The following is a 144,179-nucleotide window of genomic DNA, read 5'->3' on the forward strand; positions in this document are numbered from 1 at the left end:
AACCTTACTCTTCAGTGACCTGATCACTCATTTGAAGGTGTAGCTCTATTTCGTGTTGTTAAGTATACTTTTTCTTTTTTTAAAATATACTTTCTCTTTTAACTTACTACTCGAGAGTCCATCTTGCCTTATGGTAATGTCTTGTTCAAACCTAAACATTTGATTAATTTTATTGGGTTAATTTGAAGTCAGATAATTGCATAATCAAGGATTAAGATAAGTTAAAATAATCTATAAATTTAAAAAGCCTATAGAAGACTGTATTGAGAAGATTGGACAAGCAATGTTCATTACAAAAATTGATTTATTGAAGGGATATTGCCAAGTTCCATTAACGGCTATAGCCAATGAAATATCGGCTTTTGTAACCCCGGATGGACTTTATCAATGCAAAGTCATGTCTTTCATAATGAAAAATGCACCAGCAACTTTTCAAAGATTAACCAAAATGCTCATTGAATGATTCTGCCACTGTGTGGTATATATTGATGGTTCAGTTGTATTCTGCCAAACCTGGGGGGAACATTTGCAACAATTGAACAAATTGTTTGATCAGTTACAAAGAGCCAGTTTGGTCATAAACTTGGCAAAAATTGAATTTGCCAAAGGGAAAGTAATATATTTGGGCCACACTGTGGGACAAGGCCAAGTAGTGCACAGAGAAACAAAAATATTTGGGATTTTCCAGTGCCTAAGACCAAAAGAGAGATTTTGTGATATATAGGCATGAATGAATTCTTTCAGAAGTTTGTTCCCAATTTCAGCACCGTAGTTGCTCTCCTAACAAGGTTGTTAAAGAAAGGCAAGAAATTTGAGCGGATAAAAGGAGTTCAGCTTGAAAACTCTACTGATTGCCATGCCGGTTTTAGCAACATGGGCTTATACTAAGCTGTTTAAACTGGCTGTAGACTCCAGTGATGTAGATGTTGGTGTAGTTTTATTATAGGAGGATGAGATGGGAATCCAACAACCAGTTAGTTACTTTTCTTGGAAGTTGAATTATTGCCAGCAAAAGTATTCAACGGTGGAAAAAGAGACTTTGAGTTTGGTGTTGGCTCTGCAACATTTTGAAATCTGCCGAGACTATTATTTATACGGACCATAATCAGCTAACCTTTCTAGCATAATTTCATACCAAGAATCTGAGACTGTTTCTTTGGAGTATATTGCTACAATCATATAATTTGAAAATTATTCATGTAGCAGGAAGAGACAATGCCATAGCCGATGCTTTATCAAGAGTTTAAATGTGGAGGAACGTGTATCAGAATGGATTTGTGTGAAATATAATTATTATTGAAAAGTCAAGTATCCTTGTAAATTTTGATGTAGATTCCCTTTTACTGTTACAGTAAGGTTTGTATAATTAAAATAGAGATTAATAGGGTTGTGAGGTCAGGGATTCAAAAGCAAAGTAGAAAAGCCTTACTGTTGTCCAGTGACAGTGCTCAAGTGACACAGAGACAGAGAAAGATAGGAGCTGAGAGGCAGTTTAGTCATTGTGTGTCAGAGAGGGAAGACAGGGTTTCTCAGCTCTCTGAGAAGAAAACTTACAAGGCTAGTGGGATAGTAGTTAACTGAGTAATTGTAGGACTCAGTAACGTGGTCAGTTTAGCGGTGTTGCTTCTGAAACAGTGAGATTAAGGTGCGTGTCTCGGGGAGAGAAACGAGTTGGTTGAGAAGCATCAAGTGAAAGTTTGAGAATTCACTGGAAGAAAACCATTTGCACATGTGCCAGTCCCAGTAGGAAGCCTTTGTGTCAAGCAAGTGGTAACTCTGGTTTATATCCGTAAAGATATTACTGCTAAAGGAATATTGGGAAATTGAATCATCTTTTTGTGTTTCTACTGAGATCTTTCCAACATTTTTTGTCTGGTGTAATATAGTTCATTTTTCTTGTTTTAATAAATATTTTATTCTTCGTGTTAAAAGTTTATCAGCAGGTCCTGTGAATTTGTTCAGTAACTTTCCTCCATGCTTTCTAAAAATAAAGTTAGGATCTATCAAGCCAGGTTTCACTCTGGATCTGACTTTTCCAGTATTAACAACAGCTGGGATCGTAACACCACATCTTAAGTCACATGGGGTCATTTTAATTTTTGGCAATTATATGAAATGGGCAATATCAGGTTGGCAGCCTATTGTTCAGTCTATGCAGTTTGGTAGCATAGTATTTATATTATTGAACTAGTAATCCAGAACCTTGGACTAAAGATCTGGAGACCTGATTTCAAATCCCACTATGGCAGCTAAGAATTTGAATTCAGTTAATTAAATAAATTTGTAATTAACAAGTTTGTATCTGTAATGTTGATCATAGCACATTGGATTGTTGAAAAACCCCATCTGGTTCACTACTGTCCATCAAGGAAGAAAATCTGCTGTCCTCCCAACTTCATTCACTTGTGTTTGGGTCCGCGATGATCCTAGGCCTCCAGTGGGTGTAGTAATGGCAGCAGCCACTGCCGCCCCAGTGGAGCCACTGAGCGATGAAGAGCTGCTGGCCTCCAAACGTCCAGCAGCTCTCAGTGGGCAGGACTTCTGCCCCACAGTCCTTAATCCCGGGAAAGGCCCGCTGCTGCCCAGTTAAGTGCTTTATTGGCACTTAATTCAGCAGGCCTTCCTGAAAAGAGGCGACACCAGGCTCTCGCTGTCTCGTCATCTAGCGGGTGAGACCCCCCCCTTGCTTCCATTAAATACTATGTGAGATGGAAAGTGGGGGATAGGGTCTCCAGGAAATTGTTCTGGGATTCAACTTCTTTTAGATTACTTGAGCAGGGGCTGATATAGGGCTTAAAAGTCAGGTAGCTCAGCCAAAACCATGAATAGAATTTTTATAGTGTCAGACAGATCCTCTTATGTCAGTGATCATCCTAACATTTGTTCATTCCCACTTCCACTCAGTGACATTGATCAAATTCTGAAACTACTTTGGAAATTAGCTGTGGCTGATTCTGAAGATGATGTCAATTGTCCAACTCCAGGGCATTTAATATTCGTTGGCAAGAGATTCATTTTTAGTTATTAACCCATCTTGGTAACATATGGCTCGTAATATTACAGGAAAAACATATTTTGTACCTGGGAAGCATTAGGTACAGTGCAAACTGTGAGATAAAACTCCATTTATACTCACCCAACAATGTCCTTAACACAACTGAGGAAGAACACATCTTATGTAAATTTAATGCATAGTTTCAATTTCCAACTGTTACAACTTATTGCTGCTGTTTTTTATTTGCTTTGATGGGTTGGCACAGACTAGGCTTGAAACTGCACAAAAGCAATTCCCTGGGGATAGACAAATCTTTACTGTTGCAGCTGGATTCCATCTGCGATCCCAATGTGTTTTCATCCACATGATGGTATTCAGTCTAAAGGTGGGGTTTCCTGTGGATTATTGGATGTTAAACCTTGCTTCCTACATCACTTGTCAAAGTTTTAATTTCCAGTTGAGAAAGACTGTCCTTCGCAAACCAATCTTTACTGTTAATTGGTGCAGTTAAACCTCATCAAACCTGAAAAAATGATATCCAGCCAGTCTCATCTTGGAACTCATGGTACAGGCACATACACCAGCACATGTTAAATAAATTTATTGTGTCTTTTACACCAACAGAAGTGTGACTCTACCAGAATGCTTGGACTTTAAGGGTTCAGGCTTTACCTCACTAATCATTGAGAATGTCCTCCAGTTCAAACTGTAAACCCAACACTTGCAATTTGAAATTTTCAAGCACATTTACACCTTGGTTTATTGAATGTCCTTTTCTATCTATATTTTGAGCTAATACTTTCTCAGTAATAAAGTTCAAGAGGCTGTTGAGCAGAGAAAAGCTAAAAAAAGCTTGTTAGAATTCAGCTCTGCTGTAGATACCTTCTTCAGTTCAGTCATTCCTGTAAATCACAGGGCGGAATCATCCCAGATTTGTACTAAGTGCGGTAGCGGACAGGAAAAAGAGCATTTTACCTGTTGGCCGCAATGGCGGCTTTTCACATTGTGTCGTTGCAGTCTTGCCTCACTAATCATGCATTCCAGGAAATGCTCTTTTTCACTGATGGGCAGCTTCTGATTCGCCTGCTATGTTGTCACCTCGACGCTTCCTCACGCCAGGCACCATATTTAAAGTGCAGCTGCGCGCACACCTTGCAGTGCTTCCAGCCCAGGATTGCTGCACAGAAGACATGGCCCCAATAGGCAAGAAGACTGCAGCCCTCAGATTCAGTGACACATCCCTAGAGTGCCTTTTGGACGCAGTGGAGGCCCACCGTGATATCCTCCACCCCTGCTCTGGCCACAGGAGGGGCAGCAACATCACCAATCTGGCTTGGGAGGTGGTGGCAGCAGTGGTCAGTGCCAATGCCCTGCAAAAAAGGAAAACCAGCCAATGCCGAAAGAGGATGAATGATCTCCTCCATTCCAGTAAGTCATTCTTCTCATCACTCTCAATTCACACACTCACAAATTCATCACACATCCACAGTGATCTCACTCACTGCCAGTGCAAGGGACATCACTATTCGCTGTCTCACATTGTTCTTATCCCATCCATGGCATCACTCACTGCCCACACATGCCAGGCATACTTATCATCTGGCCAGGCAAACATCCTACTTACACTCTTTCCATCTATATTTGTGCAAGACAAGCTAGCATACAACAAAAAGGAGAAGTAGCAGACTGGTGGAGGAATGCCTGAAATCCAGGTCCTCACAGACTTTGAAAATAGAGTCACCCAGCTGGCTGGTGATGATCTGGGCCATTCCTGTGCTGACGGTGAGGTCAGTGATGCTCAACCAAGTGAGGATCCGGCAGTGCAACATCGATTAGACAACTATACTGTGAGTGATGTGTCCTGTTTCACAGGCCACTGCCATGCATTAATTACCTCCTTGCTTTCGCAGATACATCTGGGAAACACCCAAGGGAGTCCATGACCCAAGTCCTCGACTCAAGCCCTGAAGACACCTCAGAAGAGGAATCTGCTGAAACCCTCATCAAGGACCCATCACAGTGTTCACTCACACCCTCCACCAGCTCAGAGACACATACCTCGGTGGGACCAAGCTTTAGAGTAGCTTCAGGGTCACAATCTGGAGAGCACATTGCATTGTCTGATCCACAGCAGGCAGAGGCAGGGGCTTCCCAGGTTTCTGGCACTCGGAACTGCTGGAGACCAGAAATCTGCTGAGTCTGAGTCAGATGAGGAGCCTCTGGACTCGGTCATGTCACTGTTGCTGGAGCTGAAAAGGCAAGCTCGGGAATATCAGGAAGGGGTGTCCGCTGCACTCCTCAGATTGCAAGGCACAGAGGAGTTTTCAGTCTGAGGTGACAGCGCTGGCATGCCAATGTGCTGAGGTCAACACTAGTAGGATGGCAGCCACCAGAGAGACCAGGACATTGGTCCTGCATTGCTGCATGAGCTGAACTCATTACAGACAGGGCGTAGCAGTCAGCAGGCTGCCTCCACCATATGTCGGGGGAGCATCAAGACGTGGCAGCAAGGTTAGGAGGGTTAAGAAGATGTAGTTGCACGGCCTGGGCACAGGTGTTAATCACTTGTACATAATGTTCACTTTGTTAATAAACTCCCAAGAATGTCTCCTTGCCTATGGCGCCTTGTTCTAATGAGCAGTGTTCATGTCACTCAGGTGTGAAACCTTGGTTCCTGCACAAGGTAAAGGCAGGTGTCTCAGTCCACGGTCTCTTCCCTGTTGCTTTGTGCAACCTTCCCAGCACACTGATGGTGTGCCTTCACTGTCACTGGTCACATAAGTCATTCCTGAAACTTGATGGAGCTTATCATTGCTGCCAGAATATCCTGGGCCAGTGACACAGAGTTCCACCATTCTCTCTGTGTGCTTCCAGCGTCTTCTCTCAGCTACACTTGTGTCTGGTGACAGTGTGGTCCTGAAGCGTTCAGCTCACAAAGGATGCCATAAGATCAGGAGATGTCAAAATTTCCCCACTGCATTGCCATGATATGACCCTGTTCTCAGAGCGCAAGTGAGCCATCAGCCAGACAGGAGTCAGCCATTCACATAAGCTATGCGAGGACTTATGGCATGTCCCCACTGCATGTCGTCATCATCCTCCTGGACTGTAGGGACAATGGGTATCCGCTGCGTCTCCATGACAAGAGCCTTATCATAGAGGGTATGTGCGCTGTCATCAGCCAGACTGGAGTCAAATGTTCACAATGTCACACTGCATGTCATCATCAAACCTCCATGCATCTAGCAGTTATGAGGGCCTCCCAAGTGTGCCTACCTTGTCTGTGGACTATATTGCAAGGCTCCACAGGACCGATCCAGGCACCAGAACCTCATTTTCACTGGAACCTTGCTCCACCAAGGTGCGAGTTGCAGCATGAGCCTCATTATAACCTCTCTCTGCTGCAGTCTGAGGCCACCGCATGGGTGTCATCAGCCACGTCCTCTGCAGGTAGCCCTTGTCCCTGAGGAGCCAACCCTACAGCCTCTGTGGTCTCTGGAAGGCGTCAGGGATCTGAGACCTACTGAGAATGTAGGAATTGTGGACACTCCCTGGGAACTGTACGCAGACCTGCAGGATGTGTTTGTGGTGGTTGTACACCAGCTGAACATTCAACAAGTGGAAGCCCTTGCGGTTGACATAGTGGACCACTTGTGATGGATATCTGAGCACTATGTGAGTGCAGTTGATGGCACCCTGCATCTGTGGAAATCTTGAGATCTGGGCAAATCCCAGCACTCTTGCAACCTGGCTATCCTGATCCCAGGTGAAATGCACAAAGTTGTGTGCCTTCGTAAAGATGGCATCTGTGACCTCCCTGATGCATTTGTGGATGGGGGCCTGCAAGATTCCACAGAGATCACCTGTGGAACCCTGGAAGGAGACACTGGCATAAAAATTGAGCACCGTGGTCACTTTCATGGCCACTGGCAGTGGATGTCCTCCATACGAACATGCATATGAACATACGAATTAGGAACAGGAGTAGGCCACTTGGCCCCTCAACCCTGCTCCGGCATTAAATAAGATCATGGCTGATCTGAATGTAACCTCAACCCCACATTCCTGCCTATCCTGGATAACCTTTCACCCCCTTGTTAATCAAGAATCTATCTAGCTCTGCCTTAAAAATATTCAAGGACTCTGCTTTCACCGCCTTTTGAGGAAGAGAGTTCCAAAGACTCACAACTCTCTGAGAGAAAAAATTTCTCATCATCTCTGCCTTAAATGAGTGACCCCTTATTTTTAAACAGTGACCCCCAGTTCTAGATTCTCCCACAAGAGCAAACATCCTCTCCACATCCACCCTGTCAAGACCCCTCAGGATTTTAAAGGTTTCAATTAAGTCGCCTCTTACTCTTCTAAATTCCAGTGGATACAAGCCTAACCTGTCCAGCCTTTCTCAGAAGACAATCCGCCTATTCCTGGTATTCTCTGAACTGCTTCTAATGCATATACATCTTTCTTTAAATAAGGAGACCAGTACTGTACACAATACTCCAGATGTAGTCTCACCAATGCCCTGTACAACTGAAGAATAACCTCCCTACTTTTGTAATCAATTCCCCTCACAATAAATGATAACATTCTATTAGCTTTCCTAATTACCAGCTGTACCTGCATACTAACCTTTTGTGATTCACGCACTAGGACACCCAGGTCCCTCTGAATCTCAGAGCTCTGCAATCTCTCACCATTTAGATATAAGCTTCCTTTTTATTCTTCCAGCCAAAATGAATGATTTCACATCTGTCCACATTATACTCCATTTGACAGATCTTCGTCCACTCGCTTAACCTATCTATTTCAATTTGCAGCCTCCTTACATCCTCTTCTTAACTTACTTTCCTACATATATATGTGTCATCAGCAAATTTATCCACCATATATTTATGTCATCAGAAAATTTATCCACCATTCCTTCAGTCCCTTTATCCAAGTCATTTATATAAATTGTAAACATTTGAGGCCCCAGCACTGATCCCTGTGTCACACCACTTGCCACATCCTGCCAACCAGAAAAAGACACACTTATGTCAACTCTCTGCTTCCTGTTAGCTAACCAATCTTCTATCCATGCCAATATGTTACCCCCTACACCATGTGCTTTTATTTTCTGCAATAACCCTTGATGTGGCACTTCATCAAATGCCTTCTGGAAATCTAAATATAGTACATCCATCAGTTCCCCTTTATCCACAGCATATGTGACTCCTTCAAAGAACTCCAATAAATTGGTTAAACATGTCCCTACGGCACCAAATCCTGCAGCAGGTGGTAGAAGTCGCCGACCAGTTCCCTGGAATGCGCAGTCTACAGCGACACTCAGTTATCTGCTGGGATGACAAGCGCCGTCTATAGACCCTGGGTCTAGCTAGGCGCCAACCAGCAGCGGCTCACTGTGGCTCTTCAGTGGCATGTGCGGGAGCCCCAGCTGCCCCACTTCCTGAGGGTGCTGCTCCTCCCTCTGCCTAGCCAGGCACCTTTGTCGCTCTCTTCTCCTTCATCTCCGCTCTCTGTAAGCTATGAGGCATACAGCTAGGTTACCAGGCTCCAAGCACCTGATGTATTCCTCCTGTAGGATGAGAGGGACAAATGGGTTAGCTTTGGTGCACTAAGAGCCTCTCTTGGTTAAGTCTGAAGGCCCCTTAATGTATCCCAGGGAGTGCTGGCCATGGCTTGGATGGCCAGAGTTTAGTGCGCTGCATGGCTGCCCAAAACCCCACTCTCCTCTGCCCCACTCCACCCAACCGATTGGCAGCAGCTTTGCCCATTGGACTGCATGCTGTGCTCTCAGCTCAGGTGCAGGAATTCTCCTAACCTAGCCTCCCAAGGCTGCTCTGTTAGCTTGAACCACGGGGGAGATGGGTCCAAACCTGAATGAAGACATTGCAAGGGGCTGTGAGCACCTCCACCAGTGACTGCTCCATGGCCAGCTTTAGCAAGGAGATTGTACAACGTGCCCAGTCATCCAACTGTCCTGCAGTTCACTAAAACGCTCATTAGTTTGCAGTCTGTGCCCGATGGGTGAAAAGCTTTGGAGCATTTTGTGGCATTTTCAGGCCTCTGTGCTGCTTGAGCAGACAGATAACCTAGAGGCTCGACTCCAAGCATGTCAATGTGGCTGCACCTGAACTGTCTCAGCTGTGGAGGAATGGTCACTTTATACAAGCTTTCCCTAATGTGTGGCAGCTTCCTGCGCCCCCGCCCTGCATGTGCTTGTGCACTACCATCAACCGCAGTGAAGCCCTTGCCCCCCCCTAACTTTCCTCAACTTCAGTGCAGTCCATGCAACCCCCCAACCCCCCAACTCAACTCAGCCATAGTACAGCCGTTGCCCCAGCACCGCACTGACAACCAGCTGGGAAAAGCGACTTGCATGTCCCCTCGCCTGAATGCATGGCGCCTCAAACTTGAGGTCCAACAAGTGACCCTCGCAAGCGCTGCGCAATGTTCCTGTGCCCTCACCTCCGAGTTCCCCTTGAAGTGCAGCTTGCCAGGTGCATGCCTTATGAATGCTGTTGTGAAACATGTCGGCATGCAATCACCACAAAGGGCTCGGATGATGTACCGTGGGGGGATGATTCCGATGAGCTGGGCTTATAATACATATAGATGTGTAACAATGAAGTTCCCGACAGGCAGCAGCAGGAAATGCGGCCTGCCATTGACAGGCAGAGTGGATGATTGCAAACTGGTTTCATGCTGTTGTGAAACTGCTTTTTGGCTTTCCCACCATATTGTTCGCTCACGCCCACCATGAGCCCGATGCCAGTGGGCATGGAAAATTCCACCCACAGTTTAGAATAAGGGGCAGGCCATTTAGGAGTGAGATGAGGAGGAATTTCTTCACTCAGAGGGTGGTGAATGTTTGTAATCTCTACCCCAGAGGCCTGTGGAAGTTCAGTTGTTGAATATGTTTGAGACTGAGATTGATAGATTTCTACATGTTAAAAATATCAAGGGATACCGGGATAATGCAGGAAAATGCTGTAGAAGTAGAAGGTCAGCCATGATCTTATTGAATGGTGGAACGGGCTTGAAGGGCTGAATGGCCTACCCCTGCTCCTAATTCTAATGTTCCTAAGTGATCTTAGTTTTACTTTTATAGGAGTTATCTCACAATTTGCTAAAAAAAATGACTTCCATGTTAGTGTGACTTAGGGACATGACAATAGTGTGCCCTTGCAAAATACAAACAAAAAATGTTGGAAATATTCAGCAGGTCAGGCAGCTTTTGTAGAGAGAGAAACTAAGTTGATCCTTTAGGTTGATGATATTCTGATGCTCCGACTAAAGGTCATTGACCTGCAACATTGGTTTGATTTTATTGCTGAGGCTAAAGTCCCACCAGTGTGGCCAAAAGGGGAGCCGACCCCACTACGGCTGTCGGCAGGACCCAGGGATGTGTATTCCTGGTGGTGGCCAGTTAAGTAGCAGCTCTTGGGATGGTGGGGTCAGACGTAGGTCGATGAGGGCAGACAACATTATTGCCCTGGAGGCGGCCATTGCTGCCAGGGGCCCCTCTGTGGGCCATGGGGTGCACAAAAATGAGCTCCTCCAAAGAATAAGATTTCATGGGATAGTTCCCCTATGAAGTGGTGGACCTCTCTGCCACCTGAAAAATGTCGCTGTAGATGGCAAGAGGCCTTTATTTGGCCATTTAGGTGCTTTGATTGGGTTCCCAGTGGGCAGCATGTCTGCCAGCTTTCTCACAGCATGGAGGCAGGAAGGCCATTGGTTTGCCCCCTGATGCCTTCCTACCTATCAGCCTGTTGCCAAGGGGTTGGTAAAATTCCCATCTTAACTATGTTTCTCTTGCTTAAGATGCTGCCTGGCCTGCTGAGTATTTCTAGTATTTTCTATTTTTATTTGATTTCCAGCATCCATAGTGTTTTGATTTTGTATCCCCTCGTGGTCTGGATACTTATATTTTTTACACGGATGTTTCTTCAATCTCTCCAGTGATAGACTACGTAAGCACAGGGTGAGGCAAGACTTGATATGAATGATAAACCTGCTTTATTTCACAGCAATATGAACATACAGAGCAACAACAATTATGAACAAATTCACATACTCCTTTCACAAACAGACGGAGATCAAAGGACTTCACAACACACTGGTGTGGATTTCTTTTGATTATCCAATCTAATGATGTCGTTATTGTTTAGCCTCTGGGGACAGAAGCTTCCACTCAACATATTAACCATATTTAGTCTATATGCTTTTTAAAACTCTTGTGGCAATCCACTGCTTTAAAAAAACATCAAAAGTAACTAACTTTCAAATTTTTGTGAGGATAAATGGTCAGAGTTTGTGGCAGAGAAGCAAAGACGAGATAGGTTTTGAAGAATTTGAAGGTGGGAGAATGTGGCAGGGATGGCAAGCTTTAGGAAGGTAGTTGTAAAGAATAGGTCTGAGGTAATGGAAAGCTCTAGCAGCAATGCTATTAAAACTCAATCATTGTACTTAGGAACTTAAGAACGCCTAACTCAATTAAAAGCTTTGTTTTCATTTCTTCTTGGGTTGTGGGCTTTGCTTGCAAGCTCAGCATTTATTGCCTGTCCCTAATTGCCCTTGAGAAGGTGATGGTGAGCTGCCTTCTTGAACCGCTGCAATCCATGTGGTGTAGGTACACCCACAGTGCTGTTAAGAAAGGAGTTCTTATGATTTTCACCCAGCGATAGTGAAGAAACGGTGATAGAGTTCCAAATCAGTATACTCTGTGGCTTGGAGGGAACTTGCAGGTGGTGATGTTCCCATGTGTTTGTTGCCCTTGTCTTTTTATGTGATAGAGGTTATGGGTTTGGAAGGTGAAGGAGCCTTGGTGAGTTACTGCAATACATCTTGTAGATGGTACACGCTGCTGCCACTCTGTGCCATTGGTGGAGGGTGTGAATGTCTAAATTGGTGGATGGGGTGACAACTAAACAAGCTGTTTGTCCTGGATGGTGTCCAACTTCTTGATTGTTGTTGGAGTTGCATCCAGGCAAGTGGAGAGTATTCCATGACACTCTTGACTTGTGCCTTGAAGATGGTGGACAGGCTTTGGGGAGCCACGAGGTGAGTTACTTGCTGCAGAATTCCCAGTCTCTGACCTGCTTATGCAGCCACAGTATTTATATGTCTGCTCCAGTTCAGTTTCTTGTCAATGGTAACTCCGAAGATGTTGATGAATGCTGTTTGATGTTAAGGGGAAATAGTTAGATTAGTTAGATATCAGCCCAAGCCTGAATGTTGTCCAGCTCTTGCTGCATATGGACACAGATTGTTTCAGCATCTTGAGGAGTTGCAAATGGTACTAAACACTGTGCAACCAGTGAACATCCCCACATGCCCTTATGAGGAAGGGAAGGTCACTGATGAAGCAGTTGGAGATGGTTGGGCCTTGGACAGTACCTTGAGACTTAGTGATATAATATTGTGAAGTTCATTGTTATATTGTTATAGTCTCCACTGTAACAGGTTTGAGGAGGTAAGTACAATGATTTTTAAATACATACAGACTGTTTGATTGATTTACACCTCCAAAATCTTCATTCCTATGAAAATTCCTCCATCCATGTGTCCTCCAATATTCTACCCTCAAATAGTTTCTGGACTTCACTCTCTACACCTGTTTCCGATCTCAGACAACAGGTGGAATTTTCTGTTCTGGCACTAAGTCCCGTGGCAGGAGCGGGAAGTCAGAGTAACTTCCGCCGTTGATTACGTGCAAGCGTGCGCTCCCTGCCTCATCATTTATGCATGTGTGCAGTTCACATCAAGTCTCGTGGTGGGCGGGAATTCGGCCATTCCATTGTCATGTCCAGGCACCATACTTAAAAAGCACCCAGACAGCCCTTCATTAATGGCGCCAGTACACTTGCAGGAAGGTGTGCAGCAGAAAGCATAAACCTCTGGCCCCACGATTTTGAAATGCCTCCCTGGAGTTTCTCCTCCAGGCTGTCGAGGAAAGGCGGGATGTTCTCCTTTCAAGGGATGGCAGAAGGAGGCTCTCCTGACTGACCACAGCAGCCTGGGAGATCACCAGAGTGGTCAGTGCCCATGGGGTCCATAGCAGGACCGTCCTGCAGTACAGGAAATGGGTCAATGACCTAATCCACTCCGTGAGGGTAAGTGAACCTTCTATTCACTCCAAACTCACATAGTCACTCATTCTATGATTCTGTCATGGGATGTGGGCATCACTGTTTAGCCCAGCATATTTGTTGTACAAATCTAAATGCCTTGAGAAGGTGGTGGGGTACTGCCTTCTTGAACCACTGAAGTCCATGTGGTGTGCTTTTAGGGAGGCAGCTGCAGGGTTTTGAGCCAGCCACAGTGAAGGGACAACCATGGGTTGTGGAGTAGAGGGCAACTTTCAGGTGCTGCTGTTTCCATGCACCTGCTGCTCTTGAACATTTAGTTGGTAAAGCTCGTGGGTTTGGAAGATGATATCAAAGTAGCCTTAGTGAGTTGCTGCAATGCATCTTGTACACGGTACACACTGCTACCACTGTGCATCAGTGGCAGAGGGAGTGAATTTTGAAGGTGGTGGATGGGGTGCCAATCAAGTGGACTGCTTTGTCCTAGATACTGTCTAGCTTGTAAAATCTTTCTGGAGCTGCACTCGTGCAGGCACTGGAGAGTATTCCATCACACTCCTGATTTGTGCCTTGTAGATGGTGGGTCCGGCTTTGGGGAGTCAGGAGGTCAGTTATTAGCCACAGAATTAGCAGCCTATGACCTGCTCTTTCATCAAACGTGTTACGATCCATCTGTCTTAATGCAGAGGAAGACAGCCCGCAACAGGAGGGAGAGAGAAGGCTGGAGATGGGATGCCAGGCCTGTGACCCCTCACTTGCATTTGAGCAGCAGACTACCAAACTGGAATGTGAGGATTGAGATTGCGCCTGTGCCAATGGAGAGGTCGGCCTCTCCCAAGGTTCCAGTAAGGAAGCATTCTGAGAATTTTGGAAAATCAAGGTGATTGATGCATGCAATTATTGAACCAGCCTAGGCAGGCAGTCATTCATTCTCTTTTTCTCCATTCCAGATGTCAGCAGGAAGTGGGGGGAGGCCAACATCCTCCTCTGAAGAAAGCTCCAGCCCCCATGTCACCTCAGAGGAAGACAACGATGATGACTTCACACATGTAGAGCTGTCACAGCGTTCACCTGCACCCTCCACCAGCTGGAGAACGGACACCTAAGTCAAAATCTGATGATTAGCCTCTGGAATCGGTCATAGAAAATTAGCTGGAGATTCAAAGAGGTGCATGGGAACATCAGTCAGAGGTGTCAGAGGCCCTCAACAGGGTGGCACAAGAAATTTAGGAGGTTGTCCATGTGCTCTCTGATGTTGTGGCTCCAGCATATGAGTCTTGATGGGCATGATGGCAGATGCCATGAAAACCCAGGTCTAGCAGTTTTTGCTGGATATGCGCTTGGCACACCATTGCTCTAGTCATGGCTGCGTTTCAGCGGTAGCTAAGTGCAAGTGGGGCTGCACCTTGACCTTACTCCAGGTGCCCCTTCTCCTCAAGGAGTCAGGGAGGGGCCCGCAGGCACCCAAAGGGAGGAGGAGCATCAGCCAGGCACTCTGGCGCTATCCACCCAGGACACTCCAAGGCTGTCCCGCCTCCAACCTCCAAAGGACACTCACCAAATTCATCTCAGATAACAGGGCATTGCAGTCAGCAGGTTGCCCCCATCTCTGCTGCAGATGGTGGGCTGCACTCAGGCGTAGTGGTGGAGTAAGGAAAATTAAGAAGTTTTGAATGTGCACTGGTGTCATGGGTGTATAATCATTACATATAGTTCTTGTACTTGTAAATATATTGCAATTGCACTGCTCAAAAGTCTCCAGGATTCCTTCTTGCTGCTAGTTGTAGTAATGGCTGTGCGTATACACCTCTTCCAGATGTAGGAAATCATGGAAGACCAAGGATGGGAGTTCCTCCCCCAATACATGACTGTGCATGGAGACATCGCTCTTTGACAAGGGTGACGAGAGCTATGCGCAAGAAACTTTCCCCTCACACTGTACTGCTTACCTCCACTGGCCTCAAGGGTTTATAGAATGACTGACATAAGCTCTTGTCAGGAATGACCATTCACCCAGGAGGATGTATTTGGCTGCCATTCGCCAGCATGCCCCTTGTTGACATCCACTTCCCTCTCTCCCTCTTTCTCCCCGTCCCTAACTGACTGCAGCTGATGGCAAAAGGCTCAGATTGAACGGCACTTCAACACCTTGCTGGAATCTCTTTGAAATGAGAACCCTCTAGGTTAGACCTGCTGCTATGTGAGCTTCACCAGTGAGGATTTCAAATGACCATAGCTCCATACATTATCCCCATGATTTTTAAGGTGTCCCTTTAGTTGTCCAGTTGTGCTGACCTTGAGCTCCACTCACCCAAGACGACCCTCCTCCCACCTTGATGTTTCGGTTGGACATCAGGAGCGTTGTCTTGCTACTGTAGAGATGGTGCACATCTCCGTTGAAGCCCATGATCCCCTTTTACCCTCCCCTTCATTCACCAACTCCCCCCGCCCCATCACCATTGCCCCAACTGTGACCTTTCATCTCCCCTCTGTCACCCTTGAACCTCTCCCCACACCCATTACAATGCCCATGCACACCCTGACCCGGCCCACTCCCATTACTCATGTCACCTTTTTTGTCCCTTTCCGTGACCCTCCCGATGAACACTACACACCCTGACCCTTCCGCCCTACCACATCCCACTTCCCCTATTATGGTAACCGTCCACTCCTACCACCAGTACCCTGAATTCTCTCCCCAGGGCCTCACCATTGAATCCAACAGACTGCTCTATCAAACATTCTACCTCCCCACTTCCCTCGATCCCCCTGCATATTTCCCCTTCCACACCCACCCCCTCACCAACTTTGCCTTTCACACCCACCCACCCCTTACAGACTGCACCTTCCACACTCACCCCACTTTGCACACTTCACCTTCTACCCTATTTGTGCCTTCCAATAACCTCCCCCCCACCAACCCCGTTCCTTCGCACCTTCCAAAACCCCAACTTCCTGTGCATGCTATCTGAGAGAGAAAAATGGTCCTCCAGAATGGGGAAGGCAGTAAGGCAGTGTCAGTGGCAGGTAAGTCAGAGAGGTCACCCTCGTTTGCAGATCGGGAAACAGAATGGTGCGAATTCCTGCTGCCAGGGCAGTAGAGGGAGGTGCAAGGTTCCAGTGTCCCGTTAATGAGCATTCGTGAGATGCAAAATGTGTTCCTGACTTTCACCAGCAGGGAAGGAGACCTGCCATTAACCTACCATGAAGGTCGGGTGAGGAAGATTCTGACCTGATTTCCCAATGTCAAGAAACTAATTTTTGGCCTCCCACCACAATTCCCACTTCTGGTGGGATAGGGTAAAATTCTGCCCAATAATTTGTCGATGCCCTATGTTAACTCTACCCTACCCAAATTATTATCCCATACAGGACCTCTGAATTTAACCATAGACTCCTTCCTATTATCTCTTATTAATTTTGTATTTCCAGTTTAATCTTTCTTTTACAGCCAGACTTGTGTACCTTGCTGATGGACCTGAAACATTAACTGTTTCTCCCTCCATTGAGGCTACCTGATCTGAGTGTTTCTGAATTTTCAGGTTTTATTTCTGATTTCCAGTATCTGGAGTATTTTGCTTTGTATGGCTATATGACTTTAGCTTTAGGAGTTCATTCGCATGTGGATTTGGGCTCTGGTCTGGAGCAACAGCCAATTGCTCTAATTCCAGTTTTGCTCTTTTTAACTTTTTCTCTCTTTACTCCTCATAAACCCCTGCCTCCTAATGTCACACCTCCTTTCACTTCTCCATTCAGTTACAGACCCAAGCCCATTGCTGTTTATATCAGATGTGACAGCTCCTTTTGCAATCCCAAAGGTTGGATATTCAAGATACAACAATAGTTCTGAAGAAGAGTCATACGGACTCGAAACGTTAACTCTGTCTTTCTCTCCACAGATGCTGTCAGGCCTGCTGAGTTCTTTCAGCAATTTTTGTTTTTGTTACAAAAACTATTGTTCAATTTAAATTAAAACAATTTGTTAACAACAGCAACTTGGGACTGGATTTTACAAGTGGGGCGGGGGGGTTGGCTTGTAAAGTCCAGTGTGTGGCCTTCCTGCCACCTACCCCCGATTTGTCTGAAATTTTACAGGGGTTGGGGAGATGTCAAGCAGTCTGCCTGCCCTTCAGTGATCAATTAGTGGCCTCATCCTGCCCTTGCCACTCTTTTACCTGTGGCAGGGGGGAGGCCCACACCAGGTGGAAAGCTGCATGGGCTGGCGTCAGGCAAAGGAGGCAGGGACCTCCTTTATGGGTCTCCTGTGCCCATTGGAGGCACGCCCCCCACCAAAATCATACGATCCCCCCTCCTGTCTCCTTTACCCTCCTCCCCACAACCCCGCCAGCACCCCACCCCCACCAAAGCCTCTCAAACCTGGCAGTTCGGGCTCCTCTTCTTCAGGACTGCTCGTAGTTCCAGCAGTCGCCACTGTTCCTGCCAGGTGGAACTTCCTCTTGAGGTGGAGTGGATAATGCTGCTTCCAGTGTTAAACTGCTATGGTGACTTTTTAACCGAGGGCAAGGTAACAGAGACCATGGCGCTGAGTAAAATCCAGTCCTCACATTTTTATAGTGCCTTTGACATAGTAAAATGTCCTAAGGCACTCACATTTTGTTTGATAACCCTCCTGTTAACATTGAGCTACATAAGGAGATATAAGACCATACCTAAAAGCTTGGTTATGGAGCATCTTAAAAGAGGAAAGCGAAGTAAACAGATGGAGAAGTTTAGGGAGGGAGTTCCCGAGCTTGGGGCCTAGGTAACTGACAGCCACCAATGGTGGAGGATTTAAAACTGGAGATGCTCAAGAGGCCATGATTGGAGAAGCAAAGACATCTTGGAGGGTTGTGGGGTTAGAGGTGATTACAGAGATAGGGAGGGGAGAAACCATGGAGAAATTTGAAAACAAGGATGAGAATTTTAAAATAGAGGCATTGTCAAACCATGAATCAATTTAGGTCAGCGAACAAAGTCGTAATATTCTTCTTTATAATATCCTTCCTTTCAGCCATTAGAGGAGCTAAAGGAAAAATGTATTACAGACTTCTGTATCCAAATATTGGTTCAGCTGTTAACAAGAATCCTGCTGGGCAGAGCATTTGAAAAGGTGACTGTTTTAAGATTGTTTAGTGTTTAGCCAAAGAAAAAATTGGGTTTGGAATTATAAAAAGCTGCATTAGCTGGTTTCAGTTTAACAGAGTACAATTCTTTTTCGGCATTTCAGTATCACAGGTTAAGTTGGTTTTAACTTAATGAGAAAGTTATGTAGCTGGCTAAATTAGACTTTTTCAATTTTTGTAGTGCAAAAAAGCTATCAATTACACATTACATTCTTGAAAGGTTTGCGGCTAATCTGTCCCCTTTGCTCAGTTTGACCCTTAAAGGATCTGGCAACTGGACGGCCTGTGTGGAAGCTGTTTGTCACCAGGTGGCAGCATCAAGCACTCGCAGAGCTCAAGTATAATAAAGGCTGAAATTGAAACAGAAAATCCCGGAAATAGACGACAACATTCCAGTGAATGACCCCTAAGAGAACCAGGCCTGCCCCATGAAGCTGTGGCTAGTAGCACATTTTTGCATCACCCTCAATACAGCAGAGGCTGTGTATAATCATCCACATGTGGGAACCCAAGAGATGATAACAAGGACCAAAAGGGTGCTGAAAGTGTGCATGGCCACAGAAACTTCACGTGATTCCATCTCTTTCAATGCCGAGTCTCTTAGATACTGTTATATCCTAGCATCCAGATGAATAGGGCAAGTCAAACAGCGACTACCCAATTTCCACTTTTAACAATGATTGTGTTGTCTTAGGAACTTGCTGCCTGCTTTAATCTTTAAATATGGTACAAATATATCACTAAAAGTTAGTAAGGCTGTAAAAAAAGCAAACCAAACACTTTAAAAAGTAGAGATATTATGCTAAACCTGTATCAAACCTTGGTTAGATCACACGTAGGGTACTGCATGCACTTCTGGTTGCCATATTATAAAAAGGATACAGAGACACTGGAGAGGGTGCAGAGAAGATTTACAAGGATGATACCAGAAATGTGTGGGTATACATTTCAGGAAAGGGTTAACAGGTTGGGTCTCTTATCGCTTGAAAAAAGGTGGCTGAAAGCTGAGCTAATGGAGGTCTTGAATGATTTTGATAGAATGGATACAGACCATTTCCACATGTGGGGAAGACCATAGCTAGAGGCCATCATTATAAAGATAGTCACCAAGAAATCCAGTAGGGAATTCACAAGAAGCTTCTTTACCCAAAAAGTATTAAGAATGTGGAACTCACTACCACCTGGACTGTTTGAAGCAAATAATATAGATTCATTTAAGAGGAAGCTAGATAAGCGTTTGAGGGAGAAGAGAATAGATGGTTACAACATTAGATTTAGAAAAGATGGGAGCAGGCACAAGTAGAGCATACACACCAGCAGAGACTGGTTGGGTTGAATGGCCTGTTTCTGTGCTGTATATACTTTGTAATCCTATGTAACTTGTCTTTCTATAGCATCTTGAACGTAATAAAGCCTCACAATATGCTTCGCAGTAACGTTATAAAGCAAAATTCAATACTGAGCCACATAAGGGTGTTTTAGGACAGATGGTCAAAAGTTTGGTCAAAGAGGTAGATTTTAAGGAGGATCTTAAAAGGAAAGAGGGATAGGGATGCAGAGAGATTTGCAGAGAATTCCAGAGTTTAGGGACGATTTACTGACTTTGGAAATGTGGAACAAACAAGTCAAGACAAGGATTTTTGGAAACATGCCTTTTACTTAAAAAATTAGCAGAAAATTACAAGTATCCGATAGTACTGCCACAAAGTAATCCCAGATCTCTCAGAATCATGAACATACCTGACACTACTTTAAGCTCAAGTGATTGTAAACAAAAAACTCATATGTATAAACAACAGAAAATGGCCAAAAGTTTGCAATGTCTCTACGTAGTTCTTTAACTGGCAGCTGACCAATTTGCCCTCCCAAATGTAGCCCCAAGTGCCTTTTTACAATATCCATTATACCTTTTTTCTTGGATGGAACTGGATGTTACATTGATAGGACCTTATCATCTAGAAAGGTTCCCCTTAATACAAAATGTTAAGTTCCTTATCTAAACCATGCAGTGAAAGCCCACATTAATATTATCCATCTTATATGAGCTTCTAATTCTTTCATAGGTGCTTTGTCTTTAATCAACCAGCCTTAACATCACATTCCCTTATCTCATTCTATGTTGTTCCACATGATCAGGTGCACAACTCCCTTGAGCCATCTCCAGTCATCAAACTCACTTTCAGGGGCTTCACTTCATTGTTTGAATTTGCCTGTTATCGGTTGTTTATGCTTAGTGCTGCTCACAATGGCTATCCAGTCCAAAGGCTCTCGTTTCTTATCAGACTATTGGTTTGTTAGTTTCTCTTATTCGTCTGTATTTTTTTTTTTTGTAAAAATATACTTTATTCATAAAAATCTTCAATCACATTCAAAACCATTTCAAAAACAACATTACAAGGGTACAATCCAGGTTAAACTTTTACAAAATGTATCACCAGGTGCATCAGTACAAACAATATTACAGTCATTTACAGCCTTTCATTTTGATCTGTACAGCCCGAGGGGCTCTAAACAGTTCCCAGTCTCTCGGTGCGCTGTGGTAGAAAGGTCTTAGACAGCGACCCTTCCCCATTGCGCCTTTGCGGCAGCTGCCCCAAGCTTTAGTGCGTCCCTCAGCACGTAGTCCTGGACTTTGGATTGTGCCAGTCCGCAACAATCGGTCGGGGACAAATCTTTGTGCTGGAAGACCAACAAGTTTCGGGCAGACCAAAGCGCGTCTTTCACCGAGTTGATGATCCTCCAGCTGCAGTTGATGTTTGTCTCGGTGTGTGTCCCTGGGAACAGCCCGTAGAGCACAGAGTCCTGCGTCTGTATGCCTCAAGGCTTGACATATCAGGGTTGGGGGTGTTAACATTTTGTTCCTGCACTAAGCCTTCCTTAGCTGTGAAAAAACAGCTTTTAAGTAATCAGCAGTTTTTATTTTACCTTGAAAAATCTTTTGGTCTTGCGAAGCATGCTGGTGCATAGAATTTGGAGAATTCTTAAATTTGGTTAAGCTACAGCAAACTGTACAGTGGAAATCTGCATTCTTACATAGTGGAATAATTAAAATAAGGGATGTTTAAGAGGCCAAAATTAGAGCAGCATAGATATCTTGGAGGGTTGTACAACTGGAGGAGATTAGAGGTAGGGAGGGATTTGAAAATGAAGATGAGAATTTTAAAATCAAGGTGCTGCTTAAATGGGAGCCAATATAAGTATATAGTGTGACACCAAGGTTGCAAATAACCTGTTTTAGCCTCAGGCAGTTGCCAGGGCCAGGGATGGATTTGATGGCTAGGAAATGGAGTTTGTGGCAGGAGTCACAGGCTTACCAATATTTAACTGGAGGAAATTCCCGCTTGTCCAGTATTGGGGTTTTAATTTATGAGAAAAGTTAAGGGCATTCGGATTGCTCTTTTTTGGGAAAGAGAGTTCTGGATGGACTAATTGAAGTTTTTAAGATTATACAAAAGGAATTGACAAAATGATCTGGGCAAAATGTTCGCTATCGTAAAGAACACTCAAAATTAAAAATTAGGTAACAAGGAATTCAGGCAGTACCTCTTCTCCCAATGAGTAATACAGATGTGGAATAAGATGCCTAGCTGTGGATATTGAAATAGTTAATATAAATAGGTTCAGGAGACAATAGGGAAACCTTACATCTGCACTGCACGGCTGAAAATGTGGTGAAGCCGATTGTCTGATAGAACATCCATCTAATTTTTGTTCTATTGACATTAGTGGAATGCAAGTCAGGAGAGTTTATAATGGGCAAACAGTTGCCTCCACCATACTAATGCACATGTAGTGGAAACAAAAATTTATCCTAAAACCATGGTTTCCTGGGAAGGGAATGTACCAAAGGACACAGTAAATGGAGTTGATATTTGGAAAAGGGAGAGGCTTGATGGGCATAAAGTCTTTAATCTGTTCATATAATGTTTTATACTTTGCAGGGTATCTAGTTAGCTCTCTCTCAACTTCAAAAAACCCAATCAAATGCAAATATTTGAATACTTGCAATAGGATCTGGAATGTTTCCAGTCTTACACATCTCTTCATAAGCATTTGTATTAATGTAGTTAGCTGCTAAATATGTGCCAGGGCAAATTTGAGCTAGTCAGAAAAATATCACACAGGTACATGCAAAGTTTTCTAAAACTGACAAGCCTTCTCATAACACTGCTCAACGATCTCATAAAATGGAATGTGCGTTCTCGGAAACACTAAAGTACAGAGGAATTAGAATTCTTAAGTATAGCAGATTTTTCATGTCAGGACCTTCAGTACTAAAAAAAAAAAATAAAAAAAGATCTGGGGAATATAGTTGATCAGAAAAGCTGTGGAACTATAGTAATCTGTTACGTATAGGACAACATAGATATCTATATGTATATAATAATTTGAGCATAATAAAATGTCCCAAGGTGCATTATAAAACAAAACATGACATTCACTCTCAAGATATTGAGCTGGATTTCTGCTCCTGAGGCAAGTAACTTGAGATGGGAAATTTCCTGGCTTGGAAAAGTGCCCCAAATGGCGCAATTTTTGTTCTGGGGTGGGGAAAGAGATGGATGCGGGATGGTGTTGGGTTTGTCACCCCATGACACAGCTTGGAGGCAGCCACAGGGGCTGCCGAGTGCTGATGTGGGCTGTTTAAAAGGTCCGTCTCAGTTCTCTACAACTTTGTACCAGTTGTTTTGTTAAACATTAGGCCCTCCAACCCTCAGACCCCCCCTCAGCCACTCCCCATGCCCATACATGCCAACTCATACTCCCCCCACCCATGCTCATGGCCCCTTATAGTCTCTACACCAGCTTAGTGCCAACTCATGGCCACCTATTTATCCCCATGGCCTATTATAGCCCCTATGGCAGCTTAACGTCAACTCATGCCAACCCATCCCCCTCACCCACCACCCTTTGTCCTTACACCCTCAATGCCAACTCACCCATAGGCAGACCTCAGGAGCCATGCTGAGATGAAATAAAATGAAGTTCAAAGTGTCTATTACACTATATTAAAAAAATTCATGAAAGCCCATTCAATACATTTAAATCTCCTCATGTACTTAATCCCTGATTAAAAACATTAATATTCATAACCCCACATCAAAGACAGCTTTTTCTTTAATAACCTCTAAACTGTCAATCAAACTCTGAATTTACAACCATTCAACCCCACTTTGATAATGATAGGTTGAGGAAAGCAGCCAATCATTATAATAATGTTATATTGATATCACAAGGTTTTATTTTTTGGTTTCTGGTAAATTCACACCTCTTTGGTATATTACTGTCACCTACTGTATCAGAGGAAGAAGTGCAATGCAATAAAAAAGCTAAATTCTATGCGCTAATTCTGTGAAATATAAAAAAAAAACGCCTTTATAAATATCCCAATACCAAAATCTAATTGCTAAAATACTAGCCACCACATACCTTTCTGATGTAAACTGCATAGTTCTCCCTTTTCAGCTGCAAACTTAGTACTGTGCAATAAAACATGCTCCACCGATTGCAGGAATCCTTCCCCATGCTCCTGACACAAGCTTAGGGTTATGTCAACAAATAGCTACTAATATCTGCTAGAATAGATTTTTTCCCCCAAGTTTCATAGGCACAGGCAGGCAATCATTTTAAAAAAAAATTTCTAAAGGGCTGGCCATTCAAATAACTTGACAGCTCTAAAGACCTCATCTACTCTTCAAGAGTGTTTACATAAGGTAATTACATAAGAACTAGGAGCAGGAGTAGGCAATTCAGCCCCTCGAGCCTGCCCTGCCATTCATTACGATCATAGCTGATCTCATTTTGGCCTCAACTCCAATTCCCCGTCCTCTCCCAATAACCTTTCAACCCATTACTAATTAAAAATCTGTCTATCTCCTCCTTAAATTTATTCAGCATCCCAGCATCCACTGCACTCTGAGGTAGTGAATTCCACAGATTTATGGTCTCTCTCTAAAGATTTGTAACTCTCATACTGCAGGATAAGGCCCTTGCCTTATGGGTCAATGAAATTGGGTCAATTTGGACTCTGCACTGAGTTCAAATGACCCTGCTGTGTTTGGCTATCCCACATGTGGGAGTCACAACCCGCCCCCATTCCACCCACCACACCACCCAATAGCGATAATAGGATCTGTCGGAAATGAGGGCAGGACTTCCAGATGCTTGTCATGTCCGCCATTTTAAAAAGTCCTTGGAGTCTCCATGACTCTGAAAATCTGGCCTATTAGGTCAGATGACCAAAAACTTGATAAAAGTGGCAGATTTTAAGGAGTGTCTTAAAGGAGAAAAGTGAAGTAGAGAGGTATAGGGAGGGTATACCAGAACTTAAGGCTCAGGCAGCTGAATTTCAGTACTGGTCATCAATGATGGAGCAACTAAAATCAGGGATGCTTAAGATGCCAGAATTAAAGGAGCGCTGATATTCCAAATTGTTGTGGGGCTGGAGGAGTTACAGAGATAAGGAAGGTTGAGGTCATGGACGGATTTGAAAACATGAAATCAATACACTGGCTCCAGCTCAAGCAATGTAAGTCAGTGAGCACAGTGCTGATAGGTGAATGGCACTTGCTGCTAGTTAAGACACAGACAGCAGAATTTTTGATGACTTCAAGCTTATATGAGGGTAGAATGTGGGAGACCAGCCAGGAGTGCATTAGAATAGTCAAGTCGGTGGTAACATGAATGAGAGTTTCAGCAGCAGATGACCCGAGACAAGGGGCAAACTTGGGCAATGTTATGGAGGTAGAAATAGGTGGTCTTGGTGATTATGTAGATATGTGGTTGCAAGCTAATTTCAGCATCAAAAGTGACACCAAGGTTGTGAACAGACTGGCTTAATCTCAGCCTGTTGCCAGGGAGAAATATACGAAGATATTATGGAAAATAGAATCAGGTGACTAGAATACTGAGCAGTGACACAGACTATAAAATAGACAAAAACCTGGCAGCTTTATTTTACTAAGGGCAGGATTTCGCCCCCCCCCCCCCCCCCTTGGTGGGAGGGGGGGGTGGGGGCGGAGAGGAAATTGAAGTGCGGACATGCAAGAGGTGCACCTCCGATTTGCGCGCCGCCATTTTACATGGGCGGGCCAATTAAGGCCCGCCCAGAGAAACGTCTGCACGGAAGCGCTATGCGCTCCCCATGCAGGCAAGGGAGGAATCCCGAAACCCGAGAGTGCGCTCTTTTGCGCATGCGCATGAAAGAGCACACTCATCTCCCTGAGGCTAAGTGCTGCCTCAGGGAGTTCGGCTCCACAATAAAAAATATTAAAAATAGAAAAAAAAATCCCTGACATGTCCCCACATGTGACACTGTCACATAAGTTGGGACATGTCCATAACTTTTTAAAAAACTTTAATTATTTTTTTTTAAAAAAACCTACATGAAACCTCACCCCACCCGTGGATGAGGTTTCATGCTTTTTCTGAAGCCCGCCAGGGCTCCTGGCCTGCCCGCCAACCTTAAAGTTGGGCGGGCAGGTCCATTAATTACTTTAATGACTCTGTCACTGGCCTCAATTGGCCACTGAGAGGTCGGCGGGCGCACAACTGATTTTGCTGCGTCCCCGCCCACCTGAAAATTTAAATGGGGTGCGGTGATGTCGGGAGTTCCGCCCGATGTTACCGCGTGTCATTTTACGCATCGGTGAGCGGGCCCCGCCCCCGCTCGCTGACGGGGAAACCCTGCCCTAAAAGTATGACAGAAACCCCACTTCTGTGCTTTAATGGGGCTTTGTGTTGCACTTCTGGTGAAATAATGCTAGCTGAGCGGAAATTATTTCGAGCAATCCCGTGTCACAGAGTTGCGACTTCATGAATAAAGGTTTGTAAAGAAAATAATAATTCAGTTATTTAGCAGAAGCACTTAAAGAGCACACATTATTCTATGAAACTTAAATCCTGGTTCCCTTGGAAAAAACGCCAATTTGCTGTCTTGTTTCTGCTGAAAAGTGGAGGTGCATAATTCTTCACATTTCGACATCAATTAGCGCAGCAGAAAAAGCATGGAATCCATGTGCTGGCGTCATTAACGTAATGCTTTTTTCATCACTGCACCTGATTTTCAGGAAGATAAAAACAGGGAAAATTTTAGTTTTTTTTAAAATTTAGCATAAAATCAACCTTTTTGGCAAAAATTAGTTTGAAAGAAATCCCCACAAACGTAGTGACCCCAAGGTATATAGTGCCAATACGTATGTACATACATGTAAAGATGTCAACTAATGATATGACAATGCAGATGTATGCATATGAGACATAATTAACTGCTGAAATGAAAACTTCTATGGGGAAAGGCTCTGAAAATATTCTCTAAAGAACGGAATCAGCACATTACAAAACAAGACAAAATTGTTCATACGACAGCTAAGTTGGTATTCAAGCAAATATCTTGTAGGTTGTTTCAATTACAGCAATTAAATTAACAATTGTCATTTCTTGATCGTACAGAAGAAACATAATACAATGGTTGCTGTTTCTTGTTCTAAATTAAATAGGTTTCCGGAGTGGACTTGAATTATGTCAGATGCCTCAGGAGCAAGCCAAAGTAGACAACACAATCCCCCACCCACCCAACCAGAGGACAAATGTAAACCTCAATCCATCGGTCCTCTTATGGCTTTTCATCCCCTATGTCTGGAAGCCCAGGTTCTGGTTGGTCAATAAAAAGTCAGATTTCCCTGGAAAGGAAAGAATTACAGTGTTAGTGAGTATGTGCCCAGATTTTCCTTATTTGAGCTCGATTAAAACAGAATACCTCTGATTGTTAAATAACCTATGAAGTAAAGACTATCATTCATGTGAGACCAGTCAGGTGATGCCTGCTTGTAACTTGGTTTACCAGGAGATCTGCCCAGTTGCATCAATTTAATGAATACCAAACCTTGTTGACAATAACATCCTTAAATCCCTGATGTTCTTCCATCAAGCACCACCCTTCCTCAGCTGAAACTGAAGCCAAGAATATCCTGTAAATCTGATTAAGTGTCATTTTCACTGCTAAAGGATCAAGGCTAAATTGTTTTGTTAATAGCTTTCAACACCTGATGGTTCACCGATGTACAATTTTGGCTTTTTTTCCCAAACTTAGGATTCTAGAATTCAATAGCTTATGCCTTGTGGCAAATAGATATCCTTTGTAAGCAAGTCTGAGCAGTGAATGTTAGCAGGCTATCAGTTTTGGAGGTGTCCAGAAGTCACTGGATTGCAATTAGCAAATTCTGGGACAATTATTTTATCCTCCCTGGGTTGCAATGTACAATTGAAAGCCGTACCAAGGGTATGATACCTGAAATTACTGTAATACAACCTGGTTGCATGGCGCACCCAGGCTTGTTTGAAGCTGAGGAATGTCTGTCCCAGTGATCGTGCTCGTAACTTCGAGCATAAGACTATTCTACTTTTACAAGATGACACACTGAGGACACAATCCATCCTGGAGAAAGATCTCCCTAGTTTAGCACGGGCAACAAATATACATCTCCTCTGACATGTCCAAGTAATCATAGGGTCAGTCTATGGGCCTACATAATTTAGTAAAGGAGGCCTGTGCAAGCCACCTTAATACAGTTGAACCTTTCTCCAGTAAAGGGTAGCAGTAATTCCACATGGAATGCCCATTTGCTAAAATTACTTATGAGTTTCCTGAAATGCAATGATTTGGAAATAACTAAACCAAACCAAAAAAGCAAACATAATGCAAAAAGAACAAAATTTTAAAAAATTTCACCGAAGAAAATGCCAAAGAACGAATCTGAATATGGAAATGAAGCCATCTTGAGCCAGCCTACCATAGCTTTAAGAAAGAAAAATCAAAATTCAAGATGGGTCTTGCACTGCAATCATATTTTTTTAAAGTCATAGAATGCTATCTGTACATTTCTCAGGCAAACATTAGGAATCCATAGGCCAGTTGAATTTAAATTATCAGTAATAATCAAAAATTAATGATGCTCCCCTGAACCATCAATGGCAGCATACAGATTTTCCAACACAGCCTGTCTCCCAAAGCCAAAAAACAGGCTGCAGTGAGGATTCAAGGCTCTGCTCCCAGCATTTACTAACCTCTCTGCTGGACATGCACATACACATAAGAATATAAGAAATAGCAGGAGTAGGCAATTTAGCTCCTTGAGCCATTCAATATGATCATGTCTGATCTTCCACCTCAACTCCACATTCCCTTATACTTCTTGTCAGACCTTGTCCTTACCTTCAGGTAGTGTGTCACTTAAGCTGTTGTAGTTCATGCCATACTGGGTGTTAAAGTTGGTAGCCTGGCTGCTGAAGGAATGCAAGGGAATTGTACCAATAACAATTGGTAAATTAACAGTTAAATTCATTGAGCCTGCGATATCTAGGTACACCTAAGGAACACAAACAGACCTTTTAAGAATTTTATAAAAAAGGGTTATTGCCAAAAATTAATTTTTCAAACAGAAACAAAAAAATGCTGGAAAAACTCAGCAGGTCTGACAGCATTTGTGGTGAGAGAAACAGAGTTGACATTTTGAGTCCATATGACCCTTCTTCAGAGTTATAGAGAAGTAGAATTTTTCAAATTCACTTGCTTCTTTACTCCTGCTCCGCAGACAGCAGCAACTGTGCCAGAAAGTGTTTCCCATATTATACGGCAACCCATCCAAGAGACCACCTTCACATAAGAATGTGTTGGACTATACAACTGTTTATCTCATTACCAGAACACTAAATTGGGCTACTTGAATTGGGCATACAAATCTTTACCCAATCATCAGTGTGCCATGTTATTAGCTAGCAAGGCAAGTTTGATCACTCATTATGCATCCTTAATGATGTTCTCTGAAAACACCAGAGACACTTCAAGCTTACATTCTCATCATTGGGCTCAAAAAGTCTAAAATGAGACGCAAGCCCATTAGTGCCCATATAAAATGGGTGGTTAGGAAAAGCACAGTTGGGTCCTTTCTGATAGTGTCTGTATCTCTACTTAAATGATATCAGCTCTGTTCTGTTCTTCATAACCAGTTGAGGCTGGTTAAGGGTCCTTCGTGGTCGCAATTTTGTAGCTGGTGAGAGGGTTCAGGGATAGTGGTGGTGGGGGTGGTGCGGTGGAGGGAGGGGCTGGGGGGAGCCTGGCAGATCACCTTGCTTGGGTGGGAAAGGGTGTTGGGGGCCCTCCATTACTGGCCTCCTCTCCAGATTGGGCACCTCCCCAGTGCCCCACATCTTCCCCACTACCTCCGAGTGCTCCTTCCCTCCTGGCCTTGCCACCATGTTCCTCACCATCCATTCTCCACCACCCCCGGGTCTCCCCTCCTGTCCACACTGAGAGACTCTGCACCTACTGTGTCCTTTGGCTCCAGCATTTATACTGGCGGGACTGCTTGTAGTGCCAGCAGTGGCCCAATCATGCTGCCATTCAATCAGGTTGGCTGGCAGCTCTCCAAGGTACAATTTCCTCCTGAGTGAGGGGTGGAAGTCCTGCCTCCAGTCAATTAATGCTCCTTGGAACGTTAAATGGCTGCAGGGGTGCTGTGATTGGTGGAGATGCTTTCCCTGCTGACTTTGCATGGTGGGTTGGGAAACCCTGCCAAAAAATTCTGCCCTATTTGAAGGTTATGAAGAAAAATAGGAGAAAAATAAGAGAGAAGGCATGCTCAGAGCAACTAAGGAACGGCAATACTCATTACTCTTGTCAACATCATCCACATCATGACAACAAATGAAAAAAAAGAGGACTTTGCACCAGGGACAACGAAGTAGGACCTGGCCTAATGCAGCCACCATGCGTACAGCCCAAAGTAATTACATTAGGTTCCATCCAAGAAAAACTTCATGAAACAATTCCTAAAGGAGACACCATCCATGACAAAATAGCCCACTGGACTGGCACATCAATCACTACCTTAGACATTCAGGCTGTCTACCACCAGCACACAGTGGCAGCAGTGTGTACCATCTAGAAAGTGCACTGCAGCAACTTGCCAAGCCTCCTTCAACAGCACCTTCCAAATCCACAACCTCTAATGTCCAGAAGAACAAAGTCAGCAGGCACATGGGAGCACCACCACCTCAAGTTCCTCTTCAAGTCTCACATCATCCTGACTTGGAAATATATCGTTGTTCCTTTATCATCACTGGGTCAAAATTCTGGAACTCCCTTTCTAACAGCACTGTGTAACTTTGCCCCAAGGACTACAGCAGTTTAAGAAACAGGCTCTTCACCACCGTCTCAAGGACAATTAGGAATGGACAATAAACGGCTAGCAATGCTCACATTCCATGAAGGAATAAAAACAAGTTAGAATACACCAAATTTCATTCACACTAACAGAATGTGGGAACAGAGAGAGTGTAACAGAAATTTGAAGGGATAGTTTGGATGAGGTGATGGCACTTGAGAGGTTTTTTTTAAAAAAGAGAATGGGCACTGAGAAACCAACAAAGATAAGGTTTGACTGGTTAGATCACATAAAAGGACTTCAGTGGCGAAAGGATTGAGGTAGGGGAGAGGGAAATAATGCTGCAAAGGTGGAAGTAAGGCCTGGATTTTTGCACAGTTGGGCTGACTCTGGAACCCTTTAAAAATGGCAGACAGGACCTGAATCCAGGATTCCTATCCCAATTCCCAGTGCCGGCAATTTTCACCACAATGGCAAGTCTTGAAATGCACTTAAAAATCATCCATTGAAAAAGCTGCTCTGAACAAAAAACTGCAGCTCTTGCAACATTATAAAAGTATCAGACAAAGCCATAATAGTATCAACAACAGAAGCTCTGCCTCCCTTCACACGTCATTCACGAGATGTGGGCTTCGCTGGCTGGGCCAGCATTTATTGTCCATTCTTAGTTGCCCTTGGAGGTGGTGAGCTGCCTTCTTGAACCGTTTGAACACCCACAGTGCTGTTAGGTAGGAAGTTCCAGGATCTTGACCCAGCGACAGTGAAGGAATGGCCTAATAGTTCCAAGTCAGGATGGTGAATGGCTTGGAGGGGAGCTTCCAGGTGGTGGTGATCTCACAGGCAGAATTTTCCGGTCGGCGTGCGGGGGCAGGCCCGACACGCCGGTGTGTAAAACTACGCGCGATGACGTCGGGCATGCGTCCCGCGTCATCACGATATTTCGTTCGGCGGGCGCGTGCGGGAGTTGGCTGCACGCCCACCAAAAATGTAAACGGCCTATTAAGGCCATTAAGAAATTAATTAACTTAACAATGCTGCCCGTCCAAACTTAAGGTTGGTGGACAGGTGAAAAGCCCGTGCGGCCACGAGCGGGATGAGGTTTCCTGAAGCTTTTATTAAATAAATAAATATTTTTTCATAAATATAATATAAGTCATATGAGGTAGCATGTTTAAATAAATTTTCAAACCAATTCTTTAATAATTTTCATATCCATTCAATCTCCGAGGCAGCTCCATGCCCTGACTCGCCCTCCTCCCCCCACCTGCACAGGTAGCGCAGCGCTACCAGCCGCGTCTTACACTGGGTGGGCCTTAATTGGCCTGCCCGCATAAAATGGTGGTGTGGAACCAATCACAAGCACCGACTGGCTCCACTCCCGCATCCGCCCACCATTGGAAAAACCCTGGCCCATGTATCTGCTGCCTTTGGCCTTCCAGATGGTAGTGGTCATGGGTTTTGAAGGTGCTGTCTAAGGAGCCTTGGTGAATTCCTGCAGTGCATCTTGTAGATGGTACACACTGCTGCTACTGTGTGTCGGTGGTGGAGGGACTGAATGTTTGTGGATGTGATGCCAATCAAGCATGCTGCTTTGTTCTGGACGAAGTCAAGCTTCTTAAGTGCTTATGGGAGCTGCACTGATCCAGGCAAGTGGGGAGTATTCCATTGCACTCCTGACTTGTGCCTTGTAGACGGTGAACAGGCTTTGGGAAGTCAGGAGGTGAGTTACTCATCACATGATTCCTAGCCTCTGACCTGCTCTTGTAGCCACAGTATTTATATGGCTAGTCCAATTCAGGTTCTGGTCAATGGTAACCCCCAGGATGTTGATAGTGGGGAATTCAGTGATGGTAATGCCTTCGAACGTCAAGGGGTAATGGTTAGATTCTCTCTTGTTGGAGATAGTCATTGCCTGGCACTTGTGTGGCACGAATGTTACTTGCCACTTGTCAGCTCAAGCCTGGATATTGTCCAGGTCTTGCTGCATTTGGACATGGACTGCTTCAGTATCTGAGGAGTCATGAATGGCGCCGAACATTGTGCAATCATCGGTGAACATCCCGACTTCTGACCTTATGATGGAAGGAAGGTCATTGATGAAACAGCTGAAGATGGTTGGGCTGAGGACACTACCCTGAGGAACTCCTGCAGTGGTGTCCTGGACCCGAGATGAATCTTGTCCAAATGAACATACGGACATTGAAATGAAACAGTTCAAAGAAAGAGTGACTTATTATAACCTCACAAAGAAGTAAATCAATCAAAGCAAACATTTCACTTCAGCCTGTGAAAACAAATCCCTGCTGAGCTAATCCATTTCAGTGTCTTGGAACTCAGCTAAGCATTAATAATGAGGCCATCTGTGAACTATATCAACAGAAACAGATGGCCAGACATCTGTTTCTGTGGATGACATCATTAAAAATGATTGCCCTTGGTCGTACAATTGCAATTGGTACTGACAAGGTCCCGAGAAGACAGTAGCCCATCAACGTAAGGCATGTATCCCAGGCTTTGAGGAATATTTGGTGGTACCTTTTCGGGTGTCATCATTTCAACTATGGTGGTCACCTTTTCCTTTAGTGTAGTACTGCTGAAACAATTACATATTTATGACTGATGCAGCCTGAGGAAGCAGCCAACATTTTGGTTACTTTGGAGCCACTGGGTCAGATGTTCTAGTGCCCTTTGGGAACCAAACCAAAGCATTGAGCTGGTTTGGGGCTCAGGGTGGAGGATGTGGATGGTGAAGGCAAAGAAACTACAAAGTGAGAACAACTAAGATGAGAGAAACAGTAGGGTAAGGCTTCTATTTTAAAGGCTTGGCATTACCATATGCACTGTTAGCACCAAACGGTAATTCAAAAACCACCTACCATCAGTGAGTATTCCATCTGGATAATGCTGCAGTTCATCAGTGTGGGAGTCACAGGTGGAATTTTCAGTTCCATTCCATTCCAACTTTCTGTTTTGCCAGCCAACACCGGCTCTCCCTCCAATTTGGTTACAAGTTCTGAAGTCATTTTTTTCTTTTCTTTGGCATGGAAGGTGCATGTTTTATAAATGGCTGCCTTTGGCACCACATTGCGGGAAGAATGATTCTCAATTTCAGCAAATATTCGAATCGATTCACCTGTAGAAGGAACAAAACCCACAATGTATGTTATATTGTACATTACATCTGGACTCTGCAGCAGTCTAGTTGAAAAAGAAATGAAGTTAAGTTAGGGGAATTAAAGGGGACAATCATAATGGAGGGAACAAATTCTGCAAGCCTTTAAGAAAGGACTAAAGGTATCTCAGTTGATTAGTAGTTTTGCCATGGCTGATGGACAGGGATCATGAAATGACAGATAAAACAAAGGGAAAGAAAATCCCAACTGGATGCTTCCTATGGTGCCTTTACAATAGATGCACAGTGCTGCAGCTGACCAGTTTATTTGGCAGCTTTGTGATTTTTAAAAAAAATTCATTCATGGGATGTGGGCTTCGCTGGCTGGGCCAGCATTTATTACCCATCCCTAGTTGTCCTTGAGAAAGTGGTGGTGAGCTGCCTTCTTGAACCGCTGCAGTCCATGTGGTGCAGGTACACCCACAGTGCTATTAGGAAGGGAGTTCCAGGATTTTGACCCAGCGACAGTGAAGGAACGGCGAATATTTCCAAGTCAGGATAGTGAGTGACTTGGAGGGGAACTTCCAGGTGGTGGTTTTCCCATCTATCTGCTGCCCTTGTCCTTTTAGGTGGTAGTGGTCGTGGTTTGGAAGGTGTTGTCTAAGGAGCCTTGGGTGAATTCCTACAGTGCATCTTGTAGATGGTACACACTGCTGCTACTGTGCATTGGTTGTGGAGGGAGTGAATGTTTGCGGATGTGGTGCCAATCAAGCGGGCTGCTTTGTCCTGGATGGTGTCAAGCTTTTTCAGTGTTTTAGGAGCTGCACTGATCCAGGCAAGTAGGGAGTATTCCATTACATTCCTGACTTGTGCCTTGCAGATAGTGGACAGGCTTTGGGGAGTCAGGACGTGAGTTGCTCATTGCAGGATTCCTAGCCTCTGACCTGCTCTTGTAGCCACAGTATTTATATGGCTAGTCCAGTTCAGTTTCTGGTCAATGGTAACCCCAGGATGTAGATACTGGGGGGTTCAGTGATGGTAATGACTGAACATCAAGGGGCGATGGTTGGATTCTCTCTTGTTGGAGATGGTCATTGCCTGACACTTGTGTGGTGTGATTTTTACTTGCCACTTGTCAGCACAAGCCTGGATATTGTCCAGGTTTTGCTGCATTTGGACATGGACTGCTTCAGTATCTGAGGAGTCGCGAATGGTGTTGAACATTGTGCAATCATCGGTAAATCATCAGCGAATATCCCCACTTCTGACCTTATGATGGAAGGAAGGTCATTGATGAAGCAGCTGAAGATGGTTGGGCCTAGGACACTACCCTGAGGAACTCCTGCAGCGCTGTCCTGAGGCTGAGATGACTAACCACCAACAACCACCTTCCTTTGTGCTAGGTATGGCTCCAAACAGCGGAAAGTTTTCCCCCTGATTCCCATTGAGTCCAGTTTTGCTAGGGCTCCTTGATGCCTCACTCAGTCAAATGCTGCCTTGATGTCAAGGATAGTCACACTCTCACCTCACCTCAGGAATTCAGCTCTTTTATCCATGTTTGAACCAAGGCTGTAATGAGGTCAGGAGCTGAGTGGCCCTGGCAGAACCCAAACTGGGCATCAGTGAGCAGGTTATTGCTAAGCAAGTGCCACTTGATAGCGCTGTTGATGACCCCTTCCATTACTTTACTGAGGATCGAAAGTAGATGGGGCAGTAATTGGCCGAGTGGGATTTGTCCTGCTGTTTGTGTACAGGACATACCTGGGCCAATTTTCCACGTAGCCAGGTAGATGCCAGTGTTGCAGCTGTACTGGAACAGCTTGGCTAGGGGCGTGGCAAGTTCTGGAGCACAAGTCTTCAGTACTATTGCCAGAATATCGTCAGGGCCCATAGCCTTTGCGATATCCAGTGCCTTTAGCCGTTTCTTGATATCACGTGGAGTGAATCGAACTGGCTGAAGACTGGCATCTCTGATGCTGGGGGCCTTCGGAGGAGGCTGAGATGGTTCATCCACACGGCACTTCTAGCTGAAGATTGTTGCGAATGCTTCAGCCTTATCTTTTGCACTGATGTGCTGGGCTCCTCCATTATTGAGGATGGGGATATTTGTGGAGCCATCTCCTCCAGTGAGTTGTTTAATTGCCCACCACCATTCATGACTGGATGTGGCAGGGCCACAGAGCTTAGATCTGATCCGTTGGTTGTGGGATCGCTTAGCTCTGTATATCATTTGCTGCTTATGCTGTTTGGCACGCAAATAGTCCTGTTTTATAGTTTCACCAGGTTGACACCTCATTTTAGGTATGCCTGGTGCTGCTCCTGGTACACCCTCCTGCACTCTTCATTGAACCAGGATTGATCCCCTGGCTTGACGGTAATGGTAGAGTGGGGGATATGTCAAGCCATGAGGTTACAGATCTTGTTCGTGTTCAAGTACAATTCTTCTGCTGCTGGTGGCCCACAGCACCTCATGGATGCCCGGTCTAGAGTTGCTAAATCTGTTTGAAATCTATCCCATTTAGCACAGTAGTAGTGCCACGCAACACGATGGAGGTTATCCTCAATGCGAAGGCGGGACTTCGTCTCCACAATGACTGTGCAGTGGTCACTCCTACCAATACTGTCATCATGGACAGATGCATTTGTACAAGCAGGTTGGTGAAGGTGAGATCAAGTGTGTTTTTCCCTCGTGTTGGCTCCCTCACCACCTGCTGCAGACCCAGTCTAGCAGCTATGTCATTTAGGACTCGGCCAGCGGTGGTGCTACAGTGCCACCCTCGGTGATGGACATTGAAGTCCCCCATTCTGCGCCCTTGCCATCCTCAGTGCTTCCCTCCAAGTGATGTTCAACATGGAGGAGCTCTGATTCATCAGCTGAGGGAGGGCGGTATGTGGTAATCAGCAGGAGGTTTCCTTGCCCATGTTTGAATGGGGTAGTGTCAGAGGTTATGCCAATCCCCTCAGTTTCCTGTGGACTGAGAACACAAAAGAAAAGGAAAACTAATGTTCAAGGTTAATTTTAAACAAGGACTGCTGCATGAAGCAGTGAGGAGGTACATCTCCTTTAAGGAGAAAGTTGGCCTAGGATTAGGTAGCCAGCCAGGTTTCAAGAAATAAAAGAGTGATGAGGAAAAAGTTAACCTAATAAATGGTTCTGTATGACATAATTTTATTATTTTCTTTGAAAACGAGGAGAGGCTGAAGTTAAATTGCTTTGAGGTAAGGCTTGCTCTATCTGCTAATCTTTTAGCTCTGATCCTGTCTGGCTTCCTGTATCTGAGGGGCTGGCAATTAAACTGACCAATACCCTCACTGCTGTGGGATTCCCTGGAAACTGCCACCTGCACTGCTGTGCTGATATTAATTAAACCATTCTAACAATTACACCAAATTTCCTCTGTGGTGTCCTCTACAAACCCCACTGTTCCACAAATGTGGCATGCGGGGAGCTAGAATCTATGTTCTTTTGATTTAATCACTTCTGAGTTCAATTTAACAAAAACCCAAAGTTGCTCAAATCAGTAACACCCCCATCATATGGCTTGGACTTGGAGCTAAAGTGTAAATTGGTCAATGTAAATGGGGCAAAAAAAAAAGTAGGGACCTAATGCTGGGGCTGGAAGAGGCAGGCCCCTCAGGCTGCATGTTGGGTCTCACACATTGGAATATTCTTGCTGTTTAATCTGCATCAACAACCAGAAGATCCTACTTGTCACAAAATTAGAAGAGGCCCACTTTTAAATCTTCAACTTGTTCCCAACTCCCTGTGGACCATCAACATCAGTCAGTGTAGTAAGACCACGGTGCCATCTTTTCTAGCCACCTCTGTGTTTGAATGCACAGAAACGCTTCCATGTGGTCAGTGAGGCAAAGGGCCAGGAACACTCATCCCAACACTTTTAAATGGCCTTCTGGAGACAAAGGCCAATTCACCCATCAACCCCACCCCCCCGCTACCCACCACCGAGCACACACTCATACGAAAAGAAAGATTTCAGAAATCATGTGGTAATGTTTAAGGAAGAAACTCCTTTTCCTTGAGGATTGTACCTGGGGAACTAATTATTGGCTCTCAACACAGATATAGAGCTATAACACCAAATTACTGATTCTCCAAACATTACAATGATGTGTAAAAATAGTTAAAAACCATCATGAAAATATATAAACATTTTAACATGTATGCAATATGTAGAAGATGTAGAAGGAAGCAACTATTTATACAGCATGAGAAAAGGGTGCCGATTGGTTGGCAAGTCAATTCTGATTGGTTGAGGTGTTGCCATGGCAAATGCACCAGGAACTATTGTCTCCCAAGATTTTGTTTAATTTAAAACAGTGCAATGTCTGGACATGTTCCTTTTCTCTGCAGAGGACAGGTTCCCAAGATGAATATATGTAGCTTCTAGCAAGCATAAGTGTGCGAATATTTAAAATGATGTTGAACTTGCAAAGTGGCTCACTCGGGATTGTTCAGCTAGTGCTGTTCGATTGCAGAATCATATCAAACATTAGACATTGGGCTATAACTTCTGAGCTCCAGGACATCGTAATGGGAGGAGGTGGGGGTACTCCAAAGATGCGCTGGGGAATCCCCTTTGGAAGTTCCCGGGTAAAGTTTGCATGGCAATTGCCCGGAAGTGCAAACTTCCCCTGGGCAATTGTCCTGCACTGGACACCATTTGAAAATGTGATTCAAATCATAAACCTCGGATGGTTCTGACTGTGTTACATGAATAGTTACCCAGAAAATCTTAGAAGGATTAAAACCACTTCTAACTTCTGGATAACTATTGTACAGAACCAGTGACTCCCCCAACAACCCCTGACCCCTCCCCCCACCCCCATAGGACGACAATCTCCTGACAAGATCTCCCCCCCCCGCCACCCACAAGAGACTACAACCTCCCATAGGAACTCCCCCCACCCCCAAAGGACTAAGACCTCTGACAGGAACTCTCCAACCAACAGGATTCTCAAATCCCCATGCAGACCCTTCCCCAACTGTCAGGCCCGACTCTCACCTCCACCATGCGCCCCTCCATCCTGACTCCAAAGCACCCTGAGGCCCGACACCCCCACCCGACCTCTGACCCACCCCCTCACCTCCTCCGCTCCCTTCTACCCCTCAATTCCTATCCTTGGACATTTACCTTCTCCCTCGCTTGTCAAGGACCTTTAAACATCAATGAAACTTTAACTTACCTGATTTACGGCAGCTAGAGATGTGTAAAAAAAGAGGCGTGGCCCCCTTCCCTTTGACTCAGCTGTACTTCGACACTGGCCCCAGGGACGGGCTTCACTTCCTGGATCTCACCCGGCCTAAGTCAGAAGGTAGGATGAGACAGGCTGGGGAAAAAATTAAGATAAGAAACTGGAAATGGAGTGGCAATCTGCTGCTGATTGCCACTTCGAGGAAGTTCAGGCTCATTATGTTATGAGTTTTGCAAGCATGGGCCTAGTTGAGTAATTCTTTGTATTCTTAAAAGCATGTAGGGCCCCTGGTGCATTCTCCATGGCAACGCCTCAACCAGAGTGGACGTGCCAACTAATCAGCACCCTTCTCTCATGCAGTATAAATTGATGCTCCCTTTGAAATTTGGCATTTTTACATCTGTCCTGATGAGTGCAAGATGCAAAACTTTGACAACATGTCTCTTTTTTCAGCATAAATCAAGTTCTCTACTCTAAGCGACTATTTTCAATTATTGTAGAGAAGCAAATTAGGAGAAAGGAGTCTCAATCACAGGTAAGTACGTGGTAAGTATAGATGGTTTAGTTACTACAGGAAACCATAAGAGAAATCATGTGGACTGGTGAAAGTAATTAGCAGTGATTAAACAGTAAGTTCCTGCACATGTAAGACTTTCAATATTAGGTTACTATAGATACTCGCAGTATGACAAGACCATCACAGCTTTTAGATTGTTACCTGATGTGTAGCCCTTCCGTTCAATTTTGGCACTTAGGGATATTGGGCCTGAGGCACAGCAGCAGCAACAAATAGTTTTCTCTTCTGTAGCTACCTGTGGTGACTGTAAAAATCATTAGAAAGCACAGTAAATACTTCTGCTTACATCAAGCTCAACTCTTTCAAGATGGTCAAAGATTTCCTCTGTTTGCAGGGTGGGGCAGAATCATTCACCTATGTCTTATAACAGGTTAAAGATTTTGATAACAAATAACACACCTAGGTAATCTCCCCTCATTAAGAGCAATTACTTGAAAATCTCTAGCTTTATAATTTTTAAGTCAGGATATTATTGATTTGTCCTGAGAACTTTATTACAGGCATGTTGGCCTTGATATTTATTGGGAGGCGGGGAGGGTGACGGGATGGCTGAAAGTAGCTGGAGAACTCAGCAAAGGCAGGAAGAGGCACTGATGAATTTAATGGCAGGACCTCATTATCTTTGTTGTCTTCTGTTCTTGGCTTCGCAGCCAGCCAAATATACAACTTGGCTGACTGCTAAACAGAAAAAACCAGTGGCAGAAGGCCACAATCAGGGAACATTTTCCCAACAATCATAGGTGACCTGAGGGGGTGGCAGAAGCCGATGCAGATTGTGGCACAGAGAGGTCAGTGCTTTGGGTTTGGGGGTGGGGAAAAGTCGACAGCGATTGCAGCAAAGAGCACTGAACATAGAGCAGTATTGGTGTTCGGGTTTGGAGTGCGGAAGCTGTCGATGGTGACTGCATGAGAGATGCAACGATTGGCAGAGGAGAAGCTGACGGCTTCCTTAAAGGACTGAATGGCAGGACCATTTCTCCTTTCCTGGCCCACAAGAAGCGCTGGAAAAGACGCTTAGTTTTGGGAGCCAGCAGTACACACTCCCACCAATCCCACCTTTCCCTGCCGAGTATCCTGAGCCCTGGGAAATCATCTGTAAAGTTTAAATAAGGCTCTCAATTGTGCTATTGAAATAACTGTGCTGATAGGGAAATTAGTTATATTTCAAATCATAAAAAGCCTTTAGAGCAGAAATTCTGGTTGACGTGTTTGGCCAATGGGTGTGAGATGGAAGACATAGGCCCTATCCCAGATTGTGGATGTGGGGTCATAATCATAGAGTGGGATGGGCTGCTGTCCATGAAGGACTCTTTAAAGCAAATGTTCACAGCTGCTCTTCCTGAGTTCCTTCCAGGTCAAAGATAGATGCTTGCTATGTGTCGTTATCTTACAAGGAGACATCATCATGGAGGCCTTGGAGCAGGAAGGTTCTTGGGTACATTTGAACCAGGAGGAGGAAGAGGATCGGCCTGAAAAACCTGCAAAAGAGAACCCATTGCTGGCCTGATTTGTGTGGCCTGGATGGGTTTCTTGTATCTGGCACTCGGCCCATGTCCTACACATTGGCTCCTCATATGATTCTCAGTTGCTCACACATTCTGTTTTACACAGTTTGTTGACCTTTCAGGCCTGCTCCTCGGCATTAACACCTTCAAAAAAAAAAAAAATGCCTTGCACTGCTTTTGGTTTACAAATCAGGGCTGTATAACAGGAGGTAAGGGGAGAGGCATGTTAGGTACTGAAAGAGCGGGGAGGGAGGGTAAGGGAAAGTTATTAGAGGTGAAAGGGATATTAGGAAGGTAAACAGGGTGGGTGCGAAATTAATGATAGGAATATATTAGTTCGGGATACAAAAGTCGAGGACCAGCAATGGGCAGACTGAGCTGTAGACAAGCTAGTTATGTTGGGCAGAAAAAGTCATCGGGCGGATAAGCAGATGGGGGTGCTAATGGGTGAGGATCATGAAATGCAGCTCAGGCAATTGTTGAAAAGGGTGATAATAGGAACATGAAGGTGATTGACATGTTTGAGGATATTTTGGCCATTTGTCAGTCAGGATTCTAAAAAACTCAAATCTTTTTAAAGCAAAGCATACCCTCATACATTCTTGAAACAAAAAAGCTGGTTTATATCTTACATGGAAGTTGTTTACCTCAAGAGACTAAACGACTAAATTTATATAACGCCTTTCATGCACAAGAGTGTTATCAAACAAAATTTGATGTCGAGTCACGTAAGGAGACGTTAGGGCAGACGAGCAATAGCTTTGCCAAAAAGGTTGGTTATGAGGAGGAAAGAGAGGTAGAGAAGTTCAGGGAGGGAATTTCAGCACTTAGGGCCTAGGTAGCTGAAGGCAGAGCCAGCAATGGTGGAGCAGTTAGAATCAAGAATGCGCAAGAGGCCAGGGTTAGATAAATTAATCTGAGGGTAGTAGGGCTGAAGGAGTTTACAGAGATAGGGTGGAGTGAAGCCATGGAGGGATTTGAAAACAAGCATAAGAAGTTTAGTTTAACTGAGAGCCAATACAAGTGATCAAACACAGGACAAGGGTAGCAGAGATTTGGATGACCTCAAGTTTATAGGTGGTGAAAGATGAGAGGCTGGCCCTAACATCTCCTTATGTAACTCGACATCAAATTTTATTTGATAGCATTCTTGAGAAGCACTTTGGGACCTTTCCCTACATTAAAGTCGCTATATAAATTTAGTCATTTAGTCTCAAGGTAAACAACTTCCATGTAGGATATAAACCAGCTTTTCTCTTGATTTTTTTTTTGTTTCAAGCATGTATGAGAGTATGTTTTGCTTTATTTGAGTTCAAATCCTGATTTGAGTTTTTTTAGAATCCTTACTTTGAAAATGGCCAAAATATCCTCAAACATGTCAATCACCTTCATGTTCCTATTATCACCCTTTTCAACAACTGCCTGAGTTGCATTTCATGATCCTCACCTACTAACATCCCCATCTGCTTATCCACACAATGACTTTTTCCCCCTTGAAATGGTCAAGTCTAGAGGTAACAAAGGCCTGGATGAAGGTTTGAGAAGTAGATGAATGGAGGCAGGAATGGTCAGGTGGTTTTACAGAGAGAACACTAGACAGTCTTAGTAATGATACGAACATGTGGTTGGAAGCTCAGCTTGGGGTCAAATATGACATCAAGGTTGGGAACAGTCTGATTCAGCCTCAGACTGTTGTCAGGAAGGGGGATGGAGTCAGTGGCTGAAGAATGTAGTTTGGGGCAGGGACCAAAGAAAATGGCCTTGGTCTTCCCAATATGTAGTTGGACCTAATTTTTGTTCATCCAGTATTTGATGTCAGACAAACCATGTGACAATTTAGAAATAATGGAGAGGTCAAAAGAGGTGGTGGTACAATATATCTGGGTATTGTCAGAGTACATGTAGAAACTAATACTGTGTTTTCTGATGATATTGCTGAGGTGCAGCATATACACGAAAAAAGGAATGGGCCAAAGATAGATCATTGGGAGACACCCAGGGGAAACAATACAGGAGTGAGAAGAGAAGCCATTGAATGTGACTCTTTGACTACAATTAGATAACTAAGGATATGGAACCCGCTAAGCCCAGTATCATCCAAGTGGACAATGGTGGAGAGCTGTTGGAATAGTATGGTGTGGTCAAGCTTGAAGGGCGAGAAGAACAAGGAGTGGTAGTTTTCTTTTTGTTACGGTCACATAGGGCATTGATAACAGTTGTTTGAGTACAGTGAAAGAGGTGAAAATGTGATTGAAGGGATTTAAATGTGGAATTCCTGGAAAGGTGAGTACAGATGATTTGGGCGGGAGGGGGGGGCAGCAACATTTTCAAGGACTTTGGAGAGGAAATGGAGGATGTAGATGGGGTGGTAGAGGGTGATGATGGCAGATTTGAAGGATGAATACGGTACCTGGGAAGAGAGAATCATTAACAACAATAGCTAAGCTGGGGGATAGAAAGGGAAGTTGGGTGGTCAGCAGTTTACTGGGAATGGAGAGCAGAAGGTGAGTCTCATGGACATGATGAATTCAAAGAGGACGAGGGGAGATGGGAGAAACACTAGAGGAGGTTGCAAGTTCATGGCTAGGACAGGGAGCGACCTTAGAGAAAGCAAGGCTGGTAGGCTAACAATAAGCAAATTAGTAAGCTTGTCAAGGTAATCAAAAACACCTCAAGCCTATGGTGCTGGAAAGCCCTTTCTTATCTGCCTGTGAAACTGCCAAACTGATCCCGTTACCTGGCCCAGGTTCACTCCTCAGATCCTGCTTCTTGCAGCAATATAAAAAACATTACTAACCAGTGTCAGTCTTACTTGCAGATAGAGAATATATATTTTAATATCCCTGGCCCGCTCCCACGTACTGAATTTAATGATGCTCACTGCTTATTGTTCAAATTAATATATCAATCAAGTATGTTGTATTTGTTTCTTTCATTTCATTAATTGTTAACAGAATCCTTGTGAATTAAACCTCCAGTTCCTTCAATTAATTGGTAAATTTAGATGTGCTGGATTAAGAGCCCAATGTAAATCATTGGCCTGGATTTTGCAGAGTCATGGAGACTCCACAAGCCTACCAAAATGGCAGGTGGACCCTCGATCCGGAACTTCTGACCCTATTTCTGACAGGTCGCATTTTCGCTGGTAGTGGAAAAGGACGTGACTTACGCGAGGGAAACCCAAACGCAGCAGGGCCGTTTGAACACAGTGCTGAGTTCAAACATAGCCCATTTTCACTGCAGCAAAGGTCTTATCCCACAGTGTGGAAATTTTGAATCTCTAGAGTAGTGATAAATGCTCTTGAAGGGCGATTAAGGTTTGTAGATGTGTCAAGCTGCGGAGTTATTTAAGTGACCAGGCCTTTAAAAATTATGTAAAAGAGCCTGCCTGTGTCAGTGAGTGGTTAAAAAAAAAAAGCTGTTGTTATTTAAATCCCCATCCTTTAAAAAATTAAACAAAATAGGCTGTGAGAGTTGAAAAAAATGTTCTAGCAGTTACAATGGGCAGAATATTATGCTCGGCATGTGGGCGTGTACCCGAGCGTAAAATGACGCGCGATGAACTCGGGCAAGCGCCCCGTTGTTATCATGCAGTCTCGCGATATTTCATTCGGCCCATTAAGGCCATCAACAATCTAATTAAATTCAAATTTACGCTGCCCATCCAACCTAACAGTTTACGGTTGGCGGGCAGGCGAAAAGGCCAAGTGGCCTTTACATTTTTAGGAAACCTCATCCATGGGTGGAATGAGGTTTCCCAAAGCAAATAAACATCAAATAAAAACTTTATTTTTGAATTAAAAACATGTCCCAGCTCATGTGACAGAGTCACATGAAGGGACATGTTTTATGACAATTTTATTTCCTTTATTATTTGTTTTTATAAACAGTGCTTCATCTCCCCGAGGCAGCTCCATGCATCAGGGAGATTGAAGCGCTCTTTCGCGCTCATGAGCGAAGATTGTGCTAGGCCCGCTCGCCCTCCTTCCCCCGCCTGCACAGGCAGCGCTGAGCACTGCCATTCGCACTCCACGCTGGGTGGACTTTAACGGGCCCGCCAGCATGAAATTGCAGTGCGGAGCCGATCGCAGGTGGTGGTCAGCTTCCTGACCGCCCCTGCTGAGCACCGAGCCAAGAAAATCCAGCCCAATAGCTGCTTGTTGACATAACCCTAAGGGCTTTCATTACATCATCATGAATGGTTAGCTGCTTACCACAAGCTATCATTATCACAAATGGGGGTTGTTAAGTTCACAGTTTGATTGACAGCTCAAAGAGGTTATGAAAGGATTAGCTGCCTTTGATGTGGAGTTATGAACACAACTGTTTGTTTTTAGAAGGGTAAGTACTTCAGGGGACTTAAATGTTTTGAATGGGCTTTCATGAATGGGAGTTTTTTTTTAATAAATAGGCTGTAATAGATATTTAGAACTTTATTTATTTTCATCTCAACATGGTTCCTAAGGTCCACCCATGGTAGACACTGGGTGCATTGGCATGGAAGGTATAAGGGCGAAGGGTGTTGAGTGGGTTGGCATTAAGGTGACATGGGGCTATAAGAGGCCATGGGCAGGGGTGAGTTAGGCATGGGTTGGCATGGGTGGTGAGGTGATGGGGTGAGAGAGGTGAGGGCTAGAGGGCCTAATATCCAACAAAGCAACTGGGACCAAGTCCAAGAGAACAAAGGCGGGCCTTTTAAACAGCCTGTCTTGGCACTTGGCAGCCCCTGTGGCCACTTCCAATCTGCATCCGGGGTTGACAGGACTGACATCGTCCCGCACCCCCACCCACACCTGGAACCTGCCATTCGGGGGAGTTTCTCCTGAGTTGGGTGCAGCAAGCCAGGAGATTTCCCGATTCATGCTGCCCAACTCAAGAGTGAAGATCCATGCCGTTGTCTTTATTTCTTAAACATTCAAGGTATGACTCAGTTCCTTTGACTTCCAGGCAGAAACACCAGAGATATAAAATGTAAAAACGAAAATATTTTGAAATTAAAATTTCAGCTTGCCTAACAAACCAAATTTGTCGAAATGCAGATTTACAGTTCGTTCAAGTTTCCTCAATCTTTTCCACCCAGGTGACTGCTTAACATCTAATTCCAAATGAGAAACACCTACCCCAAACTGGAGAATTTTTGCAAGGGTGCTCCCTCTCATCTGTTGTAACTTATTGGAAAAGCCATGAAAATACAGAAAAAATGGTGTAACAGGCATTTAGGCTATACTAGTGAGGTTTCTGCAACTTTTTTGATGAAGTAACAGCAGGTGAACTGGAGAACCCCTGCAGAAAATCACCCCTTCCATAATCTCCATAATGACATGCTGGTGCTGAATTTTCAGAGTGAATAATGTCTGGGACCCACTCTAAATGTGACTATCAGCATCAAATACTCCTCTCTGCAATCTGTATTTTAAATGATTATCTGAAGTACTCATCTGAATTGCTTGAAGCTGCATGTTTGTTTATTTGCCTGTTTATAAATACAACTCTAATAGTTAAATAATTCTTTTGGTGAAAACTTCCTCCCCCATGAGGTGGTGGTGGCATAATGGTGTTGTTGCTGACCTAGTAATCCAGAGGCCCAGGGTAATGCTCTGGGGGCCTGGGTTCAAATCCCACCACTACAGATAGTGGAATTTGAGTTCAACAAATTCAATAAAAATTTGGAATTAAAAGTCTAATGATGGCCATGAAACCATTGCTGATTGTCATAAAAACCCATCTGGTTCACTAATGTCCTTTAGGGAAGGAAATCTGCTGACCTACATGTGACTCCAGACCCACAGCAATGTAGTTGACTCTTAGCTGCCCTCTGAAGTGGTCTCGCAAGCCACTCAGTTCAAGGGCAATTAGGGATGGGCAACAAGTGCTGGCCTTGCCAGTGATGCCCACATCCCCTGAAAGAATAAAAAAATGCCCTACCCAGAAGATGTCAGGCAGTGTTTTGTAAGTGGAGACCCAGGGCACTGGTGCAACAGTTTGAAAACTGACTCCCTGGTTTACCAAGTGTACCACATAATTCCAAAGAACTTACCAACAGTAAAGGAACATTAATATCAATCTGGTCATATACTGTAAACATTTCTTTCACTTTTATTCTCAGTTTCCATGGCCTGTGCAATTTGGCTGTCATCCAATAGCTCACATTGCCATAAGCACCTTTGAAGGAGGCAGGAAGTGGTGGTCTGTCAGGGAGAAAAGGCATCAGTGACACAGAACAGAATACTAATTTAAATTGTTTAACATCAATAGAATAATATGCATACTAAAGCTGTCCTTTATAAGAATCAGTCTTGAAATGATACTATAGGTTATTCTTTCTACTTTCAGACATTAGTGTGCTATCCCCACTTGATTTTGCAGTCTCCACTTCATTACATAGAATATGAAGCACTGAAACAGCCCATGCTGGCATTTATGCTCCACCTGAGCCTCCTCCCATATTTCCTTATTCAGCTATATCAGCATAACCCACTATTCCCTTCTACTTGATATCCTTTATCAAGGGTTCCCTTAAATGCATCTATATTATTCGCCTCAGCCACTCCCTGTGGGAACAAATTCTATTTTCACCATTTCCAGATGAAGAAGTTTCTTCTGAATTCCCAATTTTATTTGTTGGTGACTATGTTATATTGATGGCCTCTAGTTTTGCTCTTTCCTCAAGTGGAGACATTCTATGTCTACTCTAATGAAACCTTTTATAATTTTAAAGACCTCGATTAGGTTATCCCCAGCCTTCCCTTTCAAGAGAAAAGAGACCAAGCCTGATCATCCTTTCCTGTTAGCTTTAAGATCGCATTTCTGTTACCATCTTTTGCTTGTTAGTCAGGGCAAGAAGGAATCGACTGCTAAGTATTGGTGGCCAGAAGCCCCATAAGAGAGAGTCATTGAGGCCATACAGAGAGAGAGTTTGCTAAAGTAGCCAGTGCAACCTCTCCCATGCCAAAAACAGCCACATTGTGCAAGATGAAGCTTAATGACTTTACACAAGTGACCAATGTAAGTCCTGTTGCCAATCTACATCCTGTACCACTAACAAAGGCCTCATTCATCTTGCCCCTCATGCCCTTTCTCTCTCATCACTTGGGTCTCAGGGAAACTTACTTGTGCAAAGATCATCCTCCACAAACAATAAAACACAATTTGAATATATAACCACTCTGTTAACTGCCACAAGGGCTTCTGCCAGTCCTCAAGGACAGTTCATTTAAAATAGACAATGCACTGAGCCTCATCATAAGATGCAAGTACTCAAAACAGAAAAGTTAGTTTCCATGGCACTTATTTTCCTTTAACCTTTTGTTTACTTCCTGCAAAAGGAGAATATGGCACACAATCACCAATAAAGAGGGCAAGGGCATCTGAGGGAGAACACCAAAACTTAAAATTAGAGTCCACACAAACAGGAGACTGCAGTTGGTGCTCAAACAGATAGGAGCAAGGATAGGGTATTGTAACTGATGACTTTGGAGGCAATGCAACCGTGAAAGATTGATAATGACACAACAAGGTTCATCATGAGTCACTTCAGTATTCTGTGCCTGCTCCAAATATTGCAACGACTATATACCCTGAGTCACTATTTCCTCAGGATCAAAAGTCACTGGGGGTAATTTTAACTTTTATTTCTGGGCGAGGAACAGGTGATGGCAAATTGGCAGCCTTGATTACACCTCCGATTTTCTTTTCTATCGAATAGATTCTCTATCACCCTTTGTCATCCAATGAAAATACCAAATATTATCCCCCCTGTGCAGAGCAAAACAATCTCTGCTGTGTTTCAAATCATAAATAGTAGCTTGGAGAAAGGAGGCCCTCCACTCTGACGATTATCCAAACACTTTCAGAAACACAACCGCTGCCAAAAGCACAAGATCAGCAATATTTTAGAACTACTTCTTAGAATAAGTTAAAACAGAATTACCTGGAAAAACTCAGCAAGTCTGGCAGCATCGGCGGAGAAGAAATCAGTCAACGTTTCGAGCCCTCATGGCCCTTCAGCAGAACTGAAGCATAGTTTCAACAAGGGAGAAATATAAATTGGTTTAAGGTGGGTGGGGGGGAAGAGACACATTGAGGGTGTGGTGTGAGCAGATAATCAAAAGATGTCAGAGACAAAAGGGTCAAAGAGGTGTTGAAGGTGGCGGTCTTTGTCTGAGAAAAGTGCTAATTAAGAATGCAAGACAGGATATTCAAAGTACAGCTCTAGTGGGGGTGGGGTGGAAGGACTAAAGGTTTTAGTTTTAGATTTAAAAATAATGGAAATAGGTGGGGAAAGAAGAATCTATATAAATTATTGAAAAAAAAGGCGGGTGGGGGGGGAAAAGAAACGGGGTGGGGATGGGGGGAGGGGGGTTTAAGATCTAAAGTTGTTGAATTCAATATTCAGCCCAGAAGGCTGTAAAGTGCCTAGTCGGAAGATGAGGTGCTGTTCCTCCAGTTTGCGTTGGGCTTCACTGGAACAATGCAGCAAGCCAAGGACAGACATGTGGGCAAGAGAACAGGGTGGAGTGTTAAAATGGCAAGCGACAGGGAGGTTTGGGTCTTTTTTGCGGACAGACCGCAGGTGTTCCGCAAAACGGTCGCCCAGTTTGCGTTTGGTCTCTCCAATGTAGAGGAGACCGCATTGGGAGCAACGAATGCAGTAGACTAAGTTAGGGGAAATGCAAGTGAAATGCTGCTTCACTTGAAAGGAGTGTTTGGGCCCTTGGACGGTGAGGAGAGAGGAAGTGAAGGGGCAGGTGTTGCATCTTCTGCGTGGGCATGGGGAGGTGCCATAAGTGGGGGTTGAGGAGTAGGGGGTGATGGAGGAGTGGACCAGGGTGTCCCGGAGGGAACGATCCCTACGGAATGCCGTCAAGGGGGGTGAAGGGAAGATGTGTTTGGTGGTGGCATCATGCTGGAGTTGGCGGAAATGGCGGAGGATGATCCTTTGAATGCGGAGGCTGGTGGGGTGATAAGTGAGGACAAGGGGGACCCTATCATGTTTCTGGGAAGGAGGAGAAGGCGTGAGGGAGGATGCGCGGGATATGGGCCGGACACGGTTGAGGGCCCTGTCAACGACCGTGGATGGAAAACCTCGGTTAAGGAAGAAGGAGGACATGTCAGAGGAGCTGTTTTTGAAGGTAGCGTCATCAGAACAGATGCGACGGAGGCGAAGGAACTGAGAGAATGGGATGGAGTCTTTACAGGAAGCGGGGTGTGAGGAGCTGTAGTCGAGGTAGCTGTGGGAGTCGGTAGGCTTGTAATGGATATTGGTGGACAGTCTATCATCAGAAATTGAGACAGAGAGGTCAAGGAAGGGAAGAGAAGTGTCAGAGATGGACCATGTGAAGATGATGGAGGGGTGGAGATTGGAAGCAAAATTAATAAATTTTTCCAGGTCCCGACGAGAGCATGAAGCAGCACCGAAGTAATCATCGATGTACCGGAGAAAGAGTTGTGGGAGGGGGCCGGAGTAGGACTGGAACAAGGAATGTTCCACATACCCCATAAAGAGACAGGCATAGCTGGGGCCCATGCGGGTTGACAGGGCCCTCAACCGTGTCCGGCCCATATCCCGCGCATCCTCCCTCACGCCTTCTCCTCCTTCCCAGAAACATGATAGGGTCCCCCTTGTCCTCACTTATCACCCCACCAGCCTCCGCATTCAAAGGATCATCCTCCGCCATTTCCGCCAACTCCAGCATGATGCCACCACCAAACACATCTTCCCTTCACCCCCCTTGACGGCATTCCGTAGGGATCGTTCCCTCCGGGACACCCTGGTCCACTCCTCCATCACCCCCTACTCCTCAACCCCCACTTATGGCACCTCCCCATGCCCACGCAGAAGATGCAACACCTGCCCCTTCACTTCCTCTCTCCTCACCGTCCAAGGGCCCAAACACTCCTTTCAAGTGAAGCAGCATTTCACTTGCATTTCCCCTAACTTAGTCTACTGCATTCGTTGCTCCCAATGCGGTCTCCTCTACATTGGAGAGACCAAACGCAAACTGGGCGACCGTTTTGCGGAACACCTGCGGTCTGTCCGCAAAAAAGACCCAAACCTCCCTGTCGCTTGCCATTTTAACACTCCACCCTGTTCTCTTGCCCACATGTCTGTCCTTGGCTTGCTGCATTGTTCCAGTGAAGCCCAACGCAAACTGGAGGAACAGCACCTCATCTTCCGACTAGGCACTTTACAGCCTTCTGGGCTGAATATTGAATTCAACAACTTTAGATCTTAAACCCCCCTCCCCCCATCCCCACCCCGTTTCTTTTCCCCCCCCACCCGCCTTTTTTTTCAATAATTTATATAGATTCTTCTTTCCCCACCTATTTCCATTATTTTTAAATCTAAAACTAAAACCTTTAGTCCTTCCACCCCACCCCCACTAGAGCTGTACTTTGAATATCCTGTCTTGCATTCTTAATTAGCACTTTTCTCAGACAAAGACCGCCACCTTCAACACCTCTTTGACCCTTTTGTCTCTGACATCTTTTGATTATCTGCTCACACCACACCCTCAATGTGTCTCTTCCCCCCCACCCACCTTAAACCAATTTATATTTCTCCCTTGTTGAAACTATGCTTCAGTTCTGCTGAAGGGCCATGAGGGCTCGAAACGTTGACTGATTTCTTCTCCGCCGATGCTGCCAGACTTGCTGAGTTTTTCCAGGTAATTCTGTTTTTATTTTGTTTTGGATTTCCAGCATCCGCAGTAGCTTTTAGCTTTTTGTTTTTATCTTAGAATAAGTTGTTTAGTTGAAATTCGGAACGAATGGTACAGCAGGATAGCATTCTAGTTTAGAACTTACTTCTCTATCTGTTAAGTCATCTATTGGCCAATTTCCTTCTGAGTCAGATGTTTGTGGATTCAATTCCTGTTGTAGCAACTCAGCATGGAACCTAGACTGGCAGTCCAGTAGAGTGTTTGAAATGTGATATTCAAACTAAGGCCCCTTATCCACCTGCCAGGTGGTATTAAAAATGTCATGGCACTACCCAAAGAAGAAAAGGGGATTTTCTCAGTGCTTTGACAAAAATTCTTTCAAAAACCAGCAAACTAACTGATTATTCATCCTATTTATGGGACTTTGCTGTGTAGTTACAGGTTACTATCATTGCTCGCATGTTAATAATAGCTGCACTTCAAATTAATTAATTGTGAATTGATTTGTGTTTCTGAAAGTGTTTGAATAATCATCAGAGTGGAGGGCCTCCTTTCTCCAAGGTACCATTTATGATTTGAAATACGGCAGAGATTGTTTTGCTCTGCACAGGGGGGGCATAATATTTGATATTTTCATCAGGTGAAAAAGAGGATCTATTCCATAGAGAAGAAAATCGGAGGTGTAATCAAGGCTGCCAAATCAATTGTGAGGGGAGACCTTGGCCTGAGTGAGACAGAGGCCGTGAGAGTATATTTGAGAAATTGGTTCAAAGTGGGAATTTGGTGCACAGGGGGAAAGAGATGCTTTCGGTATGGTTTACTGCAAGAAGTCAAGTGTGCTGAGTGGGGAGTTCGGTGGAAGGCGGGGAGGCAGTGTTTTTTTCTTCTATTCTTTTTCAGCCTTCAGTATTTGATTTCCACTTTGGTGCAGCAGAAGGAGAAGATAAACCAGTAGCTGGTAATATTAATTATGTCAGTATTGTAAAGTTTACTGGCATTGCTAAAATCTATTGGGAGGTGCAGGCTTTATTAATTAGCAATTATTAATTAATTAACACATATTGGAAACGGCAGGGCAGGTGATCTGCTGCAATTTCAGGATGTGGGAGCTCCTGGATACCAGTGTGATCCAGGGCAAACACGTGCAGTAAGTGTTTGGGGCTGCAGGAACTTCGCCTCAGCTATTCAGCTGGAGGTTGAGCTGCAGACACTGCGGCAAATAAGGAAGCGGGAAAGTTATCTGCACGTTATAGCAGGGCCCTTAGAAAAACTCAAGGCAATCAGGCAGAGTCAACATGGTTTTGTAAATCATGTTTAACCAATTTATTGGAGTTCTTTGAAGGAGTCACATGCTATGGATAAAGGGGAACCAGTGGATGTACTATACTTAAATAACCAGAAGGCATTTGATAAGTGCCACATCAAAGGTTATTGCAGAAAATAAAAGCTCATGGTGTAGGGGGTAACATATTGGCATGGGTAGAAGATTGGCTAGCTAACAGGGAGCAGAGTTGGCATAAATGGGTCTTTTTCTGGTTGGCAGGGTGTGATGAGTGGTGTGCCACAGGGATCAGCGCTGGGGCCTCAACCTTTTACAATTTATATAACTGACTTGGATGAAGGGACCGGAGGAATGGTTGTTAAATTTGCTGACGACAAAAAGATAGGTAGGAAGATAAATTGTGAAGAGGACATAAGGAGGCTACAAATTGACATAGATAAGTTAATGAGTGGGCAAAGATCTAGCAAATGGAGTATAATGTGGACAATTGTGAAATCGTTCATTTTGGCAGGAAGAATAAAAAAGCTTATTATCTAAATGGTGAGAGATTGCAGTGCTCTGAGATTCAGAGGATTTGGGTGTCCTTGTGCACGAATCACAAAAGGTTAGTATGCAGGTATAGCAGGTAATTAGGAAAGCTAATTGAATGTTATCATTTATTGTGAGAGGAATTGATTACAAAAGTAGGGAGGTTATTCCTCAGTTATACAGAGCATTGGTGAGACCACAACTGGAGTATTGTGTACAGCTCTGGTCACCTTACTTAAAGAAAGTTGCAAATGCATTAGGAGGAGTTCAGAGAAGGTCTACTAGACTAATACCAGGAATAGGCGGGTTGTCTTAAGAGGAAAGGTTGGATAGGTTAGGCTTATATCCACGGGAATTTAGAAGAGTAAGAGGCAACTTAATTGAAACCATTAAGATCCTGAGGGGTCTTGACAGGGTGGATGTGGGGAGGAGGTTTCCTCTTGTGGGAGGATCTAGAGCTAGGGGTCATTGTTTAAAAATAAGGGCTTTCTCATTTAAGACAGAGATGAGGAGAAACTCTCTCTCTCAGAGCATTGACAGACTTTGGAACTCTCTTCCTCAAAAGGCGGTGGAAGCAGAGTCTTTGAATATTTTTAGGGCAGTGCTGGATGGATTCTTGATTAACAAAGGGATGAAAGGTTACCGGGGGCAGGCAGGAATGTGGTGTCGAGGTAACATTCAGATCAGCCATAATCTCATTGAATGGCACAGCAGGGCTGAGGGGCCTACTCCTGCTCCTAATTCATATGTTTGTATGTACGTACGTATGTTTGTATGAGGCGGTCGCACCCCTTAGGATATAGTCTTCTGATTTGGTTAGTGGTCAGGGACAGGAGGGTGTGACTGCAAGTGAGGCAGGTAAGGGGACCCAGGGGGCAGGAGCCTTGGCCCTTGCAATTGTCCAATGGGTTTGAGGCTTTTAAGCTTGCCTGGATGAGAATGGGGGCTGCAGGGTGGATGAGCTAACTGGCCATGGTACAGGAAGCCATTCAAGTGGGAGGAGTTACAAGGAATGTAGCAGTAGTAGATGACAGTATAGTCAAAGGGATTGACACCATTCTCTGCAGCAAAGAGCACGAGTCCAGGCAGCTGTGTCGCCTGTCCAGTGCCAGGGTTCGGGCATTTGCTCAGGGCTGGAGAGGAACTTGCAGTGGGAGGGGGAGGACCCAGTTGTCATGGTCCATGACATAGGCAGGACAAAGAAGAAGGAGGTTCTGCATAGTCAATATGAGGAACTTGGCACCAAATTGAGAAGCAGAACTTCAACGGTCATAATGTTAGATTATTACCTGAGCCACGTGCAAATTTGCATAGGATAAATCAGATTATGGGGACGAATATGTGGCTCAAAGACTGGTTTGAGAGAAGTGGGTTCCGGTTTGTGGGGCACTGGCACCAGTACTGGGGAAAGTAGGATCTGTAATGTTGGGATGATTGACACCTGAACCGTGCTGGGACTGGTGTTCTTGCAAGCCACATAAATAGGAAAGTAGAGAGGGTTTTAAACTAAGTACTGGGGGCAAGGGATCAAATTTGAGAAGATGTGGTAAATCAAAGAACAGAGACAAGGCAAAAGAGAAAGGCATTATTATGAGAAATGAAAAACAGACCATGACAGGAAGGGAAAGAGAGTACAAATTTAACAGTAAATCAACGGATGAGACTAGAAGTTATAAAAAGAATAAAAAGGATAAAACTAAAGGCTCTGTATCTGAATGCATGAAGCATTCGAACCAAAACAGTTGAACTGAGAGCACACATAGAAATAAATAAGTACGATTTGATAGCCATTACAGAGACATGGCTGCAGGAGGACATGGATTGGGACCTGAATACTAAAGGGTAAAGGACATTTAGGAAGGACAGGAAGCGAGGAAAAGGTGGTGGGGTGGTTCTGTTAGTTAATGATGGTATTAGCACAATAGACAGGGGTGACCTAAGTTCAGGAAACCAGGATATGGAAACGATTTGGGTAGAGATGAGAAATTGTAAAGGTAAGAAGTCACTTGCGGGAGTTGTGTACAGGCCCCCCCCCAATAGTAACCACTTGGTAGGGTGGAGCATAAAGGAAGAATTAATGCGAGCTTGTCAGAAAGGCACGGTGATAACCATGAGAGATTTTAATCTACATATAAACTGGAAAAGTCAGATGGGCAAAGGTAGCCTAGAAAAGGAGTTCATAGAATGTTTCCGGGATAGCTTCTTAGAACAGCATATTCTGGAGCCAACCAGAGAGCAGGCTACACTAGACCTGGTATTGTGCAACGAGATGGGATTAATTAATGATCTCATAGTGAAGGCACCCCTAGGTAGCATCATATAATTGAATCTTACATTCAGTTTGAGGGACAGGGGAGTGGGTCCGTGACTATGTTTTTAAACTTAAATAATTATGAGGGCATGAAAACAGAGCTGGCTAAAGTGAATTGGCAAATTAGGTTGAGGGATAGGTCAATATAGATGCAGTAGCAAACATTTAAGGGGATATTTCAGAATACACAGAAGAGATACATTCCAATGAGTAAGAAAAAGTCCAAGGGATGGACACACCATCTGTAGTTAACTAGAAAGGTTAACGATAGTATCAAACTTAAAGTAAAAGCATATAATTGTGGAAAGATAGGTGGAGGGCCAGAAAATTGGATAGAATACATGAAACAGCAAAGGATGACTAAAAGATTAATAAGGAAGGAAAAAGGAAGGTATGAGAGAAAGCTAGCCAGAAATATAAAAACAGGTAGTGAGAGTTTCTATAAATATTCAAAAAAGAAACGAGTTAACAAAGCAAGTGTTGACTTTATAGAAAGCCAGTCTGGAGAATTGATAATGGAAAACAAGGAAATGGCAGCTGAATTAAACAGGTCTTCACTATAGAGGATACAAGTAACATCCCAGAAACAGCTATAAATCAGGAAATGAAAGGGAGGGAGGAACTCAGGAAAATTACAATCACCAGAGAAGTGGTACTGAGTTGGAGCTGTGGGCTGGCAAGGGCCCGGATCCTGATGGACTTCATGCTGGGGTCTTAAAAGAAGAAGTGGTTAGTTAGATAGTTGATGCATTGGTTTTAACTTTCCAAAACTCCCTAGATTCAGGAAATGTCCCATAAAATTGGAAGATAGCAAATGTAATTCCATTATTCAAAAAAGGGGGTGAGACAGAAAGCAGGAAGCTACAGGCCAGTTAGCTTAACATCTGTCATAGGGAAAATGTTAGAAGCTACTATTAAAGAAGCTATAGCAGGGCACTTGGATAAGTTCAAGGTAATCAGGCAGTGTCAACATGGTTTTGTGAAAGGGAAATCATGTTTAACCGACTTATTGGAGCTTTTTGAGGAAGTAACATGTGCCTTGCATAAAGCGGAACCAGTGGATGTACTGTACTTTAATTTCCACATCAAAAGTTATTGCAGAAAACAAAATCTCATGGTGTAGGGGGTAACATATTGGCATGGATAGAAGATTGACTAGCTAACAGGAAGCAGAGAGTGGGCATAAATAGGTCTTTTTCTGGTTGGCAGGATGTGACGAGTGGTGTGCCACAGGGGTCAGTGCTGGTACCTCAACTGTTTACAATTTATATAAATGGCTTGGATGAAGGGATGGATGGGATGGTTGCCAAATTTGCTGATGACACAAAGATAGGAAAGTAAGTTGTGAAGAAGACATAAGGAGGCTACAAAAAATATAAATAGGTTAAGTGAGTAGGCAAAGATCTGGCAAATGGAGTATTACATGAGAAAATGTGAAATTGTCCATTTTGGCAGGAAGAACAAAAGAGAAGCATATTATCTAAATGGTGAGAGATTGCAGAGCTCTGAGATGCAGAGGGTTCTGGGTGTCTTAGTGCGTGAATTGCAAAAGGCTAGTATGCAGGTACAGCAAGTAATTAGGAAAGCTAATAGAATATTATCATTTATTGTGAGGGGAATCGAATACAAAAGTAGGGAGGTTATGCTTCAGTTATACAAAGCACTAGTCAGATCACATCTGGAGTACTGTGTACAATATTAGTCACCTTATTTAAGGAAGGATGTAAATGCATTAGAAGCAGTTTGAGAAGGTTTACCAGACTAATACCTGGAATGGGCAGGTTGTCTTATGAGGAAAAGTTGGACAGGCTAGGCTTGTATGTGCTGGAGTTTAGAAGAGTAGGAGGCGACTTGATTGAAACATATAAAGATCCTGAGGGGTCTTGACAGGGTGGATGTGGAGAGGGTGTTTCCTTTTGTGGGAGAATCTAAAACTACCAGTCGCTGTTTAAAAATAAGGAGTCACCCATTTAAAATGGAGATGAGGTGAAATTTTCTCTCTCAGAGGGTTGTGAGTCTTTGAAACTTTCTTTCTGAAAAGGCGGTGGAAGCAGAGTCTTTGAATATTTTTAAGGCAGAAATAGTTCCTTGGTAAGCAAGGGGGTGATAGGTTATCGGGGGCAGGTGGGATGCAGATTTGAGATTACTATCAGATCAGCCACGATCTTATTAAATGGTGGAGCAGGCTCAAGGGGCTGAATGGCCTGCTCCTGCTCCTTGTTCGTATGTGCACAAGCAAAAAATACCCAGAATGGAAATACCCGTGTTTGCAATGCAACGGAAACAAGTATGGCATATGGCGAAAGGGTAATGTGGGCACATTTAGATATTTAAATTTATGTATTTTACTGTTGGGAAGGTCAAAGAAAAGATATATGAGTGGGTATTTATCAAAATCAAAACAAAATTACATTTCAGAATCCTGGCTCAATTATAGCGCACACACACTGGAGTCAGATGGCTGTAGGTTCAAACCCCATTCATCACCCAGTGATTAAGCAATATGGTCAGCAGGTTCTCAAAAATCACTCTGTCACACCCAAAAGACACATATTTCCAAGATGCAATGAAAGGTGCCAGGGACCCATTATGTCAGGTGAACTGCGACTGTTGGACATCCAACAAGCAACCTTGAAGATCTATCCTGGGTTTTATAAATAGAGCCAAAAGAGGACGTTACAAGTGAGATAATGAAGAACCTTTATAAAACACTAGTTTGGCTTCAATTGGAATGTTAGGTCTAATTCTGGGCATCATACTTCAGAAAGGATGTGAAAGGCTTAGAGAGGATGCAGAAAGATTTATGAGAATAGTTCCACGGTTGAGGGACCTCAGTTACGTGGATAGATTAAAGAAGTTGGGGTTCTTCTCCTTATAGAAAAGAAGATAAAGAGGCAATTTGATAGACATGCTCAAAGTCATGAGGGATCCAGACTGAGTAAAAAGAGAGAAGCTGTTCCCATTGGCAGAAAGGTCAAGAACCATAGGACACCAATTTAAGGTGTATGGAAAAAAAACAACAGTGACCTGAGGAAAAACTTTTATAATCAGCGAATGCATGGGAACACCATCACTCTGCATGTTCCCCTCCAAGTCAGGTATCATCCTGACTTGGAACCATATCACATAGTTCCTTCACTGTTGCTTGGTTAAAATCCTGAAACTCCCTTCGTAACAGCACTGTGGGTGTTCCTACAACACATGGATGGCAATGGTTCAAGAAAGCAGCTCAACACCACCACCTTCTGAAGGACAATTAGGGATGGGCAATAAATGCTGGGCTAATCAGCCATGCCCACATCCCATGAAAAAAAAACATGATTAAGATATGGAATACACTGAGTGTGATGGAGGCAGCTTCAATTGTGGCCTTCAAAAAGGGAATTGGATAAGTACTGGAAGAGAAAGAAAATTGCAGGGCAATGGGAAGGGGGACTCGCTGAATTGTTCTTGTGGCGTGCACACATCAGGCTGAATAGCTTCCTTCTGTGTTATAACCATTCTATGATTCTAATTGGATGGACAGGTTAATAGACCAATCGAAAATGTAGTACTACGTTAAATTACGCTTTCACTAACTCACGTTTGTGGAAGCACAAGGCTGAATGGATATTCATGTCTGCCTGGAGGTATAATGGTAACTTGTTCAGAACCATCTGAAAAAAAGTAAATGTCAATGAATTAGTTATTTTGAAACAGCAAGAAAGTCAAATTACAAGCTCCAAGAAACAGTAACGTAATTCTGATGCACAACTGCTGGGATCTCTGCCTTTCAGATGATCCTATACACAACATACGCTACTATGCTCATAATGCAAGGTCATCTCATTTAAAGATTTGGTGTTGCTCCCAGAGATTTGAGGGGGTGGGGGAGTATTTATTGAGTGTGAGCAGATATTGAAGGACTGCTGCTTACCTTAAAATTGAGTCTTGATATCACAGAAAAATGGCTGATACACAACCTTTTTCAAGAATTATTGTTCCTTGGAGGACAAACAAAAGGAGGTTGGTTCATCAACGAATGATCATCTTTTTGAAGTAGTGGGCCACCCAAGAGAAAAAAGGGAAAATACTTATTGCGAGTCTTACTCAAAACATTGATTGCAAATGGCCACAGAGTGACTAAAGTGCTTCTCAGATATACTCTCAGCATTATTGGGCTTTGTTGTAATTTGACTAAACGCTGAAGATTTAATGAAGTAAGTGTGCAAAGCAGGCACAAAGTAGGGAGCGTGTCCACTATGTCAGCTCGAACCTGATGATGTGAGGCATGCACTGTTTTGAAGCACATATCTTGTTGTTATAGTAAGAGTGGACAGCAAATGCAACACACACTTGTAATAGGCAGAACAACAGTGCGGTGGGTTGGGGGGTAAATCATGGGAAATCATATGAGTCCCTCACCATCCTGCACCTCTTGATGAGCTGGTATCTTTGGTGAACGGCAAGCTGTTGCTGCATAGGAACATAAGATATAGGAGTATCTTATGTTCATTTGGCCCCTCAAGTCTGCTCCACCATTCAACTAGATTATGGCTGATCTTCTACCGCAATGCCATTTTCCTGTACTATCCTCATATCCCTTGATATCTGTAATATCTAGAAATCTATCAATCTTGAATGTACTCAATGAGTATTCCAAAAGTTCACCCTCCAACCTCCCCTCACCAACCGAGTGAAGAAATTCCTCCTTATCTCTGTCTTGTGTCCCCTGGTTCTAGACCCCCACAGCCAGAGGGAACATCCTTCCTCCATCTACCCTGTTCAGCCCTGTAAGAATTTTGTATGCTTCGATGAGATCTCATTATTTAAACTCTTTAAAATGCAGGCCCAGTCTCCTCAATCTCTCCTCATAAAACAATCCCACCATCCCAGGATTTAGTCTGGTGAACCTTAGTTGCACTCCTTTTATGCAAGTATATCCTTCCTTAGGTAAGGAGACCAAAACTGTACGCAATACTTCAGGTGCAGTCTCACCAAGGCTCTATACAATTGCAGCAAGGCATCTTTACTCCTGTACTTAAATCCTCTTGCAATAAAGGCCAACATATCATTTGCCTTCTGAATTGCTTGCTGCACCTGCGTGATAAATCTCTGCTGCTAGTTGTGGTCTAACTTGGCTATAAAAGGTGCAGTGAAAACTTTCAGGACTCCAGCTTTAAAAGAAGATTGATCAGTGCACACCAGCAATTTTTCAGTGCAGTGGATGGCCAGCCAGGAAATTTCTACAACAGAATTACCTGGAAAAACTCAGCAGGTCTGGCAGCATCAGGTTCGAGCTGACACAGTGGACACACTCCCCACTTTGCGCCTGCTTTGCACACTTACTTCATTAAATCTTCAGCGTTTAGTCAAATTACAACAAAGCCCAATAATGCTGTGAGTATATCTGAGAAGCACTTTAGTCACTCTGTGGCCATTTGCAATCAATGTTCTGTTGAAGGGTCATGAGGACTCGAAACGTCAACTTTATTCTTCTCCGCCGATGCTGCCAGACCTGCTGAGTTTTTCCAGGTAATTCTGTTTTTGTTTTGGATTTCCAGCATCCGCAGTTTTTTGTTTTTAATTTCTACAACACGTCAGACTGTGAGAAGTAATCTACTTCCAACTTTTGCAGGGTCATAGCGCATGATATTGAGGCAATGGAGTTACCCATGGTCCATTCTATGAATGCTACAGTGGGATCGTCAGTAATGAAACCAGCACTCCACCCTGTTGGAATCTCAAACTGTTGCCATTCAAACTCTGTGGCCCATCATGTCCACATGGTTCCAGATTTTATATGAAAGTGCGGATAGGGACTTTAGTTTCATCACGACTCTCCTATAGGCCACTCTCCTCCAGCTTAGTGCTTGGTTTGGGACATGTGAGAGTGGCAGTGATGTCCTTTCTCTACGGCCCCATGCCAACTCCTCAACCAATGCCCAATATGCTGCCAGAAAGCCAGCTAGGTCAAAGTACTCCAATAGCAGCTAAGATCCTGTAGTCAGCTGCCAGAACCTTCCAGGCACAAGGTCACCAACCACAGTCATCTTAAATGCCCACACTGGAGGCACAGCATCCTTTCACTTTCCATGTTGAAGCCAATGAGGTATTGACATGTAGAAATGGGTTAGGGAGCGTTAGAATCTTGTATGAGGATGATCCTGATTTGAGTGTGCGCATTATCAATAAAAAATTTTTTTATTGACCTCTTGGTGTACTGAATTTGTTTGATGATTATTTGTTGCCCACGTAATGTGATTGACAGAAAGATGCATGCTGGTGAAAAAGGCATTTGGGTCCTGCAGCAGGCCCAAGACCCTCATTTACACGTATTAAATAGGCAGGTATACTGCACACCTAACAATTAACCCCAATTTGAATCGTAACGGGCAAACTTTGGGAGAGATCATGACTCATGTTTCAGGGTCCCAACATCCATACATTCAGATACCTGTTGAAAATTGCTCCTAAGGAGTCGTCAGTTTCAAATTAAAACAATGACCGTGTAACATAGATGTTCCTCAGTATTTTTTGTCGATCTCAAAAAACAACTTTTCTGCACAGAAGGAATTTCCAAACAATTCATTTCAATAGTTCAAGAAATGAAAGCAGCTCTGTAGCTCTAAACAGGAGAGGAAGGGAACATGTGAAACGTGTTGGGCACACGGGCAGGTTCTGCTTTAATATGTGGCAATACTCTGCTGAAATAATGGTATTTTGCCAGCACAATACATGTCATCTGTCATAAAATAATCACAGCACAAGTAATTTTTCCTTGTTTTAAATGTTGAAACGTTACAGGTAGACTGCAATAATCAATAAAATTATGTAACCGTTAAGTTACTAGGGGGGGCTTGCAGTTTTAAAAACTAAGCCAGTATTTTCAGCTCAGTTACACCAGCTTCCCATGGTACGTCAATGTGGTGTAAAGGGAACAGTTTCTCTGACCACTTCTGTAAGTGAGGTTGGGCATATATTATATCCAAGTATGGACAGTCATATCATAATCACAAGCAAATCTGTCAAAGAATGTATATTTCACATATTGCACCTTAGCGACTCTGGGAACAATGGATGGCTGTGAATCACTGGCTGTCAATGGCAGAAGGAGGTTAAAGCTGAATGGTTGGAAAGCCTATGCAATTGATCACAGGGTTTCACTGACAATAGCATTTTAAAAAAAAAATTCACCCTCAGAGGCTAACCTAGATGCTCCTGGCCATGCTACACTGTGGTTGGTCTTCAAAGCTTGCTACAGACCATCTTCAGCTCCGAAGGGACACTGGAGATACTGCTTAACAAAAAACAAAATCACTAGAACATTAGGTAAGGATAGGGGCACAGGGATGGGGGCGTCGCTGCCTCAGCCAGCATTTATTGCCCATCCCTAATTGCCCTTGAGAACTGAGTGGCCTGCTAGGCCTTTTCTGAGGCCATTTAAGAGTCAACTGCATTGCTGTGGGTCTGGAGTCACATATAGGCCAGACCAGGTAAGGACGGCAGATTTCCTTCTCGAAAGACATTAGCGAACCAGATGGGTTTTATGACAATCAACAATGGTTTCATGGTCATCATTAGACTTTTAATTCCAGATTTTTTATTGAATTCAAATTTCACCATCTGCCATGTGGGATTTGTACCAGAGTTCCCAGAGCATTATCCTGGGTTTCTGGATTCTGGATATTCTGGATGCCCAGTGACATACCACTACCACTTAACTATGTGACTATATGATACGCTAATGAGACAGTATACATTTTCACAGGAAGAGATGCAATGTCTCATGATCTTGCTCTCTCTTGTAGACTTCATGGCAAGATGAAACCACAACAGGCTGTTTCTTAATAAAGTTAGTGTTTTCCTTACCCCAGCAGACTCTGAATATCCTGTGTTAGCACTAGGAGACCAGGAATATTATATGGTGGCAGCAAGTGAAAAGAATAGTATGGGAAAGTCTTACTGTTAGTGGAAAGCTTTGAGCAGGTTGTAGGTCTCTACCAGGCAGAAGCATGGCTTGAAGGCTTCAGCGCCAAAGATTTGCCAGATATCACACCGCATCGGGCCCGTATGGCAAGCAGGTCAGTACACTATTGTACGTAATGGTTGGCTCTGGCAGGCAATATCCTAGTCAGGGAAGGGATCGGCAAAGAAAAAGCTACATATGATGAAATAATAAAATTGCCTACTTCACTCTGAAAGAATACCATTGTTGAGCAGGCTAAATTTAACAAACATGCCCAATGACAAGGGGGAAGTATTGATACATTTATCAATAATTTACATAGGCTTGCAGAAAGCTGTGAATACGGCAGCTTAAACAGTAAACTAATCAGGGACAGGAATGTTGTCAGATTCTTGGATGAGATATTCCCTGACCACTTGCAATCGGTGGATGATTTAACCTTAACAAAGGCAATTCAACTGAACAGACATGCTGAGGTCTGGAAGCAAAATCGATCATGATTTGGGGTGACAGGGAGAACCATTTGCCAAAAATGACTGATGCAGTAGAGTATGTTAAATTTGAAAGCAGAGAGTACAAAAAAAGGGGAGGCAGGAAAAATATCCATCACCCATCGAAGCTGACTGTAATTGGTGTGGCGAGAAAAAACACAGGTGTGAAAATTGTCCTGCCTAAAAGAGGCTGAATGCCATTTTTTTGCAGAAAGAAGGGTCACTTTCAAGCTGTGTGCTGTAGCAAGAAGCTTGTACAGAATAAGCAAAAAGAGAAGTTTTCAAAAGGACCATGATCCATGAAATAGAAGAGATCAATGATATTGAGACGCCTTTCCTTGGAGAGATCGAGGAACTAAGCAAAAGCTCCTGAAACGATGATATCCTAGTTGAGGGAAACAAAGGTTAGACACAGGCCCAGCGGTTTCAGTTCTTTTTGATGCCAAACTGGGGTTGGAGAAAAGTTCTCTTCAGCCATCATGCAAAAAACCACATGGGCCAAGAGGTAGAGAACTCAAGGTTATAAGACAACTGAATGCAACTCTTCAATATAGAGAGAGAGAAAAATCTGAAACCTTATACAATCCTGAACCAGAGCTGTTCACTCTGAAGCAGGAAAGCCTGTACTGACTTACATCTGATTTGCAAAGTGGGGGAACTGGAAAGCTAAGGCGATCAGTCTAAAAACTTCAGAGCTGAATTTCCACAGCTGTTCACAGGATTAGGAAAGCTGAAGACAGCATATCACATTACTCTTATGCCCTGAAACAAAGCCAGCGGCCAGAATCTGTCGGGCGGGCTCGGCGGGAGCAGTCAGGAAGCTGACCGCCACCTGCGATTGGGGCCAGACCGTGATTTTATGCTGGCGGGCCAATTGAGGCCATCCTAGTGTGAAACATGCGCTGCAGAACTGAGAGCTGGGGGGGGGGGGGGGGGGGGGGGGCGCGAGCGTGCAAGTTGGTGCAGGCGTGCAGGAAAAGCTCCCTGAGGTGAGACGAAGATATCATGAAAATAAAAATAAAGGATTGTAAAGGTGTTAAAAAAACATGCCCCCTCATGTGACTCTGTCACATGAGCAGGGATATGTTAGAAATTAGTATGAAAAATTTTAATTTTTTTGTAAATGACAGATTGAAACCTCACCCTGCCTGTGGATGAAATTTCACAAAAAATGCAAAGGCCACTTGGCCTTTTCACCTGCTCGTCAACCGTAAGGTTGGATGGGCAACCAAAAATTTAATTCAGTTACATTGCTAATGGCCTTAATAGGCCTTTAAATTATCAGCGGGTGTGCTGCTGACTCCCATGCGCGCCCACTGACTGAAATATCATGCGTGTGCGCAATGATGTCAGGATACCCGCCCGACGAGCTAAAAGTTCTGGCCAGTATGTCAGTTTACACGCAGAAGAGTTCCTCATCCACTCTTGCCAAAGTAGGAAATTGACTCCATGCTGAAGCAAGGGATAATTTCACCTGTGACAGAACCAACAAGCTGGTGTTCCAGATGGTCCCAATGCCAAAGCCCAAAGGAACCATCAGAATTTGCACAGATCTTACACAGTTAAACTAAACAGTTGAATCCTATGCTGTCTGTGGACAAGGGCTTAGCAAAATTGGGAAAGTGCTCAATCCTCACAAAGCTAGAAGCAAATAGTTTTTGGTAGTTGCCAAAAATGAAGAGTTTACTTTGCTCACAATCTTTATTACACCGTTTGGGACGTTTTGTTTCAACAAGCCACCCTTCAGCATCACATCAACACCAGAAATTTTCCAGAGGACAATGTCAAGTATCCTAGAAGCACTGGATGGAGTTGTTTGTCACATGGATGATGTCCGGATCCATGGATCCACTAACACAGAACATGGCGCTAGAGTGCAGGCTGTGCCGCAATGCCAGGACTACAAGAACCAGGGCTTACACTCAACAACAAATGTGAACTCTCGCAGCCAACTGTCAAATTCCTTGGGCAGAAGACAACAGCAATCAAGGAGTTTCCAGCTCCTCACAATGTGACTGAGCTCCAGAGATTCGTGGGTATGGTAAACCAAGTGTTCCTGCCCATTTCCTGTCTAGCTATCATTAATGAGTGAATCCTGTCATGATAATGAAGGAAAAACACTGAACTGCACCCAGAAATATTGGGCTTTAACAATAAGACCTGAGTTTTGAAAATGCACACAAGCCACTGGCTGGAATGCAGCAGGTTGATGTTTCAAGAGATAATGGGATGCCACCCTGTTGTCAGGCAAGGTACTGCTAGAGACATCCAGAAACGAATTGCTCCCCCCCGGTAGAGGCAATGGAACATAATGGGAGATGAGTGTCGTCTCATTAAGAAATCCTGTGAGCGATGCCAAGACAGATTTGTGAATTCACTTCCCACTTGGAATATACAAAGAAGGGGTTAAAAGTGAGCTGCAAAGCTGCCCTGGTGTCTGTCTGTTGGTGGGTGTTCTGAGAGAGGGAGCGCGCAAGTGCTGGAAGTTTGACTCAGAAGTAACAGTCACACACAATACCCCTGCAAATTGCCATTTTGCAGGTATCCCGATCTCTTTCCCCCTCTACCGAATTCAACTCCGCTGGAACCTCGAAACCAACTATTCATCTACCCAACTCAACTCTACTGGAACCTCGTATCACAATGCTCAATTGCCTACTTCCCACGAGTCAAGAACTGTTCTGTATACGTTTTTTTACTGGGTCTGGGAAAAAGGTATCAGAGAAAGGGATCCTTTTTAGATTAGATCTTGTTGTGACCAACAGAGAGGGGGAGGGTGGGGGAGCTGAATAAAGACAGAGAACCAGTTCATCCCTCCTCACCCGGGGCATAACAATTTGCGAGTGTCCCAACCAGACGGTGACAAATTGAGGAGTCTCATCTGGATCAACAACTTTGGGGAACGTCACCTGGTGGTGTGTTGTAACAAAACGTCAGCTATTATGACAAGACAATACGTTGTGCCGGAAGGAAGCACAACAGAGGTCTTTTGAGAACGATCAAAGAGATGCTAATATCATCTGATATTTTAGCTCACTATGACCCAGAGCTACCCAGTATTGTTGCTGCAGATGCATCTTCTCCAGGATACATATGTTATGGCACAGCTGATGGCAAATGCTGAGTTGTTCAAATCCCAAAGGGAAATTCGAGACAACTGCCACAATTTGTTTTGCAATTTGTATAAATTTCGAAACACGTGCCTTGAATTCAATCTTAGTAAGACCACCAAGTCTTATAGGATTTTACAAAACTAGATTAAACATTTATTAGTAAGAGAAGTGATTTTAAATGCATACACAGATCTATAAATTAGTACTATGATAACCTCTAAATCCCCTAATCAATCTGACTCCCAGTTACACTTTCATTAAGGCAACATAAGACACACAGATTTTAAAAGACCCAGGCAAGGTGACACACAGTACCCTGAACCAGTCACATTCAAAGTGAGTTTTCTTAACTTCACTTCTGTGAAGACAGCAGCTTGAGGCATAGATGCTGAAGGATTTTTGCATTTGTTAGAGCTTAACAATTCCTACCCTTGCACACAGCCTTCGCTCCTTTATACATATTGTCACGCACGCACACACCACTATTTTACAAGAAGTTCCAATAACATTACAAGAATTATTATATCTTTCTGACAACATATGAACATACATATTAGGATGAGTTGGCCATTCAGCCTTTTGAGCCTGTTCTGTGATTTGATAAAATCATGGCTGGTCTGATTGTGGTCCCTACTTTCCTGTCTACCCCCTATAACCCTTAGCGCCCTTGTCAGCCAAGACTCTAACTCAGCCTTAAAAATATTCAGTGACCTGCCTCCACTGCTCTCTGGGCAAGAGAATTCCACAGTTTAATTACTCTCCTCATGTCCATCTTGAATGGGAGATGCCTCATTTTTAAACTGTGTCCTCTAGTTCTAGTCTCTCCCAGAAGGGGAAACATTCTTTCATCATCCATCCTGTCAAGTTTCCTTCTGGATCTTATATGTTTCAATAAGATCACCTCTAAATTCCAATGGATACATTAGCTATTGAAAGCACCTCTTCCTGGTTATACAGCTCCCTTCTCATGGACATTTTCCTTTAGAAATGATAGAGCTTTAGAAGGCTTGCTACACCTCGATCTTACAAACCACAGGGTTTTCTTTTCGTGAGCCCCGTCTCTGAGCAAACATCATGCGATCTATAGTCTGCAGTTTACTCTAATCAGCAGAACTTTCAGCCACCACTGAAACCTGTACCCTGGATTTGCCTTCCTAAACTCCTCTGCTTCGCTACCTTTCTTTCATCTTTGGGTGCCTCCTTAAAATCTTTGTCTTTGAGTTATCTTCTTGGCTACTCTTGCTCAGGTTCTTTAACCCCCCCCCCACCCCCCCCACCCCCACTGTGATCCCCAGTAAAGTGCCCTGAAAGCTTTGTTATGTGAAAACATTATAAACATTTACGTTATAGCTGCTGTTATTATGATGCTTGCAATTCCCTTAACCAATCAACTGAGTATTCAACTTCACTTGATTCACAAAACCATAAGAAGCAAAAACAATTGCTGGTACATTTATAGGTCAGTGAATTTGTCACTTGTAATCATTACTGGACAGTTGTTTGAGCACATGAGATTTTCCTTTGTTCCATCTGGGAAAGTGTCACAGCTTTATGTTTACCATAGTTAGGCTGGAAATTCACCGCATGGAAAACTGATTGGGAGTTGTACTCTTTCAGATACAGATGGACAGAAAGCATAGACTAGTTTACTATGCATCCCGTTCACTGACAGGGACCGAACAGAGATATGTAGTGATATAGAAAGAAGCATTAGCTGCTACATGGGCTTGTGAAAAGTTTGCAGATTATGTTTGTGGTAGAGACAGACACAACCTTTAGGTGACGCTCAAATTTCAAGGAGTTAGCAAAAATGCCTCCACCAGTACAATAATTCAGGTTAAGGATGATGAGGTTTGGTACAAACACAGAGTATGTTTTGGAAAACAGCAAATGCTTTGACCTGTATCTGAATGGCAAGGCATGAACAAGGTGATGTAGCCCTTGTTGAAAAGGTAGAAACCTTTGCATTGACAGCACCATGAACAACTCAGCAACTGAATTAAATCAGAGACGCACTGAAATCTGATGAAGAATGTGCTCAGGTCAGAGAGTACTGCATCAAAGGATGGCCAACATACATGACACACAAACCCATTCTCAGACAGTATCATGAACAGAGAGGACACCTGATTTAATCTTCTATGATAAGACAGTGGTCATTCCAAGACTCGATATACTGCAACAACTGCACCAAGAGCACTTGGGTCGTAAAATGTCAAGCCAGAGCAAGATGTTCTGTTTGGTAGCTTTTTAAAAATTTGTTTATAGGATGTGGGGGCTGCTGACTAGGCCAGCATTTATTGCTCAGCCCTAATTGCCCTTGTTCAGAGGGCATTTAAGAGTCAACATTGCTGTGAGTCTGGAGTCACATGTAGGCCAGACCAGATAAGGACGGCAGATTTTCTTCCCTAAAGGGCATTAGTGAACCCGGTGGGGTTTTCTGACAATTGGCAATGGTTTTGTGGTCATCATCAGACTTTTAATTCCAAATTTTTATTGAATTCAAATTTCACCATCTGCATGGTGGAATTTGAACCTGGGTCCCCAGAGCATTACCCTGGGTCTCTAGAATACTAGTCCAGTGACAATACCACTATGCCACTACCTTCAAGGTCAAGTTGTTGGAAGAGATGATATCAAACTGCATTACTTGTGCTATTCATTGTAAGGAGATTAAAGAACTGTTGATGTCATCTTCCTTTCCATCAAGACCATGGGAATGTCATCCCAGACCATCCTGGGATGACCTCTTCAAACACAGATAATGTTCTAGATCATAGCAGACCTCTACTCAAGATGGACAGAAGTCAAGCAACTGCAGGGTCATACTTCTGATGCAGTGATTACATCGTTGAAGGAGATTTTTGCAACACATGGAATTCTAGACATTGTCATCTGACAATGGACCACAGTTTGCCAATGAATATTTTAAAGAGTTCACGACACAGTATGGATTTGTCCATAATACCAGCTCACCAAGATACTCTCGAGCCAATGGTGAAGTGGAAAGAGAAGTGCACACGGTGAAAGTATTGCTGAAGAACGGTGACATTCAACTTCCACTTCTGAACTATCATTCAACTGCACGCCAAAATGGTTTAGCACCATGTAAATACACACACACAAACTGATGATTTGGACAAAGTGAGGGAGAAAAGGGAAAAAGAGGACGAGTGTCGTTCCAGGCAGTGGTGGAACTATGACAAACGCCACAAAGCAAGCAACCTGCCAGACTTCCAACCAGGAGAGTCAGTTTGGACCGGAGACCAAGCTTGCTACGGACAAGTGGCTGAACAGACACCACATCCATGGTCCTACCTCATCCAAACAGATAATGCCACATTGAGACAGAATAGATGTGCACTAGTTTCCACATAGAAGCGACCTTCTAAACTGTCGGAGAAGTCATCTACCCAAATCACACACCAAAAATGCTGCATTCATCGAAAGATCCAGATGATGGCCTGATTGCCAAACTGGAGTCACCTGCCAATTGTCCTTCTGCCCTGCAAGATTCAAATTCCCAATCTCCTCCAGTACCCATTTGGGTAGACTAGTGAAGCCGCCTGAGACCTTGAGACCTGAGGGGGGCAGGGGGTGGGGGGGGGGAGAAGTAATGTAGAAAAAGAGAGAATTAGAGACTTGAGGGGAGATGTAATAGAAGGGGTCAATTCTAACTGTGATATGCTAATGAGGCACAGTATAAATCATTACAGGAAGAAATGATGCAATGTCTCATGTAGGCCTCATGGCAAGAGGAAGCCAAAGTAAGTTGTTTCTTAATAAAGTTAGCTAAGATTTCCTTACCTCAGCAGACTCTGAATATCCTATTAGCAGTACGACTCATGGATATTATACATAATTGTGTTGGGCAGAACGCCAGTCTCACCATAGTTGCACTGGATCTTTACAAGGGTTTACCGGAGTGCACATTCAAGCAGGGGACTGGCTAAAAAAATCCTTGCGATGCTTTTGGTTCTATAATTAAGCTGTTAATAATTTTCTCTTGGTTTCTAGCACCAAGCCTTTGTTATCCCAGTAGGAAATGTTGAAAAGTATGGCAGGGCTGATTGTTTGCAGATACTAGCTGATCTCAGTGCTGACTGAAGTGGTCTTATTAGGAATCACAAGATCATAAGGATCTTCATGGGTAGATGAAATAACTGGAAAAAAAAACACCAAGTTCTTGCATTGGCTTTCAATTTACTTTTGCTCCTGCTTTCCAATGCTGCCTGTGTTCAATTAAGGCCACACTATTCTACAAAGTGATTACAATGAAGACAAAAAGTTATCATGATAGGAAATATTGGCCTTTTCTACCCAGTGCTGATGAACGATTTGAGGCTGTGCTGCCGAGATTTGGCGAGACCTGTTCCTTATGAGCAGTGACGGGAATTGACTTAGAATACATGCTCTTGAGCGGCAGTGTGCATTGTGCTGTGACACTACCACTATTCCAAATGGGATAGATTTCAAACAGATCTAGCAAATCAAGGCCAGGCATCCATGAGGCGCTATGGGCCATCAGCAGCAGAATTATACACAGCCACAGTCTGTAACCTCATGGCCCGGCATATCCCTCACTCTACCATTACCACTAAGCCAGGGGATTAACTCTGGTTCAATGAAGAGTGCAGGAACACATGCCAGGAGCAGCACCAGGCATAACTAAAAATGAGGTGTCAACCTGGTGAAGCTACAACACAGGACTAATTGTATGCCAAACAGCATAAGCAGCAAGTGATAGACAGAGCTATATGATTCCACAGTCTAAGCTCTGCAGTCCTGCCACATCCAGTCGTGAATGGTGGTGGGCAATTAAATAACTCACGAGAGGATAAGGCTCCATAAATATCCCCATCCTCAATAATGCAGGAGCCCAACACATCAGTGCAAAAGATAAGGCTGAAGAATTTGCTACAATTTTCAGCTGAGTGGATGATCCATCTTGGCCTCCTCCGGAGGTCCCCAGCATCACAGATGCTGCTCTTCAGCCAATTCAATTCACTCCACGGGATATCAAGAAAATGGCTGAAGGCACTGGATACTGCAAAGGCTATGGGCCCTGACAATATTCCAGCAATAGTACCCAAGACCTGTGCTCCAGAACTTGCCGCGCCCCTAGCTAAGCTATTCCAAGCTACCTCACTGGCATCTACCCGGCTATGTGGAAAATTGCCCAAGGGTGTCCTGTACATAAAAAGCAGAAGAAATCCAGCCTGGCTGATTAGTGCCCCATCAGTCTACTCTCGATCCTCAGTACAGTGATGGAAGGGGTCATCAACAGTGCTATCAAGCGGCACTTACTTACCAATAAACTGCTCGCTGACGCTCACTTTGGGTTCTGACAGGGCTGCTCAGTTCCTGACCTTATTACAGCCTTGGATCAAGCATGGTCAAAAGAGCTGAACTCCCAGGTTAGGTGAGAATGACTGCCCTTGACGCCAAGGCAGCATTTGAACGAGGATGGCATCAGGATGCCCTAGCAAAACTGGAGTCAATGGGAATCAGGGGGAAAACTCTCTGCTGGTTGGAGTCATACCTAGCACAAAGGAAGATGGTTGTGGTTGCTGGAGATCAATCATCTCAGTTCTAGGACATCACTGCAGGAGTTCCTCAGGGTAGTGTCCTAGGCCCAACCATCTTGAGCTGCTTCATCAATGACCTTCCTTCTATCATAAGATCAGAAGTGGGGATGTTTACTGATAATTACACAATGTTCAGCACCATTTGTAACTCCTCAGATATTGAAGCAGTCCATGTCCAAATGCAGCAAGACTTGGACAATATCCAGGCTTGGGTTGACAAGTGACAAGTAACGTTCGTGCTACACAAGTGGCAGGCAATAACCATCTCCAACAAAAGAGAATCTAACCATTGCCTCTTGACATTCAATGGTATTACCATCACTGAATCCTCTACTAATGACATCCTAGGGGTTACCATTGACCAAAAACTGAACTGGACTAGCCATATAAATACTGTGCAATACAAGTGCAGGTCAGAGGCTAGGAATCCTGCAGCAAGTAACTCACCTCCTGACTCCCCAAAGCCTGTCCACCATCTGGAAGGCATAAGTCAGGAGTGTGTGATGGAATACTTTCCACTTGCCTGGATGAGTGCTGCTCCAAAGACACTCAAGAAGCTTGACAGCATCCAGGACAAGGCAACCCACTTCATTGGCACCACATCCACAAACATTCACTCCCTCTACTACCGATGCACAGCGGCAGTAGTGTGTCCCATTAACAAGATGCACTGCAGAAACTCACCAAGCCTCCTTAAATTGCACCTTCCAAAGCTACGACTCTACCATCTAGACAGACATGGGCAGCAGACACATGAGAACACCACCACCTGGTAGTTCCCTTCCAGGCCACTCACCATCCTGACTTGGAATTATATTGCCATTCCTTCACTGTCACTGGGTCAAAATGCTGGAACTCCCTCCCTAACAGCATTGTGGGTGTACCTACACCACATGGACTGCAGCAGTTCAAAAAGGCAGCTCACCACCACCTTCTCAAGGACAATTAGGGATGGGTAATAAATGCTGGCCTAGCCAGTGATGTCCACATCCCATCAATTAATTATAAAAAACTCATCTATTGGTCCTGCTCTTGCCCCAGTTCGGTAATTTTGGCTGTGTTCCACCCTGACTCTTTGTATACATGATTTCAGTCTTATATTATAATTAATTTGATGCAAACCTGTACAAATTTGTCAAGGATTGCAAAAATTAACTGTGCCTCTGTACAAACTTATCTGACTTCAGGTTTTCATATCAGGAATTTGGTACAAGTCTGTACAGATTTCAGAAGGCTGGCCCAAAATTTTTTTTTAATTCTTTTACAGCACGTGGGAGTCACTATCTGGGCCAGCATTTTATTGCCATCCCTAATTACCCTTGAGAAGATGGTGGTGAGGTGCTTTCTTGAACCGCTGCAGTCCCTGTGGTATAGGTACACCCACAGTGCTGTTAGGGAGGGTGCTCCAGGATTTTGACCCCACAATAGTGAAGGAACGGCGATATATTTCCAAGTCAGGATGGTGAGTGCCTTGGAGGGGAACCTCCAGGTGGTGGTGTTCCCATCTTTCTGCTGCCCTTGTCCTTCTAGGTAGCAGTTGTGAGTTTAGAAGGTGGTATTCTAAGGAGCCTTGGTGAGAATTAAGGATGCTTGGACAGGTTTCCTGTTTATTTGGTTTCAGGCTCATAAATCAGGGATTTGACACGAGCCTGTGCATATTTGTCAGGATTTGCAGATACCAGTTGTGGCTCTGTGTAAACTCATACACACAGGTCCTGTTACACTGATTCTGCTCCTCCAGCTGTCACATGCTGGGGATTCAAAGCTTGATAGGGATTTAACATTCTGCTGCAAAGCATTATGTGCTCAACTGTTAGAAGCTGCAGAGGCAGAAATATAACATTCATCCCAGGGCAGAACGTAGTAGGTACACAGCGGGGTCAAACCTCAGCAGTTACACTTCTCAACTGCTTTTAATGCTTTAAAAATGGGAGTAAACACAAATGGAACGTTGAACCTTGTTCAGTGCTTCTTTCCAAATTCATTATTTTAAGAATTCTGGCTCAATATCGGTGCTGGGACCACATCTGCCAGGGACCTCCTGTGCCATCCCTTCCCAAGGCACCCGGACCACATGGGGTGCACTTTGGGTGCCCATAACCTCACACAGCCTTCTGCAACCTTTGGTGTAGGAGAGGGGAGGGTGCTACACTCACATATCCTCCCAAAAAGAAATAGAAGAATAGACTCATGCAAGTGGCCAGCAAGAATGAAGTTTAAAAAAATCTTTCAACATGTCCAGGCTGATATCCTCACGATGGGCACTCTACCGATATAAAGGCTGGAACACCTTTTCTTTCTCATTGTACTGGCCAATGTGGTAAACCACCAAGAACCTGAGAATGCAGAAACCCAGCATGGAGAGTCCCATGCTCAGCCCGCACTCCCTGCATCAGTGACTGTTTAGGGATGAGGAATCTACTGCATATGTCTGAGGTCCATCATATCCTGTTCTTGGCACAGTTTGTAGTCATTTCACCAGACTTCCCCCAACCTGCAGAGTTACAATGGGAATCCACAGGAACAAGTAAACAATTCCAGGGTCTTGTTTTTTTTATATAAAAGTGCTAACAAATCAGTTATCAAAAACCAATGTGAGCTTATTGCTTCTCATTATTACCATCTAAAACAGCAATTATAGGGATTGCCTGTAAAACTGAGGATGCTAGGGATCCCAATGAAAATTGTATATAAAGGGATAATCTTAAGAGCCCATGCTGATCCTTGTGGCACTCCACTATTCACTGCCTGCATTACTGTATGTCAAAAGTTCACACATTTGGTACTTTGGCAATCGCAAATGAGAACCGGTTTTAGACCAGCAAAGAGTTGGGGATTTTCTAGCCTCAACACATCAAGACCAGTGGGAGGTTGAAAGAGTGGTGTCAGCAACACCGAGAGCGAGAGCACAGGGAGATCAGTGGTGTGATAAAACAGCAGTGCCAGCTGCAGCACCAAGAGACAGAGCACAGAGAGACTAGCAGGGAGGATAAAAGAGCTTGGGGGCAGTTCAGAGCCTACCAACTGTATTCAAAAGAAAACCAAAGTGTGATGTCACATCGAAGCAGGTAAATTATTGATTGATGAGCATTTTTCACTTTTTTCTCTCTGAGCTAGAGCATTCGTTCAAACTAGAAGCTGGCAAATTAAAAATTTCAATTGGGGTAAGGATAACAGTATGTCAATTAATAAGGTATAAGTACAGACCAAGTCTAGTGGCATTAATTAACATCTTAAACAAGGTACTAAATAGACTGTTAAAAGAGAATGGAGAGTATTTTAATGGATGGGCAGCTGAGGCCTGTTGCTTACAATTCCTGCACCATGTGTGAACTTCAAGACACTTCACATGTCTTGGGTAACCACTTGTGGAGGAAGTGGCTCCAGCTCGAGCTCAGCGATTCCCAGTTTGAGGAACAGCAGGAGTCCTTTGAGGGGCAGAGAGGATTGTATGTTCCAGGGGGCCATCCCACAGAAAGTGAGAATTAAGGATAGTAGATGGGTGGCCATCAGGAAGAGGCAGGAAACTCTTTCGAGTTATCAACAGTCACAGATTGCAACTCTTTCGAGTACAATCACAGTTCTTGGTTTCCGGGAGTGGGACATGAACCCACAACCCTCTGATTCAAAGGCAAGGGTGCCACAGCTGACACCTCAAGGAAGAGGCAGGAACAGGTACTCAGCATTGGAGACTGCTGAGTGATGATGAACTGAAGGAGTGCAGCCCAGACCATGGCACCAATGAGGAAGGGACTGCACAGGAGGGAACAGCAAAGTGTAGAATTGCAGTTGTTATGGGAGACTCCATGGTCAGGGGACACACAGGCATCATGATCAATCTCGTACGCTGTTGCCTCTCTGGTGCCAGGGTAAAGGCCACCAGAGAAGATGCAGAACATTCTGTAGGGGGGGGGTGGGGGGCGTGGAAAGGAAGTGGGTCCATAAGACCATAAGAAGTAGGAGCAGAGGTAGGCTATTCTGCCCATCAAGTCTGCTCCATCATTCAATGAGATCATGGCTAATCAGATAATCCTCAACTTCACTTTCCTGCCTTTTCCCCATAACCCTGAATTCCCTTATTGATTAAAAATCTGTCTATCTCAGCCATGAATATACTTAACAACCCAGCCTCTACAGCCCTCTGTGGTAAAGAATTCCACAGATTAACTACCCTTTTATAATGCCCATCATCGAAAGCCCATCTCTGCAGAGAGACTCTGTCTGTGTGTGCGCTGGGGATTTCTTTAGGAAGACAACAATTTTCTACATGTCCCAATTACAATTGTGTGTTAACCAGTACTTGCAACTTGTTAAAGGTTTTGTTTTATAATAAACAATCGTTCCAAGTTTATTGAAAGAAGCCTGGTTAAAGACACTTTTATTCTGGGCACCAGTAGAGGAAATAGACGATTGGCTATTTTTATGAGAAAATTAAACATTTAAATTAATGGTACGGCCTGCGGAGTAATGGGGCCAGGTCATACGCTCGCTCCTCCCATCCTGGTCGTAACACTGGGAGTATTGGATCAAAGACATCATCATATTCCTGAAAGAGTATGGGGAACTGAGAACGTGTGCTGAGGCAGGGTGTGATCAGGATCATCAAGGACAGATTCTGAAAAACAGCTGATGGTACTTAATGTTGCATTGCTTAGTAAGGATGTGCCATGTTGTCCAGAGAAAGCTTGAGTTTGGGTCATCTGCGAGCAAGGATGTTCATATGATACAGGACTTGCAGTTCAAGGGAGAGGTTCATGATGCAAACCTTGTCAGCGGTACTAGTGTTGGGTGGCTTGGTACACTTTGGTCCTGAAAGAAGAGAGGACAATTCAACCGCAAATGTCGTCGTGAGCTTCGCAAAATCATCGGGTAGGGACATCGATAAAATCCCCTGGCCAGATTGTTGTTGATCTTGAGGGAGTGCAAAGTACATGGGCTCACCTCACTCCGCACAGGCCAGAGGAAGGGGAGATCCATAAACATAGGTGGCAGGGTTACCTACTAGCATTTGGCATTTGGCCAGTCAAATTAACACATCTTTGGTTTCCATGAATGTAGTGCCTGCAAGTATCTCAACATCAAGATTCGCCACAACCAGGCCTTCAAAGGCAAGGTTGTGATGCTGCTGCCTCTGCACATGGTTGGTGAAATGGCCAATGAGCCATCAGATTGGTGAGCAGATTGGGATGAACTCTTGACTGCGATATTAACTTTCATAGCTATGGAAGCACGGATTATGTGCCAGTGGCTCCACAGTCAATGATCACTCGAATATCATGATGCTCAAAGAATATGTCTATTTAGAGTAACCCTGATGAATATGTACATGGAACACAGCTGATTCCAATGAGATGTCAGCAGGTTCCTTGGAAAAAAGCTTGGAAAAAAGCTGCTTTCTTGGGCAATGATGATAATGACAGCATCACAGATGCACACTTAAACAAAGGGGGTGAGGAACCTGCTGACATCTCATTGGAATCAGCTGTGTTCCATGTACAGATTCATCAGGGTTACTCTAAATAGACATATTCTTTGAGCATCATGATATTCGAGTGATCATTGACTGTGGAGCCACTGGCACATAATCCATGCTTCCATAGCTATGCAAGTTAATCTGACAAAAAGTTACATTTGCTGAGAAAATGCATATCCATGAGGGCCGCTTGATATCATAATGGGCTAGACACCCGCCGTGGCCCTGAGGGAGGGGAGCTACAGGATCCGTTAGGTGAAAGACCCTTGGCATCTGCAGATGCGTGAATCTCACCTAACAGCGAATCCCAATGCTTGAGAGATCTCTGGCTTGACAGATGCCAAGGTGCATGACCTGAGCTTGTTTTATTTTTATTATTCAGTCACAGGATATGGGCTTCGCTGGCTTGGCCAGCATTTATTGCCCATCCCTTGTTGCCCTTGAAAAAGGATGTGGTGAGCTGTCTTCTTGAACCGCTGCAATCCATCTGGGTATAGTTACACCCAACACTGATAGGGGCAGGGGGTTCTAGATTTGGACCCAACGACAGTGAAGGAACATATTTCCAAGTTGGGATGGTGAGTGGCTTGGAGGGGTGGTGTTCCCATATGTTTACTGCCCTTGTCCTTCTAGATGGTCACGGTCGTGGGTTTGGAAAGTGCTGCCTAACGAGGCTTGGTAAGTTCCTGCAGTGCATCTTGTAAATTATATACACTGCTGCCACTGTTCATTGGTGGTTGAGGGTGTTTGTGGAAGGGGTGCCAATCAAGCGGACTGCATTGTCAAGTGTTGTTGGAGTTGCATTCATCCAGGCAAGTGGAGAGTATTCCACCACGCTCCTGACTTGTGCCTCGTAGATGGTGGACAGACTTTGGGGGGAGTCAGAAAATGAGTTATTCACCATCGAATTCCTAGCCCCTGACCTGGTCTTGTGCTCCAGAACTTACTGCGCCCCTAGCAAAGCTGTTCCAGCTACAACATTGGCATCTAACCAGCTATGTGAAAAATTGCCCAGGTATGTCCTGTACACAAAAAGCAGGACAAATCCAACCCAGTCAATTACTGCCCCATCAGTCTACTCTCGATCATCAGTAAAGTGATGGAAGGGGTCATGAACAGTGCTTTCAAGTGGCACTTGCTTAGCAATAACCTGTTTACTGATGCTCACTTTGGGTTCTGCCATGATCACTCAGCTCTTGACCTCATTAAAGCCTTGGTCCAAACAAAAAAAGAGCTGAACTCGAGGTGTGAAGTGAGAGTGACATGCCCTTGACATCAAGGCTGCATTTGACTGAGTGTGGCATCAGCGAGCCCTAGCAAAACTGGAATCAATGGGAATCAGGAGGAAAACCCTCCACTGGTTGAAATCATACCTAGCCCAAAGGAAGATGACTGGGGTTGTTGAACGTTAATCATCTCAGTTCCAGGACATCACTGCAGGAGTTCCTCAGGGTAGAGTCCTCAGCCCAACCATCTTCAGCTGTTTCATCAATGACCTTCCTTCCATCATAAGGTCAGAAGTGGGGATGTTCGCTGATGATCACACAATGTTCAGCACCTGGGATACTGAAGCAGTTTCCAAACACAGCAAGACCTGAACAATATCCAGGCCTGGGCTGACAAGTCACAAGTAACATTCGTGCGTCACAAGTGTCAGGCAATGACCATCTCCAACAAGAGAGAATCCAACCATCACCCCTTGACATTCAATGGCATTACCATCGCTGAATCCCCCACTATCAACATCCTGGGGGTTACTGTTGACCAGAAACTGAAATGGACTAGCCATATAAATACTTTGGCTACAAGAGCAGGTCAGAGGCTGGGAATTCTGCAGCAAGTAACTCACCTCCTGGTCTGCCATATTGAAGTGAATGATGTAGTTGCTTTTTAACGATGGAGTTGCGTGATCTAATGGGGCAGCAATTCACTATCTGCCCAACACCAGGTCCACTAAGCCCACTTTTTGTGGAAAAGTGAATCCTGGTGATCTCCCTTCGCCTTCTGTGTCTCTGAATCCACGGAGTGGGTTATCTTTGTTTCTCTTCTCCCCTGTGAAACCATCACTGAGGAAGGGGGCAAACTTGGAATCAAGCGCCAAAGTGTAAATTATGTTCTGATGCCAATGCTCCAAAGAATCGTCTGTCTTGATCATTCCTAAGCACCATTGCTTCAGTGCCCAATGCATGGTTGCCACTGAAGATACAGAAAATTTGCATTTATTTAAAAGTGCCAGCCAGGACCAGCAGCTAGGGTGCCAAAGTATACACAGACAATCACAGCCTTACATGAAAGCTAAAAACTTGTACAAGGGGCTCAGCTGTAAATTTGCAATTAGGAAATGAGACACACACACACGGGCGGGGACACGGGATGACTCGATCAAAAAATGGGGAAGGCCATTTCACACCGTCAGCCCCTGTAATCCTTTTGTATCGAACAAACGTACATTCTTTGCTATCTCCAAAAGGACAATGCTTAGCCTCTGCACTGCAATTACTGTACAAGAACACAGTTATCAGCCCACCGGAGGGTCATTGTGCTGTGGCCTGTGTCTAACTAATACCATTAAGTTGTAACTGATAGTAAAAGATATATAAACTGTAACAAAAACAGAATTACCTGGAAAAACTCAGCAGGTCTGGCACCATCGGTGGAGAAGAAAAGAGTTGACGTTTCGAGTCCAATGACCCTTCAACAGAACTGAGTGTAGTTAGGAGAGGGGTGAAATATAAGCTGGTTTAAGGTGGGGGGTGGGGTGGGGGGAGAGAAGTTGAGAGTGGGGTGGTTGTAGGGACAAGCAAGCAGTGATAGGAGCAGAGAATCAAAAGATGTCACAGACAAAAGGATCAAAGAGGTGTTGAAGGTGGTGATATTATCTAAGAGAATGTGCTAATTAAGAATGGATGGCAGGACACTCAAGGTACAGCTCTAGTGGGGGCGGGGTGGAAAGATTGACAAGGTATTAGTTGTAGATTTAAAAATAATGGAAATAGGTGGGACAAGAAAAATCTATATAAATTATTGAAAAAAACAAAAGGGAGGGGGAAGAAACGGGGTGGGGATGGGGGGAGGGAGTTTAAGATCTAAAGTTGTTGAATTCAATATTCAGCCCGGAAGGCTGTAAAGTGCCTAGTCGGAAGATGAGGTGCTGTTCCTCCAGTTTGCGTTGGGCTTCACTGGAACAATGCAGCAAGCCAAGGGCAGACATGTGGGCAAGAGAACAGGGTGGAGTGTTAAAATGGCAAGCGACAGGGAGGTTTGGGTCTTTCTTGCGGACAGACCGCAGGTGTTCTGCAAAGCGGTCGCCCAGTTTGCGTTTGGTCTCTCCAATGTAGAGGAGACCGCATTGGGAGCAACGAATGCAATAGACGAAGTTAGGGGAAATGCAAGTGAAATGCTGCTTCACTTGAAAGGAGTGTTTGGGCCCTTGGATGGTGAGGAGAGGGGAAGTGAAGGGGCAGGTGTTGCATCTTCTGCGTGGGCATGGGGAGGTGCCATAGGTGGGGGTTGAGGAGTAGGGGGTGATGGAGGAGTGGACCAGGGTGTCCCGGAGGGAACGATCCCTACGGAATGCCGCCAGGGGGGCTGAAGGGAAGATGTGTTGGCATCATGCTGGAGTTGGCGGAAATGGCGGAGGATGATCCTTTGAATGCGGAGGCTGGTGGGGTGATAAGTGAGGACAAGGGGGACCCTATCATGTTTCTGGGAGGGAGGAGAAGGCGTGAGGACGGATGCGCGGGAGATGGGCCGGACACGGTTGAGGGCCCTGTCAACTACCGTGGGTGGAAAACCTCGGTTAAAGAAGAAGGAAGACAGGTCAGAGGAACTGTTTTTGAAGGTAGCATCATCTTCACCCCCCCTGGCGGCATTCTGTAGGGATCGTTCCCTCCGGGACACCCTGGTCCACTCATATATAAACTATGCTCATTTGAACCTCGGTCGAGAAGCGCCTGGACTGCCCAGCATTTGCTCCCCGCATCCGTATTGAAGGAACCACTTGAATATTGCATCTGGACTCCGAGTGTTGAAATTTTGTACCAAAGCATTCCTCGGACCTTTCAATTGGCGCTGTGAGCAGGGTACAAAGGATGCAGGACACCGACGGGGAACCTGGACGAGTCACTGTGTGAGTACATTTTTATTCATACTAAATCCGACTCCGTCCGGACCCAGGAAGTGTCAGGCACCCCGCGTATCCGAAACCTAGGCTCCAGGCAATAGTTCAAGGGGTGGTAAGGGTGGGGTAGAAACGCTTGTATTATAGATTGTTATAATTACATCCGGTATTAGTCGCAAGTAACGAGTTTGGTCAGAAAGGGCCCAGATAAGAACTGTACCGCTGACGACAACTATACCCCAACCGTCTTACCCAGATATGGCCAGTAGTGAGAAACTCAAGTGGGGACCAGAGGGATCCCTGACACAGCATTTAGCTGACAAAATAAGAAATTGATAGGCAAAATGATAAAGAACAATTGGAACACATTTGACTCACCCACTGATCAGAGAAAATGGTGGGATAATCTAAAAAAAGACAAAGATGATAAAGCATGGATCCTAATTTTAAGGCAACACGTAGAGTTAAGTAAGAAAGTAAATAAAATGTTGGCCAATAAATTCCAAAATGAAGAGCTAGTACAGGCAAAAAATCTCATGTCAGTTTTGCCAGCTTTAACACAGCTACCAGCAGCTCCACAATACGCAGATAATGTAGATTGGAACGGACTGGTGGAACACACAGCAGGATATGAGAAACAGCAGGATACGGGTTGGGAATCACCACCCCCATATCCCGTGGCTCCAATTAAGATAGAGTATGTGCCCCCAGTGCCCGGACAACCAGGCAGACCAGGCACAGCTGCAAGCCGATTTCCGAGCCTTTAGAGCAGAATTAGCACAAGTCTTAGGGCAAGCCCCAGTTAATTGGAATATCGTGACTGGAGTAAAACAAGAAAAGGGCGAAGGTGCCCATGAATATGGCATTCAGAAGTTTGAGGCATATTGTAACTACGGGGGTGTAGGTGCTGCGCCTAACCGAGCCGATGTACAGTTTATGCAATTGTACAAGGATGGCCTTAGCCTGGCCCACAAGGCAATCCTAGACATCGGGCTAGTAGACAAGAACACATATGATGAGCTAGAAAGATGGGCCACCGAGGTAGATAACCACATAGGGAAAACTAAGATAAAGGTGTTGGCAGTGGAGGTTACAGACCCCACTGAAACGGTGGCCATTGCAACAGCTGTCCTTAAACCAGAGGTGTGCTTTAATTGTAAAAACCTGAACATAAAATATTTACAATTTTTGACGTAGCTGATAGATTTTGGTCGATACCACTGGACCAAGAATCCCAAGATAAATTCGCTTTCACAGTGGAAGGGAGACAGTATATCTGGGCGAGGCTCCCACAGGGATTCCACAACAGCCCGAACATCTTCCATCGGGTTACGAGTGAGAAGCTGAGTCAGTGCGACATAGAGTCTTACAACAGTACAATCTTATAATATGTAGATGATATCCTAATAGCGTCAGAATCAGAAAGGGGCCACATCAGAGCTTTCCTGATAGTCTTAAGGACACTGAAAAATGCTGGATTTAAGATAAACCCCTTTCTCAGTTAATGACCAGGAGGGCTATGCGCTTGCCAGAGGGCATAGACACCGGAAACGAGGATATAGGACGCATCAGAGATAAAATTAAAAACTATATTAAGCAATTGGATGGACAGCTAAAGGAATTACAACAGGAAGTGAAGGACCACAGGTTATCAAGGATTTAGAAGAGAGGACAAAAGGGGGGCCCCCGTCACCACCAGCTGAGGTCGGAGACATGGTGTTTGTTCAAATCACCCCAAGCCAACCAGGTTTTTCCCCAAAATGGACTGGACCGTACAAAATTATTTTGACCAGCGATTCATGTGCCTGCATCGATATGAAGGGAAAAAGTAGGTGGAAACACTGGTCGCAACTAAAAAGGTATGATGTAAGTAAGAAAGACTGAATTACCGGGCAGTGGGGGGGATAAACCGGCAATGAGCAGTCCATACTGTGTTAGGCAAGTGGTTTAGGATTCATTTCCGATCTGGAGGACTGGCCATCCGAAAGACAAAGGGGGAATCCTCAACTACAGGGAGGGTCACTGTGGGCAGTGCACAAGGTGGGGTGAAATGGAGAAAGCTGCCTCTTATATACGACCTAACCCCTGCTGATCATCAGCAGTATAGTTCATTACAGAAATAATAATAACCGGGTAACCTCCACGCCAAGATGGAAAAAAGCTGGGTGTCAATAATCATTACCAGGGCCCTGGCTATTGCAGCCACCAGCATACAGAACATAAACCGTGAAGCAGCGGCCGGTATGGGCTTATACTACAAGAATGTCAGCAACGGATATTGCGTGAAAGGAGATGTGAATGTCACAATGGAAAGGTCAATGCTCTTCAAGTGTGGCACCGGGCTTATGCAATTATCCGTTGGAATAAGCGATGGAGATATGGGAATGGAACTCCGATGGAAAAACAAGGGCCCAGCATGCTTCTGGATCAGCGATGGTTTGGACGGACCCTGGACATGTGCGAAGGCAGCACAGGTCCAGATACAACGTGAGAGAGATTTTTCGCAATTTAACTTCACACCCCGGGACAACAACAACTGGGGTCACTGCCCCGGGGAGGGGGGCTTGGGAATGACAGATACCTGGCATTGGATCTTGAGGTCCAAACACGCAGAGTTGACTACAACGGCGGACCCCCGGACTGACACCACCCCGCTATCACAGGTCACAACGACATCATAGAGACTATCTTGCCCAGACATGACCCCTGGGCCACAGAATGGATTGGTACTGTATACGGACGGTGAACTATTGTATGATAACGTTAAACATGAAATTGTAGCGGTAATTGTGAACCTGGCAGGTATACAACTGCCTGAGTATTGCAGTAACCAAGCGCCCCTACGAAAACCATGCAAATTACGGAGTAAGGCTGTGATTAATCTGGCGGCCAACGCCACTAGATTCAGGGGACATGCTGCTTTCCACCGCCAGAAGAGAGGGTTAGTTAACAATGTACTGACAGGGGTGAACACAGGGACTTCCCTGGTAAACTCTCTCGACATTCAAGGAATCAACTCCGAGGTCACAAATCTTAAAGGGATCATGAGGCAGCTGCTCATAAGAGCAGCGAGGGGCAGTGAAACGGCAGCGGCCCTAGAGGGCAAGAGTGTGGCATTTCTATTGGAAAGCGTTATAGAGACCCATGCCAAAACCACCAACCAATTAATAGAAAGGGAGGAACGACAAGAGGACAGCACCCAAAAAATGCCAGCTGTGCCACGCTTACGGCCAGTGGATGATCAGGCAATTAAGACACAATCTGGCCCAGATCCAAAGGGGGGAGGTACCGGGCTGGATCAACAGTACCCGGTTGTAGTGGATGGCCAAGAACCCAGGCATCATTGATGCCTGTACATTGAAAGGCATGACCAGGGTGTATCCGGTGATTCAGAAGTGCACCACAAACCAAATGAACATGATAGGCATGGTATGGGCAATCCCCTCAGTTACAGCAGGCAGGGGCCCATACCCTCAGTACCAACATTGGGTTAATCTGAGACAATGACTCTCTCCGGTACTACCCCAAAAACATGCATGCCATACACAAGAATGAGGGCATACAAGCCTCATGATTTGCCCTCATCCAGTCAGGACGAATGCGGGTACGACTGAACGGAGGGTTGTATGTTAGAAATTACCCACAGAGAAAACCATCACACCTGCTCAGGATACAAGGGAAAGGGGGAATACTGTGTGACAACTACTGAACAGTTATACACGTACAGGAGCCTACATTGCAACATCACCACCCCCAACTTCTGCTTTAAAGCCCGGCTCCCAGTTACTATCGGACACACAGGAATGGTGTACATCCAACAAAGGGGTCAGGTCTCAGTCAACGCCTCCGACACACCCCACGATACCCTCGAACAGTATAAGGAACCTATGCAGGCCCCAATTTCCCACCTTCCCGAAAGTCTGAAAAAGATTAAAGGTGACTTACGAAAGGTGATGAAAGAGTGTTATGTGTTACAGGCGGTTTTTAAAAGGCTAATCAATGATACAGAAGAGCAATCGAGTGTGGGACTGAGGGCTGAATATAGATATACACCCCTGGATAAGAATAATCTCTCATATACTCGTCACAGTGCAGCTAGTGTTAGCATTGGCATGGGGAATTGCAGCATGTCGTACCTGTAAGAAGAAAGCCCTTAGACATAGGACAAAAATAATGTTTAAGGAGTAACAACGGCTGCTGGGACAGGACACAATATTAATGTAGTAGGGTCTCAGCCTCCCATCTTGGTGGCCACGCACCACCGGAGAGACAGGAGTCTCAGACATTAGGAAGCTTAAAAACTTGGCGAGAGGTCCGGGTGATGCCATGGCCCGTGGGACTTGCTCGGATCGGTACCACCGGAGCCATGACAGAACCATCGGATCCAGATTAATAGGTTAAGCTAGCCAAATGGTTACGCACCCAAAAGGGGGGGCTGAAGATACAGAAAATTTGGATTTATTTTAAAGTGCCAGCCAGGACCAGCAGCTAGGGTGCCAAAGCATACACAATCACAGCCTTACATGACAGCTATAAACTTGTACAAAGGGCTCAGCTGTAAATTTGCAATTAGGAAATGAGAGACACACAGGAACAGGAAGGAACACGGGATGACTCAATCAAGAAATGGGGAAGGCCATTTCGCACCGTCTGATAGCCTCGAACCACATCCAGTCAGCCCCTGTAATCCTTTTGTATCGAACAAACATACATTCTTTGCTATCTCCAAAAGGACAATGCTTAGTCTCTGCACTGCAATTACTGTACAAGAACACCGTTATCAGCCCACCGGAGGGTCATTGTGCTGTGGCCTTTGTCTAACTAATACCATTAAGTTGTAACTGATTGTAAAAGATATATAAACTGTGCTCATTTGAACCTCGGTCGAGAAGCGTCTGGACTGCCCAGCGTTTGCTCCCCACATGCGTAATAAAGGAACCACTTGAATATTGCATCTGGACTCCAAGTGTTGAAATTTTGTACCAGAGTATTCCTCGGATCTTTCACCACAGTTTCCACTGTTACAGTACTGTGACATTGTGAACTAAATAGAAGTCAATATCTGAGCGCCAAATAAACTCACCAATTTCCTTTGATGAGGGGGCTGGAATACTCTGACGCTGCCTGTAGACTGTGTTAACTTTCAGATTGGCACATACAGAGGCAGTGCAGTGGTTGAAGTGAAAATGTCAAACTTTAATGCAGCCATCAAAACAACAGTACAAAGTAAGGAGACAAGATGGCCATGCCAACGAGGGAACACAGGTTCCCAGTCACCAGACAGCGATAACCTATAGTGGCAGAGTGCCAACACTGACACTTTTGCCATTTGCAAATTATGGAGCAACTATAACTTTATCAAGTCACATGGAATTCGCAACTTTAATTGGTATAATGGAAAAATGCAGCCTGTGCTCCTGAATTTTTAAATGTGTAAAGTTAGAGCTGATTTAATGTTGTCAACAATATCATCTCTAACCGCAAATTTGCAAAAACGTAAAAATTTAGTAAAAGCGAATACTGCCGATGCTGGAAATCTGAACTAAAAACACAAAGTGCTGGAAATGCTGCTTTCATTGTAAAAGTGAAAATGTCCTGCTGGAAAACACTTCCAGCCGGTTAACTCCGCCGGGGTTCATCGCAGTCCTGGCATGGAATCGCACAGATAAGTTGTGTTTAATTGAAAAGGTGTTTTTTTTTCGATTTCAGATGCTCAAGATCTCTTTGCAATGTGGGGAAACACTCACCGATTAGCAGCTTCTTGTACTTGAAGTGCCTGTCCTGCGCATAGTAGCTTCGACTGTCCGAGTCCATTGAATTATCCTCCGTCCAGTGAACATAAGCTTGTCCTTTGGTTTGAATTTTAAGAGCTTTCACCTCGATCTGAGCATTAACCTGCACAACAATTCGGCCAGAGACCCATTCCCCGCTGGTGTAGGTAGGGACGGTGTTGTCAACAGCGCGCTCATAGAGTATTGTAAAACTCTCCACTTTCCCCATCGCTGCGGCCGATGTGCTGAGACTTAAGTTTTTCCTTTTCCCCTGCCCTCGGTAAAATATCAGGCGGGCTTGGGATAATCAGAGATCTATTTTTTGGAACAGAGAGAAAGACACTCCTATTTGGAGTGAACACTATTTGGGCTGTGAACTCACTCTGCTTCCGTTTTGAGTAATTAGGATGACATAACTATTCAGGTCATTTCACAAAACACACGCACACCACTCCATTGCAATTCAAATTTACCGGAAGAAAGGAAACCCCACTTTATTCTCACACTCTTTGGTGTTATGACATCTCCCTCCTTTTTGCTCCCGACGGTTGGGCTGTGAGGTGCTGGTGAAATAAGAGCGCCTAAAAAAGTTGCTTGGAGATCACTGCATCCCAGTAGACGATTAACCTCTGGCCATTCATTGCGTGCGGTCAGCATGTTAAATGGATCCTGTGTGCAATCTGCGCATTGCCCGCACACAGCAGGAGATTCGATATTAGGTGTAACCAATGGACTACCTGCATCTTTTAAAGGCAATAGGTGCGCAGTGGTGGGAGTCCTTCGTAAAGTGAACCTGTGCTGAGTTCCTTTGAGGAATAGCTGAAAAGAGAGCCATACATCACTCAAACATGATTGCAGGGCACTCACTGACACACTTCCCCCTTTTTTTCAGGAGAAGGTGGTGCATAACAGGAGACAGCAGGAAAGGATGGAGGACAAGGCCGTCAGCATGTGTTGACACTCTGGAGGAGACAGTGCCGGTCACATGTGCAGGGGCAGTGCTGAAGCTGTGGTTACTGGAGGGATTGATGATGAAGATGCTTGCACACCAAGCCCTTCTCCCCCCAATCTCTTCTGCCTCAACCACCTGTAAATGATCAGTTCTTCCTCTTCCCCTCACCACAACCCAATCCTTGTGCCTTTTTGTACGCAAGAACTGGAATCTTCCCAGTTACAACAGGGAGAGACAATATAGATGAAGATACCCTATCTCATTAGTTAATATTACACTCAGTCACCAGCTCAGCACCGTATGCACTTTAGAGCCTAGAATAGGGCAAGGGTCTGCACATGGTTAAATGACAGGCACAAGTGCACAGGGACTAGGCTGGGGGCAGGCATGGGATGGCAAGAATAATGCATGTGCCAGCTTACTGGAGGGCCAGATCAGTCACCAATTCTGTTGCAGAGGAGTCAGATGACAACTTCACCAGACCAGATCACAGATGAAAGGTCATCGACTTGAGCATTAACTCTGCTTTCCTCCCCACAGATGTTGCAAGACCTGCTTGGCGTACACAACCAAATGCTTGATGCTCTGGAGAGCCTGCCAGAAAGACTGCTCACAATGACTAGGAGCATGGTGGAGTCTAGCACCAACAATGAAGAGGTGGTCACTTCCACCAAGACAGCCCTGGGGTTGTTGGTGAAAGGGAAGTGTGGTTGAGGTTACTGATATCACTGACTAATAATCTGATCATTTAGAGCCCGGACAGAAAGGGGCTTCCTCTTCCTGGTCCTCCACATCCCCCTCCTCATGCTCCTGCTTCTCGCCTGACAGGTGTTTGCAAGGCTTGATACCTCATGCCCACTTGAACCCGATGATGTTAAGTGCATACCATTTTGTGATGTTATCTTGTTGTCATAGTAATCCTGGGTTGTAAATGCTACACACATTTGTAATTGGCAGCTTGACCATGGTGGGGGGCTGGAAGGGGGAAACCCAAGGGGTCCCTCACCATTGCAAGACACCCTGCACCTCTTGATGAGGTGGCTTCTTTGGTGAATGGTCAGCTGTTGCTGTATGATAAATCTCTGCCGCTTACAGTGGCCTAGCTCTGCTATAAAAGGCACAGGTGAGAACTTTCAGGACTCAAGCTTTAAAAGATTGATCAGTGCACACCAACAATTGTTCAGTGCAATGGATGGCCAGCCAGGAAATTTCCACAACAGGTCAGACAACTTGGAGTAGTCTACTTCCAACTTTTGCGGGGTCACCAATCGTGGCCATCTTAAGTGATCTCATTGGAGACACAGCATCCTTTTACCTCCCATGTTGAAGCCAATGGGGTTTCACTGTGCAGGAATACCAGAATGGGTAAGAACATTGGGAATCTGAAAAAGGGTAACGCTTGGGGTGGTATTTAACAGAGGCAATGGGGGTCTTGCCCATCAGTTGGCTAGCCAGCAAGAGTCCATGTTGCATATTTTATGGAAGGCCTGCTGAATTAAGTGCCAATCAGGCAATAACTGGACAGTGGCAGGCCTTCCCCAGGATCAAGGACACGGGGTAAGTCCCGCCTGCCAAGAGCTGCCAAACAAACAGAGCCCAGCAGCTATACTCGATGGCAGTACCATCAGGAAGACAATGGCTGCTGCCAGTAATACAACCCCTTTCTCCTCCCCGTCATTACAATGTGGCAGGTAGAGGTTCTCAGCAGTTCCACCCCTCCCGATGCCTGGTCCCTCAATCAGGCACTGAATGTCTTCAAACTGCTAGCAACCCACACAGGTTGGCTTATTCCCCAAATGATGAGCCTCCCCGTCCACCACCGGTTTAATACTAGTGGCAGCAGGATGAGGCCCTTGCATGGGCATTAGTTGCAGCAAGGTGGGAGGACCGTCCACAGGCCTTACCACCACCGACTTAATCAGGTGGAGACCGGAAGGCAGTGGAGGCCCCACTGTCCACCCTCCTGCCTGATTAAATGCCTCTTCTACCATCAAACTTGCCATGGGGGAGGGAATTAAATTCCTTCCTTACTTTCCGGATTTGGGTGTGTCTATTAACATATAAAAAAATTACTTACTTTTTGGTGTACTGAATTTGCTTAATGGTTATTTGTTGCCCAGGCAATGTGACTTGACAGAAAGATCCACGTTGGTGGAAAAAGCATTTGTGTCTTCCAGCCGGCCCAAAGACCCTCATTTACATATATTAAATAAGCATCCTGAATGCCTAATAATTAACCCCAATCTAAATGGTAACAGGCACATTTGGGAAAGACCGTGATCCATAGTCAGGGTCCTAACATCCATACATTCTGATGCCTGTTGAAAATTGCTCCTAACAAGTCATCAGTTCCAAATAACATGATTACTTTATAACAGGACATAGATGTTTCTCAGTACTTTTTCTTCAATCACAATAAACATTATGCAAAAACATCTTTTCTGCAAAGAAGTTCAAGACAATTCACTCAAATAGTTCAGGAAATGAAAGCAGTATAGGATAGGAAGGGCACAGCTGTTGGCATTGCTTTTAAGTTGTGGTTATACTCTGCATAAACAGTGGTTTATTGCCAGCAAAAACACATTTTCTCTATCACGAAACTAATGTCAGAGCATGAGTAATTTTTCCTCACTTTAATGACAGAAGTGATATATATTAGAGGTAGATTGCAATAATCAAATAAAAGTATGTAACTTAAAAGGTTACTAGAATGGCTTGCAATTCTAAAAACTAGACCAGTATTTTCAGCTCAATTACACCAGCACCCCAAGGTACGTCAACGCGGTGTAAAGGGAACAGTTTCTCTGACCATTTCCATAAGTGAGGTGTGGCATATAATGTATCCAAATATGGACAGTATTATAATACAGGCAAATAATTAGAATCTGCCCATTTCAGATATTGCACCTTTGTGACTCTGGGAACAATGGATGGTTTTAAGTCATTTGCAGTCAATGTTGCTATAGGCAATTGCAGGAGGAGGTTAAAGTTGAATGGCTGGAGAGCCTATACAATTGATCACTGGAGGCTGAATCTTCCGAGGAGAGGCAATCACCATTGGATTGCCACTCCGCTCCTATTTACTTACCTTGCATCAGAGCACCGCATTTCTTGCCTGGACCTCCGAACTAGCTACTTTGGAAATGCAGAGCGTACTTGTTCTGGAAGTCCTTCCTCGTAGTGCAGGTTCACTGGGGGATGCCAACCCCTTTTTATGGCACTAGATGCTGTATTCTGGTAAGTTTAAGGGGTCCCAAAGCCACTTTGAGAAGCTACGGAGAGAAGGTAAGTAGGTGAGGGGGTACAGTGGCAGGTGAATGGGTGGGAGAGGTGGGTAGGGTGGCAAGTGAATAGATGAGCGGTTGGGGTGTCAGGTGAGTGAGGGGGTGGGTAGTCAGGTAAAAGGGGGTGTAGTCAAGGATGGGGATGGGTCAGTAGTATACTTACCCAGGAGTTAGAACTGGTTTTAATCCTAACTTTTCCTGGGTAACAATTTTGGTAAGTAAGTTGGACCCATCCGAAGTCTCTGATTCAGAGTGTCGGAGGGTTCCGGATGCAGGGGAATTGCACTTCGGAAGTCCAAACTTCCCAGGCAATTCCCACATAGTTAGTGCGTGCAGACTTCAGAGGGGTCCCCTAGTGCATTTGGGGGCGGGAGGGACGGGAAGAGAGGTTTAACCATCCGGAGGTCTGAAGTTCTGGACCAGGGTGATCAGTTTCATAGACAACCGCATTTAAAATTTTTTATTGAAAATTCACCTTCGTACGCTGACCTAGACACTCCTGGCCATGGTACACTATGGTAGCTCTTGTCATGGACTATCTTGAGCTGCAAAGGGACACTGGAGAAACTGTTTAAATAAAAATTATTGTGGAAAATTAGCTGGAGATTGGCGAACATCCTTGTGGTGGGCTCTGAGAAGTTGTAAAAATGTTGCTTAGTTCATTTAGGAAGATGTTCCTTTTAATATGTTGATTTTTGTTTTGTGGGCAAGTTCTGAATGATGTGAATGTTTGATTGTACTGTAGCTAAAGGGTTAAGCGCTTGCCACAGGAAGCTGCTGCTTGCTGTTCTGGTACCAAAAAATGGACCTTGGTGTCACGTGGACAGCAAACAGCACAAAAACTGTAGGAATGAGCCTGGCGTAAAATGGCGAGGTCACATACGCAAGGGATCAGGTAGCCAAGTCCCACATAGCTGTTTGGGGAAGGGGGCTGGGTGTTTATGTGCAAAATTGCACATAGGCAGACCTGGGGAGAATATAAAAGTAGGGATCTTGAGGACTCCGGCATACTGGTGGAGTTACAGAAGTGAAGACCCCGGAGACCCCAAAAACAACAACGCCTGCGTCTAGGCTGCTTCAAGCAGTAAAGATCGAAAGCAGCTGCTCTACTATCATCTATTGTTAAGTATTTCTGCCCAGTCATTTACTTAATAAATGCTGTTAACTTGCTGCACTGAAACCATTGTCTGTTGCCTTTTGTCATGTCCCAAGAACTCAATTAAAGTCAGGGGACTTTTTGGCCTAGATGGCACAAGGCTAAAATCAACTTTGGCTTGCGACAAGTTATTAGACCTCGAGATGGCTGTTTGATCAATATCCACACTCAGAGGGAAAACCTGGAGACGAGGAGAGCAAAGTAATTTTGCACACTGATATTTGATGTTTAGGTTCTCTAGGAAGTAATAACCTGTCTGCTAAGAGTACAGGTGTGATATATAAAGTTAAGATCGGTGAGGCATAAAAACATAGCAAATTGGAGGCGTAGGTCATTCAGCCCTCCAAGCCCGCTCCACCATTCAATATGATCATTGCTGATCCTTTATCTCAACGCCATACTCCTGCGCTCTCCCGACACCCCTTTACGCTTGTATGGAGGAAGTTTAGGTTCTGCTAATGATGACCATGAAACCATTGTCATAAAAACCCATCGGGTTCACTAATGTCCTTTATGGAAGGAAATCTGCCATCTTTACCCGGTCTGGCCTACATGTGACTCCAGACTCACAGCAATGTGATTGTGTGTTAACTGTCCTCTGAAATAGCCAAGCAAGCCATTCAGTTGCATCAAACCCAAACCACTACAAAGCGAAAAGGAATGAAATTGGACAGAGCCACCTGGCTTTGACCTAGGCCCTTGAAATGACAATGGCAGACCCAGCCCTGTAAACACCACAAAGTCCTCCTTACTAACATCTGGGGATGTGCCAAAATTGGGAGAGCTGTCCTACAGATCAGTCTGATATAATCATACTCATGGAATCAAATCTACAGACAACGTCCCAGGCACCACCATCACCATCCCTGGGTATGTTCTGTTCCACTGACAGGACAGACTCACCAGAAGTAGTGACACAGTAATAACAGTTGGGAGGGAGGAGTTGCCATGGGAGTCCTCAACATCCACTCTGGACCCCATGAAGTCTAATGGCATGAGGTCAAACACGGGCAAGAGAACCTCCTTCTGATTACCACGTACCACCCTCCCTCAGCTGCTCAATTTGTGCTCCTCCATGTTGAACACCACTTGGAGGAAGCACTGAAGACAGGTGGACAAGGTGGAAAAGAAAGCATATGGAATATTTTCCTTTATCAAATAAAAAAGCAAGGATGTAATGATGGAACTGATTGGGCCACAGCTGGAATTTTGTGTACAGTTCTCCACATTACAGGAAGGACATAATTGCTCTGGAGAGAGTGCAGAGAAAATTTACAAGAATGTTACCAGGGTTTGAAAACTACTGCTATGAGGAAAGTTTGGATAGGCTAGGATTGTTTTCCTTAGGACAGAAGAGGCTACAAAAGGTGTACAAAATTATGAGGGGCCTAGATAGGGTAGACAGTAAAGACTTGTTTCCCTTGACTGAGGGGTCAATTACCAGGGGGCATAGATTTAAGGTGATTGATAGAAGGATTAGAGGGGACGTGAGGAAAAGTTTTTTCTCTCAGTGGGTGGTGGGCGTCTGGAATTCACTGCCTAAATTGGTGGTTGAGGCTGAAACGCTCAACTCATTTAAAAAGGTTCTTGGATCTGCATCTGAAGCGTTGTAACCCGCAAGGCTACGGACCAGGTGCTGGAAAGTGGGATTAAAATGAGCGGCTAGTTTCTTTTTCTGGCTAGCACAGGCATGATGGGCTGAATGGCCTCTTTCTGCACCGTAACTTTTCTATGGTCTATGGTTACCACCCACCGTCCCCCCTCAGCTAATGAATCAGTACTCCATGTTGAACACCGCTTGGAGGAAGCACTGAGGGTGGCAAGGACACAGAAGATCATCTGGGTGGGGGACTTTAATGTCCATCACCAAGAATAGCTCGGTAGCACCATTACAGACCTAGCCCTAAAGGGCATAGTTGCTAAACAGGGTCTGTGACAGCTGGTGAGGGAACTAAGAGGGAAAAAACCTACATGACCTCATCCTCACAGATGCATCTGTCCATGACAGTGACCACCACACTGTCTGTGTGGAGGTGAACTCCCGTCTTCACATTGAGGGTACCCTCCATTGTCTTGTGGCATTACCACCATGCTAACTGGGATAGATGTCACGAACCACAACGCGAGACAAGTGCAGGGAAAACAGCTGATTGGCGAGTAAGATTTGAGAGTATTTCTAGTCTTTAAAAGTAAAAGTAGAAGTAAGGTCTTTAGTTTGTGTTTAGGATTCTAGTCTTTTTTTCTGTCTTTTTCTTAAAAATAGCTTGTTAAGTATAAGACTGATACCAGTGTAAAAAATTAATTACAATAACTTGTAAAGAGCAGGGCTACTAGAGTAATTAATTAATAAATTAAATAAAATACGATAATGATGGCTGGACAGGTGATGTGTTGTTGCTGCTGCAGCATGTGGGGTCTGCTGGACACCAAGATGATCCAGAGCAAACACATCTGTAGTGTTTGCAGCTCGAGGAACTTCGGATCGAAGTTGTGGAGCTGGAGCCCGAGCTGCAGATATTGCGCCACATCAGGGTCAAGGAGTTAAAGTCAAGGAGTTAAATGCGTGGCTCAAAGATCGGCGTGGGAGGAATGGGTTTCAGTTCATGGGGCACTGGCACCAGTACTGGGGTAGAGGGGAGCTGTTCTGGTGGGGCAGGCTTCACTTGAACCATGCTGGGACCAGTGTCCTAGCAAATCGAATAACTAGGGCTGTAGGGATGGCTTTAAACTCAATAGATGGAGGGGGGGGGGGGGGGGGGCGCAGGCGGAGGGGTGGTTCTGGAGAGGGGATACGCAGACTTACAAGGCAAAAGCATATGGCAGCATTGTAGGGCAGCTAATTAGGTAATGTTACCCAGAGTGGGACAGGAAGGGACAGAGTGTACAAATATAAAAAAAAGCAGCAAATAAGGTCAAGGGAGAAAAATGGCAAAAATGAATGGCTCTTTACTTAAATGCACGTAACATTTGGAACAAAATAAATTAATTAGAAGCTCTTGGTATGATCTTATAGCCATTACAGATACATGCTTACAAGGAGATCAAAGCTGGAAACTAAATATTCAGGGGTATGTGACTTTTTGAAAGGACAGGCAGGTAGGAAAGGGTGGTGGGGTAGCTTTGTTAGTACGAGATGGAATAAGTACGATAGCAAGAACTGATCTTGGATCAGAAGATGTAGAATCCATATGAGTGGAGGTAAGAAATAACAAGGGGAAGATGACACTGGTGGGAGTAGTCTATAGGCCCCCTAATAGTAACTATACTGTAGGACAGAGAATAAATCAGGAGATAATAAGGGCATGTAAAAAAGGCAGTACATTATCATGGGTGACTTTAATCTTCATGTAGATTGGGAAAATCGAAGTGGCAGAGGTAGACATCAGGAAAAATTTGTAGTGTGTATTCAGAACAGGTTCTGAGAACAATATGTTGTGGATCCTACCAGGGATCTGGTAATGTGTAATGACACAAGTTTAATAAATGATCTCATAGTAAAAGATCCCCTAGGAAACAGTGACAATAATGTGGTAGAATTTAGCATTCAGTTTGAGAGTGAGAAACTTGGGTCGGAAACAACTGTGCTAAACTTAAAAACGGGTTATTAGAAAGAAATGAGGGTAGAGTTGGCTGGCGTGGACTGGGAAAGGAGTTTAGCAGAAAAGATGGTTGATGAACAATGGCAGACGTTTAAGAAAATAGTTCTTGAGTCACAAAGATATATTCCAGTGATGAAGAAGGATTCTAGGAAGGGGATAAACTAGCCATGGTTAACCAATGAAGTTAAGGATAGTAAAATTGAAAGAAAAAGCATACAAAATGGCAAAGATTAGTGGTAAACCAGGAGGATTGGGAAAGTTTTAAAAACCAACAAAAGATTACAAAAATAAGAGGGAGAAAATAAACTATGAGGGTAAACTAGCAAGTAATATAAAAATGGACAGTAAGAGCTTCTTTAAATATATAAAAAGAAAGAGAGAGGCCAAACGGAACATAGGCCCCTTAGAAAATGAGGTTGGGGAAATAATAATGGGGAACCAGGAAATGGCAGAGGAATTGGATAAATACTTTGCATCATCATCACGGTAGAAGACACTAATAGTATTCCAAAAATACTAAATAATCAAGGGGCAAAGGGTGATTTGGGAGTTGGGGGGTGAAGAAATAAATAAATAAATACAATAACTATCACTAGAGAAAAAGTACCACGGAAACTAATGAGGCGAAAGGCCGATAAGTCCCCTGGACCTGATGAGTTGCATCTTGGGATATTAAAGGAAGTAGCTACAGAGACAGTGGATGCACTGTTGGTAATCTTCCAAGAATCCTTAGATTCTGGAAAAGACCCAGAGGATTAGAAAACTGCCAATGTAACACCCTTATTCAGAAAGGGAGGGTAACAAAAAACAGGTAACTATAGGCCAGTTAGCTTAACATCTGTCATTGGGAAAATGTTAGAGTCTATTATAAAGGATGTAATAGCAGAACATTTAGAAATACATAATATAATCAAGCAGAGTCAGCATGGCTTCATTCCTGGAGCCATAATTAGTTACAATATATATTAATGACTTGGGTAAGGGAAGGGAATGTACTATCACCAAGTTTGCGGATGATACAAAAATAGCTGGGAGCACAAGTGGTGAGGGTGACACAGAGGGATATAGATAGGTTAAGTGAATGGGCAAAAACTTGGCAGATGGAATATAATATGGAATAATGTGAGGTTATGCACTTTGGCAATAAGGATAGAGAAGCTGTATATTATTTAAATGGAGAAAGACTGCAGGAACCTACAGCACAGAGGGATTTGGGGGTCTTTGTGTGTGAATCACAAAAAGCTAGCATACAAGTTCAGCGGGTAATAAGGAAGGAAATTGCAATGTTGGCCTTTGTTTCAAAGGGAATGGAGTATAAAAATAGGGAAGTCTCGCTAAAACTATACAAGGCACTAGCTAGACCACAGTTAGAATACTGTTTTGGGGACCAGTTTTGGTCCCTGTATCTAAGGGAAGATATACTGGCATTGGACACAGCCCAGAGAAGGTTCACTAGGTTGATCCTGAGTATGGAGGAATTTTCTTATGAGGAGAGGTTGTGTAGGTTGGGCCTGTATTCACTGGAGTTTAGAAGAATTGAATCATATAAGATTCTTACGGGACTTGACAGGGTAGATGCTGAGAGGTTGTTTCCTATTGTGGGTGAGTCTAAGGCCAGAGGGCACAATCTCAGAGTAAGGGGTCGCCCATTTAAGGCAGATGAGGAGGAATTTCTTCTCTCAGAGGGTAGTGAATCTGTGGAATTCCTTACCACAGAGGGCTGTAGAGGCTGGGTCGTTAAGTATATTCAAGGCTGAGATGGATATATTTTTAATCAGTAAAGGAACCAAAGGTTATGGGGAAAAGGCAGGAAAGTGGAGTTGAGAATGACCAAATCAGCCATGATCTCATTGAAGGGCAGAGCAGACTCGATGGGCCAAATAGCCTACTTCTGCTCCTACGTCTTATAGATTTCGAACAGATCTAACAACTCAAACTTGGGCATTCATGAGGTGCTGAGGGCCATCAGCAGCAGCAGAATTGTATTCAACCACAATCTGTAACCTCATGGCCCAGCATATCCCCCAAACTACCATTACAATCAAGCTGGGGGAATCAATCCTATTTCAATGAAGAGTGCAGGAGGGCATACCAAAAAATGAGTCAGCCTGGTGAAGCTATAACACAAGATGACTTGCACGCCAAACAGCAGAAGCAACATGCAATAGCCAGAGCTTAGTGATTCCACAATCAATGGATCAGATTTAAGCTCTGCAGTCCTGCCACATCCAGTTATGAATGGCTGTGGACAGTGAACCAACCTACTGGAAGAAGAGGCTCCACAAATATCCCCATCCTCAATGATGGGGGAGCCCAGTGCAAAAGACAAGTCTGAAGCAGTTGCAACCCTATTCAGGCAGAAGTGGACGATCTATCTCGCTCTCCTCCCAAAGTCACCAGCATCACAGGTGTCGGTCTTCAGCCAATTCAAACATCTCCACATTTCAAAAAACAGCTGAAGGCACTGGATGGATATTGCAAAGACTATCGGCCATGACAACGTTCCAGCAATAGTACTGAAGATCTGTGCTCCAGAACTTGCCACGCCCCTAGCCAAGCTGCAAAACTGGCATCTAACCAGCAATGTGGAAAATTGCCCAGGTATGTCCTGTCCACAAAAAGCAGGACAAATCCAACCCAGTCAATTACCACCGGATCAGCAAAGAAATGGAAGTATCATCGACAGTGTTATCAAGCGGCATTTACTCAGCAATAAACTGCTCACGGATGCTCAGTTTGTGTTCCGCCAGGCCCACTCAGCTCCTGACCTCATTAAAGCCTTGGTCCAAACATGGACTAAAGAGCTGAGCTCAAGAGGTGAGATGAGAGTGAGGTCAGCTTGAGATTAAGGCAGCATTTGACTGAGAGTAGCATTAAGGAGCCCTAGCAAAATCTGTAGCTAATGGGAATCAAGGGGAACACTCTCCACTGGTTGGAGTCATACCTAGCACAAAGGAGGTGGTTGTGGTTGTTGGAGGTCAATTGTTTCAGTTCTGGGGCATTACTACAGGAGTTCCTCAGGGTAGTGACGTAGGCTCAACCATCTTTAGCTGTTTTATCAATGACCTCCCCTCCATAAGATCAGAAGTGGGGATGTTCGCAGATGATTGCCAAATGTTCAGCACCATTCATGACTTCTCAGATAGTGAAGACGTCCATGCCCAAATGCAGCAAGACCTGGACAACATTCAAGCTTGAGCTGATGTGTGGCATAAATCTTACTTGACACTTAAGTGTCAGGCAATGACCATCTGCAACAAGAGAGAATCCAGCAATCTCCCCTTAATGTTCAATGGCATTACCATTGCTGAATCCCCCACTATTAACATCAGGGGTGAGGGGGTCACCACTGACCAGAAACAGAACTGGGCCATCCGTATAAATACTGTGGCTACAAGAGCAGGTCACAGGCTGGGAATTCTGCAGAGAGTGCCCCACTTCCTGACCCCCTAAAGCCTACCATCTACCAAGCTAACATCATCCAGGACAAAGCAGCCTGCTTGATTGCCATCTCATCCACCATTTTCAACATTCATGCCCTCCACCACTAACACATAATGGCAGCAGTATGTACCATCTACAAGGTGCACTGCAGCAACTCATCACAGCTCCTGCAATAACACCTTCTAAACCTGTGATCCCCACCACCAAAGTAGGACAAGGGCAGCAGATGCATAGGAACAATACCACCTGCAAGCTTCCCTCCAAGCAACACAACATCCTGACTTGGAAATATATTGCCGTTCCTTCACTGTCACTGGGTCAAAACCCTTGGATTCCCTCCCTAACAGCACTGTGGATGTACGAAACCACACGGACTGTGGAAACCACACCACCTTCTCGAGGGCAATTAAGAATGGGCAATAAATGCTAGCCTCGCCAGTGATGCCCACATCCCATGAATGAGTAGAAACAAAACAAAGGAATAGTATAGTACTCTTTGAGGAGGTAGCTAATTTTATCCAGGATGAGTTGACCAAAAAAAATTAAAGCAGACAAGGTAATTAAACTGATAAAGTATGTGGCTTTTTATTGTGCGAAATGATGAGTATAGTAAGAAAAAAGAGAATGAATGGTTCGGCACAATCATTTGCTGTTTTACAACAGAGTACGATGACTCTGCAGGTGGGAAGGGCAACACACGAGCTACAAGAGACCAAGCAATCTCAAAAGCAGTGTCAAAGGGAAAACTTAACCCTTAAACAGGACCTGGAGCATACGAGGAGTGCAAAGTGATGGCACTCAATGCTGACCTTATAGAAAGCTGCACACAAAGGTCTAGCAGTAACTGTAGTTTGGATTGCATATTTTACTTTGTTGCCAGCTATAGGAGATTTTCAGCGTTCAGCAACAGGGATGTCATCAAGCAGGATAAACAGCTAATCACATTGCAGAATTGTCACAGACAGCAAAGTACTGATTATCGTCCATTTTTTTATACTTGTACAAAAATCGAAATCAAAATTGGGACATACATATGAGGTTATGGTCAAAGTTGAGATATCAAACAAATTTGTGGAATTTTTTTTTGATCATAATGGAGAGATCTGAAATTCCACAAATATAAAATACGTTTTTCACGGCCAGAGAAGTTTCCCAGCAGCAACTGTGATTTAATGCACTGTTTTAAACCCAGTTATATCTCATTCAATAAGGCACTACTCCGTAATCTTCATGTAAAAGCTCTTCAAAAATCAATGTAAAATTGCAAGTTCACATCATGTGATGTCTCAGTTTTCATCTGGGAGGACATTTGACACTGTAGCAGAGCAGAGATTCACTGGCAGCAGCCAGTGAATTTTCCTATTTAACTACGGATGTGTGGGCCCGTAACTTCTGCACTCCCCAGCGTCAGATTTGGGGGGGGGGGGGGGGAGTCAAATCTGATGCTGGGGAATCCCTTTGGCAAGCTCCCAGTGCTAACTTCCTCCGGACAATTGTCCTGCACTGGGAACCATCCAAAAATGCGATTTAAATCGGAAACTTCGAAGGTCCTGCCGGGGTTATCTCAATGGTTACCCAGAAAAAGTTACAAGAATTAAAACCTCTTCTAACTTCTCGGTAACTACTGTAAAGACCCAGACCGACCCCACAGGTCTCTCCCAGCTCCCCCCACCCGACCTCCCTACGCCTCCCACCCGACCTCCGCCACCACCCGCTCTGACATCGGACCATGGCCCCGCCCCTGACCTTGGACCCCCATCCCCTCCAACCTCGGACCCAGCCTCCCTCCAGCCTCGGACACCCCGATCTCCGAACGCCCTCACCTCCAGACTCCCCCCAAACCAAACCCGGACCCCCCACCCAACCCAACCTTGGAACCCCCCGCACTCCAACCTCCGGACCCCCCCCACTGACCCGAGCAAACCTCGGAACACCCCCGCCCAAACTGACCCAACCTCAGAATGCTCCCCCACCCCTGACACACCACCCCGACATGACCTCGGACCCCCCTCTCCTGACACACCACCCCGACATGACCTCGGACCCCCCTCTCCTGACACACCACCCCGACATGACCTCGGACCCCCCTCTCCTGACACACCACCCCGACATGACCTCGGACCCCCCTCTCCTGACACACCACCCCGACATGACCTCGGACCCCCCTCTCCCGACCCGACTGACCTCCCAGCCACCTGACACCCACCCACCTAACGTGATTAAGCTTCAACCAGATTTTGCAACTTTAGTTGTTATAATGGGAATATGCAGAAGGAATATCCTGAACATGTGTAAAGTTGGAACTGATTTAATGTTGTCAACATGGAGCCATAGGAGTTATACACCCCTTCGGGTGAAACAGGCCCATCGTGCCCATGCCGGCCATCAAGCATCTATCTATTCTAATCGGATTTTCCAGCACTTACCCCGTAGCCCTCAATGCTACAGCGTTTCAAGTGCCAATCTAAATACTTAAGTATCATCTCAATCTGTTTCGCATTTGCAAAAACTTTAAAAAACGCAGTCGAAGCAAAAAAATAAGAGCGTTGGAAATACATCAGCATTGCCCAAACACTGGGTATTTCCAACACTGCCTATTTTTTTATTTATAGTAAAAATGCGGTGTTGCCGAGAGTACTTCCAGACTTCGTGTTTCCCAGGTTCATCGTAGTAATGGCAGGCGGGACTACATGTAATGTCACAAAAAATGGTTTGGAAAGGAGCCACACTTACCGACTCCGATCAGTAGGTACTTGTGCTGGAAGTATCTGGTCAGCTGAGAGTAGTGTCGAGTTTTGGAATTGGAACCCGACGTGTCTCTCTCCGTCCAGTGAACATAAGCTTGTCCTTTGGCGTGAATTTTAAGAGCTTTCACCTCGATCTGAGCATTAACCTGCACAACAATTCGGCCAGAGACCCATTCCCCGCTGGTGTAGGTAGGGACGGTGTTGTCAACAGCGCGCTCATAGAGTATTGTAAAACTCTCCACTTTCCCCATCGCTGCGGCCGATGTGCTGAGACTTAAATTGAGACCATTTTCTCTGCCCTCGGTAAAATATCAGGCGGGCTTGGGATAATCAGAGATCCATTTTTGTTTTGATCGAGCGGAAGACACACCCATCATCCTGTTTGGAATTGTATATAATGAGCAACCCACGGGTTCGTGGGCCGTGAGCTCACTGCTTCAGTTCTGAGAAACTGGCATGACACATTTATAGTGTGGTTTCATAAAACACACGCACTTTGATTCATAGTGATTTAAACTCACTGAAAGGAAATCAAAACGGCGATATATTTGCATGCTGTTTAATTTTATGACATCCCTTCTGTTTCAAGGGGGAGGGTTAAATTGTCCGTCCATCGTTTTACAATTAGCATATTAAATTGGTGCTGCTTTCCGTTTTAAATTAGTGCTGTGTGCAGCCAGTGCTGCTCACATGTGCGTACAACCAGTACTACTGTCTTGCACTTTTTAAAAGTGCTGACGGCTCTTTGTAAAGTGTTTTCTTTGTTATTGCTGTGTTCCTTTGAGGAATGGCTGAACGTGTCATTCAATAAGAAAGCCATATATCACCCAAACATGATTGCAGGGCACTCACTGGCACACTTACCTTTTTCTTGCAGGAGAAAGGTGGTGCATAACAGGAGGAAAGGATTGGGGGTGGACAAATCCCCCTGCATGTTTTAACACCCTGGAGGAAGTAATGCTGGCCATATGTGAAGGGGCATTGCTGCAGGGTTACTGGAGTGCTGGAGGGGTCGAAGATGAGGGAATCTGTATCCTCCCTCTCTTTCCCAATTCTCCCTCATCCCATAATCTCTTCTGACTCAAACTGTAAATGCTGTAGCACGCACTTCACCACAACCTAATCCTTGGCATTTTTGTACCCAAGAACTGGAATCTCTCTTCTCAAACACATTGTATTCATGGGTTCCTCCAGTGGACCACTTCATACAAATTTCTTTTGGCAGTAGCTGTTTTAAAATGTCTATGTATCCTGAGACCTGAGTGTAAATGCAGTGATCCCATGCTTGCAGAAGGCAGCCAGGTTTGTGAATCCAGATTGAAGAAGTGGGAAACTTTACGAACATAGCAAATGTAATCCCACTATTCAAGGAAGGAGGAAGTGAGAAAACAGAACCAGTTAGTTTGAAGTTAGTCGTAAGGACAATGCCAGAATCTATGATGAGGGACATGGTAACAGATTAGCTAGAGTCAATGTGGATTTATGTAAGGGAAATTGTGTTTGACAAACCTGTTAAGAGCTTTTTAATCTTGTAACTAGCAGGGTAAGCAGGTAACCAAGGGAAAGCAGTGGATTTTCAAAAAGCATTTAATAAGTGCCATGTAAGAGGTTATTACACAAAATTAGGGTTCATAGGATTGGAGGTAATGTATTTGTACAGATTACAAGTGTGAAGTTATCCACTTTGGTAGCAAAACTAGAAAAACATAATTCTTAAATGAGATTGGGAATTTAAGGTATTCCAAGAGACCTGAGTGTTCTTGTACATGAGTCACAGAGTTAACATGCAGGTACAGCAAGCAATTGGGAAAGCAAATGGCATGTAGATGCTAATCCCTTTGCAATAAAGGCCAAGAGTAGAGAAGTCTTTCTACAATTATGTAGAGCCTTGGTGAGACTACACATGGAATATTGTGTACAGTTTTGGTCTCCTTACAGAGGGAAGGAGGTAGTTGCCTTAGACAGAATCCAAAGAAGGTTTACCAGGCTAATTTCTGGGTTGAGGGGATCGTCCAATGAGGTAAGCTTGAGTAGACTAGGCATATATTCCCTAATATTTAGAAGAATGAGAAGCGCTCTCATCGAAACATGTAAAATTCTTAAAGTATCTGCTAGGGTTGATGCTGGAAGCATCTTTCCCCTGGCTGAGAAACCAGGAACTGGGGGGGTCACAGTGTCCAAATAAGGACTCAGTAATTTAGGACTCAAATTCAAGCAAATGCTTGTGAATCTTTGGAATTCTTTCACCCAGAAGGTTGTGGATGCTCAGTCATTGAGTATATTTAAGCCAGAAATCGATAGATTTTTGGCTACAAAGGGAATCAAGGGATATGCAGATAGTACAGGAGAATGGAATTCAGGCAGAAGATCAGCCATGATCTTAAGTGGCGAAGCAGGCTTGAAGGGCTGAATGGCCTACTCCAATTTCTTATATTCCATTCATTTCATTATTATTTGTGGAACTTTGCTGAGAGATGAATTTAATCCACCTATAACTTAAATAAGATCAAATACTTAGTTTAAGATTGAAGATTATAGACTAATTTGACTAAATGCATACACTAATTAAATAAATGAAGCAAGGTTAAATAGAGATAGCAGTACAGGTGGTGTGCCACAGCTGCAGCGTGTGGGGGTTTGTGGAGAGTATTACCATCTTAGACAACCACATTTACATCTCAAGGAACATAGCTCTGATTTGTTGAGCTAAGTTCAACATTGCATACATTGCAGGGCATCAGGGTGATTTACCTGGACACTGATCCAGGAGGCAGTTGCACCTTTTAGTTTAGGAGGTGGTACAGATCTGGTTAGTGATAATGGACAGGAGGGTATGATTGTGAGTCAGGGAAGTAAGAAAACTGAGATGCTGTGTTAGAGGAGTTTTGGCTTTTGCCCTTATACAACTGGTACAAGGTTCTGCTTGCCCATGTGGATGAGGGCAGAGCTGGAGGTGGATGAGCAAATTGATCGTGATATTATGGTACAGGGGCCAAACAACCATAGAAAATTATGGCATAGAAAGGCCATTCAGCCCATCATGCCTGCACTGGTCAAAAGAAAGAGAGAAAAACAAACTAGCCACTCATTTTAATCCCACTTTCCAGCACCTTGTCCATAGCCTTGCAGGTTACAACACTTCAGGTGCAGATCCAGCTACCTTTTAAAAGTGTTGAGTATTTCAACCACCAACTTAGGCAGTGAATTCCAGACAACCGCCACCGTCTGGGTGAAAAGTTTTTCCTCATGTCCCCTCTAATATTTCTACCAATCACCTTAAATCAATGCCCCCTGGTAATTGACCTCTTAACTAGTGGAAACAGGTCTTTACTGTCTACCCTAACCACGCCCCTCATAATTTTGTACACCTCAATTAGGTTATCCCTCAGCCTCCTCTGTTCTAAGAAAAACAACCCTAGCCTATCCAATCTTTCTCCATAGCTACAATTTTCAAGCCCTGGCAACATGTTTGTAAATCTCCTTTGTACTCTCTCCAGAGCAATTATGTCCTTCCTGTAATGTGGTGACCAGAACTGTACACAAAATTCCAGATGTGGTCTAACCAGCATTTTATACAGTTCCATCATTACATCCGTGCTTTGTAATTCAATACCTTGTCCAATAAAGGAAAGCATTCCATATGCTTTCTTTACCACTTTATACACCTGTCCTGCCACCTTCAGGGACCTGTGAACACGCACTCCAATGTCTCTCACTTCCTCAGCCCCTCAATATCCTCCTGTTTATTAAGTATTCCCTTGTTTTGTTTGCCCTCCCCAAATGCATTACCTCACACTTTTCCAGATTGAATTCCATTTGTCTCTTTTCCACCCATTCAACCAAATCATTGATATAGTTCTGGAGATAACAGCTATCCCCTTCACTTTCAAGTGCACGGCCAATTTTTGAGTCATCTGCAAACTTGCAAACAAACATCTGCAATCATGCTTCCCACATTTAAGTCCAAATCATTAATATGTACAACAAACAGCAAGGGCCCCAAAACTCAGCCTTGTGGAATGCCACTGGAAACCACTTTTCATTTGCAAAAACACCTATCGATCATTACTCTTTGTTTCCTGTTGCTGAGCCAATTTTGGATCCAACTCTTCACCCTCCCATGTATCCCATGGGATCTCACTTTTCTGACCAGTCTGCCGTGTGAGACCTTGTCAAAGGCCTTACTAAAATCCATGTAGACAACATCCACTGCACTACCCTCATCAATCCTCCTTGTTCCTTCTTCAAAAAATTCAATTAAGTTAGTAAGATATGATCTTCCCCTAACAAAGCCATGCTGACTATCCTTAATAATCCGTGCCTAAGTGACAGTTTATCCTGTCTCTCAGAATTGTTTCCAATAATTTTCCCACCACTGAAGTAGACTGATTGGCCTATAATTTTCTGGCCTATCCCTTGCCCCCTTTTTAAATAATGGTACAACATTGCAGACCTCCAATCCTCTGGTAACTCACTTGTATCTAGTGAGGATTGGCAAATGATCACCAGAGCATCTGCTATTTACCCCCTGGCTTTCGTTTACAGCCTGGGATACAATCCATCCAACCCTGGTGATTTATCCACCTTCGAGGATGCCAGCCCCCCCGGGTACTTCTCTCATTATGCTTATTGTATCTAATATTTCACACTCCTCTTTAACTAGAATGTCTGCATCATCCCTCTCCTTAGTGAAGGCAGAGACAAAGTGGTCATTGAGAACCCTGCCCACATCTTCAGCATCAATGGACATGTACCATGTATATCTTTGACAGGCCCTACCCTTTCTCTTGCTCTTAATATACTGAAGTGGGGGGAGTGAAAAGAAACGTGGTAGAGATAGGGACAGTATAGTCAGGAAAATAGATGCTGTTCTCTGTAACCATGACTGGGAGTTCCAAAGATTATGTTGCCTGGTTGATGCCAGGGTTAAAATCATCTTAGAGGAATGGCAGCATAGTAGCAATGTTACCGGACTAATAATCCAGAGGCCTGAACTATTGCTCCAGAGACACAAGTTCAAATTGCACCATGGCAGCTGGTGGAAGTTAAATTCAATTAATTAATAAAATTGGGAATTAAAAGCTATTCTCAGTGACAGTGACCATGAAACTACTGGATTGTCATAAAACCCACCTGGTTCACTAATTCCCTTCAGGGAAGGAAATTTGCTGTCTTTACTGGATCAGGCCTACATGTGACTCCAGACCCATAGCAATGTGGTTGACTCTTAAGTGTCCTATGAGATAGCCCAGCAAGCCGTTCAGTTGTATCAAACTGCTACAATAAAATGGAAGCTGGACTGCAGCAGTCAAGAGGGCAGCTCACTACCACCTTCTCAAGAATAATTAGGTATGGGCAACAAATGCTGGTCTTGCCAGTGATGTTCACATCTCAGGAATTATTATTATTAATAATAATGATAATAAATCATTGGGACTGGAGACGAACGTGGAATAAGAGGGGAAGGATCCAGTTGTTGTGGTCGATGTAGGAACAACAACATCAATAGATATGGAATGAAGTTCCACTGAGGGATTTAAGGAACTAACATCCAAGTTAAAAAGCAGAACCATAAAGGGCAACAATGAGCGAGATGAGCAAATTGGTATAGGACTAAACAGATCAGAGAGTTACATGCTTGAAAGAGTGATCTGGGAGACAAGGGTTTGATTCATATGGCATTTGCATCAGTACTGGGGAAAGAAGGAGCTGTTCTGTTGGAATAGGTTTCACCTAAACCAGGCTGGTTCCAGTGTCTTGAATCATATAACTGGGGTTGTAGATAGGGATTTAAACTAAAAAAGAGAGAAGAGGGTTTAAGGGAGGAGAAATTTAGAAATCTAAAGAGAAAAGTCAATGCCACAGAGCAGTGCAGCTTTTGGTTAAAGATAAGTAGAAAGATAAGCCCCTTTCATGGCCGAATGTCCTAAAGCACTTTATAGCCAATGATCTACTTTTGAATTGCTGTCAACGTTATAATGTAGGAAAGACGGCAGCCAATTTGTGCACTGTTAGCTCTCACAAACAATGTGACAATAGTCAGATAATCTGCTTTGTGACGTTGATTGCAGGGTAAATACTGGTGGGAATGCCTGTGGTCTGATACCATACTGTCCATTACTAGTCTGGTAACAATCCCACTATATTACCACTTCCACATGCTCACAGCAATCTCCTGAACTCCAAAACAAAAACAGAATTACCTGGAAAAACTCAGCAGGTCTGGCAGCATCGGTGGAGAAGAGAAGAGTTGAACTCTTCTCTTCTCCACCGATGCTGCCAGACCTGCTGAGTTTTTCCAGGTAATTCTGTTTTTGTTTTGGATTTCCAGCACCCGCAGTAGTTTTTTGTTTTAATCTCCTGAACTCATTTTGCTAGATTTGCTTTCTCTGAATTGCACGAGGGTTTGTTTATTTTCTTTCCCCTCACCCAGCAGGTGTGGAGGGAATATTCAGGGTCAAATGTATCATGACTGTTTGGAACAGGCTCAATGAATAAGCTGGTCTTTTCCCATCTATCTTTTCATATGCCTGCATGCTCATAGTATTCTTTCAGACTGATGTTAAAAACAGGGCAAGTGTTTACTTGCCTACAAAGGTTATTGCTGGGAATTGTTACTGGAAAACTAGCTGAACTGGTTATTGCTGTTCTGTGTTCACATGACTTGGAATGCAAATTGACCTCACCCATTCAATTCAGAACTAGGTATTCTGTATTCAAAGAAACTAGTTAGTAGGTTGCAGAGGCACTAGTACCAGTATATTAAAATTCAAAAGCAAAAGGAATACTGCCAGAGAACCAGCAAACAACAAATTCAGTTTGTGTCTTCAAAAAAACAAGATAGATCTAATCCAGAGGCCTGTAGTAATACTCCAGAGTCATGAGTTCAAATCCCACTACTGCAGCTGGGAGAATTTAAATTCAATTAATTACTGGACTGTTGTGAAAACCCATCTGGTTCACTAATGTCTTTTAGAACAGGAAATCTGCCAACATGGCCCACAGCAATGTGGTTAACAATGGAGTAGTTAGCTTAATGTCAGTGGCAGAAGAGAAACTAGCAGAATCTTTGCTTCTGTTGACGATTGCTTACTGCCTGAATTGGTCTAACAAGATACTCAGCAGTACAACATTTACAATATTGTGACAGGATCTTAACATGGATTGCAGTGGTTCAAGAAGGTGGCCCACTGCTACCTTCTTGCTTCATGTGGTGGTTTAAAATGGTTTCTGCATAAAGCCTTTGTTTTACCCAAGATGACCCCAGTGGTCAAATGACTATGGCAAGCCACAGTATACAAGAGGTAGCGGATGTGGTGCCAACCAAGTGGATTGCTTTGTCCTGGATGGTGTCAAGCTTCTTGAGTGTTGTGGGAGCTGCACTCATCCAGGCAAGTGGGGAGGGTTCCATCACACTCCTGACTTGTGCCTTGTAGATAGGCTTTGGGGAGTCAGGAGGTGAGTTACTTGTTGCACGATTCCTAGCATCTGACCTGCTCTTGCAGCCACAGTATTTATATGGCTAGCCCAGTTCAGTTTCTGGTCAATGGTAACCCCCAGGATGTTGATAGTGGGGGATTCAGTGATGGTAATGCCATTGAACATCAAGGGGCAATGGTTGCATTCTGTCTTGTTGGAGATGGTCATTGCCTGGCACTTGTGTGCTGCAAATATTACTTGCCACTTGTCAGCCCAAGCCTGGATATTGTCCAGGTCTTGCTGCATTTGGACATGGACTATTTTGGTATCTGAGGAGTCACAAATGGTGTTGAACATTGTGCAATCAGGGAACATCCCCACTTCTGACCTTATGATGGAGGGAAGGTTATTGATGAAGCAGCTGAAGATGGTTGGGCCGAGGACACTACCCTGAGGAACTCCTGCAGTGATGTTCTGGAATTGAGATGACTGACCTCCAGCAACCACAACCATCTTCCTTTGTGCTAGTTATGACTCCAACCAGTGGAGAGTTTTCCCCTTGATTCTCATGGACTCCAGTTTTGCTAGGACTCCTTGATGTCACACTCAGTCAAATGCGGCCTTGATGTCAAGGGCAGTCATTCTCACCTCACCTCGGGAGTTTAGCTCTTTTGTCCATCTTTGAACCAAAGCTGTAATGAGGCCAGGAGCTGAGTGGCTGAACCCAAACTGGGCGTCAGTGAACAGGTTATTGCTAAGCAAATGCTGCTTGATAGCACTATTGATGACCCCTTCCATTACTTTACTGAGGATCGAGAGTAGACTGATGGGGCAGTAATTAGCTGGGTTGGATTGGACTGCTTTTTGGATATACAGGACATACCTGGGCAATTTTCCACATAGTGGAGTAGATGCCAGTGTTCTAACTGTACGGGATCAGCTTGGCTAGGGGCACAGCAAGTTCTGGAGCACAAGTCTTCACAAGTCTTGCTGGAATATTGTCAGGGCCCATAGCCTTTGCAGTATTCAGTGCCTTCAGCCGTTTCTTGATATCACATGGAATGAATCGAATTGGATGAAGACTGGCATCTGTGATGCTGGTGACTTTCGGAGGAGGCCCAGATGGATCATCCACTCAGCACTTCTGGCTGAAGATTGTTGCAAATGCTACCGCTTTACCTTTTGCACTGATGTGCTGGGCTTCCCCATCATTGAGGATGGGGATATTTGTGGAGCCGCCTCCTCCAGTGAGTTGTTTAACTGTCCACTAGCATTCATGACTGGATGCAGCAGAACTATAGAGCTTAGATCTGATCCGTTGATTGTAGGATCGCATAGCTCTCTCACTTGCTGTTTGGCACCATTTTTGCTGATGGATCACCATTTTGGTCACGATTGGGCATCTACTTTCCATTTGTTGATGTTGATGGAGCAGACCTTCATGGAAGCTTTGAGATTGTCTTTGAAACATTTTCTTTGGTCCTCATATGAACCGGCTTATTGGTGTAGCTCGGAGTAGTGTATTGAGAATTGCATTGTGCACTTTGTCCAATTAAGACTACCATGCACCTGTTCCAGTAGAGGGAGCCTAGAAAGAGAAAAATGGATTCCATTGTTTTAGCACGTGCAGTTGATTGCTCCTGAATGCTTCTTACTGAATCTCACTGTTCTTTCCCAAGAACATCAAAATGGCGACAAAGATGGTGAATTGTATTCAGGTATGTAGCTTTTGGAAGGTGTTCACCTTCTTTCTGGAAATAGCATTTTAAGTTGGGGATCGAGGAAACATGTTGCAGCTGTAGCCTATTGGTAGACATGTGCACATGAGGCATTCCAGCTTGAGATTAGCAACAGGGAGACCTGCACAGCATGGACAAACATTGATCTTGGCACAATAACATCCAATGGAGAAAAACAAAATCTTTGATCATGACAGGGAAGTTTCTCTTTGCAAGGAACATGATCCTGGATCCTTGATTACAGCTATCACTGCACTATTGATCAAGATGGTGTTGTTTGTGCCCAATCTATCATATTTTGACATGCACTTGGAGCCATCATCTATATTCCCACAATTGGAAAAAGTGGCTGCGGCATTTTGAAGGTGCAATGGTAGGTTTTGCAATTACACATGACAAAAGAAAAAGGCGCCTTACTTCTCCACTATGTAGCTGAAGAATTTGGAAGATATATTTGAAAGACTTCCACCTGTGCAAGGTGAAAATGACTACCAGTCAGCAAAATAAAATACGCCAATAACCTGTTTCATGCTCAAGAAAAATACAAAATATGAAACAATTATCTTCTGATGTACTGAACAAGAAGCAGGCAAGTCAATTGATCAATATTGCAGGTGATTGAGGCAACTAGCAACCAAATGTTACTTCAGTGATATTGAATACATCAAACAGGAAATTAAAACACAAATAATCAAAAGTTGTTTCTCTAGTCATCTCTGCCAAGTACTACTGGAGAAAGACAGAAAGCTGTCAGAGCTGCTGGAGTTATCTAGATTGCTATCACTTTCATAGCCCAGAGCTACAGAAGTTGAGGCCGCCAATAATAACTACTGCATTCCAAGTTCAACTCCTGGGATCTCTGTTCATCACTCTTGAAATCCAGGAAATCACCTGCAAAGAAACAGAGTTGTGACTTGTTCAATGTTTCCACTGTGGCTGTGCTTACCCACACTAGACAGAATTTCTTGCTACTGGCAAACGATGTGAAGCTTGTGGTAAAAACTCAACCACTTTGCTAGTGTTTGTCGCTCATCAGCAAACTCAACTACAAAGATCAATACCACCAGAAGGGTGCCACGTACATATACCACAACAAAAGGACAAGAGAATATGGCCAATGTAGAGGCGGATGACCCTGCATATACTTATATGCTCTCTTTTGGACACAGCCACATGTGACAAGTGACCATTGGCTGCTCAGGAGCACCTGTCAACATTATGAGAGACAAAATGTTCAACGGACTTCAGAGTTGCCCCATTCTCTGCAAACGAGGGAAGATGAAAATATTCCCTTACAACATGAACAAACCACTGAAAGTTCTTCTCAGTAGTCTCAGGCAAAGACAGTAGAATGAATGCTGTATTGTAAGTTATATCTGGAGAATGTGACACACCTATCAGTTTCCACACAGCAACAGATCTGCACATGGTTGAAGTTTTATAAGCAGTTGCTGCTCTTGTCAACAATATTCTCAAATTGTATGCTGATTGCTTCACTTGTAACGACAAACTATTACCTGCAGTCTCCATGTAGACACTAACGAGCCACCAGTCACACCTCAATGTGGACGAATACTGTTTCATGTCAGAAAACGGAGAAGGAACTTCAGCACTTATGTTATCTTGACATTATTGAGAAAGTTGGAGATGAGCCTATCCTTTGGGTCTCACCTGTATAAGTTGTCAAGAAACCCAAGAGTGAGAACCAGATTAGAATCTGCATGGATATGTGGTCACCAAACCAAGCAAAACAACGAAAAAGATACAAACAATCACTGATATCATAAAGTTTTGATCTTGACCTCTATGCAGGCTACTGTCAAATCAAGCTTGTGAAAGAATCAAGGCTGCTTACAGAATTCTCCACTCACATTGGACTTTTTCAATACAAGAGGCTCACCTTTGGAGTCAATTCAGCAGCTGAGGAATTTCAGCACATGATTCAGTCTGCAAGGCACATTGAACATCAGTGATGACATTCTCATCTACAGTCGCACTGAAAGTGAACTCGAGATATGCCAACATGCATGCTTACAATGCCTCAGAGGATGGAACCCCACCTTGAACAAAGACAAGTGCCTCTTCAATGAAAGCAGAATTGAATTCTTTGGTCGTGTGTTCAGTGGTGAAGGAGTATCACCTGATCCATTGAAAGTTGAAGTCGTTGCAAATTCTGCAGATCCCACAAACGTGCAGGAAATCCGGAATCTGCAAGGGGTCATCACGGAATGTAATCGCTTAATTCCTAACCTCACTATGTTATCTCCCTACTATGCAATCTGACAAAAGAGACCACCCAGTGTGAGTGGACTACATACACCAGATCAAACAATTGTTAGCAAGTCACAGATGCAAGCTCGGTCAGCTTAGGTGAAGTTCTTGTGCAGAAAGACAAGGCAGGTAACTCATCAATATTTGCGATGACAAGCAGATCTCTAACATTTGCAGAGCAACATTATTCACAAACAGAGAGAAGCATCCTTAATTACATGGCATTTCTTACACTTTCATCTCTACTTGTATAGAAGTGAGTTTGAAGTAATAACCAATCATAGACAACTAGTAAGCTTGTTCAACAAACCACATAGCAAACCAGCTACTCGAATAGAGCTTGGATACTCAAACTACAACAGTACAAAGAACAAAGAAAAGTACAGCACAGGAACAGGCCCTTCAGCCCTCCAAGCCTGCGCCGATCATATTGCCCATCAACTAAAACAATTTGCACTTCCAGGGTCCGTATCCCTCTATTCCCATCCTATTCATGTATTTGTCAAGCTGCCTCTTAAACACCACTATCATACCTGCTTCCACCACCTCCTCTGGCAGCAAATTCCAGACACTCACTACACTCTGCGTAAAATACTTGCCCCGCACATCACCTTTATAGTTTTCTCCTCTCACCTTAAATCTATGTCCCCTAGTAATTGACTCTTCCACCCTGGGAAAAAGCTTCTGACTATCTACTCTGTCCATGCCACTCATAATTTTGTAAACTTCTATCAAGTCGCCCCTCAATCTCCGTCGCTCCAGTGAGAACAATCCGAGTTTCTCCAACCTCTCCTCATAGCTAATAACCTCCAGACCAGGCAGCATCCTGGTAAACCTCCTCTGCACCCTCTCCAATGCCTCCATATCCTTCTGGTAATGTGGTGACCAGAATTGCACGCAATATTCCAAGTGTGGCCTAACCAACGTTCTATGCAGCTGCAGCATGACTTCCCAGCTTTTATACTCAATACCCCTGCCATTGAAGGCAAGCATGCCATATGCCTTCCTGACTACCTTATCCACCTGCGCTGCCACTTTCAGTGACCTGTGACCTGTACACCCAGATCCCTCTGCCCGTCAATGCACTTAAGGGTTCTGCCATTTACTGTATAATTCCTGCCTGTATTAGACCTTCCAAAATGCATTACCTCGCATTTGTCCAGATTAAACTCCATCTGCCATTTCTCCGCCCAAGTCTCCAACCGATCTATAACCCGTTGTATCCTTTGACAATCCTCTTCACTATCTGCAACTCCTCCAACCTTAGTGTCATCTGCAAACTTACTAATTAGCCCAGTTACATTTTCCTCCAAATCATTTATGTATACCACAAACAGCAAAGGTCCCAGCACTGATCCCTGTGGAACTCCACTAGTCACAGCTCTCCATTCAGAAAAGCACCCTTCCACTGCTACCCTCTGTCTTCTATGACCAAGCCAATTCTGTATCCATCCTGCCAGCTCACCTCTGATCCCGTGCGACTTTACCTTCTGTACCAGTCTGCCATGAGGGACCTTGTCAAAGGCCTTACTGAAATCCATGTATATAACATCCACTGCCCTTCCATCATCAATAATCTTTGTCACTTCCTCGAAAAACCCGTACAAAAGTACAAAAAAAGTACAAGTTCCATTGTTGAGTATCAGTCAGGCAAGCTGAATCCAGCGGACTATCTTTTATGATATCCTTTGTCGACAGTCAGTCTTACTATTGGCGAAGTAAAGCTTGCTGCACAACATCTTAACTATGTAAGTCTAAAGGCATTGCCAAAGTCACCAAAACTAGCTGATATCAAAATGGCAACAAAACAAGATGAAACAAAGCAACTATGTAAGAACATAAGAAATAGGAGGAGTAGACCATTCGGCCCCTCGAGCCTACTCCACCATTCAATAAGATCATGGTTGATCTTCTTGTGTTTCGATTTCCACATTTCCATCTAACCCCGATAACCTTTGATTCCCTTGCCTAACAAGAATCTATCTACCTCTACCTTAAAAATATTCAATGACCCCGCCTCCACCACCGTCTGAGGCAGAGAATTCCAAAGTCACAACCCTCTTTCTCCTTATCTCTGTCCGAAAAGGTGACCCCTAATTTTAAAACAGTGTCCCCAAGTTCTGGACTCACCCACAAGAGGAAACATCCTTTTGATGTCCACCTCGTCAAGGCCGTTCAGGATCTTGTACATTTCAATCAAATCACCCCTCACTCTTCTAAACTCCAGTGGAAACAAGCCCGGTCTGTCCAACCTTTCCTCATAAGACAACCCACTCATTCCAGGTATCAATTTAGCAAATCTCCTTTGAACCGCCTCCAATGCATTTACATCCTTCCTTAAATAAGGAGGCCAAGACTGCACACAGTATTCGAGGTGCGGTCTCACCAATGCCCTGTATAACTGAAGCATGACATCCTTACTTTTATGTTCAATCCCTCTCGTGATAAAGGATAGCGTTCCATTAGCCTTCTTAATTACTTGCTGTAACTGCATACTAACTTCTTGTGACTCATGTACGAGAATACCTAGATCCCTCTGCACCTCAGAATTATGCAGTCGTTCTCCATTTAAGTGATTCTCTGCTTTTTTTGTTCTTCCTGCTAAAGTGAACAACTTCACATTTTCCCACATTAAACTCCATTTGCCAGATCTTTGCCCACTCACTCAACCTATCTATATCCATCTGCAAACCCCTCATGTTCTCTTCACAACATACTTTCCTACCTATCTTTGTGTCATCTGCAAATTTAGCAACCATGCCTTCATTCCCCTAATCTAATTCATTGATATAAATCATAAAAAGTTGAGGCCCCAGTACAGACCCCTGTGGGACACCACTCGTCACATCCTGCCAATCAGAAAAGGACCCATTTATGCATACTCTCTGCTTTCTGCCAGCCAGCCAATCTTTTATCCATACTAATATGTTACCCATTATACCATGCGCTTTTATTTTCTGTAATAAGCTTTGATGTGGCACCTTATCAAATGCCTTCTGGAAATCCAAGTATAGTATGTCTACCGGCTCCCCTTTATTCACTGCGCATGTTACTCCTTAAAAAAAAACTCCAATAAATTGGTTAAACATGAGTTTCCTTTTACAAAACCATGCTGACTCTTCCCAATTGCCTTGAGCTGTTCTAAGTGCCCAGCTATAACCTCCTTGATGATCGATTCTAATAACTTCCCCACGACAGACATTAAGCTAACTGGCCTATAGTTTGCTGTTTTCTGCCTCCCTCCCTTCTTGAATAGAGGGGTTATATTTGCTACTTTCCAATCTGATGGAACCTTTCCAGAATCTAGCGAATTTTAGAAAATTAACATCAGCGCATCTACTACCTCATTAGCCACCTCTTTTAAGACCCTAGGATGTGGTCCATCGGGACCCAGAAATTTGCCTGCTTGCAGCTCCATCAATTTGCTCAGTACCATTTCCCTAGTAATTTCAATTTCACCAAGTTCCTTTCTCCCGTTCACTTCCTGATTTGTACCTATTACTGGAATTTTTTTGTATCCTCTATAGTGAACACAGAAGCAAAATATTTGTTCATTTCTTCTGCCATTTTCTTATTATCTACTATTAACTCCCCATTTTCACTCTCTAAAGAACCAACAGTCAGTTTACTTACTCTTTTCCTTTTTAAGTACCTGTTGAAACTCTTGCTATCCGTTTTTACATTTCTAGCTAGCTTCCTCTCATACTCTTTCTTTCTCCTGATTAGCCTTTTAGTCATTCTCTGCCATTCTTAATATTCTGTCCAATCATCTGTCCTGCCACTCATCTTTGCGGAGTTGTATGCTTTTTCCTTAAGTTTGATGCTTTCCTTAACATCTCTAGTTAACCACAGATGGTGGCTCCTCCCCTCAGAATTTTTCTTTATAGTAAGAATATACTTATTCTCATATGATGGCTGTGGAATCCTGAAACTGGAAATATATGTTTGAAAGGTCACCGACAAACAAAATAGGTCACACGCTACAAGGTCTTCAAAATGAGCTCACCATTACAACCACATCTGATCTTATGTTTCGTGGCAATTGCATGTCATTTTGCAATCATTGAGGGAATATGTTGTAGATCAAGCACATGAAGGTCACCAGGAAATTGTCAAAACCAAACAACTCCTTCAGGAAAAGGTACGATTCTCAGGAATTGACCGCATGGTGGAGCAAAAAATTAATCAGTGCTTGCCGTGTCAAGAATGCACAATGTCAAATCTTCATGATCCTCTCGATGTCTGAGCTACCTCCAGGGCAATGGGTTGAAGTTAGTGTTGATTTTGTAGATTTGCAAACTGGGGAATACCTGCTTGTTGTCACCGAGGACTACAGCAAATTCCTAATCGTGGAAATAGTTATGTCAACCCCAGCAAAAGAAGTCATCCCAAAGATAAAAACAAAAAACTGCGGATGCTGGAAATCCAAAACAAAAACAGAAATACCTGGAAAAACTCAGTAGGTCTGGCAGCATCAGCGGAGAAGAGCAAAGTTGACGTTTCGAGTCCTCATGACCCTTCAACAGAACAGTTCTGTTGAAGGGTCATGAGGACTCGAAATGTCAACTTTGCTCTTCTCCGCCGATGCTGCCAGACCTGCTGAGTTTTTCCAGGTATTTCTGTTTTTGTTTTGAAGTCATCCCAAAGCTTGACCAGATTTTTGCTTTGTTTGGAATCCCTCAAAAGGAAGTGACAATGGACCCCCATGTAACAGCGATAAGGTCAGTAAGTTGACAAATTACCTGTGCTTCACTCATTGAACAATCACACACCATTAGCCAAGATTTAATGGAGCACTCAAGATTTATGTGTACCTTGGAAAATGGAATATGGACAGCAACAACAGAGCAAGTTGTGGAAGCAAGAGTATATTGCTTTCTTCACAACATCAACATCTCCAATGAAGAATATGAGTTAAATGAGACTACATCTGACCTCAGACTATATCCTGCTTTTGATACAAAACATCAACCATTTTGTTACGAAACAAATTATTTTCAGTTGGTGAACAAATCTTTCATCTCATTGTACATGACTGAGTGTATTGTTAAATTAATACAAAAGTTGAAATATGTAATAATGTTACCAGTGCATTAGAATATTCAAGTTATGTTTAAGTTTATTGTTTACACTTTTGGAAACAATTATTAAAGCACATTCCTCTCATTTACTAAGGTAAGGTAATTAGTCATAGTCCACAAGGGACCATAGACATCTCTCTCTGAGAATGGTTATATAGCTTGAGTGGCACCACTTCACATCAAGAATGGGGCAAGCCAAGGGGACAGGCCTCAATGAACTACCACAGCTGGTAAGGGGGTTCTGCAATACACTCTAATCATCTAGCCAATTGAGTTATCAGAACACTACTTTACAAAGAAGGGGAGGAATTTAGTTTATTGAGAATTGCATTGTGCACTTTGTCCACTTAAGGCTACCATGCACATGTACCAGTAGAGGGAGCCTAGAAAGAAAATAAAGGAATCCATTGTTTTAACAACACATGCAGCAGACCTGCTCCTGAATGCTTTTTACTAAATCTTATTGTTCCTTCCCAAGAACTTATCGAGCAGAGCAGCTGCTTGGGCAGTCCTGAGTGGGGCATTCTGACATGTCCCATCCATCTCAGCTGATGTCAGATTATCATGGCCTCATGTCTGCCTCTTGGAGGGTGTTTTTGAGGATATTTGTTCTTCTGCCCTCCCACATGATTCACAATATCCTTCTAAGACAGCATTGATGATGTTATCCTAGGGCCTTGATATGGCGCCTATGAATTATTGAAGGTCCAGCACCATGGTGAACCATGGGGAGAATCACTGCATTGAAAACTCAAGTCTGTAACTTACCATAGCCTGAGCCAGCATATTGGATTCTGTGGTGTACCTCTTCATCAATGTCACTTTTTTGGGATAGATAGCTTCCAAGATATGGGAAGTGAGGGACATCTTCCAACATTTCATTGTGAATCTCAATCGTAGGTGTTGGATTTGATACATTTGGTGTGGGTTGTCTTCCTAGTGTTCAGGGCAGGCCCCATTATCTCATAAGCTTTGGTAAATGCGTTAACTATCTGTTTTTCCTTCTTCTTTGGAGCGAGCACTAACTTGAGCATCATCAGCATACCGTAGTTCTGTAATGATGGTAATGATGTTGAAACTGTTAGCATTCACTGTTATTACCCTGTGAAACTGTTATTAATTTCAAGCACCTGCACAAGCACAGTAAAACATGAAAAACTAAAAGCTGCAGTCAGTAACCCCAGCTATTCTGCAGGATGCACTGTTGAAGTCCTTGCACATGGAAATTAATTAGAAATCACTGAATTGACATAAGCTTCAACTTTTTACAATCTTTTCACACTTTTAAAAACCTTTGAATAAGTTAGGTGGTGTTAATTAAGGTATAACTAGGCTTTTAACAGTATGCTAAGTCATAATTACTTCTCTCTGGTCCAGAAAAAAGCAAATAGTTTCCATTTCATGATCAAAATTACATGCATTTAAAAATTATTAAAATTATTTCTTTTAAAGTTTATGATATTCTAATTTGTACCTTAATTTCATATATATATGCCTTAATCTTTATTTCATTTTCCATAAAATTGTACAAAAGATAAATAAAACATGTTTGTTATTTCTTGGTTTACTAGCTCTGAGAATTCTTCAATGTGATTGACTGCTTAGCCCGACTAATGACATCATTGTTGCTGGATGTCAGAGATTCCCTATAGCTGGTGCCAAAAGGAAATTAATGTCTAGAAAGGCTAAATCCACAACATTGAGGCTGCTAGATTTCTCTAGGCAGATTTCATTGAGGCCAGAGATAGTGAAGCGGCTGCAGGGACGGATCTGGGTGCCGGGGGGGGCGCCGCATTAGAGTGGAGCGACGCGAAGCTGTGTTTGTGGAGGCGATGGTGTAGTGGTATTGTTGCTGGACTAGTAATGTAGAGACCCAGGGTAATGCTCTGGGGACCTGGGTTCGAATCCCGCCATGGCAGACGGGGGAATTTGAATTCAATAAAAATCTGGAATTAAAAGTCTAATGATGATCATGAACCATTGTTGATTGTTGTAAAAAAAACCTACCTGGTTCACTAATCTCCTTTAGGGAAGAAAATCTGCCTTCCTTACCCGGCTTGGACACAGGATAAAAGAATGCAAGGAGAGCAGCAGAGACACAGGATAAAAGAGTGTGAGAAGAGTGAGAGACAGAATAAGAGAACGGTGGAGCCATGGGTAAAAGAGCACGGGAAAGTGGAGAGGCAGGATAAAAGAGCATGTGGAGAGACAGCATAAAAGAGTGGTGGAGAGACAGGGTAAAAGAGCACAAGCAGAGTGGTGGAGACAAAGTAAAAGAGTGCAAGGAGAATGGACACAGGATAGGAGAGTGGTGGAGACACAGGATAGGAGAGCAGAGACACAGGGTAAAAGAGTGTGAGGAGAGTGGACCTGCGTGACAAGGGCAGTGACAGTGTGAGATAAAAACCGGCAGCAGAGAGCCCTTTCAACCTGTTTCTACCTGTCAGAGCCAAAGTGTGATGTCACAGAAAAACAGGTAGGTGATTGATGGGTATCTCTTCCGGTCTCTTTTGATTGGTCAGGTGGTTTAAATCGGGAGACATTATTACAGCTGAAGAGGACAGGTGAGAGTGACTGCCATTGACATCAAGGCCGCATTTGACAGAGTGTAGCATCAAGGAGCCCTAGCAAAACTGGAGTCAATGGGAATCAGGGGGAAAACTCTCCACTGGTTGGAGTCATACCTAGCACAAAAGAAGATGGTTGTGGTTGTTGCAGGTCAGTCACCTCAGCTCCACGACATCACTGCAGGAGTTCCTCAGGGTAGGTGTCCTGGGCCCAACCATCTTCAGCTGCTTCATCAATGACCTTCCTTCCATCATAAGGTCAGAAGTGGGGATGTTCTCTGATGATTGCACAATGTTCAGCACCATTCGCGGGTCCTCAGATACTGAAGCAGTCCATGTCCAACTGCAGCAAGACCTGGACAATATGCAGGCTTGGGCTAACAAGTGGCAAGTAACATTCGCACCACACATGTGCCACTCAATGACCATCTCCAGCCATCATCTAACCATCGCTCCTTGACATTCAATGGCATTACCATCGCTATCAACATCCATTGACCAGAAACTGAACTGGACTAGCCATATAAATATTGTGGCTACAAGAGCAGGTCAGAAGTTAGGAATCCTGTGACGAGTAACTCACCTCCTGACTCCCCAAAGCCTGTCCACCATCTACAAGGCACAAGTCAGAAGTGTGGTGGAATACACCCTGGATGAGTGCAGCTTCCAGAACACTCAAGAAGCTTGACACTATCCAGGACAAAGCAGCCAACATTCACTCCCTCGACCACCAATACACAGTAGCAACAGTGTACTATCTACAAGATGCACTGCAGGAATTCACCCAAGGCTCCTTAGACAGCACCTTCCAAACCCACGACCACTACCATCTAGAAGGACAAGGGCAGCAGATAGGTGGGAACACCATCACCTAGATGTTCCCCTCCAAGTCAACCACCATCCTGACTTGTTCAGAGGTCATTTTTAAGAGTCAACCACATTGCTGCGGGTCTGGAGTCACATGTAGGCCAGACCAGTTCTTCCCTAGGTGTCCTTCTTTCAAAAAACTATAATAAATTTGTCAAACAGGATTTCCTTTTAGTAAAGCTGTTAGGAACAATGTATAACTTTAAGTTTACTTTATATTTATATTTGTGTGTTATGAAAGGTGGAACATGGTTTCAGTTTCATTTAGTTTTTTAAATGAGTTTGGAAGTCTGGATCCTAGCAAAAAGATCAGGTTTTCTGGATTTGTTTGTATACATGCGTTTTTAATGAGGTTTTACAATCCTTGAAGTGAAAGATGGTTTACAAAGGGGTTAGTAGTTTCACGATTTTGGGGAAAAAAACTATGAAGTAGAAAAAACTGTGCTGTTGCCTAGTGACAGAGATCCAATGACACATAGAGACACAAGGAAAGACAGAAAAGAAGTTCAGAGTGTGTATGTCAGAGAGTGAAGTTGGGTGTTCTCAGCTCTCTGATAAGAAATACTGCAAGGCTGCTGGGGAACTGAATTTAGGGATTTCATGTGCTTGCTCTACAGTTGAAATAATGGTGAGTTTAGAGGGCAGTTTTGGGTGTCTCAGGGAGAGATACCAGCTGGGGAAAAAGCATCTAGTAAATGCTCAGAAATCTGCTGGAAGAAAACCGTTTGCAACTGGGCCAGCCCAGGTAAATCTTCACTGGGTTTGTGTGTCTGTAATGGTATTGCTGCAATAAAAGGAATCATTTTCTGTATTGAGATCTTTCCAACCTTTTTTGTCTGGTGTCATGTAGTTCATATTTCCTTGTTTAATAAATGTTTTATTCTTTATGTTAAAAGTTCATCAGTAAACTCCTGTGAACTTGTTCAGTAACTTTCCTCTATGGCTTCTCAAAAAAACAAAGCTAGGATCTATAAAGCCAGGTTTCATTCTGGGATCTGACTTGTCCAGTGTTAACATCAGCTGGGATCATAACAAATCCATGTCTATTTGTTCTAATCATACAATGCTTTGCTCAGTGTATTGTTAAGATTTCCTTAATAATAGGTTCCAGCATTTTCCCATCAACTTATGTTTGGCTAACTGGCCTGTAGTTCACTGTTTTCTCCCCTCCTTTCTTGAAAAGCAGTGTAATAATTGCCAACTTTCGATCTAATGAGACTGTTCCCAAATCTAAGGAATTTTGTAAATTCATAGCTAGCCCATCCACTATCTCTGCAGTTATTTCTTTTAGAACCCTAGATGGTAGGCCATCAGGTGCCAGGGATTTCTTGGCTCTTAGTTCCTTAAGTTTCTACAATGCTTTTACTCTGCTGATATTAATTTCTTAATTTCCTCACTCCACTGGGTTACTGTCAATTTCTGATATGAAACATGTGAATGCAGACAAAACACATTTGTCCAATGCCTCTGCTATTTTCTTGTTCCCCATGATAATTTCTCCTTTCTCAGCTTCCAAGGGACCATCCTTTAGTTACTCTTTTCCTTTTTATGAGCTTATAAAAGCTCTTACAATCTGTTTTTATACTTCTGACTAGTTTACTCTCATATTCTATTTTAACCCCTTTCATCAACTTTTTGGTGGTCCTTTGCTGATTTCTAAAACATTCCCGATCCTCAGACTTGCTGCTATTTTTTTCAAAATTGTAAGCCTCTTCTTTCAATCTAGTACTATCCTTAATTTCTTGAGTGAGCCACAAATGGGTCTTTGTTGCTGAGTTTTTGTTTTTCAATCCCCCCACCGTTAACATCATGGGGGTTACCACTGACTGTCACAAAAATATAATAATTCTTTATATTATTGTGGTTTATGTAAAAGTAGGTTAATAGTGGGGTTTGGATAGAGTGTGTGTATGTGTGTGTGAGAGAGAGATTTAATTGAGTTGGAGACAGCTGATCTAGAGGCTTTAACTCATCAAGAGAAGCTAGGTTTGAAATGCTAAATACATAAACATGGCTGAAGTTTTAGAAGGTGAAGTTTTAGAAGGTGAAGTGAGGAGAATTTGCATTTTTAGATAAATCAGGGTAGTTTGAATTTCAAAGAGATGGTAAGATGTTACACCTAGCTAGAGAAGCTAGGCCAAGCAGTGTGTTTATTTTTCCCCAAAGGTTACTGATAGTATTAGCACCATGAAAAGATTTATATTATGGGAAAAGTAAAGTTCCAAAGACATATGGGAACAATAGAGTTTGCATTGAAAGGAAGAAACATGTATAAAGAAGAAGAGGCTATGTGTTAGAGAAAGTGACCAGAAGTGTGAACAGCCTCCAGTATTTGTGCATTAAGCTGCTGTCTACAGAAATTGAAGCTAGGAAAAGCACTTTGAATTCTACTGTCCAGGGTATAGTGTTGATACGGACTCGAAACGTCAACTGTATCCCTCTCCGCAGATGCTGTAAGACCTGCTGAGTTTTTCCGGGTATTTTGGTATTGTGTTGACTTGCCTGGATCTGTTTAAATATATTTTTTTTCACCTTAATGGGGGTGTAACAGGAAGCAAGATTAATTAGGGGTTTAATAAAGGTTTAATTTAGTTTTCTAAGAAAATCTCTAAATCTTGGTGGACTTATTACTTCTGAATTCCGGGCACGCATCTCGAAATAAAATACAAATTGCAAAATTATTGTGACCACGTGATCAAGTTTCCCTCATGGATTTGATCTGCCTGACACACACCATCTGCCACATCATAACATTGACCAAAAATTGAACTGGACCAGCCATGTAAATACTGTGGCTACAAGAGCAGGTCAGAGGCTGGGAATTCTGTGACCAGTAACTCATCTCCTGACTCCCCAAAGTCTGTCCACCATCTACAAGGCATGAGTCAGAAGTGTGATGGAGTATCTCCACTTGCCTGGATGTATGCAGTTCCAACAACACTCAAGAAGCTCTATCATCCAGGACAAAGCAGCTCACTTGATCAACACCCCATCCATCACCTTAAATATTTGCTCCCTCCACTACTGTTGTACAGCAGCCACAGTGTATAGCATATAAAAGATGCATTGCAGCAACTCATCAAGTTGCTTTCAAACCCATGAATATCTAGAAGGTTAAGGGCAGTAGACACATGGGAACGCCCCCACCTGCAAGTTTGCCTCCAAGTCACACACCATCCTGACTTGGAAATATATCACTGTTCCTTCATCGTCGGCCAAACTCCTGGAATTCTCTCCCCAACAGCACTGTGTGTATACCTACACCACATTGACTAAAGTGGTTCACATGAGCAGCTTACTACCTACCACCTTCTGAAGGGCAATTAGTGATGGTGAATACGTGCTGCCTAGCCAGCAATGGCAAAATCCCATGAACAAATAAAAATAACTTAGATGGTATAAATATGTTACATCTCCACATTGAGAAATGCCAGATTGTTAAAGAACGTAGCATAAGATCTTAATTTATAGCAACACTTTTAAAATCGTCCCCGTTTCACTGAGATGTGATGTCCCTCCTTTCGAAGGTCAGAACATTTTACTTGAGCTTTTTGACCAAAGATTTTCCCATCTCTTCCTCCATTAATGTTCCCTATATTCTCCATTATTATTTCCTAACAAACACTACAGTTAAAGGATGATTTGAATTGTGGGTGGGAGCTTTGTAGGCAAGGGAAACCTATTGAACCTCCCTAGCCTGAGGGCCAGGAGCTTTTAGCTCCTGAATTTCATCTGCATAAATCCAATTAGTTCCCTCGCCCCCACCTCACCACAAACCCTGCAGGAGGGTGAAGCAGGATGTTGGACTGGAGGAACCCACCACCGAAGATCTAAAGGAATGGTCCCCATCATTCAGGTAAGTAGTTTGGAGGGGGTGGAGGATCATGATGGCACAGGACAGGAAAGTGGGTCAGGGGAAGTCCAAGTTTCCTTGTGGAATCCAGAGGAACATGCATATTCCTCTTGGCCTTGAAAGAAATCACATAAAAAGTAAAATCCACTTACCTTTCTGGGTCCCTTATGGCTTACAGACTGCCTTCCCCATGTGGACCTCTGGTTCAAATTGCAGTTAGGCCCTGGTGAACTTTGCCAGGGGCTGGTGGAGCAGCTCCTCACTGGATGTGGAGGCTGCTGGTTAAATGGAGGCAGCCTCCCTGTGATAATGCAGTGGCAATTGGAACCAGAGGTTTCATTCTCAAAGAGCAGGCCACCTGCAGCCCAAAGTCAGCCGCCAGAGGAGCTTTTTTCTCCTGGTTGGCCCCTCCCTCTGAAAAACTTATTAATTGTCAGCAATTTGAGACACCCTTCTCCAATTGCTTCAGCAGCGACCATCTCTTTCTGTGGAGCTGCTGGTCCTTTAATTGGACCGACAGCATTGGCAGCCTGCTTGCCATCCATAATAGGACGGTGAGCTTGGAGGCAGCCAATTAGGAGGCCACCGCTGGGAATCCCGTCTGGTTCCCAGCAAGTATGGGCTCAGGAGCCCCACTTGGTCCTGAAGCCGGTGGGAAAACCCTGCCCTAATTCTGTCACATCCCTTTAAATTTCACTTCTCTCGTTTGACCCTTTGCCTTCACTGCACTGTTTTGAAATTGCTTGCTCTCATCCTGATATTTAAGGATTTTGATGAATGGAAATCTCCCAAATATACCACATTGAATTTTTTAAACTTTAAGCACTGAAAGCTTTGATTATTCAAGTTGCTTGATTACTTTTGAAGATTAAGGAGCTCCCATGACAGTCAATAAATAATAAACATATATGCTTTGTTTCTGGATTGTGAAATAAGATGGCCTCCCTTACCTGAATCTGCCGAAATTTAAAAGGCTGTAGCAATGATTTCCAATCAGTAGTTTTCACTTGGTTTTAGTCCATTGCACCCTCATGTGGCTAAACAGTGGTATTAAACTTAGTGATTTTTAAAAAGCTAACAGCAGATGAACTGAGCAGGGACTACATTTGCAAATGGTTGCTCAGTATAATGCAGCTCTTCTGCGTATGGCTCAGGAAGCAGTTATAATTCAATGTCGAGGCTTCAGCTGATGCAGTTGTGATGCCATCAGGGATGGATATCTCAGGGCAAAAGTTCAATATATGGGCGATGGTCTGACTTGGATGGCCACAGTCACAATTTGAGCTGTTCCACTTGTGGAGCAGGCAGCCACATCTTCCTTGGCCTATCCTCAAGCAGTTGAGGGTTGCCAAGATTTTCCATGGAAGGTTGAAACCTGGGACTTCACCACTCGGGTTAGTTACCAGGCTGCGGGTTGTGATGTTTGCAGTCAGCCAGGAAGTGTGCCATTCAGAGGTGGGGCTGTCATCAGTTTGTAGGATGTGGAGTGTGTTCCAGTAGGGGCTATGGGATTTCAGACAGATGCATGGGTTTTTTTTGATATCCTGTGTCAGTGGAAGTGCTTTGTTCGCTGTCAGCTGGTGGTGTTCCTTGAGGAAGATGGTTTCCCTGCAGACATCAAGAAATTCAATACATGAAAACACAGGAAGCCACTCGAGCTGTATTGGTCTCAACACCCTAGAAATAATCCTCATGACTTCCTAGAGGTGAATATCTACCACGTTTGTGTGGCAATTCCTGAGCCAGGTTGAGCAGCAGTACTTTGCTGTTTGGTAGACTAGAGCGAATGAAGCTGATTCTGTTGCCCCAAGTTGTACCCTTCAGTCTCCGGATGAGATTCACTCTCGTCTTGACCTTGGCTCCGCTATTCTGGAGGTGTTGCAAGTAGGTCACCGTACGGTCACAAGTGGTGCCAAAATATTTTGCTGTTGGGTCATTGGTGAATGTTTGGCCACAGAACTCCCTCCCTGGCCTTCCAATTGCTTTTTGGAAGCCAAACAACAGTCTTGGCAGCATTTGGTCATAGTCCCCATTTTCTGAAGTAGGCTTCCAGAGAACAGAGATCTTCAGTAAGTGTTTTCTCAATGTCCTGAAGTTATTTAGCCTGGAAAGCCAGGGCCAAAGAGCTGTGACTTTGTGGGAGGGAGGGAGGACATTGGTATATATATTGAAGGGAGCCGGTGTGAGGGCTGATCCCTGTGGGATCACATTGTCAGTTATGCATGGGCAGCTGATTGACCTCCAAGGTGCACATGAAATTTTTGGTTGCTGATCATAAGTTGATTGGTTGTAGGGTTTTCACACAGCCGATGATTTTGGAAAGTTTCATAAACTTGCCTGTGTGCCACACTGTGTCATGAGCAGCGAGTAAGTCAACAAAGGTGGTTCCTGTCTTCAGGCCGTTCTGGAAATCAGCCTCAATGTGTGAGGTAAGTGCCAGGGCCTGCTCTGAGCAATTGCAGCCTGTGCAAAAGCCTGTCTGTTTCAGGGGAGGGAGGTGGCATCACCACTTCCAGGGTTGGGACTCAGTCTGATTAGCAGGAGGCATTCCAGAGCCTTATATGTTATTGAGAGCTGGGCAATGGGGTGGTAACTGCATGGGTCATCAAGTGGTTTCCCTGGCTTGGCAATGGCCACTATCTTGCATTGGAGCCAGATGTTTGGAATGGTGCCTGTGCTGTGGATGTTGGTAAATAGCTTTGCTAGCCACTTCCTTCCCTGTGATCTGATGTTCTTCAGGAATTCTGAATAAATCCCATTGGTTCCTGTTGCCTTGCCTGACTTGGTTGCCATCATGGCACTGTCCAATCCCTCTTGTGTGTAAGAGTTTGAGAAGTCTGCCAGCTTTGTGGCAGCCTTGAGAGACTGCATCAGGGCTATTTTTACTGTCCACTTATCTTCCTTGCTGGTTGGTATCTTTGAGTTTTTGAGGAGTTGTGAAGCAATGGTATCAGTGCTGGCTCTGGGCCACTAGTGTGGTTGTTGCTCGGCTACTCCCAGGTGGTACAGCAGTTTCCACACTTTGAGGCTTGTGAAGTTAATTTTCTCCGCTGTTTCCTGCCATCTTAGCAGGTGTCCTTCATCAACGGACTTGAGGATTGCTATTAGCTCATCAGGGACTTCATTTTCCCGATATTCTTCCAGGAGCCATTCACTTTCTGGGGTCCAGCGGCAGATGATTTGTTCCCTGGGGAACAAATTTGGTGGCTGTTAGTTTAAAAAGCTAAGTGAAGAGGTTAATGTTTTCAGAGAGCAGATAAATGTACCGAACTGTTAGCTACATTGCATTCAATGGGCAAACTTTTCCCTTGTACAGGATTTTCCTTAAAATATTGATAAGCAAAACCCCACATTTTACTACAGCCATTGGGCTGAATTTTACGACAGCGGGATTTTACGTTCCCGCTGTCGTCAATGGCATTTATATCGGCCCGCTGCATTTTACGGCCCAGTCCACGCCAAAACAGGGCCGTAAAATTCTGCTCATTGTTTCTGCAGCTAGGCTACTTTTAACCACACTTTTTATTTTCTTGGCTTTCCAGATCAAGATTCAACACTTTCCATTTTTATGCACCAAGAATATTATATACCAGCTGTATTCGAATACCCATCTGGGAGATCGGCATTGGAAATATCACTAAAAAGGGCTAATTTCATGTCCTTTAGGTCACCCAAGGCTGGAAACTTGAGAACGCAATTACTTTAATGTTTTATTTGTCCTTAAAACCTCCTCAATTATAGCATGTTTCATCATAGTGCTAAATTCCAATACTTCATAACTGACATTGGGTCTTGTCTGATTGCATAGTCAATTTAACTGTCCAATCATGTTTCTTAACTGCTCTGTTTCTTCTTTGGATGTAAGATCATCATCCTGTGATGATCGAGTCTGATTTATCAGGATATGTGTAATACTTTCTGGATATGATTGTTGATTCAAAGTTACTCCCAACCTATTCTGACTAATATCTAAGCCCATATATTTAAAGGCCCCAAAGCCTGGTTTCCAGTCTTAAATTCTCTTGTGATCTTATCTATAACAAATAAGTCAATTTCAGCAGAACCTCCCCAAAGAAAGTTATCAACATGCATCAAAAATATGCCTGAGAGTTTCTCTTTGTGATACCAGCAGAACATCACTGGACCTACTTTTAGTCGAGTACAGGCTACTTTCAGCAAAACAGACCTAACTGAGAAATACCATGCCCTTGACGCATCATTTAATTCATAAACACATTTGTTTAATTTCCACAGCTCCACTTCTACATCACTCAATTCTTTAGGTGATTTTAAAAGCGCTTCTCTTTGAAATTTCTCACCCTGCAAAAATACAGGTTTGATATCGATCAACCTACATTCCCATGAATATGTGGCCAACAGAGCCAAGAAAACTTTCAAGATCGCTTTCCTTGTCACGGGGGAGTCCACCCTAACATCTTGACCTCCAAGTCTCTCCAAAACAGTGTTCATAACTACAATGTTCATATTTTTACACATGTCCCTGAACTTATCACTGGCAAAAGCCACCCCCACCCCACCCCACATTGTCAGTCAGAAATTTAGCCGGTGCGCCCAGTCCAGTCCCTATCCATTTTTCCATGATTTTATCCACAATCCCTCTGTCGTCTTTACCGTGTAATACCGAAGAAAGACTGATTCTTGTTGCCATGTCTAGAAATGCAAAACAAAAATGTTTCTGTCTTCGTCCCGCACCTTTACTTGCATAGCATTTCAGTCAGGAAGGGTGTGGAAAAAGCAGGAGACAAAAGAAATGACTAGATGGTAGAAAAGAGAGCCTACCAGAAGGAAAAAGCATCAGTTGACCTCGGGCCAATGCTATGCATCTGTGCCAGCTGCAGAAGTAACTGCCACTCACGAATCGGCCTTTAGAGCCACAACAGAAGATGTTCAATACAGAAATGACACAGACTCTGGGCACAGTCCATTCTCTCCCAAGGTGAACAGATGCCATTATCTTTATTAAAGTCTCAGATTAATGGGAGAATTACAATATGCCATGACAGTGTCCTCCGATACCTTTTTGCAAATAATCACATTTTTTCACTAATTGCTTCAATAAACTTTGTGTGCTCATCACTAACATCCCACCTTTAGTAGGATGGTTTTTTTTGGAAAAATATACTTTATTCAGAAAATATCTGAAAGAACATTACAAAACATTCCTAAATGGCCATCACAAAAAGTGCAATCATATTCAACTTTTACACATGGATCACAAGGTGCTTCATACAATCAATGAATATTACAGTCATTTCAATATGGGCATAACAGACAGTCAGACAGTGCAATGGTATTGGAGTTATCGACATACGTCATGTTGCACTCTGAGGTGCTTCAATACAATTATAATACAATTAGTATTCAATGTATACATTCATTGTGAGTCGTACAGCCCGAGTGGTCTATACAGTTCCCAGTCCCTCGGTGCACTGTGGCAGAAAGGTCTTAGGCAGCAACCTTTCCCCATTGCGTCTTTGCGGCGGCTGCCCCAAGCTTTAGTACATCCCTCAGCATGTATTCCCGGCCCTTGGAATGTGCCAGTCTGCAACATTTGGCCAGAGACAACTCTTGGCACTGGAAGACCAACAAGTTTCAGGCAGACCAAAGAGCGTCTTTCACCGAGTTGATGGTCCTCCAGTTGCATTTGATGTTTGTCTCGGTTTGTGTCCCTGGGAACAGCCCTTAGAGCACAGAGTCCTGTGTCACAGAACTGCTCGGGATGAACCTCGACAAAAACCACTGCATCTCTCTCCAGACCTTCTTTGCAAAGGCACATTCCACAAGGAGGTGAACAACGGTCTCGTCCCCACCACAGCCGCCTCGAGGGCAACGTGCAGAGGGGGTGAGACTCCTGGCATGTAGGAAGGATCTGATGGGGAGGGCCTTTCTCTCCACCAGCCAAGCTACATCTTGGTGCTTGTTGGAAAGTTCTGGCGATGAGGCATTCTGCCAAATGACTTTGACAGTCTGTTCGGGGAACCATCCGACAGGATCCACTGCCTCCTTTTCCCGCAGGGCCTCTAGGACGTTACGTGCCGACCACTGCCTGATGGACTTGTGGTCAAAGGTGTTTCTCTGCATAAGGTTTTCCATGAGGGTTAGGTGGTATGGCACGGTCCAACTGTTTGGAGCATTCCGCGCCAGCGTGGCCAGACCCGTCCTTCGCAACAACGGGGACAGGTAGAACCTCAACACGTAGTGACACTTGGTGTTTGCGTACCGAAGGTCTACGCACAGTTGAGCAGCCACACACAAAGGTGGCCGTCAGGGTGAGGGAAATGTTGGGCATGTTTTTTCCCCCTTTATCTCGAGGCTGGTACATTGCGCCCCTGTGAACACAATCCATTTTCGATCTCCAGATAAAGCGAAAGATGGCTTGGGAAATTGCCATCGCGCAGGAGTGAGGAATGGGCCAGACCTGCAACTGTACAGCAACAGCGAGAGTGCCTCACACCTGATGACCAGGTTCTTACCCGCAATGGAGAGGGAGCATCGCTCCCACATGCCCCGTTTCCTTTTCACCATAGCCACTCGCTCCTTCCAGTTTCTAACTCATGCCCCGGTCTTTCTGAACCACATCCCCAACACCTTCAGGCCGTCTGACCTGACAGTGAAGGGGGCAAAGGATCAGTCAGCCCAGTTCCCAAAGAACATGGCCTTGCTCTTGCCACGATTTACCTTGGCTCCCAAGGCCAGATTAAACTGGTCGCAGATGTTGATCAGTCTGCGCACCAACAGCGGATCCAAGCAGAAGACGGCGACATCGTTCATGTACAGGGAGGCTTTGACCTGAGTGCCTCCACTGCCTGGGATTGTCACTCTAATGCCCGGATCCTTCCTGATGGACTCAGCAAAGGGTTCTATGCAACACACAAACAGGGCAGGGGAGAGTGTGGAGCCCTGCCTGACTCCAGATTTAATTGGAAAGCTATCTGATTCCCACCCATTGAGTGAAACTGCGCTACTGATGTTTGTGTCGAGCAGTTGGATCCAGTTGCAGATTCCCTCTCCAAACCCCATTTTGGAGAGCACATCCACCATGTAGGTGTATGATATTCTGTCAAAAGCCTTCTTCTGGTCCAGGCTGATGAGGCAGGTGTCCACACCCCTGTCCTGTACATAGGCAATCGTATCCCTGAGTAGCGCAAGGCTGTCAGAGATCTTCCTGCCGGGCACAGTGCAGGTCTGGTCAGGGTGAATCACCAACTCCAGAGCAGATTTGACCGGATTGGCGATGACCTTGGACAGAATCTTATAGTCCACATTCAACAGTGAAATGGGTCGCCAATTTCTAATTTCCTCCCTTTCCCCTTCTGCTTGTAGATGAGGGTGATGATGCCTTTCCTCATGGATTTTGACATGCTGCCGGCCAGAAACATACTCTCGTACACTTCTAGCAGGTCTGGGCCAATCCAGTCCCACAGAGCCATATAGAACTCAGCTGGTAAACCATCGCTTCCGGGAGTTTTACTCTTCTCAAAGGACTCAAGTTCGTCAGGAATTAGCAGTTTGTCCAGACTCTCCAGTGCTCTGTCGTCTAAGACCTCTGTGATAGAGGACAGGAAGGACTGGGAGGCTGTGCTGTCTGTGGGCTTCATGTCATACAATCCGGCATAAAAGGATTTGCTGATCCTCAAAATGTCAGACTGCGATGACTTTAATGAGCCGTCTTCTTCCTTCAGGCTGCTGATCACAGAGCTCTCTCTGTGTACCTTTTGGATGAAGAAACGTGAGCATGTCTCATCCTGCTCCACGGAGCGGACTCTGGAATGGAAGATGATCTTGGAGGCCTCCGAGGCAAAGAGTGGGGCTTGCTGGCTCTTCACCTCTTGGAGTTCCTCCTTGACATTGACCCCCATCGACTGCAGCCAGAGCAGGTTCTGCATGTTTTTCTGGATTTGGGACATTTCCCTCTGTTCCTTTCAAAGCTTTCTGGACACCTTTGTGGATGAAAAACCTCTTGATGTTTCCCTTGATCGCTTCCCACCAGTGTGTCAGGGACTCAAAGAGGGATTTCACGGTTCTTCAACCTTTGTAATCCCTCCTGAGTTCCTCAATGTTCTCTGGGGTCAGCAGTTGCATGTTCAGCTTCCATGTCCCCCTACCAACCGTCTGGTCTTCCTGTAAATGACAGTCAGTCAGTAGGAGGCAGTGGTCAGAGAAGAACACCAGCTTGACGTCGGTGGATCTGACTGATCGCACGGGACACAAACAGGAAGTCTATCCTGGAACGGATGGACCCGTCTGGCCGCGACCAGATGTATCTACGCTAAACTCCGCCTGCAGGGTTGCTGAAGAAATCGTGCAGTTTGGCAACTTTTACTGTTTCCATAAGAGATCTGGACATAGCGTCCAATCTGCTGCCGGCCCTGCTGGATCGTCCAGCAGCATCGATGATGCAGTTCAAGTCACCGCCCAGAAAAACCAGCCTGGAGGTTGCCAGCAGCAGTGGGAGCAGCTGAAAAACCGCCAGCCGCTCGCTCTTTTGTGCCGGGGCGTACACATTAATTAACCGGAGTGGAGCATTCTTGTACATTACGTCTGCTACGAGGAGGCGCCCGCCAACCACCTCCCTAACCTTGGAGACGGTGAAGTTGCCTCCCCGCAGCAGAATACCCAGGCCGGAGGAAGGTGAGTCGATTCCTCCCAACCAGATTGATGGCCCATGAGACCACCATCGTGACCATTGCCTATAGGAGCTGAGGTGCAGTATCGCACAATCCTGCAAAAACAGGTCAGCTTTGACCTTGGCAAGGTAATCCAAGGTTGCAACACATCACATAGTAGATTTAATGCTATGCACATGTATGGATACAATCTTCTCCCCATTTTTAAAGCATTTTGTCGCTTATCAAATCTGTTGTCTTTGAGAATTCCAGACTTTTGGTCTGCTGCTGCACACCCATAGTATTCACAAATTGTCTCACTTTGGATGGGCTGACGAAACTGTCCTGAGCCACCCCATTGGAGATGTTCCGCTCAGGTGGCATCTGGGGGTTCGTGCAAGGAGCGAGGTTTGAATTGTTCTCTTTTGGAGAAGTCTCTCCGACCCATTCCTCCTCTGAGGCGTTGCTGCTCCTGGCTTTCTGGAGCTGGGGTGCTCTGAGCGCTTTGCTGCTCCCAGATTCCTGGGGCTGGGGTGCGCTGGCCTCTTCAAGTTGTGGGCAAAGATGGGGTCCGCTGGTCTCCTCATTGTCTCCAATGTTCTGGAGCTCGGGTGAGTCATCCTCCACCTCCCTAGAGCTTTGCTGCTTCTTCTGTTTGTGCCACCCTTGCCCTTCTTTGTCTGAAGGGCAGCAGCCCTTGTCATCCGTGTCAGATGGGAGACGCCTCTTGCCACTCGTCTAGGAAGTGGCTTGGTCTCTTCTTAGCCCCTTCTTCTTTTTGGCCCTCTTCACCAGCTGTCACTCCCCTGGATGATTTTCTGCTGGTTCCTCCTCCATTGATTTGCTCTGCTGAGGAATGGGAGGTTCAGGGGACAGTGCAGCTGTTTGGCTGTCTGCTGCCTCAACCTTTTCCTTCATCTTATCTCTCTCCATGTCCTCCTTTGTCCCATTGTGCTTGCTGGAGGCCTTGGTGGTTGGATGGTTACAAGTGTTCTTGGTAGTAGTGACACTAAGCATTTTATCTGCTTCCCCCTCATTGATTTTGGCCGCCTGTGCATAAGTGAGGCAGCTTTTGGGGCAGATCTTGTAGAGGTGGCCTGCCTCGCCACGCAGGTTTCAGCACTTAGTCTGTTTGCAGTCCTTTGTCTGGTGCCCTTCCTGCTTGTAATTCTTGCAGAGGACAGCGCTGCAGTTGGCTACCACATGACCAGACTTGTCGCATGAGCGACAAAGTTTGGGCTGCCCAGCGTGGACAAGGTAGCCACTGTTTCCCCTGATAGTGAAGTTGGAAGGAGGGTGGTGGAGGATTGCTCCCTTACCATCCGCCTTGAGCGTGACCTTCACCTGGCGTTTGCTGTTCCAAATCCCGAAGGCGTCTTTAACTTTGGTGCAGTTCCCAACCTTGTCGACCTACCTGGCGAGGAAGGTAAGCACATCGGCAACAGGGACCTAGGGATTGTAGAGATGCACAGGCACCACACGGTCCCATTGCAACGGCAGAGCAAAGAGTGGCTCAGCCGTCAGGATCCCCATCTGCAGCTGGTCTCTCTTCTACTTGAACACCTTCAGGAACTTGACGCAGGCAGCAACATTCTTGAAGGTCATGCCGAAGTATCCAGCGCTGGGGGAGTCCTGCAGGCAGTAGATCTCTGCGGCTTCAAATCCATATGACTCCAAAAGGATCCGCTTAATGAAGAAGGCACGATCCATGGGTGTTCTTCCTTTGCCTTCTTTCACCGCCACTCTAACGGTGCTATGTACCCCATGGTTTGGGGCTCGACTGGTTGCAGCCATCACCTCTTCAGTTTCCCGACTCTAGGCACTGGAACAGATGCAGAAGAAACTGACAAGATACTACACTTGATCTTAGCCAAAAGGCCAAACCACCTTTAGTCGGATGTTTAACCTGTAACAAGAGGGATGAGCAAATTGTCGATGTAACTTGTTTTCTCTCTAGCTCCTATCATCTGATGCCATTCACACTTCTTTAACATTCTGATTAGAGATGCCAGGTTGTATTAAAGGGATACAATAGTGTCTTTATTGGGTAAATTGCAAATCTGCTGATTTTCCAAAGACAGTTGCTTTATCATTTTCCCAGTCAAGTGTCATTTGTACCTTTTTCACTGAAGGCGTGCTCAGCAGCAAGGGTAACTTACTAGATACCACTTTTGTACTAACAGCTATTCTGCATGGATTCACCGCTCTTTTATTTCACCTCAATTTGTTGTCATCCCTTCAATGGGCATCTTTGCTGCTGATTTTGCTTTGGTCAGGAAGTGACAATGCCAAGGGCATGCCTTGATTTCTTTCGGTAAGGGCGTGACCCATCTCCATATATCCACTTTATTTTTCCACTGATCATAAGGTTTGGATTTGGAGAATAGTGAAGGATAATCATTATCTAACACTTTACGCATGCCTTCAGCCACTTTATTCACAAAAGTAACTCAGGGCAGGATTTTCTGTGCTTGCTGGCGTTGGTTGTGATCGGTGGCGTGAGCGGACAATATGGCGTGATGAGTTTTATGACCGTGGGAAACCAGTTCACAATCACTCGCTCAGCCCGTCGATGGCAGATTGCGTTTCCCGCCATCGGATGTCGGGAACCTCATTGTAATACATCAGCATATCATTATCAGACCAGCCCGCTGGAATCGTCCACCCACCACTGGATTGTCCATCCACATCAGCAGGAAAACGCGCCAACGTGTTTCACAACACCACATAAAAGGTATGCATTCGGAGGCCTGCACTTTGAGGGGAACTCGGAAGGTGAGTACGCAGTAACACTGTGCATCGCTCACCAGGGTTGCCTGTTGGACTTCAAGCTTCAGGGCTGCCGAGGTGGGGGTCAGGGTTAAGGGCAGCCCTGTCATTGAGGTGACTGGTGGCTGGGGGGGCAGGGTTAAGGGCAGTCCTGCCATTGAGGTGGGGGCTGGGGGGGGGTGCAAAGGCTTCCCTACTGTTGAAGCGACTGGTGGCAGGGTGGGGTGGGGTGGGGGCGGGCAAGGGGATCCCTACTGTTGAGGTGGCAATGGCAGGATAGGGGGCGGGGGGGTCTTCTAGCTTATCTGCCCACTCAAGCAACGCAGAGGCATCAAAATGACACCAAGTGCTCCAGAGCTTCCCCTGACCCCCACCCCACACCCGGGAGACTGCAAATTCATGAGCATTTTAGTGGACTGCAGAACAGTTGGACGACTGCACACGTACAATCTCCGCACTAATCTCTGGCCATCCAAGTAGTGCCCAGCCCTCTCCGGGAAGTGTTAAGGGGCCGTCACGCTTAACCAGGACCATTCACCTATGCTAACCACGTGTCTCTCCCTCTCTCATACTGCAGGAGGACTACATCATGATCATGGAGACTGGTGAACTAGTCTGATGGCCAACAGAGCACAAAGATGACAGAGGAGAGAGCAACTGAGGCTCCTGGCTGCGCAGAGGCAGGAGCAGCAACATCAGGAAGACGGGGCGGCTGGGGCTCCCGCACATACTGGCCAAGAGCCATAGTGAGCCATTGCAGGCTAACGCCTAGCAAAACCCAGAGCCTATAGACGCCGCCTTTCATTCCTGCAGTTGACCAAGAGTCAGTGTTGCTGAATACTGCGCATGTCAAGGGTACTGGTTGGTCATATCTGCCAACTACTGCAGGATTTGACACCATGGGGACATGGAGGGCGTCCACTGCCAGTAGCAGTGAAAGTAACCACGGCACTCAATTTCTATTCCAGTAGCTACTTTCAGTGCTCCACAGGTGACCTTTGTGGGATTTCACAAGCCTCCACCAACAAATACATCCATGAGGTCATGGATACCATTTTTGTGAGGGTACACAACTTTGTGCATTTCACCCAGACCAGGACAGCCAGGATGCAAGAGCGATTAGATTCGCCAGGTCTTGGGTTTCTCACAGGTGCAGGGTGCGATCGACTGCACTCATGTGGCACTCAGACCTCCATCGCAACACATGGTGGACTACATCGACCGCAAGGGGTTCCATTCGCTGAATGTGCAGCTGGTGTGCGACCATCCATAATTTACTTTAAATTATTTAAATATATTGATCTATTTTTGTTTCAAATGAAGATGTGCACCTTACAAAATAAATATCAGCAACACATGCTGCAGGTGTGCACATGGTTTCCAGTGTGCACGATGCCTACATCCTCAGTCGGTCACAGATCCCTGGAGTCTTCCAGGGTCCACAGAAACTGCAGGAATGGCTCCTTGGGGACAAGCGCTACCCTTAGAGGCCGTGGCTGATGAATCCTGTGCGGCGACCTCAGACTGCAGCAGAGCGACGCTATAATGAGGCTCATGCAGCAGCTCGCAACTTGGTGGAGCAAACCATCAGGATGCTGAAGATAAGGTTCCAGTGCCTGGACCGGTCTTGTGGAGCCCTGCAATACAGTCCACAGAGGGTGTCACGCATCATCGTCTGCTGCGCCCTTTACAACCTGGCACTGCAACAGGGAGAGGAGCTGGCTAAGGAGGAGATGGAGGAGCTGCACATCTCTGCTGATGAGGAGGGCACCGACGGGGATGAGGCTGAGGAGGTCTTCGGAGGCAACGATCACGGGAATGAGGCCCTCACACTGGCCAGACAAGGCAGGTGAACTCGGGAGACCCTCATAGCTGCCAGATTTGTGGAGGATGATGATGACATGCAGTGAAGTGACCCCATAGATCCTCACATCACATCTGTGAATGTTTGACTCCAGTCTGGCTTATGACAGCACAAATAGCCTCTTGATAAGGCTTCTGTCATGGAGACGCAGGGGAGGCCCTAATAGTCACTTGGTTGCAGGAGGGTGATGACGACATGCAGTAAGGACACCATAAATCTTCACATAGCGTCTGAGAAATATCTGACTCCTGTCTTTCCGAGGGCAGATCACTTGAACTCTGTGATCAGGGTCATATCATAAGGACACAGCTATGAAACTTTAGAAGCATCTGATCCTTTGTCTGCCTTCAGCACCTGAGCCCTTCAGGAGCTGCAGCACAGCATCAGTGGTCACAGATGCTGAAGAGATTGGGGCCCGCCCCTCCTTAAAGGTGCTGAAAGCACACTGAGAGAATGAGAGAACTCTGTGGTGCCTGCCCACTACATTCTGGCAGCAATGACAAGCACCGCTGAGGTGCAGGCATCAGTAATATTTCCAAGGAGTGTGAGGCCAGACAATCACTTTGGCCTGAAGGCTGCACAAAACACAGGGAAGAAGCCCTGGGCTGAGACACCTGCCTTTATTTTGTGCAGATATACCTGAGTGACAAGGACACTGCTCATCAGATCAAGGAGCCATAGGCAGGGAGACATTCCTCGGAGTTTATTGACAATAGTAAACAGTATGTACATGTGATTAAGACCCATGCCTAGGCTGTGCAACTAATTCTCCTTAACTTTCCTAACACTGCAACTACGTATTAGTGCTCCCCAGACATCCACAGCGGAGGTGGAGGCAGCCTGCTGACTGTGACACCCTGTCTGTGATGACCCTGGCAGGTGTCCTCTAGATGGCTGAGACTTGGAGGGCCCCGGCCTGCTTTTGGGGTGCTGCTGTGTGGCAGTGGCATCCCATTTGGCCTGTGGAGCTGGAGCTGCTTAGGTCGCAGGCAGAGGGGAGTCAGATGGGCTGGGCACTCTTGGAGTCATCTGGGTGGATGGGCCCGGAGTGTGCACCTGCTGATCCTCCTCCCTATGGGTACCCGGGGGCCCCAGGCTGACTCCTTGAGGAGCAGCAATAGCTGGAGTGGGATCAAGCAGCCCGGCACCCCTCTCGTGCACACACTGTTGGAGGCCAACTATGACATCAGTGATGGAGTTGAGCCCGTGCAGGAGCGAAGTCCTAGACCAAGGTCTCCATGGCGGCTGCTATCCTACCAGTGTTGACCTTGGTGCGTTGGCATGCTGGCGCTATCACCTCAGAGTGAAGGTAGGCGGACACCTCCATCATGCTTTGCAAGCTGAGGAGTGCAGCGGACATTGCTTCCTGATGTTCCCGTGCCTGCCTTTGCAGCTCCAGCAACTGTGACATGACCGAATCCAGAGGCTTGTCATCTGACTCAGACTCTGGCCTCTAGCAGTCCTCCGAGTGCCAGAAATCCTGGAAGTGCCAGGCTCCATCTGCTGTGGATCTGACAGTGCAATGTGCTCATCAGATTGTTATCCCGAGACGACTCTAAAGCTAGGTCCCACTGAGGTGTGTGACTCTGCGCTGGTGGAGGGTGTGGGTGAGCACTGTGACTGATCTTCAGGGAGGGTACCTCCAGATTCCTCTTCAGAGGTTTCCCTGGGCTTGATTGGAGGCCCTGGGTCATGGACTCTGTCGGCTGTTTGGCAGATGTGCCTGTGAAAGCAAGTAGAGATAATTAGTTCATGGCAGTGGCCTGTGAACAGGACAGATCGCTCACAGCATGGTTGTCTGATGGATGTTGCACTGCTGGATCTTCACTTGGTTGAGCACCACCAACCTCACCGTCAGCACAGGACCAGTCCAGATCCTCACCGACCAGCTGGATGGCTCTATGGCTCTGTTTTCAAAGTCCATGAGGACCTTGATTTTGGGTGTTCTGGCACCGGACTGCAATCCTCTCCCTCTTGTTGTTTGCCAGCTTGTCCTGCATGAACAGAGATGGAGGAAGTGTAAGCAAGACACCTGCCAGGCCAGATGATAAGTTTGCCTGGCCTGTGTGGGTGGTGAGTGGTCCCATGGAGAACAATGAAGATGAGTGTGAGAGTGTATGGTGATGTCACTTTAACTGACAGTGAGTGAGGACCCTGTGGATCTGCAATATGTTTCTGAGTGTGTGAGTTGAGAGTGATGAGAAAAGTGACTTATCCTGATGGAACGGAGGAGATCATTCATCCTCTGTGGCACTGGGTGGCTGACCTCTTTTGAAGGGCGTTGGCGCTAACTTAACAAGAGTAAGAATATTAAAATCAAGGTCTTTTTCACCAGGAGCCAATGTAGGTAAGTGAGCACATGTGTGATGGATGAATCAGACTTGGTAAATTATAGCACATCCTACTGGAACATAAAAGCAGAAATAAGACATTCAGCCCCATCTACCATTCAGTTATCTCATGGCTGATCTGTACCTTAATTGAATTTACTCACGAGGTTCCAAATCGCTGAATATCCTTGTCCAACAAATGTCCATCATTCTGAGTATAGGAGTGCATGTATATATTTACCACAAGGTACTGTTGACTGGCTTGATATATATTAAGCTGTGCATAAGCATGTGGAAAATTCCAACTTCGTGAATATCTTAGATCTGTCTAACTCTGCAAACAAATCCTGAGTGGTCAGTAGTGGATATTGCTCATCATCAACTGCCTGATTGATTGTGACTTTGTTATCCCTGTGTTATGATCCCAGCTGATGTTACTACCAGATATGTCAGATCCCAGCATGGAACTTGGCTTGATAGATTCTAATTTTTATTTTTTGTTTAGATACGTGGAGAGTGGCTACTGAACAGAGTCACAGGGATCAGCTGATGAACTATTAACAAAAGAATAAAACATTTATTAAACATGGAAAGATGAACTATATTACAATACACCTTCAACCACAACTATACCTTCATAGATATAAACAGATTTGTAAGGATAACACCAGTTACAAAAGCTATCTTATACTCTAACATCCACAGTAAGTACACAGTCCTTGTAAACCAATAGGTGACCAATGGTCAGACACACCACATCTTGAAACCAAGTGACAGATGCCACCCCAAACAGATGCCATGGATCTCTCCTCAACTCTCTTGTCTCACCCCGAGCCAACTGGCCTCACTGAACTCTGTCTTTCACATAAGGGTTTCCAATCTCCATTCTTGAAGAACTCACTCTGGAATCTTCTCCCAAGCAATGCTTTCTCTCAGACACCTTCCACAAGGGCCCACATCCAGGGTTTTGAAATGTCCTAATGTTCCTCTTCCCTGGATCGCCACGTGCATTCAAGCTTTCTTCCATGCACTCTCTCTCACTGACTCAGCATTGCCAACAGCATACCACTGCTTCACATGCCCATAGTAAAGAGTTACAGACCTCCAGCTGTCTCCTTGGATCTTCTGGCTTCTCACATGCCTCTATGGCTTTAAATCTGCACCTTGCAGCTCATTTTAAGCTAGGAGCCTTTCTCTGCTCCTCACTCTTAACTTCACTTAACGGGACCTTTTCCAGATTCCTGTTTTTGTTCTTTGGCTTAACTGTCCTCTTGGGACCTTTCCTGTTCCACTCCCCTGGATTTGGGGATTTTCTTCTTTAGTTTCTGGAACCTGTTGCTGCAGTTCTTTCTCCTTTGTCCCGCTTCTCCTGGCAGCTGGCTTCAACTTTAGTGTGAAACTTGCTATCTGTCCTGCTGTCCAGCCTCTCTGGAACCCTGGCTTCAACTGAACTGAAACTGCTTTTTTTTTAGTTTTCTGACTCTCTGGACCCTTATTGCTAGGCAACAGCATTTTTTTAACCTTGTGTTTGTTTTAACTTCCC

At 44.6% G+C, this 144,179-nt stretch overlaps 1 protein-coding gene across 4 annotated transcripts; it reads right to left on the reverse strand.

Moving 5' to 3' along the window:
• Positions 1-25,872: 25,872 nt before the first annotated feature.
• On the reverse strand, positions 25,873-103,835 carry LOC144694522 (arrestin domain-containing protein 3-like). 4 transcript variants are annotated; one of them, XR_013579770.1, is made up of 7 exons: positions 103,236-103,835; positions 59,147-59,219; positions 46,819-46,969; positions 39,418-39,520; positions 33,250-33,506; positions 28,423-28,490; positions 25,873-26,890 (listed from the first exon to the last, which is right to left on the reverse strand). XR_013579770.1 is itself a non-coding variant. In XM_078565063.1 (7 exons), the coding sequence occupies exons 1-7, from the start codon at positions 88,294-88,296 to the stop codon at positions 26,841-26,843; spliced, it is 1,041 nt and encodes a 346-aa protein (XP_078421189.1). In that variant the 5' UTR covers positions 88,297-88,442; the 3' UTR covers positions 25,873-26,840. The 4 variants fall into 4 exon arrangements, 3 of the variants coding, with proteins under 3 accessions (XP_078421189.1, XP_078421198.1, XP_078421179.1); XM_078565063.1 differs by lacking the exon at positions 103,236-103,835 and adding an exon at positions 88,044-88,442 and having other exon boundaries at positions 28,423-28,576; XM_078565053.1 differs by having other exon boundaries at positions 26,316-26,890; positions 28,423-28,576.
• Positions 103,836-144,179: the final 40,344 nt, after the last annotated feature.

The sequence above is a fragment of the Cetorhinus maximus genome, chromosome 2 (assembly GCF_964194155.1).
Source record: "Cetorhinus maximus chromosome 2, sCetMax3.hap1.1, whole genome shotgun sequence".
Classification (NCBI taxonomy): domain Eukaryota; kingdom Metazoa; phylum Chordata; class Chondrichthyes; order Lamniformes; family Cetorhinidae; genus Cetorhinus; species Cetorhinus maximus.

What these genes read in the sequence shown, in the direction of transcription:
- LOC144694522 (XM_078565053.1), bottom strand. Translation starts at nt 103,500, where the DNA reads ATGGGGAAAGTGGAGAGTTTTACAATACTCTATGAGCGCGCTGTTGAC. An exon ending in GTACCTACTGATCGGAGTCG is followed by an intron (nt 59,220 to 103,235) that starts GTAAGTGTGGCT and finishes ACTTTTTTTCAG; the next exon opens with ATGGTTCTGAACAAGTTACC. An exon ending in AAGTGACACACTACCTGAAG is followed by an intron (nt 26,891 to 28,422) that starts GTAAGGACAAGG and finishes TTTCCTTTCCAG; the next exon opens with GGAAATCTGACTTTTTATTG.